Genomic DNA, 144,179 nt, shown 5'->3' with positions numbered 1-144,179 from the left:
ATGTAAAATTAAACAGAGCCCGACATTAAATACAGTACAATGAAACAGTGACCTACAGTAAACAAGGCAAAATTAAACCGAGCCCGACATTAAATACAGTACAATGAAACAGTGCCCTCCACTGAGCAAGGTAAAATTAAACACAGCCCGACATTAAATACGGTACAATGAATCAGTGCCCTACACTGAACAAGGTAAAAGTAAACAGAGCCCGACATTAATAACGGTACAATGAAACAATGCCCTACAGTGAAGAATGTAAAATTAAACAGAGCCCGACATTAAATACGGTACAATGAAACAGTGCCCGACAGTGAATAAGGTAAAATTAAACAGAGCCCAACATTAAATACAGCACAATTAAACAATGCCCTACAGTGAAGAATGTAAAATTAAACACAGACCGACATTAAAAACAGTACAATGAAACAGTGACCTACAGTGAACAATGTAAAATTAAACAGAGACCGACATTAAATACGGTACAATGAAACAGTGCCCTACAGTGAACAATTTAAAATTAAACAGAGCCCGACATTAAATACAGTACAATTAAGCAGTGCCCTACAGTGAACAATGTAAAATTAAACAGAGCCCGACATTAAATACAGTACAATGAACAGTGACCTACAGTAAACAAGGCTAAATTAAACAGAGCCCGACATGAAATACAGTACAATGATGCAGTGCCTTACAGGGAACAATGTAAAATTAAACCGAGCCTGACATTAAATACAGTACAATGAAACAGTGACCTACAGTAAACAAGGCAAAACTAAACAGAGCCCGACATTAAATACAGTACAATGAAACAGTGCCCTCCACTGAGCAAGGTAAAATTAAACACAGCCCGACATTAAATACGGTACAATGAAACAGTGCCCTACAGTGAACAATGTAAAATTAAACAGAGCCCGACATTAAATACAGTACAATGAAACAGTGCCCTACAGTGAACAATGTAAAATTAAACAGAGCCCGACATTAAATACAGTACAATGAAACAGTGACCTACAGTAAACAAGGCAAAATTAAACAGAGCCCTACATTAAATACGGTACAATGAATCAGTGCCCTACACTGAACAAGGTAAAATTAAACAGAGCCCGACATTAATAACGGTACAATGAAACAATGCCCTACAGTGAAGAATGTAAAATTAAACAGAGCCCGACATTAAATACGGTACAATGAAACAGTGCCCGACAGTGAATAAGGTAAAATTAAACAGAGCCCAACATTAAATACAGCACAATTAAACAATGCCCTACAGTGAAGAATGTAAAATTAAACACAGACCGACATTAAATACAGTACAATGAAACAGTGACCTACAGTGAACAATGTAAAATTAAACAGAGACCGACATTAAATACGGTACAATGAAACAGTGCCCTACAGAGAACAATGTAAAATTAAACAGAGCACGACATTAAATACAGTACAATGCAACAGTGCCCTCCACTGAGCAAGGTAAAATTAAACACAGCCCGACATTCAATAGGGTACAATGAAACAGTGCCCTACAGTGAACAATGTACAATTAAACACAGCCCGACATTAAATACGGTACAATGAAACAGTGCCCTACAGTGAACAATGTACAATTAAACAGAGCCCGACATTAAATACAGTACAATGAAACAGTGCCCTACAGTGAACAATGTAAAATTAAACACAGCCCGACATTAAATACAGTACAATGAAACAGTGCCCTACAGTGAACAATGTACAATTTAACACAGCCCGATATTAAATACGGTACAATGAAACAGTGCCCGACAGTGAACAAGGTAAAATTAAACAGAGCCCAACATTAAATACAGCACAATGAAACAATGCCCTAAAGTGAAGAATGTAAAATTAAACAGAGCCCGACATTAAATACGGTACAATGAAACAGTGCCCTACAGTGAACAATGTACAATTAAACACAGCCCGACATTAAATACAGTACAATGAAACAGTGCCCTACAGTGAACAAGGCAAATTAAACAGAGCCCGACATTAAATACCGTACAATGAAACAGTGCCCGACAGTGAACAAGGTAAAATTAAACAGAGCCCAACATTAAATACAGCACAATGAAACAATGCCCTAAAGTGAAGAATGTAAAATTAAACAGAGCCCGACATTAAATACGGTACAATGAAACAGTGCCCTACAGTGAACAATGTACAATTAAACACAGCCCGACATTAAATACTGTACAATGAAACAGTGCCCTACAGTGAACAAGGTAAAATTAAACAGAGCCCTACATTAAATACAGTACAATGAAACAGTGCCCTACAGTGAACAAGGTAAAATTAAACAAAGCCCGACATTAAATATAGTACAATGAAACAGTGCCCTACAGTGAACAAGGTAAAATTAAACAGAGCCCGACATTAAATACGGTACAATGAAACAGTGCCCTACACTGAACAATGTAAAATTAAACAGAGCCCGACATTAAATACGGTGCAATGAATCAGTGCCCTACAGTGACCAATGTAAAATTCAACAGAGCCCGACATTAAATACAGTACAATGAAACAGTGCCCTACACTGAACAAGGTAAAATTAAACAGAGCCCGACATTAAATACGGTACAATGAAACAGTGCCCTACAGTGAACAATGTAAAATTAAACACTGCCCGACATTAAATACGGTAAAATGAAACAATGCCCTACACTGAACAATGTAAAATTAAACAGAGCCCGACATTAAATACAGTACAATGAAACAGTGCCCTACACTGAACAATGTAAAATAAAACACAGCCCGACATTAAATACGGTACAATGAAACAGTGCCCTACACTGAACAATGTAAAATTAAACAGAGCCCGACATTAAATACGGTACAATGAAACAGTGCCCTACAGTGAACAATGTAAAATTAAACAGAGCACGACATTAAATACAGTAGAATGCAACAGTGCCCTCCACTGAGCAAGGTAAAATTAAACACAGCCCGACATTCAATAGGGTACAATGAAACAGTGCCCTACAGTGAACAATGTACAATTAAACACAGCCCGACATTAAATACGGTACAATGAAACAGTGCCCTACAGTGAACAATGTACAATTAAACAGAGCCCGACATTAAATACAGTACAATGAAACAGTGCCCTACAGTGAACAATGTAAAATTAAACACAGCCCGACATTAAATACGGTACAATGAAACAGTGCCCTACAGTGAACAATGTAAAATTAAACAGAGCACGACATTAAATACAGTACAATGCAACAGTGCCCTCCACTGAGCAAGGTAAAATTAAACACAGCCCGACATTCAATAGGGTACAATGAAACAGTGCCCTACAGTGAACAATGTACAATTAAACACAGCCCGACATTAAATACGGTACAATGAAACAGTGCCCTACAGTGAACAATGTACAATTTAACACAGCCCGATATTAAATACGGTACAATGAAACAGTGCCCGACAGTGAACAAGGTAAAATTAAACAGAGCCCAACATTAAATACAGCACAATGAAACAATGCCCTAAAGTGAAGAATGTAAAATTAAACAGAGCCCGACATTAAATACGGTACAATGAAACAGTGCCCTACAGTGAACAATGTACAATTAAACACAGCCCGACATTAAATACGGTACAATGAAACAGTGCCCTACAGTGAACAATGTACAATTTAACACAGCCCGGCATTAAATACGGTACAACGAAACAGTGCCCTACAGTGAACAATGTAAAACTAAACAGAGCCCGACATTAAATACAGTACAAGGAAACAGTGCCCTACAGTGAACAAGGCAAATTAAACAGAGCCCGACATTAAATACGGTACAATGAAACAGTGCCCGACAGTGAACAAGGTAAAATTAAACAGAGACCAACATTAAATACAGCACAATGAAACAATGCCCTAAAGTGAAGAATGTAAAATTAAACAGAGCCCGACATTAAATACGGTACAATGAAACAGTGCCCTACAGTGAACAATGTACAATTAAACACAGCCCGACATTAAATACTGTACAATGAAACAGTGCCCTACAGTGAAAAAGGTAAAATTAAACAGAGCCCTACATTAAATACAGTACAATGAAACAGTGCCCTACAGTGAACAAGGTAAAATTAAACAGAGCCCGACATTAACTATAGTACAATGAAACAGTGCCCTACAGTGAACAAGGTAAAATTAAACAGAGCCCGACATTAAATACGGTACAATGAAACAGTGCCCTACACTGAACAATGTAAAATTAAACAGATCCCGACATTAAATACGGTGCAATGAATCAGTGCCCTACAGTGACCAATGTAAAATTCAACAGAGCCCGATATTAAAACAGTACAATGAAACAGTGCCCTACACTGAACAAGGTAAAATTAAACAGAGCCCGACATTAAATACTGTACAATGAAACAGTGCCCTACATTGAACAAGGTAAAATTAAACAGAGCCCTACATTAAATACAGTACAATGAAACAGTGCCCTACAGTGAACAAGGTAAAATTCAACAAAGCCCGACATTAAATATAGTACAATGAAACAGTGCCCTACAGTGAACAAGGTAAAATTAAACAGAGCGCGACATTAAATACGGTACAATGAAACAGTGCCCTACACTGAACAATGTAAAATTAAACAGAGCCCGACATTAAATACGGTGCAATGAATCAGTGCCCTACAGTGACCAATGTAAAATTCAACAGAGCCCGACATTAAATACAGTACAATGAAACAGTGCCCTACACTGAACAAGGTAAAATTAAACAGAGCCCGACATTAAATACGGTACAATGAAACAGTGCCCTACAGTGAACAATGTAAAATTAAACACTGCCCGACATTAAATACGGTAAAATGAAACAATGCCCTACACTGAACAATGTAAAATTAAACAGAGCCCGACATTAAATACAGTAGAATGAAACAGTGCCCTACACTGAACAATGTAAAATAAAACACAGCTCGACATTAAATACGGTACAATGAAACAGTGCCCTACACTGAACAATGTAAAATTAAACAGAGCCCGACATTAAATACGGTACAATGAAACAGTGCCCTACAGTGAACAATGTAAAATTAAACAGAGCCCGACATTAAATACAGTACAATGAAACAGTGCCCTACACTGAACAATGTAAAATTAAACAGAGCCCGACATTAAATACAGTACAATGAAACAGTGCCCTACAGTGAACAAGGTAAAATTAAACAGAGCCCGACATTAAATACGGTACAATGAAACAGTGCCCTACAGTGAACAAGGTAAAATTAAACAGAGTCCGACATTAAATACAGTACAATGAAACAGTGACCTACAGAAAACAAGGCAAAATTAAACACAGCCCGACATTAAATACGGTACAATGAAACAGTGCCCTACAGTGAACAATGTAAAATTAAACAGAGCCCGACATTAAATACAGTACAATGAAACAGTGCCCTACAGTGAACAATGTAAAATTAAACAGAGCCCGACATTAAATACAGTACAATGAAACAGTGACCTACAGTAAACAAGGCAAAATTAAACAGAGCCCGACATTAAATACGGTACAATGAATCAGTGCCCTACACTGAACAAGGTAAAATTAAACAGAGCCCGACATTAATAACGGTACAATGAAACAATGCCCTACAGTGAAGAATGTAAAATTAAACAGAGCCCGACATTAAATACGGTACAATGAAACAGTGCCCGACAGTGAATAAGGTAAAATTAAACAGAGCCCAACATTAAATACAGCACAATTAAACAATGCCCTACAGTGAAGAATGTAAAATTAAACACAGACCGACATTAAAAACAGTACAATGAAACAGTGACCTACAGTGAACAATGTAAAATTAAACAGAGACCGACATTAAATACGGTACAATGAAACAGTGCCCTACAGTGAACAATTTAAAATTAAACAGAGCCCGACATTAAATACAGTACAATGAACAGTGACCTACAGTAAACAAGGCTAAATTAAACAGAGCCCGACATGAAATACAGTACAATGATGCAGTGCCCTACAGTGAACAATGTAAAATTAAACAGAGCCCGACATTAAATACAGTACAATGAAACAGTGCCCTACAGTGAACAAGGCAAATTAAACAGAGCCCGACATTAAATACGGTACAATGAAACAGTGCCCGACAGTGAACAAGGTAAAATTAAACAGAGCCCAACATTAAATACAGCACAATGAAACAATGCCCTAAAGTGAAGAATGTAAAATTAAACAGAGCCCGACATTAAATACGGTACAATGAAACAGTGCCCTACAGTGAACAATGTACAATTAAACACAGCCCGACATTAAATACTGTACAATGAAACAGTGCCCTACAGTGAACAAGGTAAAATTAAACAGAGCCCTACATTAAATACAGTACAATGAAACAGTGCCCTACAGTGAACAAGGTAAAATTAAACAAAGCCCGACATTAAATATAGTACAATGAAACAGTGCCCTACAGTGAACAAGGTAAAATTAAACAGAGCCCGACATTAAATACGGTACAATGAAACAGTGCCCTACACTGAACAATGTAAAATTAAACAGATCCCGACATTAAATACGGTGCAATGAATCAGTGCCCTACAGTGACCAATGTAAAATTCAACAGAGCCCGACATTAAATACAGTACAATGAAACAGTGCCCTACACTGAACAAGGTAAAATTAAACAGAGCCCGACATTAAATACTGTACAATAAAACAGTGCCCTACATTGAACAAGGTAAAATTAAACAGAGCCCTACATTAAATACAGTACAATGAAACAGTGCCCTACAGTGAACAAGGTAAAATTCAACAAAGCCCGACATTAAATATAGTACAATGAAACAGTGCCCTACAGTGAACAAGGTAAAATTAAACGGAGCCCGACATTAAATACGGTACAATGAAACAGTGCCCTACACTGAACAATGTAAAATTAAACAGAGCCCGACATTAAATACGGTGCAATGAATCAGTGCCCTACAGTGACCAATGTAAAATTCAACCGAGCCCGACATTAAATACAGTACAATGAAACAGTGCCCTACACTGAACAAGGTAAAATTAAACAGAGCCCGACATTAAATACGGTACAATGAAACAGTGCCCTACAGTGAACAATGTAAAATTAAACACTGCCCGACATTAAATACGGTAAAATGAAACAATGCCCTACACTGAAAAATGTAAAATTAAACAGAGCCCGACATTAAATACAGTACAATGAAACAGTGCCCTACACTGAACAATGTAAAATAAAACACAGCCCGACATTAAATACGGTACAATGAAACAGTGCCCTACACTGAACAATGCAAAATTAAACAGAGCCCGACATTAAATACGGTACAATGAAACAGTGCCCTACAGTGAACAATGTAAAATTAAACAGAGCCCGACATTAAATACAGTACAATGAAACAGTGCCCTACACTGAACAATGTAAAATTAAACAGAGCCCGACATTAAATACAGTACAATGAAACAGTGCCCTACAGTGAACAAGGTAAAATTAAACAGAGCCCGACATTAAATACGGTACAATGAAACAGTGCCCTACAGTGAACAAGGTAAAATTAAACAGAGTCCGACATTAAATACTGTACAATGAAACAGTGCCCTACAGTGAACAATTTAAAATTAAACAGAGCCCGACATTAAACACAGTACAATGAAGCAGTGCCCTACAGTGAACAATGTAAAATTAAACAGAGCCCGACATTAAATACAGTACAATGAAACAGTGCCCTACAGTGAACAAGGCAAAATTAAACAGAGTCCGACATTAAATACTGTACAATGAAACAGTGCCCTACAGTGAACAATTTAAAATTAAACAGAGCCTGACATTAAATACAGTACAATGAAACAGTGACCTACAGTAAACAAGGCAAAATTAAACCGAGCCCGACATTAAATACAGTACAATGAAACAGTGCCCTCCACTGAGCAAGGTAAAATTAAACACAGCCCGACATTAAATACGGTACAATGAAACAGTGCCCTACAGTGAACAATGTAAAATTAAACAGAGCCCGACATTAAATACAGTACAATGAAACAGTGCCCTACAGTGAACAATGTAAAATTAAACAGAGCCCGACATTAAATACAGTACAATGAAACGGTGACCTACAGTAAACAAGGCAAAATTAAACCGAGCCCGACATTAAATACAGTACAATGAAACAGTGCCCTCCACTGAGCAAGGTAAAATTAAACACAGCCCGACATTAAATACGGTACAATGAATCAGTGCCCTACACTGAACAAGGTAAAATTAAACAGAGCCCGACATTAATAACGGTACAATGAAACAATGCCCTACAGTGAAGAATGTAAAATTAAACAGAGCCCGACATTAAATACGGTACAATGAAACAGTGCCCGACAGTGAATAAGGTAAAATTAAACAGAGCCCAACATTAAATACAGCACAATTAAACAATGCCCTACAGTGAAGAATGTAAAATTAAACACAGACCGACATTAAAAACAGTACAATGAAACAGTGACCTACAGTGAACAATGTAAAATTAAACAGAGACCGACATTAAATACGGTACAATGAAACAGTGCCCTACAGTGAACAATTTAAAATTAAACAGAGCCCGACATTAAATACAGTACAATGAAGCAGTGCCCTACAGTGAACAATGTAAAATTAAACAGAGCCCGACATTAAATACAGTACAATGAACAGTGACCTACAGTAAACAAGGCTAAATTAAACAGAGCCCGACATGAAATACAGTACAATGATGCAGTGCCTTACAGGGAACAATGTAAAATTAAACCGAGCCTGACATTAAATACAGTACAATGAAACAGTGACCTACAGTAAACAAGGCAAAATTAAACAGAGCCCGACATTAAATACAGTACAATGAAACAGTGCCCTCCACTGAGCAAGGTAAAATTAAACACAGCCCGACATTAAATACGGTACAATGAAACAGTGCCCTACAGTGAACAATGTAAAATTAAACAGAGCCCGACATTAAATACAGTACAATGAAACAGTGCCCTACAGTGAACAATGTAAAATTAAACAGAGCCCGACATTAAATACAGTACAATGAAACAGTGACCTACAGTAAACAAGGCAAAATTAAACAGAGCCCTACATTAAATACGGTACAATGAATCAGTGCCCTACACTGAACAAGGTAAAATTAAACAGAGCCCGACATTAATAACGGTACAATGAAACAATGCCCTACAGTGAAGAATGTAAAATTAAACAGAGCCCGACATTAAATACGGTACAATGAAACAGTGCCCGACAGTGAATAAGGAAAAATTAAACAGAGCCCAACATTAAATACAGCACAATTAAACAATGCCCTACAGTGAAGAATGTAAAATTAAACACAGACCGACATTAAATACAGTACAATGAAACAGTGACCTACAGTGAACAATGTAAAATTAAACAGAGACCGACATTAAATACGGTACAATGAAACAGTGCCCTACAGAGAACAATGTAAAATTAAACAGAGCACGACATTAAATACAGTACAATGCAACAGTGCCCTCCACTGAGCAAGGTAAAATTAAACACAGCCCGACATTCAATAGGGTACAATGAAACAGTGCCCTACAGTGAACAATGTACAATTAAACACAGCCCGACATTAAATACGGTACAATGAAACAGTGCCCGACAGTGAACAAGGTAAAATTAAACAGAGCCCAACATTAAATACAGCACAATGAAACAATGCCCTAAAGTGAAGAATGTAAAATTAAACAGAGCCCGACATTAAATACGGTACAATGAAACAGTGCCCTACAGTGAACAATGTACAATTAAACACAGCCCGACATTAAATACTGTACAATGAAACAGTGCCCTACAGTGAACAAGGTAAAATTAAACAGAGCCCTACATTAAATACAGTACAATGAAACAGTGCCCTACAGTGAACAAGGTAAAATTAAACAAAGCCCGACATTAAATATAGTACAATGAAACAGTGCCCTACAGTGAACAAGGTAAAATTAAACAGAGCCCGACATTAAATACGGTACAATGAAACAGTGCCCTACACTGAACAATGTAAAATTAAACAGATCCCGACATTAAATACGGTGCAATGAATCAGTGCCCTACAGTGACCAATGTAAAATTCAACAGAGCCCGACTTTAAATACAGTACAATGAAACAGTGCCCTACACTGAACAAGGTAAAATTAAACAGAGCCCGACATTAAATACTGTACAATGAAACAGTGCCCTACATTGAACAAGGTAAAATTAAACAGAGCCCTACAATAAATACAGTACAATGAAACAGTGCCCTACAGTGAACAAGGTAAAATTCAACAAAGCCCGACATTAAATATAGTACAATGAAACAGTGCCCTACAGTGAACAAGGTAAAATTAAACAGAGCTCGACATTAAATACGGTACAATGAAACAGTGCCCTACACTGAACAATGTAAAATTAAACAGAGCCCGACATTAAATACGGTGCAATGAATCAGTGCCCTACAGTGACCAATGTAAAATTCAACAGAGCCCGACATTAAATACAGTACAATGAAACAGTGCCCTACACTGAACAAGGTAAAATTAAACAGAGCCCGACATTAAATACGGTACAATGAAACAGTGCCCTACAGTGAACAATGTAAAATTAAACACTGCCCGACATTAAATACGGTAAAATGAAACAATGCCCTACACTGAACAATGTAAAATTAAACAGAGCCCGACATTAAATACAGTACAATGAAACAGTGCCCTACACTGAACAATGTAAAATAAAACACAGCCCGACATTAAATACGGTACAATGAAACAGTGCCCTACACTGAACAATGTAAAATTAAACAGAGCCCGACATTAAATACGGTACAATGAAACAGTGCCCTACAGTGAACAATGTAAAATTAAACAGAGCACGACATTAAATACAGTACAATGCAACAGTGCCCTCCACTGAGCAAGGTAAAATTAAACACAGCCCGACATTCAATAGGGTACAATGAAACAGTGCCCTACAGTGAACAATGTACAATTAAACACAGCCCGACATTAAATACGGTACAATGAAACAGTGCCCTACAGTGAACAATGTACAATTTAACACAGCCCGATATTAAATACGGTACAATGAAACAGTGCCCGACAGTGAACAAGGTAAAATTAAACAGAGCCCAACATTAAATACAGCACAATGAAACAATGCCCGAAAGTGAAGAATGTAAAATTAAACAGAGCCCGACATTAAATACGGTACAATGAAACAGTGCCCTACAGTGAACAATGTACAATTAAACACAGCCCGACATTAAATACGGTACAATGAAACAGTGCCCTACAGTGAACAATGTACAATTTAACACAGCCCGGCATTAAATACGGTACAACGAAACAGTGCCCTACAGTGAACAATGTAAAATTAAACAGAGCCCGACATTAAATACAGTACAAGGAAACAGTGCCCTACAGTGAACAAGGCAAATTAAACAGAGCCCGACATTAAATACGGTACAATGAAACAGTGCCCGACAGTGAACAAGGTAAAATTAAACAGAGCCCAACATTAAATACAGCACAATGAAACAATGCCCTAAAGTGAAGAATGTAAAATTAAACAGAGCCCGACATTAAATACGGTACAATGAAACAGTGCCCTACAGTGAACAATGTACAATTAAACACAGCCCGACATTAAATACTGTACAATGAAACAGTGCCCTACAGTGAACAAGGTAAAATTAAACAGAGCCCTACATTAAATACAGTACAATGAAACAGTGCCCTAAAGTGAACAATGTAAAATTAAACAAAGCCCGACATTAAATATAGTACAATGAAACAGTGCCCTACAGTGAACAAGGTAAAATTAAACAGAGCCCGACATTAAATACGGTACAATGAAACAGTGCCCTACACTGAACAATGTAAAATTAAACAGATCCCGACATTAAATACGGTGCAATGAATCAGTGCCCTACAGTGACCAATGTAAAATTCAACAGAGCCCGACATTAAATACAGTACAATGAAACAGTGCCCTACACTGAACAAGGTAAAATTAAACAGAGCCCGACATTAAATACTGTACAATGAAACAGTGCCCTACATTGAACAAGGTAAAATTAAACAGAGCCCTACATTAAATACAGTACAATGAAACAGTGCCCTACAGTGAACAAGGTAAAATTCAACAAAGCCCGACATTAAATATAGTACAATGAAAAAGTACCCTACAGTGAACAAGGTAAAATTAAACAGAGCGCGACATTAAATACGGTACAATGAAACAGTGCCCTACACTGAACAATGTAAAATTAAACAGAGCCCGACATTAAATACGGTACAATGAAACAGTGCCCTACAGTGAACAAGGTAAAATTAAACAGAGTCCGACATTAAATACTGTACAATGAAACAGTGCCCTACAGTGAACAAGGTAAAATTCAACAAAGCCCGACATTAAATATAGTACAATGAAACAGTGCCCTACAGTGAACAAGGTAAAATTAAACAGAGCTCGACATTAAATACGGTACAATGAAACAGTGCCCTACACTGAACAATGTAAAATTAAACAGAGCCCGACATTAAATACGGTGCAATGAATCAGTGCCCTACAGTGACCAATGTAAAATTCAACAGAGCCCGACATTAAATACAGTACAATGAAACAGTGCCCTACACTGAACAAGGTAAAATTAAACAGAGCCCGACATTAAATACGGTACAATGAAACAGTGCCCTACAGTGAACAATGTAAAATTAAACACTGCCCGACATTAAATACGGTAAAATGAAACAATGCCCTACACTGAACAATGTAAAATTAAACAGAGCCCGACATTAAATACAGTACAATGAAACAGTGCCCTACACTGAACAATGTAAAATAAAACACAGCCCGACATTAAATACGGTACAATGAAACAGTGCCCTACACTGAACAATGTAAAATTAAACAGAGCCCGACATTAAATACGGTACAATGAAACAGTGCCCTACAGTGAACAATGTAAAATTAAACAGAGCACGACATTAAATACAGTACAATGCAACAGTGCCCTCCACTGAGCAAGGTAAAATTAAACACAGCCCGACATTCAATAGGGTACAATGAAACAGTGCCCTACAGTGAACAATGTACAATTAAACACAGCCCGACATTAAATACGGTACAATGAAACAGTGCCCTACAGTGAACAATGTACAATTAAACAGAGCCCGACATTAAATACAGTACAATGAAACAGTGCCCTACAGTGAACAATGTAAAATTAAACACAGCCCGACATTAAATACGGTACAATGAAACAGTGCCCTACAGTGAACAATGTAAAATTAAACAGAGCACGACATTAAATACAGTACAATGCAACAGTGCCCTCCACTGAGCAAGGTAAAATTAAACACAGCCCGACATTCAATAGGGTACAATGAAACAGTGCCCTACAGTGAACAATGTACAATTAAACACAGCCCGACATTAAATACGGTACAATGAAACAGTGCCCTACAGTGAACAATGTACAATTTAACACAGCCCGATATTAAATACGGTACAATGAAAGAGTGCCCGACAGTGAACAAGGTAAAATTAAACAGAGCCCAACATTAAATACAGCACAATGAAACAATGCCCGAAAGTGAAGAATGTAAAATTAAACAGAGCCCGACATTAAATACGGTACAATGAAACAGTGCCCTACAGTGAACAATGTACAATTAAACACAGCCCGACATTAAATACGGTACAATGAAACAGTGCCCTACAGTGAACAATGTACAATTTAACACAGCCCGGCATTAAATACGGTACAACGAAACAGTGCCCTACAGTGAACAATGTAAAATTAAACAGAGCCCGACATTAAATACAGTACAAGGAAACAGTGCCCTACAGTGAACAAGGCAAATTAAACAGAGCCCGACATTAAATACGGTACAATGAAACAGTGCCCGACAGTGAACAAGGTAAAATTAAACAGAGCCCAACATTAAATACAGCACAATGAAACAATGCCCTAAAGTGAAGAATGTAAAATTAAACAGAGCCCGACATTAAATACGGTACAATGAAACAGTGCCCTACAGTGAACAATGTACAATTAAACACAGCCCGACATTAAATACTGTACAATGAAACAGTGCCCTACAGTGAACAAGGTAAAATTAAACAGAGCCCTACATTAAATACAGTACAATGAAACAGTGCCCTAAAGTGAACAATGTAAAATTAAACAAAGCCCGACATTAAATATAGTACAATGAAACAGTGCCCTACAGTGAACAAGGTAAAATTAAACAGAGCCCGACATTAAATACGGTACAATGAAACAGTGCCCTACACTGAACAATGTAAAATTAAACAGATCCCGACATTAAATACGGTGCAATGAATCAGTGCCCTACAGTGACCAATGTAAAATTCAACAGAGCCCGACATTAAATACAGTACAATGAAACAGTGCCCTACACTGAACAAGGTAAAATTAAACAGAGCCCGACATTAAATACTGTACAATGAAACAGTGCCCTACATTGAACAAGGTAAAATTAAACAGAGCCCTACATTAAATACAGTACAATGAAACAGTGCCCTACAGTGAACAAGGTAAAATTCAACAAAGCCCGACATTAAATATAGTACAATGAAAAAGTACCCTACAGTGAACAAGGTAAAATTAAACAGAGCGCGACATTAAATACGGTACAATGAAACAGTGCCCTACACTGAACAATGTAAAATTAAACAGAGCCCGACATTAAATACGGTACAATGAAACAGTGCCCTACAGTGAACAAGGTAAAATTAAACAGAGTCCGACATTAAATACTGTACAATGAAGCAGTGCCCTACAGTGAACAATGTAAAATTAAACAGAGCCCGACATTAAATACAGTACAATGAAACAGTGCCCTACAGTGAACAAGGCAAAATTAAACAGAGCCCGACATTAAATACAGTACAATGAAGCAGTGCCCTACAGTGAACAATGTAAAATTAAACAGAGCCCGACATTAAATACAGTACAATGAAACAGTGCCCTACAGTGAACAAGGCAAAATTAAACAGAGTCCGACATTAAATACTGTACAATGAAACAGTGCCCTACAGTGAACAATTTAAAATTAAACAGAGCCCGACATTAAATACAGTACAATGAAGCAGTGCCCTACAGTGAACAATGTAAAATTAAACAGAGCCCGACATTAAATACAGTACAATGAACAGTGACCTACAGTAAACAAGGCTAAATTAAACAGAGCCCGACATGAAATACAGTACAATGATGCAGTGCCTTACAGGGAACAATGTAAAATTAAACCGAGCCTGACATTAAATACAGTACAATGAAACAGTGACCTACAGTAAACAAGGCAAAATTAAACCGAGCCCGACATTAAATACAGTACAATGAAACAGTGCCCTCCACTGAGCAAGGTAAAATTAAACACAGCCCGACATTAAATACGGTACAATGAAACAGTGCCCTACAGTGAACAATGTAAAATTAAACAGAGCCCGACATTAAATACAGTACAATGAAACAGTGCCCTACAGTGAACAATGTAAAATTAAACAGAGCCCGACATTAAATACAGTACAATGAAACAGTGACCTACAGTAAACAAGGCAAAATTAAACAGAGCCCTACATTAAATACGGTACAATGAATCAGTGCCCTACACTGAACAAGGTAAAATTAAACAGAGCCCGACATTAATAACGGTACAATGAAACAATGCCCTACAGTGAAGAATGTAAAATTAAACAGAGCCCGACATTAAATACGGTACAATGAAACAGTGCCCGACAGTGAATAAGGTAAAATTAAACAGAGCCCAACATTAAATACAGCACAATTAAACAATGCCCTACAGTGAAGAATGTAAAATTAAACACAGACCGACATTAAAAACAGTACAATGAAACAGTGACCTACAGTGAACAATGTAAAATTAAACAGAGACCGACATTAAATACGGTACAATGAAACAGTGCCCTACAGTGAACAATTTAAAATTAAACAGAGCCCGACATTAAATACAGTACAATGAAGCAGTGCCCTACAGTGAACAATGTAAAATTAAACAGAGCCCGACATTAAATACAGTACAATGAACAGTGACCTACAGTAAACAAGGCTAAATTAAACAGAGCCCGACATGAAATACAGTACAATGATGCAGTGCCTTACAGGGAACAATGTAAAATTAAACCGAGCCTGACATTAAATACAGTACAATGAAACAGTGACCTACAGTAAACAAGGCAAAATTAAACAGAGCCCGACATTAAATACAGTACAATGAAACAGTGCCCTACAGTGAACAAGGTAAAATTAAGCAGAGCCCGACATTAAATACGGGACAATGAAACAGTGCCCTACAGTGAACAAGGTAAAATTAAACAGAGCCCGACATTAAATACAGTACAATGAAACAGTGCCCTACACTGAACAATGTAAAATTAAACAGAGCCCGACATTAAATACGGTGCAATGAATCAGTGCCCTACAGTGACCAATGTAAAATTCAACAGAGCCCGACATTAAATACAGTACAATGAAACAGTGCCCTACACTGAACAAGGTAAAATTAAACAGAGCCCGACAGGAAGGGCAGTAGATGTTGTCTATATGGACTTCAGTAAGGCCTTTGACAAGGTCCCTCATGGTAGACTAGTACAAAAGGTGAAGTCACACGGGATCAGGGGTGAACTGGCAAGGTGGATACAGAACTGGCTAGGCCATAGAAGGCAGAGGGTAGCAATGGAGGGATGCTTTTCTAATTGGAGGGCTGTGACCAGTGGTGTTCCACAGGGATCAGTGCTGGGACCTTTGCTCTTTGTAGTATATATAAATGATTTGGAGGAAAATGTAACTGGTCTGATTAGTAAGTTTGCAGACGACACAAAGGTTGGTGGAATTGCGGATAGCGATGAGGACTGTCTGAGGATACAGCAGGATTTAGATTGTCTGGAGACTTGGGCGGAGAGATGGCAGATGGAGTTTAACCTGGACAAATGTGAGGTAATGCATTTTGGAAGGGCTAATGCAGGTAGGGAATATACAGTGAATGGTAGAACCCTCAAGAGTATTGAAAGTCAAAGAGATCTAGGAGTACAGGTCCACAGATCACTGAAAGGGGCTACACAGGTGGAGAAGGTAGTCAAGAAGGCATACGGCATGCTTGCCTTCATTGGCCGGGGCATTGAGTATAAGAATTGGCAAGTCATGTTGCAGCTGTATAGAACCTTAGTTAGGCCACACTTGGAGTATAGTGTTCAATTCTGGTCGCCACACTACCAGAAGGATGTGGAGGCTTTAGAGAGGGTGCAGAAGAGATTTACCAGAATGTTGCCTGGTATGGAGGGCATAAGCTATGAGGAGCGATTGAATAAACTCGGTTTGTTCTCACTGGAACGAAGGAGGTTGAGGGGCGACCTGATAGAGGTATACAAAATTATGAGGGGCATAGACAGAGTGGATAGTCAGAGGCTTTTCCCCAGGGTAGAGGGGTCAATTACTAGGGGGCATAGGTTTAAGGTGAGAGGGGCAAAGTTTAGAGTAGATGTACGAGGCAAGTTTTTTACGCAGAGGGTAGTGGGTGCCTGGAACTCACTACCGGAGGAGGTAGTGGAGGCAGGGACGATAGGGACATTTAAGGGGCATCTTGACAAATATATGAATAGGATGGGAATAGAAGGATACGGACCCAGGAAGTGTAGAAGATTGTAGTATAGTCGGGCAGTATGGTCGGCACGGGCTTGGAGGGCCGAAGGGCCTGTTCCTGTGCTGTACATTTCTTTGTTCTTTGTTGTTTGTATTAAATACAGTACAATGAAACAGTGCCCTACAGTGAACAAGGTAAAATTAAACAGAGCCCTACATTAAATACAGTACAATGAAACAGTGCCCTACAGTGAACAAGGTAAAATTAAACAAAGCCCGACATTAAATATAGTACAATGAAACAGTGCCCTACAGTGAACAAGGTAAAATTAAACAGAGCCCGACATTAAATACGGTACAATGAAACAGTGCCCTACATTGAACAAGGTAAAATTAAACAGAGCCCTACATTAAATACAGTACAATGAAACAGTGCCCTACAGTGAACAAGGTAAAATTAAACAAAGCCCGACATTAAATATAGTACAATGAAACAGTGCCCTACAGTGAACAAGGTAAAATTAAACAGAGCCCGACATTAAATACGGTACAATGAATCAGTGCCCTCCAGTGACCAATGTAAAATTCAACAGAGCCCGACATTAAACACAGTACAATGAAACAGTGCCCTACACTGAACAATGTAAAATTAAACAGAGCCCGACATTAAATACGGTACAATGAAACAGTGCCCTACACTGAACAATGTAAAATTAAACAGAGCCCGACATTAAATACGGTACAATGAAACAGTGCCCTACACTGAACAATGTAAAATTAAACAGAGCCCGACATTAAATACGGTACAATGAAACAGTGCCCTACAGTGAACAATGTAAAATTAAACACTGCCCGACATTAAATACGGTAAAATGAAACAATGCCCTACACTGAACAATGTAAAATTAAACAGAGCCCGACATTAAATACGGTACAATGAAACAGTGCCCTACACTGAACAATGTAAAATAAAACACAGCCCGACATTAAATACGGTACAATGAAACAGTGCCCTACACTGAACAATGTAAAATTAAACAGAGCCCGACATTAAATACGGTACAATGAAACAGTGCCCTACACTGAACAATGTAAAATTAAACAGAGCCCGACATTAAATACAGTACAATGAATAAGTGCCCTACACTGAACAATGTAAAATTAAACACAGCCCGACATTAAATACACTACAATGAATAAGTGCCCTACACTGAACAATGTAAAATTAAACACAGCCCTACATTAAATACAGTACAATGAAACAGTGCCCTACACTGTCCAATGTAAAATTAAACACAGCCCGACATTAAATACAGTACAATGAAACACTGCCCTACAGTGAACAATGTAAAATTAAACAGAGCCCGACATTAAATACAGTAGAATGAAACAGTGACCTATAGTAAACAAGGCAAAGTTAAACACAGACCGACATTAAATACAGTACAATGAAACAGTGCCCTACACTGAACACTGTAAAATTAAACAGAGCCCGACATTAAATACGGTACAATGAAACAGTGCCCTACACTGAACAATGTAAAATTAAACAGAGCCCGACATTAAATACGGTACAATGAAACAGTGCCCTACACTGAACAATGTAAAATTAAACAGAGCCCGACATTAAATACGGTACAATGAAACAGTGCCCTACAGTGAACAATGTAAAATTAAACACTGCCCGACATTAAATACGGTAAAATGAAACAATGCCCTACACTGAACAATGTAAAATTAAACAGAGCCCGACATTAAATACGGTACAATGAAACAGTGCCCTACACTGAACAATGTAAAATAAAACACAGCCCGACATTAAATACGGTACAATGAAACAGTGCCCTACACTGAACAATGTAAAATTAAACAGAGCCCGACATTAAATACGGTACAATGAAACAGTGCCCTACACTGAACAATGTAAAATTAAACAGAGCCCGACATTAAATACAGTACAATGAATAAGTGCCCTACACTGAACAATGTAAAATTAAACACAGCCCGACATTAAATACACTACAATGAATAAGTGCCCTACACTGAACAATGTAAAATTAAACACAGCCCTACATTAAATACAGTACAATGAAACAGTGCCCTACACTGTCCAATGTAAAATTAAACACAGCCCGACATTAAATACAGTACAATGAAACACTGCCCTACAGTGAACAATGTAAAATTAAACAGAGCCCGACATTAAATACAGTAGAATGAAACAGTGACCTATAGTAAACAAGGCAAAGTTAAACACAGACCGACATTAAATACAGTACAATGAAACAGTGCCCTACACTGAACACTGTAAAATTAAACAGAGCCCGACATTAAATACGGGACAATGAAACAATGCCCCACAGTGAACAATGTAAAACTAAACACAGCCCGACATTAAATACGGTAAAATGAAACAGTGCCCGACAGTGACCATAGTAAAATTAAACAGAGCCCAACATTAAATACAGCACAATGAAACAATGCCCCACGGTGAACAATGTAAAACTAAACACAGCCCGACATTAAATACGGTAAAATGAAACAGTGCCCTACACTGAACAAGGTAAAATTAAACATAGCCCGACATTAAATACGGTACAATGAAACAGTGCCCTACACTGAACAAGGTAAAATTAAACGGAGCCCGACATTAAATACGGTACAATGAAACAGTGACCTACAGTAAACTAGGCAAAATTAAACACAGCCCGACATTAAATACAGTACAATGAAACAGTGCCCTACACTGAACAAGGTAAAATTAAACAGAGCCCGACATTAAATACAGCACAATGAAATAGTGCCCTACACTGAACAATGTAAACATAAACTCAGCCCGACATTAAATACAGTACAATGAATCAGTGCCCTACACTGAACAATGTAAACTTAAACACAGCCAGACATTAAATACGGTACAATGAATCGCTGCCCTACACTGAACAATGTAAAATTAAACACAGCCCGACATTAAATACAGTACAATGAAACAGTGCCCTACAGTGAACAAGGTAAAATTAAACAGAGCCCGACATTAAATACGGTACAATGAAACAGTGCCCTACAGTGAACAATGTAAAATTAAACAGAGCCCGACACTAACTACAGTACAATGAAACAGTGCCCTACACTGAACAATGTAAAATTAAACACAGCCCGACATTAAATACAGTACAATGAAACAGTGCCCTACAGTGAACAAGGTAAAATTAAACAGAGCCCGACATTAAATACGGTACAATGAAACAGTGCCCTACAGTGAACAATGTAAAATTAAACAGAGCCCGACACTAAATACAGTACAATGAAACAGTGCCCTACAGTGAACAATGTAAAATTAAACAGAGCCGGACATTAAATACAGCACAATGAAACAGTGCCCTACACTGAACAATGTACAATTAAACACAGCCCGACATTAAATACAGTACAATGAAACAGTGACCTACACTGAACAAGGTCAAATTTAACAGAGCCCGACATTAAATACAGTACAATGAAACAGTGACCTACAGTAAACAAGGCAAAATTAAACAGAGCCCGACATTAAATACAGTACAATGAAACAGTGCCCTACACTGAACAATGTAACATTAAACAGAGCCCGACATTAAATACGGGACAATGAAACAGTGCCCGACAGTGAACAAGGTAAAATTAAACAGAGCCCAACATTAAATACAGTACAATGAAACAGTGCCCTACAGTGAACAAGGTAAAATTAAACAAAGCCCGACATTAAATATAGTACAATGAAACAGTGCCCTACAGTGAACAAGGTAAAATTAAACAGAGCCCGACATTAAATACGGTACAATGAAACAGTGCCCTACATTGAACAAGGTAAAATTAAACAGAGCCCTACATTAAATACAGTACAATGAAACAGTGCCCTACAGTGAACAAGGTAAAATTAAACAAAGCCCGACATTAAATATAGTACAATGAAACAGTGCCCTACAGTGAACAAGGTAAAATTAAACAGAGCCCGACATTAAATACGGTACAATGAATCAGTGCCCTCCAGTGACCAATGTAAAATTCAACAGAGCCCGACATTAAACACAGTACAATGAAACAGTGCCCTACACTGAACAAGGTAAAATTAAACAGAGCCCGACATTAAATACGGTACAATGAAACAGTGACCTACAGTGAACAATGTAAAATTAAACACTGCCCGACATTAAATACGGTAAAATGAAACAATGCCCTACACTGAACAATGTAAAATTAAACAGAGCCCGACATTAAATACGGTACAATGAAACAGTGCCCTACACTGAACAATGTAAAATAAAACACAGCCCGACATTAAATACGGTACAATGAAACAGTGCCCTACACTGAACAATGTAAAATTAAACAGAGCCCGACATTAAATACGGTACAATGAAACAGTGCCCTACACTGAACAATGTAAAATTAAACAGAGCCCGACATTAAATACGGTACAATGAAACAGTGCCCTACAGTGAACAATGTAAAATTAAACACTGCCCGACATTAAATACGGTAAAATGAAACAATGCCCTACACTGAACAATGTAAAATTAAACAGAGCCCGACATTAAATACGGTACAATGAAACAGTGCCCTACACTGAACAATGTAAAATAAAACACAGCCCGACATTAAATACGGTACAATGAAACAGTGCCCTACACTGAACAATGTAAAATTAAACAGAGCCCGACATTAAATACGGTACAATGAAACAGTGCCCTACACTGAACAATGTAAAATTAAACAGAGCCCGACATTAAATACAGTACAATGAATAAGTGCCCTACACTGAACAATGTAAAATTAAACACAGCCCGACATTAAATACACTACAATGAATAAGTGCCCTACACTGAACAATGTAAAATTAAACACAGCCCTACATTAAATACAGTACAATGAAACAGTGCCCTACACTGTCCAATGTAAAATTAAACACAGCCCGACATTAAATACAGTACAATGAAACACTGCCCTACAGTGAACAATGTAAAATTAAACAGAGCCCGACATTAAATACAGTAGAATGAAACAGTGACCTATAGTAAACAAGGCAAAGTTAAACACAGACCGACATTAAATACAGTACAATGAAACAGTGCCCTACACTGAACACTGTAAAATTAAACAGAGCCCGACATTAAATACGGGACAATGAAACAATGCCCCACAGTGAACAATGTAAAACTAAACACAGCCCGACATTAAATACGGTAAAATGAAACAGTGCCCGACAGTGACCATAGTAAAATTAAACAGAGCCCAACATTAAATACAGCACAATGAAACAATGCCCCACGGTGAACAATGTAAAACTAAACACAGCCCGACATTAAATACGGTAAAATGAAACAGTGCCCTACACTGAACAAGGTAAAATTAAACATAGCCCGACATTAAATACGGTACAATGAAACAGTGCCCTACACTGAACAAGGTAAAATTAAACGGAGCCCGACATTAAATACGGTACAATGAAACAGTGACCTACAGTAAACTAGGCAAAATTAAACACAGCCCGACATTAAATACAGTACAATGAAACAGTGCCCTACACTGAACAAGGTAAAATTAAACAGAGCCCGACATTAAATACAGTACAATGAAACAGTGCCCTACAGTGAACCATGTAAAATTAAACAGAGCCCGACATTAAATACAGCACAATGAAATAGTGCCCTACACTGAACAATGTAAACATAAACTCAGCCCGACATTAAATACAGTACAATGAATCAGTGCCCTACACTGAACAATGTAAACTTAAACACAGCCAGACATTAAATACGGTACAATGAATCGCTGCCCTACACTGAACAATGTAAAATTAAACACAGCCCGACATTAAATACAGTACAATGAAACAGTGCCCTACAGTGAACAAGGTAAAATTAAACAGAGCCCGACATTAAATACGGTACAATGAAACAGTGCCCTACAGTGAACAATGTAAAATTAAACAGAGCCCGACACTAAATACAGTACAATGAAACAGTGCCCTACACTGAACAATGTAAAATTAAACACAGCCCGACATTAAATACAGTACAATGAAACAGTGCCCTACAGTGAACAAGGTAAAATTAAACAGAGCCCGACATTAAATACGGTACAATGAAACAGTGCCCTACAGTGAACAATGTAAAATTAAACAGAGCCCGACACTAAATACAGTACAATGAAACAGTGCCCTACAGTGAACAATGTAAAATTAAACAGAGCCGGACATTAAATACAGCACAATGAAACAGTGCCCTACACTGAACAATGTACAATTAAACACAGCCCGACATTAAATACAGTACAATGAAACAGTGACCTACACTGAACAAGGTAAAATTAAACAGAGCCCTACATTAAATACAGTACAATGAAACAGTGCCCTACAGTGAACAAGGTAAAATTAAACAAAGCCCGACATTAAATATAGTACAATGAAACAGTGCCCTACAGTGAACAAGGTAAAATTAAACAGAGCCCGACATTAAATACGGTACAATGAATCAGTGCCCTCCAGTGACCAATGTAAAATTCAACAGAGCCCGACATTAAACACAGTACAATGAAACAGTGCCCTACACTGAACAAGGTAAAATTAAACAGAGCCCGACATTAAATACGGTACAATGAAACAGTGACCTACAGTGAACAATGTAAAATTAAACACTGCCCGACATTAAATACGGTAAAATGAAACAATGCCCTACACTGAACAATGTAAAATTAAACAGAGCCCGACATTAAATACGGTACAATGAAACAGTGCCCGACACTGAACAATGTAAAATAAAACACAGCCCGACATTAAATACGGTACAATGAAACAGTGCCCTACACTGAACAATGTAAAATTAAACAGAGCCCGACATTAAATACGGTACAATGAAACAGTGCCCTACACTGAACAATGTAAAATTAAACAGAGCCCGACATTAAATACGGTACAATGAAACAGTGCCCTACAGTGAACAATGTAAAATTAAACACTGCCCGACATTAAATACGGTAAAATGAAACAATGCCCTACACTGAACAATGTAAAATTAAACAGAGCCCGACATTAAATACGGTACAATGAAACAGTGCCCTACACTGAACAATGTAAAATAAAACACAGCCCGACATTAAATACGGTACAATGAAACAGTGCCCTACACTGAACAATGTAAAATTAAACAGAGCCCGACATTAAATACGGTACAATGAAACAGTGCCCTACACTGAACAATGTAAAATTAAACAGAGCCCGACATTAAATACAGTACAATGAATAAGTGCCCTACACTGAACAATGTAAAATTAAACACAGCCCGACATTAAATACACTACAATGAATAAGTGCCCTACACTGAACAATGTAAAATTAAACACAGCCCTACATTAAATACAGTACAATGAAACAGTGCCCTACACTGTCCAATGTAAAATTAAACACAGCCCGACATTAAATACAGTACAATGAAACACTGCCCTACAGTGAACAATGTAAAATTAAACAGAGCCCGACATTAAATACAGTAGAATGAAACAGTGACCTATAGTAAACAAGGCAAAGTTAAACACAGACCGACATTAAATACAGTACAATGAAACAGTGCCCTACACTGAACACTGTAAAATTAAACAGAGCCCGACATTAAATACGGGACAATGAAACAATGCCCCACAGTGAACAATGTAAAACTAAACACAGCCCGACATTAAATACGGTAAAATGAAACAGTGCCCGACAGTGACCATAGTAAAATTAAACAGAGCCCAACATTAAATACAGCACAATGAAACAATGCCCCACGGTGAACAATGTAAAACTAAACACAGCCCGACATTAAATACGGTAAAATGAAACAGTGCCCTACACTGAACAAGGTAAAATTAAACATAGCCCGACATTAAATACGGTACAATGAAACAGTGCCCTACACTGAACAAGGTAAAATTAAACGGAGCCCGACATTAAATACGGTACAATGAAACAGTGACCTACAGTAAACTAGGCAAAATTAAACACAGCCCGACATTAAATACAGTACAATGAAACAGTGCCCTACACTGAACAAGGTAAAATTAAACAGAGCCCGACATTAAATACAGTACAATGAAACAGTGCCCTACAGTGAACCATGTAAAATTAAACAGAGCCCGACATTAAATACAGCACAATGAAATAGTGCCCTACACTGAACAATGTAAACATAAACTCAGCCCGACATTAAATACAGTACAATGAATCAGTGCCCTACACTGAACAATGTAAACTTAAACACAGCCAGACATTAAATACGGTACAATGAATCGCTGCCCTACACTGAACAATGTAAAATTAAACACAGCCCGACATTAAATACAGTACAATGAAACAGTGCCCTACAGTGAACAAGGTAAAATTAAACAGAGCCCGACATTAAATACGGTACAATGAAACAGTGCCCTACAGTGAACAATGTAAAATTAAACAGAGCCCGACACTAAATACAGTACAATGAAACAGTGCCCTACACTGAACAATGTAAAATTAAACACAGCCCGACATTAAATACAGTACAATGAAACAGTGCCCTACAGTGAACAAGGTAAAATTAAACAGAGCCCGACATTAAATACGGTACAATGAAACAGTGCCCTACAGTGAACAATGTAAAATTAAACAGAGCCCGACACTAAATACAGTACAATGAAACAGTGCCCTACAGTGAACAATGTAAAATTAAACAGAGCCGGACATTAAATACAGCACAATGAAACAGTGCCCTACACTGAACAATGTACAATTAAACACAGCCCGACATTAAATACAGTACAATGAAACAGTGACCTACACTGAACAAGGTCAAATTTAACAGAGCCCGACATTAAATACAGTACAATGAAACAGTGACCTACAGTAAACAAGGCAAAATTAAACAGAGCCCGACATTAAATACAGTACAATGAAACAGTGCCCTACACTGAACAATGTAACATTAAACAGAGCCCGACATTAAATACGGGACAATGAAACAGTGCCCGACAGTGAACAAGGTAAAATTAAACAGAGCCCAACATTAAATACAGCACAATGAAACAATGCCCTACACTGTCCAATGTAAAATTAAACACAGCCCGACATTAAATACAGTACAATGAAACAGTGACCTACAGTGAACAATGTAAAATTAAACATAGCCCGACATTAAATACGGTACAATGAAAGAGTGCCCTACAGTGAACAATGTAAAATTAAGCAGAGCCCGACATTAAATACGGTACAATGAAACAGTGCCCTACAGTGAACAATGTACAATTAAACACAGCCCGACATTAAATACGGCACAATGAAACAGTGCCCTACAGTGAACAATGTACAATTAAACACAGCCCGACATTAAATACGGTAAAATGAAACAGTGCCCTACACTGAACAAGGTAAAATTAAACACAGCCCGACATTAAATACGGTACAATGAAACAGTGCCCTACACTGAACAATGCAAAATTAAACACAGCCCGACATTAAATACGGTACAATGAAACAGTGCCCTACACTGAACAAGGTAAAATTAAACAGAGCCCGACATTAAATACGGTACAATGAAACAGTGCCCTACACTGAACAATGCAAAATTAAACACAGCCCGACATTAAATACGGTACAATGAAACAGTGCCCTAGAGTGAACAATGTACAATTAAACACAGCCCGACATTAAATACGGTACAATGAAACAGTGCCCTACAGTGAACAATGTACAATTAAACACAGCCCGACAGTAAATACGGTACAATGAAACAGTGCCCTACACTGAACAAGGTAAAATTAAACAGAGCCCGACATTAAATACGGTACAATGAAACAGCGCCCTACACTGAACAAGGTAAAATTAAACAGAGCCCGACATTAAATACGGTACAATGAATCAGTGCCCTACCAGCAACAATGTAAAATTAAACAGAGCCCGACATTAAATACGGTACAATGAATCAGTGCCCTACACTGAACAATCTAAAATTAAAAACAGCCCGACATTAAATACAGTACAATGAAACAGTGCCCTACAGTGAACAAGGTAAAATTAAACAGAGCCCGACATTAAATACAGGACAATGAAACAAACAAAGAACAAAACAAAGAACAAAGAAATGTACAGCACAGGAACAGGCCCTTCGGCCCTCCAAGCCCGTGCCGACCATACTGCCCGACTATACTACAATCTTCTACACTTCCTGGGTCCGTATCCTTCTATTCCCATCCTATTCATATATTTGTCAAGATGCCCCTTAAATGTCCCTATCGTCCCTGCCTCCACTACCTCCTCCGGTAGTGAGTTCCAGGCACCCACTACCCTCTGCGTAAAAAACTTGCCTCGTACATCTACTCTAAACTTTGCCCCTCTCACCTTAAACCTATGCCCCCTAGTAATTGACCCCTCTACCCTGGGGAAAAGCCTCTGACTATCCACTCTGTCTATGCCCCTCATAATTTTGTATACCTCTATCAGGTCGCCCCTCAACCTCCTTCGTTCCAGTGAGAACAAACCGAGTTTATTCAATCGCTCCTCATAGCTTATGCCCTCCATACCAGGCAACATTCTGGTAAATCTCTTCTGCACCCTCTCTAAAGCCTCCACATCCTTCTGGTAGTGTGGCGACCAGAATTGAACACTATACTCCAAGTGTGGCCTAACTAAGGTTCTATACAGCTGCAACATGACTTGCCAATTCTTATACTCAATGCCCCGGCCAATGAAGGCAAGCATGCCGTATGCCTTCTTGACTACCTTCTCCACCTGTGTAGCCCCTTTCAGTGATCTGTGGACCTGTACTCCTAGATCTCTTTGACTTTCAATACTCTTGAGGGTTCTACCATTCACTGTATATTCCCTACCTGCATTAGCCCTTCCAAAATGCATTACCTCACATTTGTCCAGGTTAAACTCCATCTGCCATCTCTCCGCCCAAGTCTCCAGACAATCTAAATCCTGCTGTATCCTCAGACAGTCCTCATCGCTATCCGCAATTCCACCAACCTTTGTGTCGTCTGCAAACTTACTAATCAGACCAGTTACATTTTCCTCCAAATCATTTATATATACTACAAAGAGCAAAGGTCCCAGCACTGATCCCTGTGGAACACCACTGGTCACAGCCCTCCAATTAGAAAAGCATCCCTCCATTGCTACCCTCTGCCTTCTATGGCCTAGCCAGTTCTGTATCCACCTTGCCAGTTCACCCCTGATCCCGTGTGACTTCACCTTTTGTACTAGTCTACCATGAGGGACCTTGTCAAAGGCCTTACTGAAGTCCATATAGACAACATCTACTGCCCTACCTGCATCAATCATCTTAGTGACCTCCTCGAAAAACTCTATCAAGTTAGTGAGACACGACCTCCCCTTCACAAAACCGTGCTGCCTCTCACTAATACGTCCATTTGCTTCCAAATGGGAGTAGATCCTGTCTCGAAGAATTCTCTCCAGTAATATCCCTACCACTGAAGTAAGGCTCACCGGTGCCCTACAAGCAACGAGGTAAAATTAAACAGAGCCCGACATTAAATACAGCACAATGAAACAGTGCCCTACAGTGAACATTGTAAAATTAAACAGAGCCCGACATTAAATACGGTACAATGAAACAGTGCCCGACAAGCAACAAGGTAAAATTAAACAGAGCTCGACATTAAATACGGTACAATGAAACAGTGCCCTACAGTGAACAATGTAAAATTAAACAGAGCTCGACATTAAATACGGTACAATGAAACAGTGCCCTACAAGCAACAAGGTAAAATTAAACAGAGCTCGACATTAAATACAGCACAATGAAACAGTGCCCTAGAGTGAACAATGTAAAATTAAACAGAGCTCGACATTAAATACGGTACAATGAAACAGTGCCCTACAAGCAACAAGGTAAAATTAAACAGAGCCCAACAGTAAATACGGTTGAATGAAACAGTGCCCTACACTGAACAATGTAGAATTAAACAGAGCACGACATTAAATATTTACAGTGGTCCCTGGGTAGAATATCATCATTTACACTGGCTCCTGGGATATTAATTATTATTTACTGCGGTACTTGGATAGTATATCAATATTTATAGTGGACCACGGGTAGAATATCATTATTGACCGTGGTCCCTGGGTATTATATCATTGTTCAAAGTGGTCCCTGTGTAGAATATCATTATTTACAGTGGTCCCTGGGTAGAATATCATTATTTACAGTGGTCCCTGGGTAGTGTGTCATTATTTACAGTGGTCCCTGGGTAGAATATCATTATTTACAGTGATCCCTGGGTATTATATCATTGTTCAAAGTGGTCCCTGTGTAGAATATCATTATTTACAGTTGTCCCTGGGTAGAATATAATTATTTACAGTTGTCCCTGGGTAGTGTATCATTATTTACAGTGGTCCCTGGGTAGTATATCATTATGTACAGTGATCCCTGGGTATTATATCATTGTTTAAAGTGGTCCCTGTGTAGAATTTCATTATTTACATTGGACCACGGGTAGAATATCATTATTTACAATGTACCCTAGGTAGTACATCATTATTTTCAGTGGTCCCTGGATAGTATATCAATATTTACAGTGGTCCCTGTGTAGTGTATCATTATTTACCGTGGTCCCTGGGTATTATATCATTGTTTAAAGTGGTCCCTGTGTAGATTATCATTATTTACAGTGGTCCCTGTGTAGAATATCATTATTTACAGTGGCCCCTCGGTAGTGTATCATTATTTACAGTGGTCCCTGGGTAGAATATCATTATTTACAGTGATCCCTGGGTATTATATCATTGTTTAAAGTGGTCCCTGTGTAGAATATCATTATTTACAGTGGTCCCTGGGTAGTGTATCATTATTTACAGTGGTCACTGGGTAGAATGTCATTATTTACCGTGGTCCCAGGGTAATATATCATTAGTTACATTGTTCCCCGGGTAATGTCTCAATATTTACAGCGCCCTGGTTATTTATAAATATTAACAGATGTCCCGGCGTACAATATCATTATTTACAGTGGTCACTTAGTAGAATATCATTATTTACAGTGGTCCCTGGTTAGAATATCATTATTTACACTGGCTCCTGGGATATTAATTATTATTTACTGTGGTACTTGGATTGTATATCAATATTTACAGTGGACCACGGGGAGAATATCATTATTTACAATGAACCGTAGGTAGTACATCATTATTTTCCGTGGTCCGTGGATAGTATATCAATATTTACAGTGGTCCCTGGGTAGTGTATCATTATTTACCGTGGTCAGTGGGTATTATATCATTGATGTGGAGATGCCGGCGTTGGACTGGGGTGAGCACAGTACGAAGTCTTACAACACCAGGTTAAAGTCCAACATGTTTGTTTCGATGTCACTAGCTTTCGGAGCGCTGCTCCTTCCTCAGGTGAATGAAGAGGTCTCATTCCCGGTCTCATTCCCTCTCATTCCGGAGGACCCCTCCGGAAGGCAGCTGCCTTAGACTCGACATGTATGCTCAAGCCGTCAGGAGTCGCGTCAATGCCAGATTCATCAGTCGCATTCACAAGACAGCCCCGAACGTCACCCAAGCACAACGCAATGCCATCCGCGCTCTCAAGACCAACCACAGCATCGTCATCAAACCAGCAGACAAAGGGGGGGCCACTGTCGTACTGAACAGAACGGACTACTGCAAAGAAGTATACCGACAAATGAACAACCAAGAACACTACAGACAGTTACCCGCAGATCCGACCAAGGAACACATCCGCCAACTTAACAGACTGATCAAGACCTTGGATCCAGATCTTTAGAGCACCCTACGTGCTCTCATCCCACGTACTCCCCGCATTGGAGATCTCTATTGCCTCCCAAAAATACATAAGGCCAACACACCAGGCCGCCCTATCGTTTCAGGCAATGGGACACTGTGTGAGAACCTCTCTGGCTACATCGAGGGCATCTTGAAACCCATCGTACGAGGTACACCCAGCTTCTGTCGCGACACGACGGACTTCCTACAGAAACTCAGCACCCATGGACCAGTTGAACCAGGAACATTCCTCGTCACAATGGACGTCTCGGCACTCTACACCAGCATCCCCCATGACGACGGCATTGCTGCAACAGCCTCAGTACTCAACACTGACAACTGCCAATCTCCAGACGCAATTCTGCAACTCATCCGCTTCATTCTTTATCACAACGTCTTCACCTTCGACAACAAGTTCTTCATTCAGACGCACGGAACAGCCATGGGGACCAAATTCGCACCCCAATACGCCAACATATTCATGCACAAGTTTGAACAGGACCTACTCACCGCACAGGACCTTCAACCGATGTTATACACCAGATACATCGATGACATTTTTTTCCTTTGGACCCACGGCGAAGAATCACTGAAACGACTACACAATGACATTAATACGTTCCATCCAACCATCAGACTCACCATGGACTACTCTCCAAAATCAGTTGCATTCTTGGACACACTCGTCTCCATCAAGGACGGTCACCTCAGCACTTCGCTTTACCTCAAACCCACGGATAACCTCATGATGCTCCACTTCTCCAGCTTCCACCCTAAACACATTAAAGAAGCCACCCCCTATGGACAAGCGCTCCGTATACACAGGATCTGCTCAGACGAGGAGGAGTGTAACAGACATCTACAGACGTTGAAATATGCCCTCGTACGAATGGGATATGGCACTCGACTCATCGATCGACAGTTCCAACGCGCCACAGCGAAAAACCGTACCGACCTCCTCAGAAGACAAACATGGGACACAACCGACAGAATACCCTTCGTCGTCCAGTCCTTCCCCGGAGCGGAGAAACTACGTCATCTTCTTCACAGCCTTCAACACGTCATTGATGACGATGAACATCTTGCCAAGGTCATCCCCACACCCCCACTACTTGCCTTCAAACAACCGCACAACCTCAAACGAACCATTGTTTGCAGCAAACTACCCAGTCTTCAGAACAGTGACCACGACACCACACAACCCTGTCAGGGCAATCTCTGCAAGACGTGCCAGATCATCGACATGGATACCACTATTACACGTGAGAACACCACCCACCAGGTTCGCAGTACATACTCGTGCGACTCGGCCAACGTTGTCTACCTCATACGCTGCAGGAAAGGATGTCCCGAAGCGTGGTACATTGGCGAGACCATGCAGACGCTGCGACAACGAATGAACGGACATCGCGCAACAATCACCAGGCAGGAATGTTCCCTTCCAGTCGGGGAACACTTCAGCAGTCAAGGGCATTCAGCCTCTGATCTCCGGGTACGCGTTCTCCAAGGCGGACTTCAGGACCCGCGACAACGCAGAATCGCCGAGCAGAAGCTTATAGCCAAGTTCCGCACACATGAGTGCGGCCTCAACCGGGACCTGGTATTCGTGTTGCATTACAGTCATCCCCCACCGTCTGGCCTGCAAAATCCTTCCAACTGTCCTGGCTTGGTACAATTCACACCTCTTTAACCTGGGGTTACCCCATCTCTGGATCTGTAAAGATTTAATCACCTCCTAATGCTCGCATTCCTAGCATTGTTTGGCATCTTTGAATTTGTCTATATATGTGTTTCTGGAACAGACCTCTTCATTCACCTGAGGAAGGAGCAGCGCTCCGAAAGCTCGTGACATCGAAAAAAAACTGTTGGACTTTAACCTGTTGTTGTAAGACTTCGAACTATTATATCATTGTTTAAAGTGGTCCCTGTGTAGAATATCATTATTTACAGTGGTCCCTGGGTAGAATATCATTATTTACAGTGGTCCCTGGGTAGAATATCACTATTTACAGTGGTCCCTGGGTCATATATCATTCTTTACATTGGTCCCTGGGTAATGTCTCAATATTTACAGTGGTCCCTGGGTAGAATATCATTATTTACACTGGCTCCTGTGATATTAATTATTATTTACTGTGGTTATTGGAGAGCATATCAATATTTACAGTGGACCACGGGTAGAATATCATTATTTACAATGTACCCTGGGTAGTACATCATTATTTACAGTGGTTCCTGGGTAGAATATCATTCTTTACAGTGGTCCCTGGGTCGATATCATTATCTACACTGGTCCCTGAGCAGTTTGTTATAACTTACAGTGGTCCTTGGGTAGTATATGAATATTTACAGTGGTCCCTGGGGTGTATATGATTATTTACAGTGGACCGTGGAAAGTATGTCATTATTTACAGTGGTCACTGGGTAGTATACCATTATCTACAGTAGTCCCAGGATAGTAAATCACTATTTACTGTGGTACTTGGATAGTATATCAATATTTATTGGACCCTGGGTAGAATATCATTATTTACACTGGCTCCTGGGATATTAATTATTATTTACTGTGGTACTTGGATAGTATATCAATATTTACAGTTAACCCTGGGTAGAATATCAGTATCTACAATGGTCCCTGGGTAGTACATCATTATTTACAGTGGTTCCTGGATAGTATATCAGTATCTACAATGGTCCCTCGGTAGCATATCATTATTTACAGTGGTCCCAGTGTAGTACATCATTATTTACCGTGATCCCTGGGTAGTACATCATTATTTACCGTGATCCCTGGGTAGTACATCATTACTTATCGTGATCCCTGGGTAGTACATCATTATTTACAGTGATCCCTGGGGAGTAAATCGTTATGAACAGTTGTCCCTTTGCATTATATCCTTATTTACACTGGTCGATGTAGTATACTATGATTTATATTGGCTGTGGGTAGTTATCATCATTTACAGTGGTCACTGGATAGTATTTCATTATTTACAGTGGCGCCAGGGCAGTATATCATTATTTTCAGTGGACCGTGGGCAGTATATCTTTATTTACAGTGTTCCCTGGGGAGTATCTCATTACTTACAGTGGACCCTGAGTATCATATCCAATATACAGTCGTCCCTGCGTTGTATATCATTATTTACAGAGGGCCCCTGTTAGTATTTCATTATTTACAGTGGTCCCTGAGCAGTATATCATTATTTACAGTTGTCCCTGGGTAGGATATCATTATTTACAGTGGTCCCTGGGTAGTATATTATTTTCTACAGTGGTCCCTGCGTAATATATCGTTATTTACAGTGGTCCCAGGGTGGTATATCATGATTTACAGTGGTCCCTGGACAGTATGTCATCAATTATAGTGTGCACTGTGCAGTACATCTTTATTCACAGTGGTCCATGGGCAGTATATCATTATTTACAGTGGTCCCTGGGCAATATATCATTAAGCACAGTGGTCCCTGGGCAGTATATCATTACTTACAGTGGTCCCTGGGTAGTATATCATTATTTACAGTGGTCCCAGGGCAATATATCATTAATCACAGAGGGCTCTGGGTAGTATATCATCATTGACCGCGGTTCCTGGGAAGTATATCATTATTTACACTGGTCCCTGGGTAGTATCTCATTATTTACCAGGTCTCTGGGTAGTATATCATCCTTTACAGTGGTCCCAGTGTAGTGTAGTATTATCTACAGTGGTCCCAGAGTGATACATCATGATTTACAGTGGTCCCTGGACATTATGTCATCATTTATAGTGTGCCCTGTGTAGTACCTCTTAATCTACAGTGGATTCTGCATAGTATATCATTATTTACAGTGGTCTCGGGAAATATATCATTATTTACAGTGGTACCTGGACATTATGTCATCATTTATAGTGTGCCCTGTGTAGTACCTCTTAATCTACAGTGGATTCTGCATAGTATATCATTATTGACAGTAGTCCTGGGTCGTATATCATTATTTACAGTGGTCTCTGGGAAATATATCATTATTTACAGTGGCCCCTGGATAGTATATCATTATTTACAGTGGTCCAAGGGTAGTATATCATTATTTACAGTGGTCCTGTGTAGTATGTCATTATTTACCGTGGTCACTGGGAAGTATCCCATTATTTACAATGGTTCCAGGGTAGTATATGATTATTTACAGTGGTCCCTGGGTAGTATGTCATTATTTACCGTGGTCAATGGGTAGTATCCCATTATTTACAAAGGTTCCAGGGTGGCATATCATTATTGACAGTGGTCCCTGGGTAGTATGTCATTGTTTACATTGGCCTTGGGTCGGTAACATCATTTACAGTGATCACTGGACAGTATTTCATTAGTGACAGTGGTCCCTCGGCAGTATATCATTATTTACAGTGGTCTCTTGACAGTGGATGATTATTTACAGTGGTCCCTGTGTAGAATATCATTATTTACAGTGGTCCCTGGGTAGAATGTCATTATTTACAGTGGTCCCTGGGTAGTATCTCATTATTTACTGTGGTGCCTGAGTAGAATATCATTATTTACAGTGGTCCCTGGGTCGAATATCATTATCTACACTGGTCCCTGGGCCGTTTGTTATTACTTACAGTGGTCCTTGGGTAGTACATGAATAATTACAGTGGTCCCTCGGGTGTATATCATTATTTACATTGAACCGTGGAAAGTATATCATTATTTACGGTGGTCCCTGGGCAGTATTCCATTATATGCAGTAGTCCCTGGGCAGTATTTCATTATTTACAGTGGTCCCTGTGTAGTATATTATTTTTGCAATGGACCCTGGGCAGTATATCTTTATTTACAGTGGTCCCTGGGGAGTATATCATTATTTACAGTGGTCCCTGGGCAGTATATCATTATTTACAGTGGGCCATGGGCAGTATATCATTATTGACAGTGGGCCCTAGGTTGTATACCATTATTTACAGTGGGCCCCTGGTAGTGATTCGTTATTTACAGGGATCCCTGTGCAGTACATCATTATTTGCAGTGGTCCCTGAGCAGTATATCAAAATTTACAGTTGTCCCTGGGTAGCATATCATTATTTACAGTGGTCCCTGGGTAGTATATCATTATTTACAGTGGTCCCTGGGGTGTATATCATTCTTTACAGTGGTCCCTGGGTAGTATATCATCATTTACAGTGGACCCTGGGCAGTAAGTCTTTATTTACAGTGGTCCCTGGGCAGTATATCTTTATTTACAGTGGTCCCTGAGTAGTATAACATTATTTATTGTAGTCCCTGGTGAGTATATAATTATTTACAGAGGTCCCTGGGCAGTCTGTCATTATTTACAGTGGTCCCTGTGTAGAATATCATTATTTACAGTGGTCCCTAGGTAGTATATCATTATTTACAGTGGTCACTGGGTAGAATATCATTGTTTACAGTTGCCCCTGGGCAGTATATCATTATTTACAGTGGTTCCTTGGTAGAATATCATTAGTTACAGCGTTCCATGGGCACTTCACCATTATTAATAGTTGTCCATCGGTAGTATATTATTTTCTGCAGTGGTACCTGGGTCGTCAATCATTATTTACTGTAGTCCCTGGTAGAATATCAGCATTTACAGTGGTCCCCGGTCTGAATGTCATTATTTACAGTTGTGCCTGTGTAGTACATTATTATTTGCATTTGACCCTGGGTAGAATATCTTTATTTACAGTGGTCCCTGGGCAGTATTTCATTATTTTCAGTGGTCTCTGTGCAGTATATCATTATTTACACTGGTCCCGGTGTAGAATATCATTATTTACAGTTGTCCCTGAGTAAAATATCATTATTTAAATTGGCCCCTGTGCTGTATATCATTATTTTCAGTGTTCCCTGCATAGTTTAACATTATTTACAGTGGTTTCTGGGCAACGTATCATTATTTATAGTGGTCCCAGGGTAGTATATAATTATTTACAGTGGTCACTGGGTAGTAAATAATTATTTACAGTGGTCCCTGTGTAGTATGTCTTTATTTACAATGGTCCCTGGGAGTGTACCTCTATTTACAGTGGTTCCTGGTAGTATATCTTTCTTTGCAGTGGTCACTGGGTAGTAAATAATTATTTAAAGTGGTCCCTGGGTAGTAGATCATTATTTACAGTGGTCCCTGGGTAGTATATCATTATTTACAGTGGTCCCTGTGTAGTATGTCTTCATTTACAGTAGTCTCTGATAGTATATCATTATTTACAGTGGTCCCTGGGTAATATATCATTATTTGCAGTTGTCTCTGATTAGAATATCATTATTTACAGTGGTCACTGGCTGGTATATCATTATTTACAGCGGTCCCTGGGCAGTATATCATTTTTACATGGGTACCTAGGCTGTATGTCATAATTTACAGTGATCCCTGATCAGGATATCATTGTTTACAGTGGTCCCTGGGTAATATATCATTATTTACAGTTGTCTCTGGTTAGAATATCATTATTTACAGTGATGTGGAGATGCCGGCGTTGGACTGGGGTGGGCACAGTACGAAGTCTTACAACACCAGGTTAAAGTCCAACAGGTTTGTTTCGATGTCACTAGCTTTCGGAGCGCTGCTCCTTCCACAGGTGAATGAAGAGGTCTGTTCCAGAAACACATATATAGACAAATGCAAAGATGCCAAACAATGCTAGGAATGCGAGCATTAGCAGGTGATTAAATCTTTACAGATCCAGAGATGGGGTAACCCCAGGTTAAAGAGGTGTGAATTGTATCAAGCCAGGACAGTTGGTAGGATTTTGCAGGCCAGATGGTGGGGGATGAATGTAATGCGACATGAATCCCAGGTCCCGGTTGAGGCCGCACTCATGTGTGCATAACTTCTTGACAGCCTTCAACACGTCATTGATGACGATGAAGATCTTGCCAAGGTCATCCCAACACCCCCACTACTTGCCTTCAAACAACCGCACAACCTCAAACGAACCATTGTTTGCAGCAAACTACCCAGTCTTCAGAACAGTGACCACGACACCACACAACCCTGTCAGGGCAATCTCTGCAAGACGTGCCAGATCATCGACATGGATACCACTATTACACGTGAGAACACCACCCACCAGGTTCGCAGTACATACTCGTGCGACTCGGCCAACGTTGTCTACCTCATACGCTGCAGGAAAGGATGTCCCGAAGCGTGGTACATTGGCGAGACCATGCAGACGCTGCGACAACGAATGAACGGACATCGCGCAACAATCACCAGGCAGGAATGTTCCCTTCCAGTCGGGGAACACTTCAGCAGTCAAGGGCATTCAGCCTCTGATCTCCGGGTAAGCGTTCTCCAAGGCGGCCTTCAGGACCCGCGACAACGCAGAATCGCCGAGCAGAAACTTATAGCCAAGTTCCGCACACATGAGTGCGGCCTCAACCGGGACCTGGGATTCATGTCGCATTACATTCATCCCCCACCATCTGGCCTGCAAAATCCCACCAACTGTCCTGGCTTGGGACAATTCACACCTCTTTAACCTGGGGTTACCCCATCTCTGGATCTGTAAAGATTTAATCACCTGCTAATGCTCGCATTCCTAGCATTGTTTGGCATCTTTGAATTTGTCTATATATGTGATTCTGGAACAGACCTCTTCATTCACCTGAGGAAGGAGCAGCGCTCTGAAAGCTAGTGACATCGAAACAAACCTGTTGGACTTTAACCTGGTGTTGTAAGACTTCATATTATTTACAGTGGTCACTGTGTAGTATATCATTATTTACAATAGTCCCTGGGTAGTATGACTTTATTTACAGTGGTCCCTCGGCAGTATAGCTTTATTTACAGTGATCCCTGGAAGTATATCATTATTTACTGTGGTCTCTGATTAGAATATCATTATTTACAGTGGGCACTGTGCAGTATGTCTTATTTAAAGTGGTTCCCGGGTTGTTTATCATTATTTACAAAGCTCTCTGGGTGGTATATCTTTATTTACAGTGGTCCCTGGGTGGTATATCTTTATTTACAGTGGTCCCCGGGTGGTTTATCTTTATTTACAGTGGTCCCTGGGTGGTTTATCTTTATTTACAGTGGTCCCTGGGTGGTTTATCTTTATTTACAGTGGTCCCCGGGTGGTTTATCTTTATTTACAGTGGTCTCTGTGTGGTTTCTCATTATTTACAGTGGTCCCCGGGTGATTTATCTTTATTTACAGTGGTCCCTGGGTGGTTTATCTTTATTTACAGTGGTCCCTGGGTGGTGTATCTTTATTTACAGTGGTCCCTGGGTGGTTTATCTTTATTTACAGTGGTCCCTGGGTGGTGTATCTTTATTTACAGTGGTCTCTGGGTGGATTATCTTTATTTACAGTGGTCCCTGGGTGGTTTATCTTTATTTACAGTGGTTCCTGGGTGGTTTATCTTTATTTACAGTGGTTCCCGGGTGGTTTATCTTTATTTACAGTGGTCCCTGGGTGGTTTATCTTTATTTACAGTGGTCTCTGGGTGGTTTATCTTCATTTACAGTGGTCTCTGGGTGGTTTATCTTTATTTACAGTGGTCCCCGCGTGGTTTATCTTTATTTACAGTGGTCCCTGGGTGGTTTATCTTAATTTACAGTGGTTCCTGGGTGGTTTATCTTTATTTACAGTGGTCCCTGGGTGGTTTATCTTTATTTACAGTGGTCCCTGTGTGGTTTATCTTTATTTACAGTGGTCTCTGTGTGGTTTATCTTTATTTACAGTGGTCCCTGGGTGGTTTATCTTTATTTACAGTGGCCTCTGGGTGGTTTCTCTTTATTTACAGTGGTCCCTGTGTGGTTTCTCTTTATTTACAGTGGTCCCTGGGTGGTTTATCTTTATTTACAGTGGTCCCTGGGTGGTTTATCTTTATTTACAGTGGTCCCTGGATGGTTTATCTTTATTTACAGTGGTCCCTGGGTGGTTTATCTTAATTTACAGTGGTTCCTGGGTGGTTTATCTTTATTTACAGTGGTCCCTGGGTGGTTTATCTTTATTTACAGTGGTCCCTGTGTGGTTTATCTTTATTTACAGTGGTCTCTGTGTGGTTTATCTTTATTTACAGTGGTCCCTGGGTGGTTTATCTTTATTTACAGTGGTCCCTGGGTGGTTTATCTTTATTTACAGTGGTCCCTGGGTCGTTTATCTTTATTTACAGTGGTCTCTGGGTGGTTTCTCTTTATTTACAGTGGTTCCTGTGTGGTTTCTCTTTATTTACAGTGGTCCCTGGGTGGTTTATCTTTATTTACAGTGGTCCCTGGGTGGTTTATCTTTATTTACAGTGGTCCCTGGATGGTTTATCTTTATTTACAGTGGTCCCTGGGTGGTTTATCTTTATTTACAGTGGTCCCTGGGTGGTTTATCTTTATTTACAGTGGTCCCTGGGAGGTATATCTTTATTTACAGTGGTCCCTGGGTTGGTTATCTTTATTTACAGTGGTCTCTGGGTGGTTTATCTTTATTTACAGTGGTCCCTGGGTGGTTTACCTATATTTACAGTGGTCCCCATGTGGTTTATCTTTATTTACAGTGGTTCCTGGGTGGTTTATCTTTATTTACAGTGGTCCCTGGGTAGTTTATCTTTATTTACAGTGGTCCCCGGGTGGTTTATCTTTATTTGCAGTGGTCCCTGGGTGGTTTATCTTTATTTACAGTGGTCCCTGGGTGGTGTATCTTATTTGCAGTGGTCCCTGGGTGGTTTATCTTTATTTACAGTGGCCCCTGGGTGGTTTATCTTTATTTCCAGTGGTCCCAGGGTGGTTTATCTTTATTTACAGTGGCCCCCGTGTGGTTTATCTTTATTTACAGTGGTCTCTGGGTGGTTTATCTTTATTTACAGTGGTCCCTGGGAAGTATATCATTATACTGTATCATTTAGTGGGCAGCACGGTATATTATTATATCATTTAGCACCACTATATCATTTAGTGTGCAGCACGGTAGCATTGTGGATAGCACAATTGTTTTACAGCTCCAGGGTCCCAGGTTCGATTCCGGCTTGGGTCACTGTCTGTGCGGAGTCTGCACATCCTCCCAGTGTGTGCGTGGGTTTCCTCCGGGTGCTCCGGTTTCCTCCCACAGTCCAAGGATGTGCAGTTTAGGTGAATTGGCCATCATAAATTGCCTTAGTGTCCAAAATTGCCCTTAATGTTGGGTGGGGTTACTCGCTTATGGGGATAGAGTGGAGATGTGGACTTGGATAGGGTGCTCTTTTCAAGAGCCGGGCAGACTCGATGGGCCGAATGGCCTCCTTCTGCACTGTAAATTCTATGATCTATGATTTACTGTGGTCCCTGGGTAGAGTATCATGATTTACAGTGTTCACTCGGTGGTATATCATTATTTACAGTCGTCCCCCGGCAGTATATCTTTATTTACAGTGGTACCTGGGTAGTATATCATTATTTACAATTGTCCCTGGGTTGAATATAATTATCTACAGTTGTCCCTGGTAGTGTATCATTCTTTACAGTGGTACCTAGGTACTATGTCATTATTTACAGTGGTCCCTGCGTAGAATGTCATTATCTACAGTTGTCCCTGGATAGCATATCTTAATTTGCCGTGGTCCATGCGTAGTATATAATTATTTACAGTGCTCCATGGGTAGTGTATCATTCTTTACTGTGGTCCCTGGGTAGTACATCATTATTTACAGTGGTCCCTGGTAGTGTATCATTATTTACAGTCGTCCCTGGGCAGTATATCTTTATCTACAGCGGTCACTGGGTAGAATATCAGTATTTACAGTGACCCCTGTGTAGAACATCATTATTTACAGTTGTCGCTGGGTAGTATATCATTAGTTACAGTGGCCCCTGTGTAGAATATCAGTATTTACAGTGACCCCTGTGTCGTACATCATTATTTACAGTGACCCCTGTGTAGTACCTCATTATTTACAGTAGCCCCTGGGTAGAATATCATTATTTACAGTTGTCCCTCAGTATTATATCACTATTTACAGTTGTCCCTGTGTAGAATATCTTTATTTACAGTGGTCCCTGGTAGTATATCATTCTTTACAGTGGTCCCTGGTTAGCACATCATTATTTACTGTGGTCCCTGGGTAGTATGCCATTATTTACAGTGGCTGTGTGCAGTATATCATTATCTGCAGTGGTCCCTGGGTAGTATATCATTATTTACAGTGGTCCTTGTATAGAAAGTCTTTAATTACAGTGCTTCCAGGGCGTGATGCCTTTATTTACAGTGGCCACTGGGTTGTATATCATTATTTACAGTGGCCACTGTGTAGTATATCATTATTTACAATAGTCCCTGGGTGGTATAATTTTATTTACAGTGGTCCCTAGGTGGTATTTCTTTATTTACAGTGGTCACTGGCTGGTATATCATTAATGACAGTGGTCCCTGTGCAGTATATCTTATTTACAGTGGTTCCTGGGTAGGTTATTATTATTTACAATGGTCCCTGGGTGGTGTACCTTTATTTACAGTGGTCCCTGGGTGGTATTTCTTTATTTACAGTGGTCCCTGGGTTATTTATAAATATTAACAGAGGCCCCGGCATACAATATCATTATTTACAGTGGTCCCTGGTAGAATATCATTATTTAATGTGGTCCCTGTGTAGAATATCATTATTTACAGTGGTCACTGGGTAGTCTATCATTATTTACAGTGGCTCTGTGCAGTATATCATTATTTACAGTGGCTCTGTGCAGTATATCATTATTTACAGTGGTCACTGGGTAGTATATCATTATTTACAGTGAACCCTGGGTAGTATATCACTATTTGCAGTGGTCCCTGGGCAGTATATCTGTATTTACAGATGATGTGGAGATGCCGGCGTTGAACTGCGGTGAGCGCAGTAATAAGTCTTACAACACCAGGTTAAAGTCCAACCGGTTTGTTTCGATGTCACGAGCTTTCGGAGCGCTGCTCCTCCCTCAGGTGAATGAAGAGGTATGCTCCAGAAACACATATATAGACAGATTCAAAGCTGCCAGTCAATGCTAGGAATGCGAGCATTAGCAGGTGATTAAATCTTTACAGATCCAGAGATGGGGTAACCCCAGGTTAAAGAGGTGTGAATTGTACCAAGCCAGGACAGTTGGTCGGACTTTGCAGGCCAGATGGTGGGGGATGAATGTAATGTGACATGAATCCCAGGTCCCGGTTGAGGCCGCACTCATGTGTGCGGAACTTGGCTATAAGCTTCTGCTCGGCGATTCTGCGTTGTTGCGCATCCTGAAGGCCGCCTTGGAGAACGCTTACCCGGAGTTCAGAGGGTGAATGCCCTTGACTGCTGAAGTGTTCCCCAACTGGAAGGGAACATTCCTGCCTGGTGATTGTCGCGCGATGTCCGTTCATTCGTTGTCGCAGCGTCTGCATGGTCTCGCCAATGTACCACACTCCCCCAGCAGCCGCGGCCCCGCTCCCCCTCCCCCAGCAGCCGCGGCCCCCTTCACCCTCACCCCCTCACCCCCTCCCCAAGCAGGCGCAGTCACCCTCCCCCACCCCCAGCAGCCGTGCCCCCCTCACCCCCTCCCCCAGCAGCCGCAGTCCCCCGCCACCTCCCCAGCAACTGTGGTCCCCTTCCCCCAGCAGCCGCGATCCCTCCCCATTCCCCAGCAGCCGCGGTCCCCCTCCCCCAGCAGCCGCCGTCCCCCCTCTCCCAGCAGCCACGATCCCTCCCCCTCCCCCAGCAGCCGCGGTCGCCCTCCCCTCCCCCAGCAGCCACGATCCCTCCACCCTCCCCAGCAGCCGCTGTCCCCCTCCCCCCCAGCAGCCGCGTTCCCACTCCCCTTCCCCAGCAGCCACGATCCCTCCCCCTCCCCCAGCAGCCGCGGTTCCCCCTCCCCTCCCCCAGCAGCCGCGATCCCTGCCCCAGCAGCCGCGATCCCTCCCCCTCCCCCAGCAGCCGCGGTCCCCCTCCTAACCCCCAGCAGCCGCGGTCCCCCTCCCCTCCCCCAGCAGACGCGGTCCCCCTCCCCTCCCACAGCACCGCAGACCCCCTCCCCCTCCCCCAGCAGCCGCGGTCCCCCTCACCCAGCACCCGCAGTCCCCCTCCCTCTCCCCCAGCAACCGCGGTCCCCCTCCCCAGCAGCCACGGTCCCCCTCCGCCTCTCCCCCAGCAGCCATGGTCCCCTCTTCCTCCCCCAGCAGCCGCGGTCCCCCTCCCCTACCCCAGCAGCCGCGGTCCACCTCCCCCAGCAGCCGCGGTCCCCCTCCCCCAGCAGCCACGGTCCCCCTCCCCCAGCAGCCGCGGTCCCCCTCCCCCAGCAGCCGCGGTCCCCCTCCCCCAGCAGCCACGGCCCCCCTACCCCTCCTCCATCAGCCGCGGTCTCCCTCCCCCTCCCCAGCAGCCGCGGTCCCCCTCCCCCAGCAGCCGCGGTCCTCCTGCCCCAGCAGCCGCGGTCCCCCTCCCCCTCCCCCAGCAGCCGCGGCCCCCCTCCCCCAGCAGCCGCGGTCCCGCTCCCAGCAGCCGCCGTCCCCCCTCCCCCAGCAGCCACGATCCCACCACCCTCCCCCAGCAGCCACGATCCTTCCACCCTCCCCCAGCAGCCGCTGTCCCCCTCCCCCCCCCCAGCAGCCGCGTACCCCCTCCCCTTCCCCAGCAGCCACGAACCCTCCCCCTCCCCCAGCAACCGCGGTTCACCCTTCCCTCCCCCAGCAGTCGCGATCCCTCCCCCCTCCCCCAGCAGCCGCGATCCCTCCCCCCTCTCCCAGCAGCCGGGGCCCCCCTCCTAACCCCCAGCAGCCGCGGTCCCCCCCCCTCCCCCAGCAGCCGCGGTCCCCCTCCCCTCCCCCAGCAGCGCAGTCACCCTCCCCCTCCCCCAGCAGCCGCAGTCCCCCTCACCCAGCACCCGCAATCCCCTTCCCTCTCCCCCAGCAACCGTGGTCCCCAGCAGCCGCGGTCCCCCTCCCCCTCTCCCCCAGTAGCCACGGTCCCCTCTTCATCCCCCAGCAGCCACGGTCCCCCTCCCCCTCCCCCAGCAGCCGCGGTCCTCCTCCCCGTCCCCCAGCAGCCGCGGGTCCCCTCCTTACCCCCAGCAGCCTCGGTCCCCCTCCCCTCCCCCAGCAGCCGCGGTCCCACTCCCCTCCCCCAGCAGCGCAGTCCCCCTCCCCCAGCAGCCGCTGTCGCCCTCACCCAGCACCCGCAGTCCCCCTCCCTCTCCCCCAGCAACCGCGGTCCCCCTCCCCAGCAGCCGCGGTCCCCCTCCCCCTCTCCCCCAGCAGCCACGGTCCCCTCTTCCTCCCCCAGTAGCCAAGGTCCCCCTCCCCCTCCCCCAGCAGCCGCGGTCCCCCTCCCCCAGCAGCCACGGTCCCCCTCCCCCAGCAGACGCGGTCCCCCTCCCCCAGCAGCCGCGGCCCCCCTCCCCCAGCAGCCGCGGTCCCCCTCCCCCAGCAGCCGAGGACCCCCTCTCCCTCCCCCAGCAGCCGCGGTCCCCCTCCCACAGCAACCGCGGTCCCCCTCCCCAGCAGCCACGGTCCCCCTCCCCCTCCCCCAGCAGCCGCGGTCCCCCTACCCCAGCAGCCACGGTCCCCCTCCCCCAGCAGCCGCGGTCCCCCTCCCCCAGCAGCCGCGGCCCCCCTCCCCCAGCAGCCGCGGTCCCCCTCTCCCTCCCCCAGCAGCCGCGGTCCCCCTCCCCCAGCAACCGCGGTCCCCCTCCCCAGCAGCCACGGTCCCCCTCCCCCCCTCCCCCAGCAGCCGCGGTCCCCCTCCCCCAGCAGCCGCGGTCCCCCTCCACCAGCAGCCGCGGTCCCCCTCCCCCAGCAGCCGCGATCCCCCTCCCCCAGCAGCCGCGGTCCCCCTCCCCAGCAGCCGCGGTCCCCCTCCCCCAGCAGCATTGTCTCGGGTCGGACAGTTTGATGGTGCTGTTTATTTGATGTCTATATAATGTTTCTTTGGATCTGTTTTCCCTGAGATTGCCTGTCCTGCCCGCTCTTCCCGCGGGCAGGGTGAGGCAGCGCCCGCCGCTGGCATCGGCCTGGAGCTGGGACACAACAAAGCAAAACAGACCAGAAGTAACTGATGGACAAAACAAAATGTGGGGAGTGCCCCAAACCGCGGGTGGAGCACAGCCCCAACAGAACAGGAAAAGAGACCAAACATCACCCAATACCCGCCCAATGAAAGTGTGAGAATGGGGGTCGGTCCGGCAGCCCACCCCCTGCGGGGCCCAGCCAGCCCGGAAAGCTTCGAGTGTGCCCGTGGGCAGCGCCTGCCCCCGCTCCAGGGACCCCCGGCCGCCACCCAGCCCTTCCCACGGCACCCACAGCCCTCCGCCACCCAGCCCTTCCCACGGCACCCACAGCCCGGCCCTCCGCCACCCAGCCCTTCCCACGGCACCCACAGCCCTCCGCCACCCAGCCCTTCACCCGGCACCCACAGCCCTCCCCCACCCAGCCCTTCCCACGGCACCCACAGCCCTCCGCCACCCAGCCCTTCCCCCGGCACCCACAGCCCTCCGCCACCCAGCCCTTCCCCCGGCACCCACAGCCCTCCCCCACCCAGCCCTTCCCACGGCACCCACAGCCCTCCCCCACCCAGCCCTTCCCCCGGCACCCACAGCCCTCCGCCACCCAGCCCTTCCCCCGGCACCCACAGCCCTCCCCCACCCAGCCCTTCCCCCGGCACCCACAACCCTCCGCCACGCAGCCCTTCCCACGGCACCCACAGCCCGGCCCTCCACCACCCAGCCCTTCCCACGGCACCCACAGCCCGGCCCTCCCCCACCCAGCCCTTCCCACGGCACCCACCGCCCTCCGCCACCCAGCCCTGCCCACGGCACCCACCGCCCGGCCCTCCGCCACCCAGCCCTGCCCACGGCACCCACCGCCCTCCGCTCCGCCAGCCACCCGAATGGAGATTGGCGGAGGTGCGGATTCCTGAGCAGCGGCTCCCTTACGACAGCCGCCACTCCTGACGGGGGAGAGCTGCGGCGCCTGGAGACCGTGTTCCAGACTTTGAGGAGGTCCTGGTACAAGACGGGCAGCGCCAACAGAGAGTTCCGAAGACCCTGCTGGTCCACAGACAGGAGCTGCACGTCGTAGTTCAGGCCGAGCCCCTGGGGGGAGAAATCCGTCGCCAGGGCCCCACCGTGGAGGAGGCTCAGCGTACAGGTAACGCTGCAGAGTCTGAGGGTGGAAAGTGGCAGTCTGGGTGCGGAGGCACACCAGCGCCTGACCGCCCTCCGCCATCGGGAGACTCCAGACCTCCGCAGCGACCCCGTGCAGTCGATTGTCCCGGAGGACCCGAAGCCGGGCTCTCTGGATGGTGGGACAAAGCCAGGGGGGGGGAGTCAGTGACCAGCCGGGACCACAGCATGGAGGCGATCAGCTGGTTTATGACGAGAACTCGGCCCCTGTGGGACAGCACTCGGAGCCGTCCTGTCCAGCGTCCCAGGCCAGCGGTGACCTTGGTCTCCAGCTCCTGCCCGTTCGCCGGCCAGGCTCCCTCTGCCGGGCAAAGATGGACTCCCAGGTAGAGGCTGTTGGTCCGACTCCAGCTGAAGGGCCCGAGCTCCTCCGGGAGGGGGTCCACCTGCCACGGACCGACCAGGAGTCCGGAACATTTGGCCCAGTTGATCCGTGCGGAGGACGCGGCGGAGTAGACAGCTTGGCTCTCTCGCATCCTCCGCAGGTCCCCGGGGTCAGTGACCATGAGGAACACGGCATCAGCGTCCGCCGAGAGGACCACCCCCGTCCGGCTCGCGCAGAACCAGCCCCGTGAACCCCCTCCGCAGGAGGCACAGGAAAGGCTCCACGCAGAGGGAATAATGTTGGCCGGACAGGGGGCAGCCCTGACGCACTCCTCTCCCAAAGCGAAGGGGCGCCGTCAGGGACCCGTTAACCTTAATCAGACTCTCCGAGGCGGCGGACAGTAACCGGATCCGGGCCACAAAATACCACCCGAACCCGACAGCTCGCAGAGTCCCGAGCAATTCCCCGGGCCCCACCCTGTCGAACGCCTTCTCCTGGTCAAGAGACAGGAAGGTGCTCGACATACCAGTCCGCTGGGTAATGTGAATAATGTCCCGGGCCAGGTGGATATTGTCATAGATTGTGCGGTCCGGGACTGTGTAGGACTGGTCAGGGTGGATCATGTGGTCCAGCTCGGGGCCAAGGCGTAAAGACAGCACCTTGGCGAAGATTTTATAGTCCGTGCTGAGGAGGGAGACCGGTCGCCAGGTCTTAAGTCGGCGGTGATCCCCCTTCTTGGGCAGCAGGGCAATGACGGCCCTGCGCCCCGAAAGGGGTATCTCCCCGGTCGCGAAACATTCCCCCAGGACCCCCGCGTAGTCACTCCCCAGGACGTCCCAGCACGCCCTGAAGAACTCCACGGTCAGCCCGTCCAGCCCTGGGGATTTGCCCCGTGAGAGGCTGTCCAGGGCACCGGTCAGTTCTTGGAGGTTGATGGCATTATCGAGCTTCCCGGCGCCCTCCGGGCCCACCTGCGGCAGGTCCTCCCACAGAACTCTGCAAGCGTCCTCGCTGGACGGACCCGGAGAGAAGAGGTCGGAGTAAAAATCCCTGATCAGGGCCCTGACCCCCTCCGGATCCGAGACGAGGGGCCGGTCGTCGGCCAGCAGCGTAGAAACCTGCCGACGGGCCCCGCGTCCTCTTTCCAGCGAGTAGAAGAAGCGGGAGCCGCGGTCCATGTCCGTTAAGAGACGGATCCGCGACCTCACGTACGCGCCGCGGGACACGGCCTGTTTCAGGCCCCGCAGTGCGCCCCTCTTCTCCCTGTACACCAGCCCCAGGGCAGGGCCTCATCGGGCAGAGCGAGACGTGACTCCAGATCGAGGAGTTCCTCAGCCAATTTGGCGTACGTGGAGGTCCACCCTGCCGGACCCCTCCGTGTACCCCTGACAGAAGGCACGGTTCTGGGCATTGCCCACATCCCACCGTAGCCTCAAGGAGGGGAAGCCACCCCGCTTCCTTCTCCAGCCGGCCCAGAAACGGCAGAACGAGTCCAGGAACCGCTCGTCCTCCAGCAGCAGGTTGTTAAAGTGCCAGTACGCGGACCGTGTCTGAGCGCGGGACGGGGCGAGACCCGCCCACACCAGGTGGTGATCCGAGCTCGGCACCTGCTCCATGGAGGCCGTCGGAACGCTGGGCAAGTACGTCTTGGAAATGTAAAGACGGTCGATGCTGGACGCTCTGAACTGGGGCCGCACAGAGATGCACCCCCGCAATTCAGGATGGAGAGTCCGCCAGACATCCACCAAGTCAAATGACCTAACCAGGTCCCTCAACTTCACCACCGCCGCCGGGCCGCGCTGGACTTCACCACGGTCCTTGTCCTTGAGGGTGCAATTAAAATCCCCTCCTAGGACGATGCACTCTGTTTTTGAAAACTCACCACTATTCTGAGAATTCCCCCTCTACCAAAAAGGGCCGAGATTCTAAATGGTGATCAGGATTCTCACTCCCGACTCCGATGCAGGCTTCAGTGGGTGTAATTCAGGTCAAACTATATTTTCAAGTTATCCCCCGGTATAACCCATACCTTCACCGAAGATTTAATCTACTTCCCACTTAGAAGCATCGATCCTGGGTCCCGCATTGCTAAGTAAGTAAAGTAGACTTTGGAATAACCACTATTTCAGGATAAATTAAGTTATTTTATTATTTTATTTTTTCTTTTAACAGCTGCAAATACTTTCTTTACCGAAAGGAAAAAGACCTTGCTTCTGGGTCTTCCTGAGATGTATTAGCTGTTTTAGCTCGGCTGCTATGCCTTGTCTTTCCCATGGCCGAGCTGACTGTAATCTGACTCTGAGCTGCTTGTTTCTTCTCTGCTTCTCTCTCTCCCTCCCTCTGAGTTCTGGTTCTGGTTCTGGTAGTTCCTGCCCTGGTCTCTGGGTTTACATATTTTTCTAAAAGTTATCTAGTTTTTATGACTCTATCGTAAAGTAACTTATTTCACTTTGATTGTAAAAAGTATATTTGATCTAAACTTTCTAATCCACCTAAGTATTCATTTTGACATAACTTCATCTCAGAGATCGGATTACAGTGTTTCCTTTGTGATGATCAAAATGCTTTGGTTTCAAGAGGTGTTACTTTTAATTCCTGTCATTTCTGTAGTTTTATTTTCCAATTGTGTCCTCAGCTCGTAATTTTGACTTTGATTTTGGCTTTGAATTATGTTTCTCGTAGACTGATAGTCTCCAGTTTTCTTTAATTTACCTGGTTTAGCAAATTTTCACACCTAGAATTATCACCAAATTCAACTGAACCTCATCCTTTTTTCCAGCTGCTAACTAAGACAGTTACTTTCAATGAAGGTGTGGGCCATTATTTTTGGCTTCATTCAAAATCCTGTTTGTCTTGTTTGCTAAGCCTGCTTGACCAAGGCTATCTGCATTTTACAATCCTCTCCTGGCAGCTGCTGTTCACCCTTTGTGGGATCTTTCCCTGTATCCTCTCATGTTTCTCCCAGACCAGATATTGCCAGACTCCAATGTTTCAAATGACACATCTTTCCGTATTTTCAATGACTCCCCGTCTTGACATTTGAAACAAACTACATCATTTGGTCAATTATCCCCCCCCCCCCCCCATCTAATTGTACTGATGAACATTTACACCCAACCTTTCTCATTTATATGTACATGTTTTGTGATTTTAAATTGTGCATCGAGATCAATTTGTAAATGTATCCATATCACAGACCAGTGTCTTTTTTCGTTCTTTCCTCAAGTCCAATTACGGTGAACCATAGCCGTAGCCGCTCAGGAAGGTTACACAATAGCTATATCCGGGTTCCACTACCTCCAAAGCAGTTTAATTCCTTGGGGTAGCAGCACCGTAGAAGCTTCCTCATGTCCCTTAGAAACAGCACACAACTCAGCCCATCAGTCACCAAAAAGGCCATTTGTCCATCACTGGCTGTTTCGTGTCCATTTTTCCGTCATCCAAATTGCTTACCGTTTTTCATCGGAATGGTAAATTATGACATCATGTACCACCCACTGATTCCCTCGCTTCATTAATTTAAAAGATTCAATTGATCCTGCTTCTAACCCTGACTTCCCCACATGAATGTCTAATACTGTTCTGAACCATGTATGTCTGCCAGCCCCTGGTGTACAGGAGAGAATATCATTCTGACAAACTTCCTTCAAATCCCTTTCGTCTGTTATCATTTCCCTTACAACATTTGCAATACAATATGCCGACAGTATTCGCAAAACCGCATCGAACTGTCACTTTTTCCAAATAAATTCTCCCTATTGTTAAATACACAGTAAAAAAAAAATTAAGTCTTATCTTAACACATTACCCATCACCTAACTACACAAATAGACCGTGTGTTACAACTTTACATAATTGCAACTGTTATCACAATTTCAATACGAAAAATAAAGTACAATATCGACACATCCCTTCGTGGCTTTGGAACTAATAGTCACTACATACTAAATATGGCGTGTTAACAACATCAATATTATTTGTGATGTTCTATGCAGTTAAATCAAGAAAGCACACTAAACTACCACTATTCCCCCTCTATTAAAACATTCACACAGTTTCGAAATGCTGATCAAGTTCTCTAACGGCACACATACCCCCATGATCATACATACATAACAGTGCCTAACAATTGACATGACATTTCTTCCTTAATAATGTTTACAGCTCGACAATGCAATATTGTTTGCTGCATTGGTAATAATTTTCCCCCCTTGGCATCAAGCTCCAAACATGTTTAAACTATTGTTGTTTATCATATTGGGGTTCCTCGTCAGTCGCTGCTGTCTGCCGAGACCCTTAATAACTCCACCACATAGTACATACCCCATGGAGACCGCAGATCATCCATCAGCTGATGTCCAGTTAGAGATGTCTGACCGGAGGGTTCACTGTTCAGTAATAATTTGAGATTTTGATGTGTTTCCAACCCGTAAAGTTTTCCTTCGGGCTCTGTCATTTAATTCCCTCAAATATGTCGGCGATTGTATCATTAGTTTCCCCCCCAATCCTGTCTAAAACATTCCTTTCTGGAGTGCAGTTCTCTTCCTTCTTGTGAACTGGTTTGTCTGTTATTTTTTTTCCACCTGAAAAATCAAATGAGCAGGTCAAGGGTGGAGAGGGCCCTATTCTTTAATTTGTACTTTCTATCTTCGTTTGAACACTCCCGAAGTGCCCTCTCCAGGACTTCCGGATTTCTTTTGCTGCCATTTCTTTTATCTCTTTTCTTTTTTTTTTGAACTCGTTTATTTTCCTTATCGTTGATGTACATCACACAATGAAGGCCTGTTAAGCCTCCTCCTTCTGTCATTGCAGCCCTGAGTGAGATTCGAAGAATCTCAAACTCCTCCCCTTTTGCTCACTCTGATCCAATCTGTCGAAACCTTACCCTGATACATTCCTGATATTGCTACTGCGTTTATTTCACTTACTTTATTTTGATTACGGCCGGATTTTTATGAAGGTAAGTTCCAAACATGACATTTTAACTTCATGATCTGTCCAATCAATGGTGCTAACGGGTTTTAATTCACTGTTTTCCCACCAATTGGGTCATGTGTTTTAATTGTGACATAATTTATTTTGCTCCAGACACCATGCTTCGCTCAGTCAACTGTATGTTTACCCAGATTCTGAACAAACTTGTCTTCACATTTTACAGCTTCACTGATTATTTTCCCTGCAGTTTTAGTTGGTAGCTTCACCCAAACTTCCTCTGTTATCAATTGTTTTAATATCTTAATTTTACCTGCATCTCTTTTTATCAAATCTTTTCCTGCCATCAGATTCTCTTTTCCTTATACTGCAAGTAATTCTCTTAATCTAACTTTTGATCCAAACTTTTTATTCTCTAAAGCTCCTTCTTCAATGTATTTAACATTCTAAACATGATTATTTTTGCTGGAGACATTCTTATGCTGCTCGGGCACTAGGACCCTGCGGAGCTATGCAGTGTCAATTTCAACGCACAGTTTCAAAGCCTGCAAGCAGCTGACTGCTGCTCAGTACAAACTTTTTATCTGTTTATTCTGAGACCAATTTAACTCTGAACATACTGATTTATCACCTCATAATACTGATCACATTTCTACCTGCCATTTATAACTTTTAATTGATGTGAAACTCGGTTTTGCAAAATACAACATGTTTTTAAAAATACAAACACCAAAGGAAATTCACAATTCCTTATTAGACATACACACACTCATTCATCCGCTCAGATCTTGGACCTCTACTTTGTAGGGTTTCACAAACCCTTATTGAACACGCACGCACGTTTATACACTGAGATCTTGGACCTCTGTCCAGTGGGGTTTTAATTACTTTTAACAACAATTGAGACCCCTCCATGCTGATAAAGTTTCACTTATGCAGGAGTTTTTTGCCTCTATTAATTTCTCCCACTCTGGTTCATTGCTTCAACTCTCTTGACCGTGTTTCAGAGCAAGAGGATTATTCTAATTGTCATTTTTCGGAATTCTAAGTTCTGTTCCTGGTTGTCCCTTTCAGTTGCAATCTGAAATTAAGGATCGGTGCCCTTTCTGGGCCCTACCCAAGGCTAACTAAGGCACTATCTTCCTGTTTTAGTTAAGGGTCGATTGGTTATTGGTCTCTAAAGATTCTAGGCGTCCTCTATTTCTTTAGGATTTACCCTCACAATCTGCCTTACTCTAAGGATGATTTGTTTTTTGACCTCCTTTTACCAGTAATGGATGCAATATTTTTAGTGCTCTCACCAAGATGTCTTGCAGACTTTTTCTCAGGGTCAGCATCTGCTAATTTGCTGATTTCACACCCAACCTGAGTTTTATGTCCCCTCGATCCACAGAATATCTTTGCAGAAATCAATCACATGACTTTCCAGACTAAACTCGGCAGGTAAAGTCTGACTCACAATAGACCAGAAACGTCTAATATTCTCGCCTTTGTGCCGGTTAGAAACTTCTAATATTCCAACCGTTTGTTGGGAACTAGAAACTTCTAATATTCAAGCCCCCTCTGCTGATGTAGAAACTTCTACTATTCTAGCCTCGTTTTACCTAGAAACTTCTAATATTCTCGGTCTCCATGCTGGATGCCATGGAGAAAGCAAAACAACCGGCTGGGCGCAATTCTCACGGTGTTAACACGACGGCTGCCGTGTGGAAAATAAAGCAACCCATTCGGCGTAATTGACAGGGTTTTAATTAAAACGTTGGGCGCCATGTTTTTGAAAACTCACCACTATTCTTAGAAGTCCCCCTCTCCCAAAAAGGGGCGACATTCTAAATGGTGATCAGGGATTCTCACTCCGCGACTCCGATGCAGACTTCAGTGGGTGCTTTTCAGGTCAAACTATGCTTTCTAGTTATCCCCCGGTATAACCCATGCCTTCACCGAAGATGTCATCTACTTACCACTTAGTACCATCGATCCTGGGTCCCGCATTGCTAAGTAAGTAAAGTAGACTTTGGAATAACCACCATTTCAGGTTAAATTAAGTTATTTTATTATTATATTTTTTCTTTTAAAAGCTGCAAATACTTTCTTTACAGAAAGGAAAAAGACCTTGCTTCTGGGTCCTTCTGGGTGGTTGAAGGGACCTTCAGGCCCACCTTGACAATCAATCTTCTTTATAAAGTCTGGTCTTCTTTAGATGTAATCGCTGATGAGCTCGGTTGCTGTGTCCTGTCTTTCCCATGTACCGAGCTGTGAGAGCTGACTCTGCAGACTGTCTCTGAGCTGACATAGAGCTGACTCTTTGAATTATAGTCTTCCTGAGATCTATTAGCTGTTTTTGCTCGGCTGCTATGCCTTGTCTTTCCCATGGCCGAGCTGACTGTAATCTGACTCTGAGCTGCTTGTTTCTTCTCTGCTTCTCTCTCTCCCTCCCTCTGAGTTCTGGTTCTGGTTCTGGTAGTTCCTGCCCTGGTCTCTGGGTTTACATATTTTTCCAACAGTTATCTAGTTTTTATGATTTTATTGTAAAGTAACTTGTTTCACTTTGATTGTACAAAGTAGGTTTGACTAAACCTTCTAATCCAACTAAGTATTCATTTTGACATAACTGCATCTCAGAGATCTGATTACAGTCTTTCCTTTGTGATGATCAAAATGCTTTGGTTTCAAGAGGTGTTACTTTTAATTCCTGTCATTTCTGTAGTATTATTTTCCAATTGTGTCCTCAGCTCATAATTTTGACTTTGATTTTGGCTTTGAATTATGTTTCTCGGAGACTGATAGTCTCCAGCTTTCTTTAATTTACCTTGTTTTGCAAATTTTCACACCTCGAATTATCACCAAATTCAACTGAACCTCATCCTTTTTTCCAGCTGCTAACTAAGACAGTTACTTTCAATGAAGGTGAGGGCCATTGTTTTGGCTTCATTCAAAATCCTGTTTGTCTTGTTTGCTGAGCCTGCTTGAGCAAGGAGATCTGCATTTTACAATCCTCTCCTGGCAGCTGCTGTTCACCCTTTGTGGGATCTTTCCCTGTATCCTCTCTTGTTTCTCTCAGACCAGATATTGCCAGACTTCCATGTTTCAAATGACACATCTTTCCATATTTTCAATAACAACTCTCCCACCGGGATGGTGCCTGGAAGAGTGGACACCTTTTGGAAGAAAGTCGCCTGCTGCGGTCCGGCCACGGGAGCGGATACATTTACAAAGTGAATCACCGCTGCCCCGAAACGGGCCTTTATGTGCAGCAGACGGCCTGGCACCGGCTCCTTGACCCCCCAAGATCTCCTGCTGAAAATGTGGAGCCAACAAGATAGTCACCCCGCCCGAACGTGGGGCCAGGTGACTCATGAAGACTCATCCTTGCCCCTCCAGGGTCCACTGAGCTTCGTCACCCGGTTGGCCTGGGTTTCCTGCAGGAAGCACACCCCGTACTTTCCGTCCCGGAGGATAGACAAGAACTGGAACCGGTGGTGCGCGTGGCTGCTGCCGTTGATGTTGAGGCTGGCCATGGTTACCTCCATGTCAGCAGCAATAGTTATCCATCACCTTCAGTGCTCAGAGTGGGGGTACCGCCCCCTCCACTCCCTCAGGAGTCCCACAAGGAACTGAGCAGCTTGGCGCTGCTCCTCCTGGTCTTGATCGAACTCCCGGGCCTCTCTGACATAGGCCCGAGCGGAGCCAAGGAGCAGCCCCAGGTTTCCCCAGCTGCCCAGGGCCAGCCGCACACAGTCCGGGTGACCATGGTGCGTTCCCAGAAATGTCCGGAGTTCCCCAGGGGGGACGAGGGGAGACTCGGTGCCGGGTGTGAGGGTGCCCTCTGCCTCGCTGCAGAGCGCGTCTAAATCCTCCTCCTCACCCGCCACCGAGCAGCCTTCCTCCTCCGAACGGTCACCTCCCGAGCTGGAGTCCCCCGCCACATGGAGTATGGCAGGCGGCACGGGCTCACCGGCTAACCCTTGGCCCGAGTCGACCCCACCCCCCAGGGTAGTCCTCAGGCAGGTCCCTCGCAGGCTCCTCCCGCGGCTCAGGGCCCGTGGACGGCGCCTCCATCCACGCCAGCGACTCCGGGACCTCGGAGAAGCCCCCCGGAAACATGTCCGGGTTGAAAACAGGGCTCTACGGCGTCGCCCGCTCGGGTGTAGAGGGCGGGGAGCCTTCCCCGTCCTCCCCCGTCCACGGCCCACAGTGGCACGATGAGCGTTCGCTGCTGCTACCGGCCCCCGGCGATGGTGAAGAGGAGGCGTCCGGGGAGGAAACTTGCACCGGGCGGGACGGGCCCCCAGGGGCTTCGACACCGCTCGACCCCGGGTCCTCCTGCTCGGGGGGCGACAGCAGCTCGAGTGGCTCGGGGGCCTCGGAGGCCCCCCCGGCCTTGTTTCTCTTCATTGTGTGCCCCGGGCCAGGCGTCAGGGGGATGGGCACCAACACGGGAGAGATGGGGCAGGTGGAGCTCGGGGGGGAGGGAGGGCGGGACGTTTGATAGAACAACACGTTCTGCGGTGGCCTCCAGCGTCTCCACCGCCACGTGCGTCCCGCCCACCGTGAGCCCCCTTTCCAGGGCCCGCTGGGCCACCTGCTCGGCCCGCAGGAAGAACCCGGCCTTGCCGTACATCCGCGAGGCGGCTACGATGGCCGAGGGGCCGACAGCCCCGCCCATCGCACGGGTGCCCGCCTCAATGGTCATGGTCGGGTGGGCATAGCACTTCACCCCCCGCTGCCGCGTGAGCAGGCGGGAGGGCGAGGGCACCGCGGGGGCAGCGGAGCGACGGGAGGCTGCCGCCCCCACATAATGTCTTGTCCGCCCTGCCCCCGGCAGTGGAGGATGCCCCCGAGGTGCTGGCCTGAGGGTGGGAGGGCAGGAGGCTGGGCCTGCAGCCCTGGATGGTCCCACTCCCACCTCAGACAGAGGGGTTGGAGGACAGGAGGCTGGGCCTGCAGCTCTGGGTGGTCCCACTCCCACCTCAGGCAGAGGGGTAGGAGGACAGGAGGCCGGGCCTGCAGCCCTGGATGGTCCCACTCCCACCTCAGGCAGAGGGGTGGGAGGACAGGAGGCCGGGCCTGCAGCCCTGGATGGTCCCACTCCCACCTCAGGCAGAGGGGTGGGAGGACAGGAGGCTGGGCCTGCCGCCCTGGATGGTCCCAGTCCCACCTCAGGCAGAGGGGTGGGAGGACAGGAGGCCGGGCCTGCAGCCCTGGATGGTCCCAGTCCCACCTCAGGCAGAGGGGTGGGAGGACAGGAGGCTCGGCCTGCAGCCCTGGATGGTCCCACTTCCACCTCAGGCAGAGGGGTGGGAGGACAGGAGGCCGGGCCTGCAGCCCTGGATGGTCCCAGTCCCACCTCAGGCAGAGGGGTGGGGGGACAGGAGGCCCGGCCTGCAGCCCTGGATGGTCACAGTCCTACCTCAGGCAGAGGGGTGGGAGGGCAGGAGACTGGGCCTGTAGCCCTGGATGGTCCCACTCCCACCTCAGGCAGAGGGGTGGGAGGGCAGGAGGCTAGGCCTGCGGTCCCACTCCCACCTCAGGCAGAGGGGTGGGAGGACAGGAGGCCGGGCCTGCAGCCCTGGATGGTCCCGCTCCCACCTCAGGCAGAGGGGTGGGAGGACAGGAGGCTGGGCCTGCAGCCCTGGATGGTCTCAGTCCCACCTCAGGCAGAGGGGTGGGAGGGCAGGAGGCCGGGCCTGCAGCCCTGGATGGTCCCAGTCCCACCTCAGGCAGAGTGGTGGGAGGACAGGAGGCCGGGCCTGCAGCCCTGGATGGTCCCAGTCCCACCTCAGGCAGAGGGGTGGGAGGACCGCAGGCCGGGCCTGCAGCCCTGGATGGTCCCACACCCACCTCAGGCAGAGGGGTGGGGGACAGGAGGCTGGGCCTGCAGCCCTGGATGGTCCCACACCCACCTCAGGCAGAGGGGTGGCGGACAGGAGGCTGGGCCTGCAGCCCTGGATGGTCCCACTCCCACCTCAGACAGAAGGGTGGGAGGACAGGAGGCTGGGCCTGCAGCCCTGGATGGTCCCACACCCACCTCAGGCAGAGGGGTGGGGGACAGGAGGCTGGGCCTGCAGCCCTGGATGGTCCCACTCCCACCTCAGGCAGAAGGGTGGGAGGACAGGAGGCTGGACCTGCAGCCCTGGATGGTCCCACTCCCACCTCAGGCAGAGGGGTGGGAGGACAGGGTCCGCAGTCCTGGATGGTCCCACTCCCACCTCAGGCAGAGGGGTGGGAGGACAGGAGGCCGGGCCTGCAGCCCCGAATGGTCCCGCTCCCACCTCAGGCAGAGGGGTTGGTGGACAGGAGGCCGGGCCTGCAGCCCTGGATGGTCCCAGTCCCACCTCAGGCAGAGGGGTGGGAGGACAGGAGGCCGGGCCTGCTGCCCTGGATGGTTCCACTCCCACCTCAGGCAGAGGGGTGGGAGGACAGGAGGACGGGCCTGCAGCCCTGGATGCTCCCAGTCCCACCTCAGGCAGGGGGGTGGGAGGACAGGAGGCCGGGCCTGCAGCCCTGGATGGTCCCAGTCCCACCTCAGGCAGAGGAGTGGGAGGACAGGAGGCCGGGCCTGCAGCCCTGGATGGTCACAGTCCCACCTCAGGCAGAGGGGTGATCAAACCGTGATCTTTATCAATGATGAGAAGGAGGAAACAGTGGAAGTTTAAACTGGACAGATATCTCACAGCTGGATTCACACAATACAGACAGCAATGTCTCGTAGATTGTGGAAGTGCCACAAATGTTGTCAAATGCAGGACGCGGGGTCCCTCAATGTTTCAATCTTGCTGAGAGACTGTCAGCCCACAGGGACAACATTTCTGTTTAATAGGACTGATGGACAAGTTAAAATAGTTCCGTTTCAAAGTTTAAAATAACCAGTCATTGCTCTGTGCAGCTTTCGGAATCTGTCAGTGGAATTTACTTCACACAGGCAAGTTTAACAAGTGTATGGGGAACTGATTAGAAGTTTTGATGGAGATATTCCTGCATTGTGGAAATGTGTGAGATCTATTTAGGGTTGGGAAATGGATTGAGGATGAAAGGAAGCAGTTGTTTTTTAACTACATTAGACTGAGAGCCTTGAAGATTCACAACTTCCATGTGCTGTGAGAAAGGATTGATTAACCAAGGCCTATTATTCAAATACTTCAGACAAGTGAATAAGCTACAGGAACATTGAATATACAGACAGAGACAAGCAGACACCTGTAATCGGAGCTTAAACTTCACGTTTAAATGTGAAGGGCTGAAATAAACAAGAGTCCACCCTGGGATTCGGTGCAATTTAAGTTCTGCTTTTCCAAATAATAAAAGTAACTATCTGCAATGAAAAATTTCTTGGACAGGACAGAGGGATTTTGACTCTGTATTTAATCCCAGACAGTATTTGGGTTGTGAGTGTTTGATGGGCAGTGTAGATGAAGCTTTACTCTGAAACACTGGAATTCAGTCTCAGGGCTGATTTAATCAAAATGCTTCAGACTACTAATTGATATTGTACATAGAATCATAGAATCATAGAAGTTTACAGCATGGAAACAGGCCCTTCGGCCCAACCAGTCCATGCCGCCCAATTTTTACCATTAAGCTAGTTCCAGTTGCCCGCACTTGGCCCATAACCCTCTATACCCATCTTACCCATGTAACTATCTAAATGTTTTTTAAAAGACACAATTGTAACCGCCTCTACTACTACCTCTGGCAGCCCATTCCAGACACTCACTACCCTCTAACTGAAGAAATTGCCCCTCTGGGCCCTTCTGAATCTCTCCCCTCTCACCTTAAACCTATGCCCTCTAGTTTTAGACTCCCCTACCTTTGGGAAAAGATGTTGACTATCTACCTTATCTCTGCCCCTCATTATTTTATATACCTCTATATGATCACCCCTAAGCCTCCTACGCTCCAAGGAAAAAAGTCCCAGTCTATCCAGCCTCTCAAAAAGAACAAAGAACAAAGAAATGTACAGCACAGGAACAGGCCCTTCGGCCCTCCAAGCCCGTGCCGACCATGCTGCCCGACTAAACTACAATCTTCTACACTTCCTGGGTCCGTATCCTTCTATTCCCATCCTATTCATATATGCCCCTTAAATGTCCCTATCGTCCCTGCTTCCACTACCTCCTCCGGTAGCGAGTTCCAGGCACCCACTACCCTCTGCGTAAAAAACTTGCCTCGTACACCTACTCCTTATAACTCAAACCATCAAGTCCCGGCAACATCCTTGTAAATCCTTTCTGCACTCTTTCCAGTTTAATTATATCCTTCCTATAATAGGGTGACCAGAACTGCACACAGTATTCCAAGTGTGGCCGTACCAGTGTCTTGTACAACTTCAACAAGACGTCCCAACTCCTGTATTCAATGTTCTGACCAATGAAACCAAGCATGCCGAATGCCTTCTTCACCACCCTGTCCACCTGCGACTCCACCTTCAAGGAGCTATGAACCTGTACTCCTAGATCTCTTTGTTCTATAACTCTCCCCAACGCCATACCATTAACTGAGTAGGTCCTGGCCTGATTCGATCTGCCAAAATGCATCACCTCACATTTATCTAAATTAAACTCCATCTGCCATTCGTCGGCCCACTGGCCTAATTGATCAAGATCCCGTTGCAATCCTAGATAACCTTCTTCACTATCCACTGTGCCACCAATCTTGGTGTCATCTGCAAACTTACTAACCATGCCTCCTAAATTCTCATCCAAATCATTAATATAAATCACAAATAACAGTGGACCCAGCACCGATCCCTGAAGCACACCACTGGTCACAGGCCTCCAGTTTGAAAAACAACCCTCTACAACCACCCTCTGCCTTCTGTCGTCCAGACAATTTTGAATCCAATTGGCAACCTCACCCTGGATCCCGTGAGCTTTAACCTTCTGCAACAACCTACCATGCGGTACCTTGTCACAGGCTTTGCTAAAATCCATGTAGACAACGTCTACTGAACTGCCCTCATCTACCTTCTTGGTCACCCCCTCAAAAAACTCAATCAAATTTGTGAGACATGATTTTCCACGCACAAAGCTATGCTGACTGCCCCGAATCAGTCCTTGCCTCTCTAAATGCTGGTAGATCCTGTCTCTCAGAATACCTTCAAGCAACTTACCTACGACAGACGTTAGGCTCACCGGTCTGTAGTTCCCAGGCTTTTCCCTGCTGCCCTTCTTAAACAAGGGCACAACATTCGCCACTCTCCAATCTTCAGGCACCTCACCTGTGGCTGCCGATGATTCAAATATCTCTGTTAGGGGACCCGCAATTTCCTTCCTAGCCTCCCACAACACCCTGGGATACATTTCATCAGGTCCCGGGGGTTTATCTACCTTGATGCGCTTTAAGACTTCCAGCACCTCCTCCTCTGTAATATGCACACTTCTCAAGACATTACTATTTATTTCCCCTAGTTTCCTAACATCCATGCCTTTCTCCACCGTGAATACCGATGAGAAATATTCATTCAGGATCTCACCCAACTCTTGTGGCTCTGCACATAGATGCCCTTGTTGATCCTTAAGAGGCCCTACTCTGTCCCTAGTTACTCTTTTCCCCTTTTTGTATTTGTAGAATCTCTTTGGATTCTCCCTAGCATTATTTGCCAAAGCAATTTCATGTCCCCTTTTTGCCCTCCTGATTTCCCTCTTAACTCTATTTCGACAATCTCTATACTCTTCAAGGGATCCACTTGATCCCAGTTGCTTATGTACGTCATATGCCTCCTTCTTCTTTTTGACCAGAGTCTCAATATCTCGAGTCATCCAGGGTTCCCTACTTCTACCAGCCTTACCCTTCACTCTAAAGGGAATGTGCTTACCCTGCACCCTGGTTAACACATTTTTAAAAGCCTCCCATTTACCAGCCGTCCCTTTGCCTGCCAACAGTCTCCCCCAATCTACCTCTGCAAGCTCCTGTCTGATACCATCAAAATTGGCCTTGCCCCAATTAAGAATTTTAACTCTTGGGCCAGACCTATCATTCTCCATAGCTATCTTAAAACTAATGGAGTTATGGTCACTTGTCCCAAAGTGATCCCTCACTAACACTTCTGTCACTTGCCCTTCCTTATTTCCCAAGACGAGGTCAAGTTTTGCCCCCTCTCTAGTCGGTCCATCCACATACTGAATGAGAAATTCCTCCTGAATACACTCAACAAATTTCCCTCCATCCAAGCCCCTAATGCTCTGGCTGTCCCAGTCAATGTTGGGAAAGTTAAAGTCCCCTACTACTACCACCCTATTATTCTTGCAGCTATCTGTGATCTCTTTACATATTTGCTCCTCAATTTCCCGCTGACTATTTGGGGGCCTGTAGTACAGTCCTACCAAGGTGATCTCTCCCTTCTTATTTTTCAGTTCCACCCATATAGACTCAGTGGGCGAACCCTCGGATATATCCCCTCTAAGTACTGCCGTGATGTTCTCCCTAATCAAAAACGCCACTCCCCCTCCTCTCTTACCTCCTGTTCTATCCTTTCTATAGCGTCTGTACCCCGGAACATTGAGCTGCCAGTCCTGCCCCTCCCTTAGCCATGTTTCAGTCATAGCTATAATATCCCAGTCCCATGTGCCCGTCCATGCCCTGAGTTCATCCGCTTTGCCCATCAGGCCCCTTGCATTGAAATAAATGCAGTTTAATGTAGACCATCCTTGCTCTATGCCCTGCTTTCTCAGGTCACGCTTTACACACTCTCCCTTCCTGCCTTTTGTTTCCGTCCCCACTGGCTTCCTACATCGGTTCCCATCCCCCTGCCACATTAGTTTAAACCCTCCCCAACTGCACTAGCAAACACACCCCCGAGAACATTGGTTCCGGTCCCACCCAGATGCAGACCGTCCGATTTGTACAGGTCCCACCTTCCCCCAGAACCGGTCCCAATGTCCCAGGAATTTGAAACCCTCCCTCTTGCACCATCTCTCAAGCCACGTATTCATCCTAGCTATCCTGTCATTCCTACTCTGACTATCACGTGGCACTGGTAGCAATCCTGAGATTACTACCTTTGAGGTCCTACTTTTTAGTTTAACTCCTAACTCCCTAAATTCAGCTTGTAGGACCTCATCCCGTTTTTTACCTATATCGTTGGTGCCTATATGCACCACGACAGCTGGCTGTTCACCCCCCCCCCCCCCCCCCAGAATGTCCTGCAGCCGCTCCGAGACAACCATGACCCTTGCACCAGGGAGGCAACATACAATCCTGGATTCTCGTTTGCGTCCACAGAAACGCCTGTCTATTCCCCTTACAATTGAATCCCCTATCACTATAGCCCTGCCACTCTTTTTCCCGCCCTTCTGTGCAGCAGAGCCAGCCACGGTGCCATGAACCTGGCTGCTGCTGCCTTCCCCTGGTGAGCCATCTCCCCCAACAGTTTCCAAAACGGTAAATCTGTTTTGGAGGGAGATGGCCGCAGGGGATCCCTGCACTGCCTTCCTACTCTTCCTCTGTCTGTTGGTCACCCATTCCATATCTGCCTCAGTAATTTTAATCTGCAGTGTGACCAACTCACTGAATGTGCTATCCACAACTTCCTCAGCATCGCGGATGTTCCAAAGTGAGTCCATCCGCAGCTCCAGAGCCGTCAAGCGGTCTAACAGGAGCTGCAGTTGGACACACTTCTTGCAGATGAAGGAATCAGGGACACCAGAAGGGTCCCTGACTTGCCACATCTCACAAGAGGAGCATGACACAGGTCTGAGCTCTCCTGCCATGACTTAAACCTGAAGTTAAATTTGAACTACACTACACAGCTAAGAGAAAGTCAAAGAGAGAGAAATCACTTACCAGTCACAAGCCAATCACTTACCTGCTGGCTGTGATGTAATTGCTCCCGAGACTCCCTCACAGGTCTGCTTCTCTGTACCTCCTTAAGATGAGCACAAAATTCCCTTAACTAGTTAATTAATTAAATTAATTAATTGGATTTTTGCTTTTTTTTGGGGGGGGGGGGGGGGTGGGGGGGGGGGGGGAAACTTAACCCCAAACACCGAACTCCAAAAAAAAAACACCCCTCACTCCCCTCTTACCCGAACTCAGCCTTACCCAAACTCAGATACACTCTGTTTGCCTCCAGCACTGTTTCTAAAGGCACTTCAACCACACCCTTTGTATCCTTCCTGATTTACAGTCAGCCAATAGGCCTGCTCCCAAAACTGATCTCCCGAAACTAACAGCTGACCTGCAAGGTAAGGAAGTGATTAATCAGTACTTACCTCACCAAGGCCGCGACCTTTTAAACTGTCCCCTCTGCCACGCAGCTCCCGCGCTTTTTCAAACTCCCGCGCTGTTCCAAGGTCCCGGCTCTCTCTCTCCCGAACTAACAGCTGACCTGCAAGGTAAGGAAGTTGTTAAGCAGTACTTACCTCACCCACGCCGGCACGATCCTTTAAAACAGAGATGTGGAGGAATTTATTCAGCCAGACGGTACTGAATCTGTGGAACTCTCTGTCACAGAAGGCTGTGGAGGCCAAATCACTGAGTGTCTTTAAGGCAGAGACAGATAGGTTCTTGGTTAATAAGGAGATCAGGGGTTATGGGGAGAAGGTGAGAAGGTAGGAGAATGAGGGTGAGAAACATATCAGCCATGATTGACTGGCGGAGCAGGCTCGCTGGGCCGAGTGACCAAGTTCAGCTCCTGTGTCTTATGGTCTTACGGCCGTAAGTGTCCAACTCGGTTTGAAATATGGCTTTGGGTGTCTGCCTCCATTATTCTTACAGAAAATGAGGTAATGAAAGGACCTGAGGAACAAGCGGGAAATGACATTGAGGCAGAAGCTGAGCAGTGATTAAATTGAATGGTGGAGGAGGTGTGAGGGACCGTGTAGTCTCCCCATGTTGCCATTTGTTATCAGTTCCGGCTCTGCAATACTCCTGATGAATGTAGCTGCATGATGATATATTTCAGTTACATCTTTCCCACAGATATTTATATTGTTCATGGAAACAGTTCATTTACATCCAGATTATCCAAAACTAATATCATCTTAAATGTGTGGAACGAATCTCACATCATCGTCTTTTATTCCCAATAACCCAGCCCCAGCCGATCCAATCATCCCGAAGGGAAAACTGCTTCTAAACGATTCACACAGCGAGTGGTTCTGATCTGGTCTGCACGGCCTGGGACACTGGTGCCGGCAGATACAACAGTGGTTTCACAGGGAATGGTAGGAGTGACAGAAATCAAATGTACGTCTCCAGGGAAAGAGCGGTGCAGTCGGATTGAATCATCTGCTCATCTACAGAGCTGCTGAGTTCAAACGGAATGAAATGAAATGGAATGAAATGAAATGAAAATCGCTTATTGTCACAAGTAGGCTTCAAATGAAGTTACTGTGAAAAGCCCCTAGTCGCCACATTCCGGCGCCTGTTCGGAGAGGCTGGTACAGAAATTGAACCGTGCTGCTGGCCTGCCTTGGTCTGCTTTAAAAGCCAGCGATTTATCCCAGTGTGCTAAACCAGCCCCAGGAATGACTGTCCTCCTTCGGGACTTCACGCATTTTAAAGGCTTTGGATGTGGTCTGGCTGTGAGATGATGGGACCAACACCTGCAGGTTCCCTCCAAGTTCCCCAGCACCGCGAGTATTCTCACTGTAATCCTTTCTATTCACTGTGTCCATGTGTGAACCCAGCGTCCGCTTTAGCTCACTGCTTACTTCACAGCATCAACTTCATTGTAAGTTCCAATCTGTCTGACGCTGGGCGCTGCCTGTGCTTTAATATTGAAAACACCTGTGTTGCTCCCAATAAAAGCAGACACACATTTAATAATTAGAGGGAGGTCTATCTTTTTTCAGGTTGCTTTACAATTATTGTTAAAAGCGGCTGTGCCACGTGTTTGCTTTCTGGCCTCTGACTGGGGAAAGACAAGTTCTATTCCAGCTCTGCACAATAACTGACCTATCACACTCTGTCAGTTATTCACAACTTAAATGGTGCAATACTGCATGGAGGACATTTACTTCTGATCTGATTTTATAACTTAGGAACAAGTTTGTTTCCTCAGCAAATGTATTAATCCGGATTGCGTTTCCCCCTGATACCCAGTTCCACATATCTTTACGATAGTGACATTTAAGGGGCATCTTGACAAAAACATGAATAGCATGGGAATAGAGGGATACGGAGCCCGGAAGTGTAGAAGATTGTAGTTTAGTCGGGCAGCATGGTCGGCACGGGCTTGGAGGGCCTGTTCCTGTGCTGTACATTTCTTTGTTCTTTGTTCTTTGTATCTCCAAGAGCACTCCCTCACACTCTATCTCTCCCTTGCACTCTCTCCCTCCTCACCCTCACTCTCTCACACTATCCCTCTCTCACTCTCTCCCTCGCTCTCACACTCTCCCTCTCAACAATCCCTCCCACTCTCACACTGTCTCCCTCTCCCACACTGTCACCCACTCTCACACTCTCTCCCTCTCCCACACTGCCTCCCTCTCTCACACTCTCTCCCTCTCTCACACTGTCTCCCTCTCGCACACTCTCTTTCTCTCCCACACTATCACCCACTCTCACGCTCTCTCCCGCGCTCACACTCTCTCCCTCTCAACAATCCCTCCCACTCTCACACTCTCTCCCTCTCCCATACTGTCACCCACTCTCACACTCTCTCCCTCTCTCACACTCTCTCCCTCTCTCACACTCTCTCCCTCTCCCATACTGTCACCCACTCTCTCACTCTCTCCCTCTCTCACACTCCCTCCCTCGCTCACACTCTCTCCCTCTCTCACACTCTCTCCCTCTCTCACACTCTCTCCCTCTCAACAATCCCTCCCTCTCGCACACTCTATCCCCCTCCCACACTTTCTCCCTCTCTCACTCTCTCTCTCTCTCCCACACTCCCTTCCTCTCTCACAGTGTCTCACTCTCTCCCTCTCTCACACTCTCTCCCTCTCCCACACTGTCACCCACTCTCGCACTGTCTCCCTCTCCCACACTACCTCCCACTCTCACACTCCCTCCCTCTCCCACACTGTCACCCACTCTCACACTCTCTCCCTCTCCCACACTGCCTCCCACTTTCACACTCTCTCCCTCTCCCACACTGCCTCCCACTCTCACACTCTCTCCCTCTCCCACACTGTCACCCCACTCACACACTCTCTCCCTCTCCCACACTGTCACCCACTCTTCCAGACTCTCTCCCTCTCTCACACTCTCTCCCTCGCTCCCTCTCTCTCCCTCTCAACAATCCCTCCCACTCTCACACTCTCTCCCTCTCTCACACTGTCTCCGTCTCTGACACTCTCTCCCTCTCCCACACTGTCTCCCTCTCTCACACTCTGTCCCTCTCTCACACTCTCTTCCTCTCCCACACTACCTCCCACTCTCACACTCTCTCCCTCTCTCACAGTCTCTCCCTCTCCCACACTGTCTCCCTCTCTCACACTCTCTCCCTCGCTCACACTCTCTCCCTCTCAACAATCCCTCCCACTCTCACACTCTCTCCCTCTCCCACACTGCCTCCCACTCTCTCACTCTCTCCCTCTCTCACACTCTCTCCCTCTCCCACACTGTCTCCCTCTCTCACACTCACTCCCTCGCTCACACTCTCTCCCTCTCAACAATCCCTCCCACTCTCACACTCTCTCGCTCTCCCACACTGCCTCCCACTCTCACACTCCCTCCCTCTCTCACACTCTCTCCTCTCCCACACTGTCACCCACTCTCGCACTGTCCACCCTCTCCCACACTACCTCCCACTCTCACACTCCCTCCCTCTCCCACACTGTCACCCACTCTCACACTCTCTCCCTCTCCCACACTGCCTCCCACTTTCACACTCTCTCCCTCTCCCACACTGCCTCCCACTCTCACACTCTCTCCCTCTCCCACACTGTCACCCACTCACACACTCTCTCCTCTCCCACACTGTCACCCACTCTTCCAGACTCTCTCCCTCTCTCACACTCTCTCCCTCGCTCTCTCTCTCTCCCTCTCAACAATCCCTCCCACTCTCACACTCTCTCCCTCTCTCACACTGTCTCCGTCTCTGACACTCTCTCCCTCTCCCACACTGTCTCCCTCTCTCACACTCTGTCCCTCTCTCACACTCTCTTCCTCTCCCACACTACCTCCCACTCTCACACTCTCTCCCTCTCTCACAGTCTCTCCCTCTCCCACACTGTCTCCCTCTCTCACACTCTCTCCCTCGCTCACACACTCTCTCCCTCTCAACAATCCCTCCCACTCTCACACTCTCTCCCTCTACCACACTGCCTCCCACTCTCTCACTCTCTCCCTCTCTCACACTCTCTCCCTCTCCCACACTGTCTCCCTCTCTCACACTCACTCCCTCGCTCACACTCTCTCCCTCTCAACAATCCCTCCCACTCTCACACTCTCTCGCTCTCCCACACTGCCTCCCACTCTCACACTCCCTCCCTCTCTCACACTCTCTCCCTCTCCCACACTGTCTCCCTCTCTCACCCTCTCTCCCTCTCTCACCCCTCTTTCCCTCTCTCACTCTCTCGCCCTCTCCACACTCTCTCCCTCTCTCACACTCTCTCCCTCTCTCACACTCTCTCCCTCTCTCACACTTCCTCCCTCTCTCACAGTGTCTCACTCTCTCACACTCTCTCACCCTCCCTCTCTCACCCGCCCTTTCTCACACTTTCTCCCTCTCTCCCCCTCTCTCCCCCGATCCCCTTTCGCATTCTCTCTTTTGTACTCCCTCCCTCTCTAGCACTCTCACCCTCTCCCCCTCACATTCTCTCCCTCTGACACATTCTCTACCTCAGTCACCCTCCCTCTCTCCCACTGTCTCCCACTTTGTCTCCCTCTCAGACTCTCTGCCTCTCTCACACTCTCTCCCTGTCTAACACAATCTACCTGTCTCACTCGCTCTCCCTTCCTCACACTCTCTCCCTCTCTCACCCTCCATCTCTCACAATCCCTCCATATCTCACACTCCCTCTCTCAAATTCCTGCCTCTCACATACGTTCTTCTTCATTGATACTCACTCCCACTCTCCCACACTCTCTAGCAGATTTCCCTTGCCTCACACTTACCTCTCTCTCACATTCTGTCCTTCTCTCTCACTCTCCCCCTCCCTCTCTCTCTCTGCTCCATGCCTCCCTCCCTCCCTCTCTCACATCTCCGTTAGACACTTTCACACTCTGTCCCTCTCTCTCTCCATCCCTATATCTCCTCTCCCACCATGCCTCCCTCCCTCTCACAAAATTCCCTCAATGACACTTTCTCTCACACTCTTTCCTCTCTCACACTTTCTCTCACTCTCTATCCCTCTCTCACAATTTCTCTCACACTCTTCCCCTCTCTCACAATTTCTCTCACATTCTTTCCCTCTCTCACAATTTCTCTTACTCTCTCTCCCTCTCTCACAATTTTTCTCACTCTCTTTCCCTCTCTCACAATTTCTCTCACTCTCTTTCTCTCTCTCACAATTTCTCTCTCAATCTTTCCCTCTCTCACACTTTCCCTCTCTCACACTTTTTCTCACTCTCATTCCCTCCCTCAAGTTCTCTCACTCTCTTTCCCTCTCTCACAATTTCCCTCACACTCTTCCTCTCTCTCTCACACGTTCTCTCTCATTCTTTCCCTCTCTCACACTTCTTCTCACTCTCTTTCCCTCTCTCTCAATTTCTCTGACTCTCTTTCAATCTCTCACACTTTGTCGTAAACTCTTTCTCTCTCTCACACTTTCTCTCACTCTCTTTCCCTCTCTCACACTTTCTCTCACACTTTCCGTCTCTCACACTTTCTCTCACACTTTCCCTCTCTCATACTTTCTCTGATTCTCTTTCCCTCTCTCACACTTTCTCTCACACTCTTTCCCTCTCTCACACTTTCTCTCACACTCTTTCCCTCTATTACACTTTCGCTCACTCTCTTTCCCTCTCTCACACTTTCTCTCACACTCTTTCCCTCTATCACACTTTCTCTCGCTCTCTTTCCCTCTCTCACACTTTCCCTCACAATCTTTCCCTCTCCCGCTCCCTCAGTCAATCAGTCGCTCTCTCCTGTACTTATGTCTAAGATTATGTGAGTATTTAATACACCATCCTTCTCACCCAATCTGCCTCCCTCAGCCACTCAGCCTCTCCACTCTCTGCTTCCCTTTCTCTCAGACAATCCACCTCTTTCTCCTGTTTTATCCTTTATTTCTCCACCCTCTTTCTCTCCCAATATCTCTCCTCACACCCTCTTTCTCTCTCACCCTGTCTTCTATCAGCACATCTCACAGACCAGTTCTCTCGTCCTCCACATCTCACCCCGCCTCTCTCCCAGTTGAAGTGTGTGTATCAGATGGAGGCCGGTGTCAGTTAGAGACGGGGTGTTAGTTTTCACTGCTGACTATGTATTAATGCTGCTCTCTGAGGTGATGAGTTTGTTGCTGCTGCAGCCTCTGAGTTTTCTGAGGTTCCAATGATTCTAAATATTTTCTTAGTTTGAGGGGCTGAATCAGATTTAGATATGGGATCACACACTTTGCACTTTAAATAGTTCCAGAATTTGGAGACATTGAAATGTTCTACTTATGCTCAAACAGAAACTACTGAAATAAAATAAAGGAATGGTCACAGTTACAGAGACAGCTACACCCCAGAGTGCAGTGGGCCCACCCAGAGAAACACACTGACAATTGGAACTGAATCACTGAATAGTCACAGTTACGGAGGCAGCTGCACCCCAGAGTGCAGTGGAACCACCCAGAGAAACACACTGACAATTGGAACTGAATCACTGAATGGTCACAGTTACAGAGGGAGCTACACCCCAGAGTTCAGTGGACCCACCCAGAGAAACACACTGACAATTGGAACTGAATCACTGAATGGGCAGAGTTACAGGGGCAGCTACACCCCAGAGTGCAGTGGACCCACCCAGAGAAACACACTGACAATTGGAGCTGGATCACTGAATGGTCACAGTGGAGTGAGGGATATCACTGAAACAATGTGAGATGTAGAGATGGGACTGATGGTGTCTGAGTGGACAGCATCCTTTCTGTTAATGTTAGTTGAACAATGTGATCAACACCGTCCAGTGTTTGCAAAGAGGTCACTCACTCACAAAAATAATATTTGCTTTCACTGAACACAATATCGTAATCTGTTTGTTCACATCTTGAAAAATAAGTTAAACGATGTCACAACCTCAATATCCCTGAGGTGGTTCCACAGGGTATTAATTAAAAGCTTGGAGAATATATAACCTCAGAGTTTTAGACAGAGAGATTGCGAATCGCAGGAAGGGACACATCACTTCACACTGAAAATGCTTTATCCAATTGATATTGCTGAGAAAGTATTCTACCCAATCCTGGCTATTGTCGGTATTCCTGGTAAGTGACCATCACCATTGAAGTTGTGTAAATCTGTGTGTGAGCGGCTCTCTGATTTTAAACTGGGACTGAAAATATCTGATCCTGATCTCGTGCTCATTGTTATATCGACACCTGGTCAACGATATCATTGTCAAATGTCTTTAAGCATGTCAATGGTTTGAATCCCTTTCATCAACTCACAATAAACCTCTGTTTGTAACTCACTAGATCTCTGACCGGTGAAGTTATTATATTGAGTGGAATCTTGTATAATGTTAGATTGGATGCCAGTAAAGGCAATCTCTCTGAAGGGAGGTTTAGGAGGAGAAAGAATTAAATCACACTGACTGCGGGCACTGTCAGTGTAGAATTGTGCTGACTGTGTGTCACTATCAGAGTGGAATATCTGACAGCGGTGAACAAGGATTACTGGAAGTATCTGTCAGTGCAGAATTGTACTGACTGTGGGTCCCACGCCAGAGTGGAATATCTGACAGCAGTGAACAAGGATTACTGGAAGTATCTGTCAGTGCAGAATTGTACTGACTGTGGGTCCCACACCAGAGTGGAATATCTGACAGCGGTGAACAAGGATTACTGGAAGTATCTGTCAGTGTGGAATTGTACTGACTGTGGGTCCCACACCAGAGTGGAATATCTGACAGCAGTGAAGAAGGATTACTGGAAATGTCTGTCAGTGTAGAATTGTACTGACTGTGGGTCACTATCAGAGTGGAATATCTGATCCAATTATCTCTCTATTACTGGGACTATCTGTCCGTGTGGAATTGTATTGTGTGTGGGTCAGTAACTGGACTGAAATTAGTTGGTTCTGTTTTGAAATGATGTATTTTATTGGTGAGGGGTCGCTCCATTCTGTGGAGTTCTCTCTGTGTGTTTTAACTTTGGAATAGGTTGAAAACAGGAAGAGTTTGGCTGTGTTTTGAAGATGTTTGATATTTATTGTATGAAGTGAAATGTCTCTATCTCTGTTTTCTATTGACCTTCTCTAACAGGAACAGATATCACCCACACTCTAATGTTTCAGTAAACCCACAGCAGTGCAGCATTCCAATAGGTTTTGTGATATTTTCTCATTCCTATTCATCCTGAAATTAACTCACAAGTTTGATCAATTTTTATGGGTTTTTTTTAACTGTCTTTCTGCTTCACACGATTTGTGAATCTATTAACCTGAAGCCAGAAACCCCTCCAGTCCATTCACACACTTGTTTTCCAAGGAGCGATTGGGGGACTTATTGTTCTGAACAAAATGCAGCAGCGGACACTGATCTGTCGGGACATTAATGTCCCATTGAAATACCCAATTTGAAAATTTATAATGAATGATGATGTGTGCCTGTAATTAGTTGTATTCTGCCTCTGTATTCACTATCACTCCCAATTTGATTTTGTCTGTAAATTATGTAATTATCATTCTGCTTCCCGATCCCATATTGTTGATGGGAATGGTGAAGGAGAGTGATCCCAGTGCTGATCCTTGTGGAACACCACTTCCCACCTTCCACCAATCAGCCTAAATCCCTTTAACTCCTCTCCCTGTTTTCTGTGTGTGTCGCTAGCATGTGTCCATCCTGCTGCTGTGTCCCCTAACTCCACTGGCTCTGAGATTACCCATCAGTCTGTTATGTCGGATCTTACTGACGGCCTTTAGAAAATCAAATTGTTTAACATCCATCATACTACTCAGATCTATTATTTCTGGTAGTTATTGAAATAATTGGATGAAATGTGTCAGGAAGAATGTTGACTTTGGAATATGTGCCGGCTATTTAGTATACTCTGTGTTACTGGATTTCTTTTAACTCAGACTTCTAATTCAATGCTTCCAACTGTTGACATTGTGACTGGAAGATTTGATTATATTCTGTTCTAAATTCAAGAATAACAGAGACCGACTTCTGCTTTTCAATTCTTTGGTAATTATTCTGATGTTGATCAGTGAATAGATAATATTGTCTCTGCTGTTTCTGTCTATTTTATGAATATTTGTTGTGAAATCCATCCGCCTCCAGTAATCTCCCTCTACCTGGACCCCACCCTCTGGCCTCCTATCAGCTCTTGATCTTTTCATTGAGATCTGTCAGTGCGACATCGACCGTGTCAATTTCTCTGTGCCTCTCACCAACTCTATCCTGACTCACTCTAAACTTGCTCCAATCCTCTCTCTGATATCCAACCCTGGCCTGGTGATCTAAGCTGCTCACAAGGGTGGTGTCATTATTGTCTGGTGTCCTGACCTCTTCCTCACAGAGGCTGACCGTCAGCTCTCAGGCCCATCCTGGTACCTCCCCCTGGACCAGCAGCACACCACCAAACATCATGATATTGTTTCCAGGTCTTTCACTGACCTCGTTGACTCTGGATATCTTCTGTCCTCAGTCTCAGAGATCAGAGTCCCACAACCCCACACATCCTGCATCAACCTCCCGCTTCTACCTCCTTCCCAAAATCCACAAACAGGGAAGTCCCAGTGCACCCATTATTTCGGCCTGTTCCAGCCCCACCAAGATCATTTCTTCCCATCTTGATTCCATCCGCTTTACCCTGTTCTGCCCCTTCCCAAAGACATTGGTGTCACAGTGACACAGTGGTTTGCACTGCTGCCTCACAGCAGCAGGATCCCGAAATCAATTCCTACCTTGGGTGACTGTCTGTGTGGAGACTGCACTTTCTCTCCCTGTCTGTGTGGGTTTCCTCCGGGTCTCCGGTTGCCTCCCATAGCCCAAAGATGTGCAGGTTCGGTGGATTGGCCATGCTAAATTACTCCGTAGTGTCCAAAAAGATGTGTAGGTTAGATTAAGGGGTTAATGAGATAGGCGGGGGAGTGAGCTTGGTTGAGGTTCTCTTTCAGAGGTTTGGTACAGACTTAATGAGCCGAATGGCCTCCTTCTGCACTGTGGGGATGTTATGGTTCCTGATTCCTCTGGTGTCGTATGTCATATAAACAAGGTCCATTTCCCTGGCCCTAACCGCCTAATCTTCACAATGGACGTCCAATCCCTCTGCACCTCCGTTCCCCAACACGAGGGTTGTGTTCAGATCCTCATACCCTGCTTCCTGTAAAGACTGCATCTCATTCTCCCACTTTCTCCGCCTCCATCGCCTCTGATCTGATGCTGGCGTCTTCGAAAGTAGCCCCCCTGGCATGTCTGTCTTTTCCTTAACCTGGCCGTCCCCACCACCTTCCTTTGTTAACAGGGCTCTCAATCGTGTTCAATTCATTTCTCACACCTCTGTCCTCACACATCCCCCTCCCTCCCGGAAACATGATAGGGTTCCTCTCCTCACTTTCCACACCATCAGCCTTCTCATTGAAAGGAAAATCCTCCTCCATCTCTGCCAACTCCAGCATGATGTCACCACCAAACACATCTTCACCTCTCTCCAACCACCCCCCTCAATGTCTGCATTAGAACATAGAACATAGAACAATACAGCGCAGTACAGGCCCTTCGGCCCACGATGTTGCACCGAAACAAAAGCCATCTAACCTACACTATACCATTATCATCCATATGTTTATCCAATAAACTTTTAAATGCCCTCAATGTTGGCGAGTTCACGACTGTAGCAGGTAGGGCATTCCACGGCCTCACTACTCTTCCTCAGGTACCGCTCCCTCCCCCTTGTCCACTTCCCCCTCACACCCCACACCCCTTTCCCTTCCCCCAGCACCTTCCCCTGCAATCACAGACGGTGCAACAACTGTCCCTTTACCTCCTCCCGTGTCCCGGTTCTCAGCAGCAAACTCTCCTTTCTGGGGAAGCAGCGTTTCACTTCTGTGCCTTCAATTTGTTCTCCTGTATTCGCTGCTGCCAATACCGTCTCCTCTGCATTGGGGGGACTAAACGCAGACTGGGAGGCTGCTTTGTGGAACACCTTCACTCAGCCCACAGCATGGCCCCAGCCTTCCTGTTGTGGCCATGTTAACTCAGCATCTTGCTCTCAGGCCCACATGTCTGTCCTTGGCCTGCTGCCAGAATGCAGTGAAGCCCAACGCAAGCTGGAGGAGCAACATCTCATCGTCCAATTTGGATGTTAGGTCCCGCAGGCTGTAACTTTAATTTAAACTACTTTATTCTGGGAACTTTTTCCTCCATCTTAACGCTCTTGTTTTGGAATGTTCCTACTTTTTTGACGAATGCAATGAGTCCGAATCTGGAGAGAGTCTATTCCGGCCAAGTGAACCCTGGGGAATGTCCAATGCCGGAGCGGGAATACTCCTTAGAAAAGCTTGGCAGGGATTGTTTTCAAACAGGGAGAGGATGGATTCCTGGGAACAGTGATGTTGGGATGTTCGAGACATGGCAATGGGGGATTCCCGGGAGTGGGTGCTTTACGAATGACTAAACCTGGGAGGGATGATCCCTCGGGATGTTCTGGAGACTGGACAGACTCTATTCTGGACAGGCTGGGCTGCACGGTAGCACACTGGTTGGCACAGTTGATTCACAGCTCCAGGGTCCCAGGTTCGATTCCCGGCTTGGGTCACTGTCTGTGCGGAGTCTGCACATCCTCCCCGTATCTGCGTGGGTTTCCTCCGGGTGCTCCGGTTTCCTCCCACAGTCCAAAGATGTGCGGGTTAGGTGGATTGGCCAAGATAAATTATGTTTAGTTTCCAAAATTTTGATGGGGTCACTGGGTTATGGGGGTGGGGTGGGCTGAACTGGTTTTCTCTTTCCAAGGGCCGGTGCAGAGTCGATGGGCCGAATGGCCTCCTTTTGCACTGTGCATTCCAAATTTCTATTCCTCCCATGGTTATGAAGTGGGAAGGTCCCGCGTTTGTTTTATTTTTCCCATTGCTCGTGGAGTATTCAAATAAACCAGGAGTGAGGTCCAACCCCATCAGAAATCCAGTCCAGGGAACGGTCCAATCCAGGGTGTGGTCCAATAATTGAGCTGGGATGACAATCTCGGGTATGTTTGGTTATCCGGTTTGGGAAACCTGGCCGGCCTGAGTGAATCCTGTAAATCAGACTAAATGAGAAATGTAACCTCTCCCAAAGGTCTCTGAATTATAAACATTTTCCTACCACTGCCATCAAACTGACAGGGCTGCAATTCACACTTTCCCCCCATTCCCCACCTTTAACACTGGAGTTACATTTCCTACTCCCCTCTCTGTAATGTTAATCTCTGTGCCCACTCCTCTCCCAGCACCCCCACCCACCCACTGTCCATTATATTGATGCTGCAATTGTGCCCTGGTTCAGACAGGGAGATTCATTACCCAGTAATTTCCCGCGTCTCTCCTTTCTCTCTCTGACAGTTAATATACTGGGAATTGTGATTCTGTGTCGGGGGAAGTGTGGCCTCTCTACCTGCACCACTCGCTACCTGGTGGCCATGGCAACGGCGGATCTGCTGTTTATTATCACTAAACCCATACTGAACAGGATCAATGGTTATTATTTCCCCTGGAGTTTCCTGTCCCTCACCCCTGTGTGTAGTGTTAACTTTGTCCTGCTCACTGCAGCCACGGACTGTTCTGTCTGGTTCACCCTCACTTTCTCCTTTGATCGATTTGTGGCCATTCGCTGCCAGAAACTGAAAACTAAATATTGCACCGGGAAATCTGCGGCTGTGGTTCTGTCCACAAGCGGCCTCCTGCTCTGTGTGAAAAACATCCCCGTGTACTTTACATTGGAACCTGGGAGGATAATCGACAATGTCCAGTGGTTCTGCGTCACAAAGAGCAGCGTTCTCACTGACCCGGGATGGGGTGGGTATCTCTGGTTTGATCAGGTTGTAACCCCATTGGTGCCGTTCTTCTCAATTCTTCTCAATCCTGTTGACCAACGCTCTGACAGTCAGACACATTTTACTCAGCAGTCGGGTCCGGAAGGCACTGAGGGCCCAGAGTCAGGGAGACAATCGCAGCGACCCAGAGATGGAGAGCAGAAGGAAGTCAATGATTTTACTCTTCAGCATCTCCGGAACTTTCATCCTCCTCTGGACCGTGTCTGTTATTAAATTTTTCTATATGGATGTGAGAGGATTATATTACCTCACCGAGCCTCAATATACTTTACAAATAGTCGGATTTATGCTGATGGATTTAAATTGCTGCACAAACACATTTATTTATGTGGTGACTCAGTCCAGGTTCAGGGAGCAGATCAAGGTCGCGGTGAAATATCCGGTCACATCAATTATTAAATTAATGAGAAAATAAAACTGACTGAAAACCCCTCAGCCAATCAGGAGCTCCAGCCGCTGACTGACAGCCTCTCAGCCAATCAGGAGCTCCAGCCGCTGACTGAAACCATCTCAGCCAATCAGGACCTCCAGCCGCTGACTGACAGTCTCTCAGCCAATCAGGAGCTCCAGTCGCTGACTGACAGTCTCTCAGCCAATCAGGAGCTCCAGCCGCTGACTGACAGTCTCTCAGCCAATCAGGAGCTCCAGCCGCTGACTGACAGACTCTCAGCCAATCAGGAGCTCCAGCCGCTGACGGGCAGTCTCTCAGCCAATCAGGACCTCCAGCCGCTGAGTAACAGCCTCTCAGCCAATCAGGAGCTCCAACCGCTGACTGACAGCCTCTCAGCCAATCAGGAGCTCCAGCCGCTGACTGACAGTCTCTCAGCCAATCAGGAGCTCCAGCCGCTGACTGAAAGACTCTCAGCCAATCAGGAGCTCCAGCCGCTGACTGGCAGTCTCTCAGCCAATCAGGAGCTCCAGCCGCTGACAGTCTCTCAGCCAATCAGGAGCTCCAGCCGCTGACTGACACTCTCTCAGCCAATCAGCAGCTCCAGCCGCTGACTGACAGTCTCTCAGCCAATCAGGAGCTCCAGCCCCTGACCGACAGCCTCTCAGCCAATCAGGAGCTCCAGCCGCTGACTTCCAGCCTCTCAGCTAATCAGCAGTTCTAGTGTCTGACTGGCAGCATTTCAGCCAATCAGTGGCTCCTGGCGCTGACTGACAGCCTCTCCTCCAATCAGCAGCTCCAGCCGCTGACTGACAGCCTATGAACCAATCAGGAGCTGGGTCTGGTGCGTGGGGAGCACTGACAGTGCTGGCTGTGTGGGGGGAGCACTGGCAGTGCTGGCTGTGTGGTGGGAGCACTGACAATGCTGGCTGTGTGGTGGGAGCACTGACAATGCTGGCTGTGTGGTGGGAGCACTGACATTGCTGGCTGTGTGGTGGGAGCACTGACAGTGCAGGCTGTGTGGGGGGAGCACTGACAGTGCTGGCTGTGTGTGGGAGCATTGACAGTGCTGGCTGTGTGGTGGGAGCACTGACAGTGCTGGCTGTGTGGGGAGAGCACTGACAGTGCTGGCTGCGTGGGGAGCACTGACAGTGCTGGCTGTGTGGTGGGAGCACTGACAGTGCTGGCTGTGTGGTGGGAGCACTGACAGTGCTGGCTGTGTGGTGGGAGCACTGACAGTGCTGGCTGTGTGGTGGGAGCACTGACAGTGCTGGCTGTGTGGTGGGAGCACTGACAGTGCTGGCTGTGTGGTGGGAGCACTGACAGTGCTGGCTGTGTGGTGGGAGCACTGACAGTGCAGGCTGTGTGGGGGGAGCACTGACAGTGCTGGCTGTGTGGTGGGAGCACTGACAGTGCTGACTGTGTGGGGAGCACTGACAGTGCTGGCTGTGTGGTGGGAGCACTGACAGTACTGGCTGTGTGGTGGGAGCACTGACAGTGCTGGCTGTGAGGGGAGCACTGACAGTGCTGGCTGTGTGGGGGAGCACTGACAGTGCTGGCTGTGTGGGGGAGCACTGACAGTGCTGGCCTTGTGGCGGGAGCACTGACAGTGCTGGCTGTGTGGTGGGAGCACTGACAGTGCTGGCTGTGTGGTGGGATCACTGACAGTGCTGGCTGTGTGGGGGGATCTCTGACAGTGCTGGCTGTTTGGGGGGAGAACTGACAGTGCTGGCTTTGTGGAGGGAGCACTGACAGTGCTGGCTGTGTGGAGGGAGCACTGGCAGTGCTGGCTGTGTGTTGGGATCACTGACAGTGCAGGCTGTGTGGTGGGAGCACTGACAGTGCTGGCTGTGTGGTGAGAGCACTGACACTGCTGGCTGTGTGTTGGGAGCACTGACAGTGCTGGCTGTGTGGGAGCACTGACAGTGCTGGCTGTGTGGTGGGAGCACTGACAGGGCTGGCTGTGTGGGGGAGCACTGACAGTGCTGGCTGTGTCGGGGGAGCACTGGCAGTGCTGGCTATGTTGGGGGGGGTGCACTGACAGTGCTGGCTGTGTGGTGGGAGCACTGACAGAGCTGGCTGTGTGGTGGTAACGCTGACAGTGCTGGCTGTGTGGTGGGAGCACTGAAAGTGCTGGCTGTGTGGCGGAGCACTGACAGTGCTGGCTGTGTGGTGGGAGCACTGACGGTGCTGGCTGCGTGGTGGGAGCACTGACAGTGCTGGCTGTGTTGGGGAGCACTGACAGTGCTGGCAGTGTGGTGGGAGCACTGGCAGTGCTGGCTGTGTGGTGGGAGCACTGATAGTGCTGGCTGTGTGTGGGTAGCAGTGACAGTGCTGGCTGTGTGGGGGTAGCACTGACAGTGCTGGCTGTGTGGGGGAGCACTGACAGTGCTGGCTGTGAGGTGGGAGCACTGAGAGTGTTGGCTGTGTGGGGGAGGACTGACCCTGCTGGCAGTGTGGTGGGAGCACTGACAGTGCAGGCTGTGTGGGGGAGCACTGACAGTGCTGGCTGTGTGGGGGGAGCACTGGCAGTGCTGGCTGTGTGGGGGAGCACTGACAGTGCTGGCTGTGTGGGGGAGCACTGACAGTGCTGGCTGTGTGGGAGGAGCACTGACAGTGCTGGCTGTGTGGTGGGAGCACTGACAGTGCTGGCTGTGTGGTGGAAGCACTGACAGAGCTGGCTGTGTGGGGGAGCACTGACAGTGCTGGCTCTGTTGTGGGTGCACTGACAGTGCTGGCTGTGTGGTGGGAGCACTGACAGTGCTGGCTGTGTGGTGGGAGCACTGACAGTGCTGGCTGTGTGGGGGGCACTGACAGTGCTGGCTGTGTGGTGGGAGCACTGACAGTCCTGGCTGTGTGGTGGAAGCACTGACAGTGCTGGCTGTGTGGTGGGAGCACTGACAGTGCTGGCTGTGTGGGCGGAGCACTGACAGTGCTGGCAGTGTGGGTGGAGCACTGACAGTGCTGGCTGTGTGGGGGAGAACTGACAGTGCTGGCTGTGTGGTGGAAGCACTGACAGCGCTGGCTATGTGGTGGGAGCACTGAGAGTGCTGGCTGTGTGGTGGGAGCACTGACAGTGCTGGCTGTGTAGTGGAAGCACTGACAGTGCTGGCTGTGTGGGGGGGAGCACTGACAGTGCTGGCTGTGTGGTGGAAACACTTACAGTGCTGGCTGTGTGGGGGAGCACTGACAGTGCTTGCTGTGTGGGGGAGCAGTGACAGTGCTGGCTGTGTGGGGGAGCACTGACAGTGCTGGCTGTGTGGGGGGAGCACTGACAGTGCTGGCTGTGGGAGGATCACTGACAGTGCTGGCTGTGTGGTAGAAGCCCTGACAGTGCTGGCTGTGTGGGGAGCACTGACAGTGCTGCCTGTGTGGGGGAGCACTGACAGTGCTGGCTGTGTGGTGGGAGCACTGACAGTGCTGGCTGTGTGGTGGCAGCACTGACAGTGCTGGCTGTGTGGTCGGAGCACTGACAGTGCTGGCTGTGTGGGTGGAGCACTGACAGTGCTGGCTGTGTGGGGGAGCACTGACAGTGCTGGCTGTGTGGTGGAAGCACTGACAGCGCTGGCTATGTGGGGGGAGCACTGACAGTGCTGGCTGTGTGGTGGGAGCACTGACAGTGCTGGCTGTGTGGTGGAAGCACTGACAGTGCTTGCTGTGTGGGGGAGCACTGACAGTGCTGGCTGTGTGGGGGAGCACTGACAGTGCTGGCTGTGTGGGGGAGCACTGACAGTGCTGGCTGTGTGGGAGGATCACTGACAGTGCTGGCTGTGTGGTGGAAGCACTGACAGTGCTGGCTGTGTGGGGAGCACTGTCAGTGCTGCCTGTGTGGGGGAGCACTGACAGTGCTGGCTGTGTGGTGGGAGCACTGACAGTGCTGGCTGTGTGTGGGAGCACTGACAGTGCTGACTGTGTGGGAGGAGCACTGACAGTGCTGGCTGTGTGGTGGAAGCACTGACAGTGCTGGCTGTGTGGGGGAGCACTGACAGTGCTGGCTGTGTGGGGGAGCACTGAGAGTGCAGGCAGTGTGGGGGAGCACTGACAGTGCTGGCTGTGTGGTGGAAGCACTGACAGTGCTAGCTGTGTGGGAGGAGCACTGACAGTGCTGGCTGTGTGGTGGGAGCACTGACAGTGCTGGCTGTGTGGGAGGAGCACTGACAGTGCTGGCTGTGTGGTGGAAGCACTGACAGTGCTAGCTGTGTGGTAGGAGCACTGACAGTGCTGGCTGTGTGGTGGGAGCACTGACAGTGCTGGCTGTGTGTGTGGGAGCACTGACAGTGCTGGCTGTGTGGGGGAGCACTGTCAGTGCTGGCTTAGTGGTGGGAGCACTGACAGAGCTGGTTGTGTGATGGGAGCACTGACAGTGCTGGCTGTGTGGGGGAGCATTGACAGTGCTGGCTGTGTGGGGAGCACTGACAGTGCTGGCTGCGTGGGGAGCACTGACAGTGCTGGCTGTGTGGGGGAGCACTGACAGTGCTGGCTGTGTGGGGGAGCACTGACAGTGCTGTCTGTGTGGGTGGAGCACTGACAGTGCTGGCTGTGTGGGTGGAGCACTGACCGTGCTGGCTGTGTGGGGGGAGCACTGACAGTGCTGGCTGTGTGGTGGGTGCATTGACAGTGCTGACTGTGTGGTGGGAGCACTGACAGTGCTGGCTGTGTGGTGGGAGCACTGACAGCGCTGGCTGTGTGGTGGGAGCACTGACAGTGCTGGCTGTGCGGGGGAGCACTGAAAGTGCTGGCTGTGTGGTGGGAGCACTGACAGCGCTGGCTGTGTGGTGGGAGCACTGACAGCGCTGGCTGTGTGGTGGGAGCACTGACAGTGCTGGCTGTGTGGTGGGAGCACTGACAGTGCTGGCTGTGTGGTGGGAGCACTGACAGTGCTGACTGTGTGGGGAGCACTGACAGTGCTGGCTGTGTGGTGGGAGCACTGACAGTACTGGCTGTGTGGTGGGAGCACTGACATGCTGGCTGTGAGGGGAGCACTGACAATGCTGGCTGTGTGGGGGAGCACTGACAGTGCTGGCTGTGTGGGGGAGCACTGACAGTGCTGGCCTTGTGGCGGGAGCACTGACAGTGCTGGCTGTGTGGTGGGAGCACTGACAGTGCTGGCTGTGTGGTGGGATCACTGACAGTGCTGGCTGTGTGGGGGGATCTCTGACAGTGCTGGCTGTTTGGGGGGAGAACTGACAGTGCTGGCTTTGTGGAGGGAGCACTGACAGTGCTGGCTGTGTGGAGGGAGCACTGGCAGTGCTGGCTGTGTGTTGGGATCACTGACAGTGCTGGCTGTGTGGTGGGAGCACTGACTGTGCTGGCTGTGTGGTGAGAGCACTGACACTGCTGGCTGTGTGGTGGGAGCACTGACAGTGCTGGCCGAGTGGGGGAGCACTGACAGTGCTGGCTGTGTCGGGGGAGCACTGGCAGTGCTGGCTATGTTGGGGGGGGTGCACTGACAGTGCTGGCTGTGTGGTGGGAGCACTGACAGAGCTGGCTGTGTGGTGGTAACACTGACAGTGCTGGCTGTGTGGTGGGAGCACTGAAAGTGCTGGCTGTGTGGCGGAGCACTGACAGTGCTGGCTGTGTGGTGGGAGCACTGACGGTGCTGGCTGCGTGGTGGGAGCACTGACAGTGCTGGCTGTGTTGGGGAGCACTGACAGTGCTGGCAGTGTGGTGGGAGCACTGGCAGTGCTGGCTGTGTGGTGGGAGCACTGATAGTGCTGGCTGTGTGTGGGTAGCAGTGACAGTGCTGGCTGTGTGGGGGTAGCACTGACAGTGCTGGCTGTGTGGGGGAGCACTGACAGTGCTGGCTGTGACGTGGGAGCACTGAGAGTGTTGGCTGTGTGGTGGGTGTACTGACAGTGCTGGCTGTGCGGGGGGAGCACTGACCCTGCTGGCAGTGTGGGGAGAGCACTGACAGTGCTGGCTGTGTGGTGGGAGCACTGACAGTGTTGGCTGTGTGGTGAGAGCACTGACAGTGCTGGTTGTGTGGTGGGTGTACTGACAGTGCTGGCTGTGCGGGGGGAGCACTGACAGTGCTGGCTGTGTGGTGGGAGCACTGGCAGTGCTGGCTGTGTGGGGAGCACTGACAGTGCTGGCTGTGTGGGCGAGCACTGACAGTGCTGGCTGTGTGGTGGGAGCACTGACGGTGCTGGCTGTGTGGGGGGAGCACTGACAGTGCTGGCTGTGTGGTGGGAGCACTGACAGTGCTGGCTCTGTGGGGCGAGCTCGGACATTGCTGGCTGTGTGGGGGGAGCACTGACAGTGCTGGCTGTGTGGGGGGAGCACTGACAGCGCTGGCTGTGTGTGCGGGAGCACTCACAGTGCTGGCTGTGTGGGGGGAGCACTGACAGTGCTGGCTGTGTGGGTGGAGCACTGACAGAGCTGTCTGTGTGGGGAGCACTGACAGTGCACACTGTTTGGGGGAGCACTGACAGTGCTGGCTGTGTGGAGGGAGCACTGACACGGCTGGTTGTGTGGGGGGGCACTGACAATGTTGTCTGTGTGGTGGGAGCACTGACGGTGCTGGCTGTCTGGGGGGAGCACTGACAGTGCTGGCTGTGTGGGGGAGCACTGACAGTGCTGGCTGTGTGGGGGAGCACTGACAGTGCTGGCTGTGTGGGGGTGCACTGACAGTGCTGGCTGTGTGGGGGAGCACTGACAGTGCAGGCTGTGTGGGGGAGCACTGACAGTGCTGTCTGTGTGGGGGAGCACTGACAGTGCTGGCTGTGTGGGGGGAGCACTGACAGTGCTTGCTGTGTGGGGGGAGCACTGACAGTGCTTGCTGTGTGGTGGGAGCACAGCCGGTGCTGGCTGTGTGGTGGGATCAATTACAGTGCTGGCTGTGTGGGGGGAGCACTGACACTGGTGGCAGTGTGGGGAGAGCACTGACAGTGCTGGCTGTGTGGGGGGAGCACTGACAGTGCTGGCTGTGTGATGGGAGCACTGACAGTGCTGGCTGTGTGGTGGGAGCACTGACAGTGCTAGCTGTGTGGTGGGAGCACTGACATGCTGGCTGTGTGGGAGGGCACTGACAGTGCTGGCTGTGTGGGCGAGCAATGACAGTGCTAGCTAATTGGGGGAACACTGACAGTGCTGCCTGTGTGGAGGGAGCACTGACAGTGCTGGCTGTGTGGGGGAGCAATGACAGTGCTAGCTGATTGGGGGAACACTGACAGTGCTGCCTGTGTGGGGGAGCACTGACAGTGCTGGCTGTGTGGTGCAAGCACTGACAGTGCTGGCTGTGTGGGGGGAGCACTGACAGTGCTGGCTGTGTGGTGGGAGCACTGACAGTGCTGGCTGTGTGGGGGGAGCACGGAGAGTGCTGGCTGTGTGGGGGGATCACTGACAGTGCTGGCTGTTTGTGGGGAGCACTGACAGTGCTGGTTGTGTGGTGGGAGCATTGACAGTGCTGGTTGTGTGGTGGGAGCACTGACCGTGCTGGCTCTGTGGTGGGAGCACTGACAGTGTTGGCTGTGTGAGGGGAGCACTTAATGAGCTGGCTGTGTGGGAGAGCACTGACAGTGCTTGCTGTGTGGGGGAGCAATGACAGTGCTGGCTGTGTGGTGGGAGCACTGACAGGGCTGGCTGTGTGGTGGGAGCACTGACAATGCTGGCTGTGATGTGGGTGCACTGACAGTGCTGGCTGTGTGATGGGGGCACTGACAGTGCTGGCTGTGTGGTGGGAGCACTGACAGTGCTGGCTGTGTGGTGGGATCACTGACAGTGCTGGCTGTGTGGGGGGATCTCTGACAGTGCTGGCTGTTTGGGGGGAGAACTGACAGTGCTGGCTATGTGGAGGGAGCACTGACAATGCTGGCTGTGATGTGGGTGCACTGACAGTGCTGGCTGTGTGATGGGGGCACTGACAGTACTGGCTGTGTGGTGGGAGCACTGACAGTGCTGGCTGTGTGGAGGGAGCACTGGCAGTGCTGGCTGTGTGTTGGGATCACTGACAGTGCTGGCTGTGTGGTGGGAGCACTGACAGTGCTGGCTGTGTGGTGAGAGCACTGACACTGCTGGCTGTGTGTTGGGAGCACTGACAGTGCTGGCTGTGTGGTGGGAGCACTGACAGTGCTGGCTGTGTGGGGGAGCACTGACAGTGCTGGCTGTGTCGGGGGAGCACTGGCAGTGCTGGCTATGTTGGGGGGGGGGTGCACTGACAGTGCTGGCTGTGTGGTGGGAGCACTGACAGAGCTGGCTGTGTGGTGGTAACACTGACAGTGCTGGCTGTGTGGTGGGAGCGCTGACAGTGCTGGCTGTGTGGCGGAGCACTGACAGTGCTGGCTGTGTGGTGGGAGCACTGACGGTGCTGGCTGCGTGGTGGGAGCACTGACAGTGCTGGCTGTGTTGGGGAGCACTGACAGTGCTGGCAGTGTGGTGGGAGCACTGGCAGTGCTGGCTGTGTGGTGGGAGCACTGATAGTGCTGGCTGTGTGTGGGTAGCAGTGACAGTGCTGGCTGTGTGGGGGTAGCACTGACAGTGCTGGCTGTGTGGGGGAGCACTGACAGTGCTGGCTGTGAGGTGGGAGCACTGAGAGAGTTGGCTGTGTGGGGGAGCACTGACCCTGCTGGCAGTGTGGGGAGAGCACTGACAATGCTGGCTGTGTGGTGGCAGCACTGACAGTGCTGGATGTGTGGTGAGAGCACTGACAGTGCTGGCTGTGTGGTGGGTGTACTGACAGTGCTGGCTGTGCGGGGGGAGCACTGACAGTGCTGGCTGTGTGGTGGGAGCACTGGCAGTGCTGGCTGTGTGGGGAGCACTGACAGTGCTGGCTGTGTGGGCGAGCAGTGACAGTGCTGGCTGTGTTGGGGAGCACTGACAGTGCTGGCAGTGTGGTGGGAGCACTGGCAGTGCTGGCTGTGTGGTGGGAGCACTGATAGTGCTGGCTGTGTGTGGGTAGCAGTGACAGTGCTGGCTGTGTGGCGGAGCACTGACAGTGCTGGCAGTGTGGGGGTAGCACTGACAGTGCTGGCTGTGTGGGGGAGCACTGACAGTGCTGGCTGTGAGGTGGGAGCACTGAGAGTGTTGGCTGTGTGGGGGAGCACTGACCCTGCTGGCAGTGTGGGGAGAGCACTGACAGTGCTGGCTGTGTGGTGGGAGCACTGACAGTGCTGGCTGTGTGGTGAGAGCACTGACAGTGCTGGCTGTGTGGTGGGTGTACTGACAGTGCTGGCTGTGCGGGGGGAGCACTGACAGTGCTGGCTGTGTGGTGGGAGCACTGGCAGTGCTGGCTGTGTGGGGAGCACTGACAGTGCTGGCTGTGTGGGCGAGCACTGACAGTGCTGGCTGTGTGGTGGGAGCACTGACAGTGCTGGCTGTGTGGGGGGAGCACTGACAGTGCTGGCTGTGTGGTGGGAGCACTGACAGTGCTGGCTCTGTGGGGCGAGCTCGGACATTGCTGGCTGTGTGGGGGAGCACTGACTGTGCTGGCTGTGTGGGGGGAGCACTGACAGCGCTGGCTGTGTGTGCGGGAGCACTCACAGTGCTGGCTGTGTGGGGGGAGCACTGACAGTGCTGGCTGTGTGGGGGGAGCACTGACAGAGCTGGCTGTGTGGGGAGCACTGACAGTGCACACTGTTTGGGGGAGCACTGACAGTGCTGGCTGTGTGGAGGGAGCACTGACACGGCTGGTTGTGTGGGGGGAGCACTGACAATGTTGTCTGTGTGGTGGGAGCACTGATGGTACTGGCTGTCTGGGGGGAGCACTGACAGTGCTGGCTGTGTGGGGGAGCACTGACAGTGCTGGCTGTGTGGGGGAGCACTGACAGTGCTGGCTGTGTGGGGGTGCACTGACAGTGCTGGCTGTGTGGGGGAGCACTGACAGTGCAGGCTGTGTGGGGGAGCACTGACAGTGCTGGCTGTGTGGGGGAGCACTGACAGTGCTGGCTGTGTGGGGGGAGCACTGACAGTGCTTGCTGTGTGGGGGGAGCACTGACAGTGCTTGCTGTGTGGTGGGAGCACAGCCGGTGCTGGCTGTGTGGGGGGAGCACTGACACTGCTGGCTGTGTGGTGGGAGCAATGACAGTGCTGGCTGTGTGGGGGGAGCACTGACACTGGTGGCAGTGTGGGGAGAGCACTGACAGTGCTGGCTGTGTGGGGGGAGCACTGACACTGCTGGCAGTATGCGGAGAGCACTGAAAGTGCTGGCTGTGTGGGGGGAGCACTGGCAGTGCTGGCTGTGTGGTGGGAGCACTGACAGTGCTGGCTGTGTGGTGGGAGCACTGACAGTGCTAGCTGTATGGTGGGAGCACTGACATGCTGGCTGTGTGGGAGGGCACTGACAGTGCTGGCTGTGTGGGGGAGCAATGACAGTGCTAGCTGATTGGGGGAACACTGACAGTGCTGCCTGTGTGGAGGGAGCACTGACAGTGCTGGCTGTGTGGGGGGAGCACTGACAGTGCTGGCTGTGTGGGTGGAGCACTGACAGAGCTGGCTGTGTGGGGAGCACTGACAGTGCACACTGTTTGGGGGAGCACTGACAGTGCTGGCTGTGTGGAGGGAGCACTGACACGGCTGGTTGTGTGGGGGGAGCACTGACAATGTTGTCTGTGTGGTGGGAGCACTGACGGTGCTGGCTGTCTGGGGGGAGCACTGACAGTGCTGGCTGTGTGGGGGAGCACTGACAGTGCTGGCTGTGTGGGGGAGCACTGACAGTGCTGGCTGTGTGGGGGTGCACTGACAGTGCTGGCTGTGTGGGGGAGCACTGACAGTGCAGGCTGTGTGGGGGAGCACTGACAGTGCTGTCTGTGTGGGGGAGCACTGACAGTGCTGGCTGTGTGGGGGGAGCACTGACAGTGCTTGCTGTGTGGGGGGAGCACTGACAGTGCTTGCTGTGTGGTGGGAGCACAGCCGGTGCTGGCTGTGTGGTGGGATCAATTACAGTGCTGGCTGTGTGGGGGGAGCACTGACACTGGTGGCAGTGTGGGGAGAGCACTGACAGTGCTGGCTGTGTGGGGGGAGCACTGACAGTGCTGGCTGTGTGGTGGGAGCACTGACAGTGCTGGCTGTGTGGTGGGAGCACTGACAGTGCTAGCTGTGTGGTGGGAGCACTGACATGCTGGCTGTGTGGGAGGGCACTGACAGTGCTGGCTGTGTGGGGGAGCAATGACAGTGCTAGCTAATTGGGGGAACACTGACAGTGCTGCCTGTGTGGAGGGAGCACTGACAGTGCTGGCTGTGTGGGGGAGCAATGACAGTGCTAGCTGATTGGGGGAACACTGACAGTGCTGCCTGTGTGGGGGAGCACTGACAGTGCTGGCTGTGTGGTGCGAGCACTGACAGTGCTGGCTGTGTGGGGGGAGCACTGACAGTGCTGGCTGTGTGGTGGGAGCACTGACAGTGCTGGCTGTGTGGGGGGAGCACGGAGAGTGCTGGCTGTGTGGGGGGATCACTGACAGTGCTGGCTGTTTGTGGGGAGCACTGACAGTGCTGGTTGTGTGGTGGGAGCATTGACAGTGCTGGTTGTGTGGTGGGAGCACTGACCGTGCTGGCTCTGTGGTGGGAGCACTGACAGTGTTGGCTGTGTGAGGGGAGCACTTAATGAGCTGGCTGTGTGGGAGAGCACTGACAGTGCTGGCTGTGTGGGGGAGCAATGACAGTGCTGGCTGTGTGGTGGGAGCACTGACAGGGCTGGCTGTGTGGTGGGAGCACTGACAATGCTGGCTGTCATGTGGGTGCACTGACAGTGCTGGCTGTGTGATGGGGGCACTGACAGTGCTGGCTGTGTGGTGGGAGCACTGACAGTGCTGGCTGTGTGGTGGGATCACTGACAGTGCTGGCTGTGTGGGGGGATCTCTGACAGTGCTGGCTGTTTGGGGGGAGAACTGACAGTGCTGGCTATGTGGAGGGAGCACTGACAATGCTGGCTGTGATGTGGGTGCACTGACAGTGCTGGCTGTGTGATGGGGGCACTGACAGTACTGGCTGTGTGGTGGGAGCACTGACAGTGCTGGCTGTGTGGAGGGAGCACTGGCAGTGCTGGCTGTGTGTTGGGATCACTGACAGTGCTGGCTGTGTGGTGGGAGCACTGACAGTGCTGGCTGTGTGGTGAGAGCACTGACACTGCTGGCTGTGTGTTGGGAGCACTGACAGTGCTGGCTGTGTGGGGAGCACTGACAGTGCTGGCTGTGTGGTGGGAGCACTGACAGTGCTGGCTGTGTGGGGGAGCACTGACAGTGCTGGCTGTGTCGGGGGAGCACTGGCAGTGCTGGCTATGTTGGGGGGGGGGTGCACTGACAGTGCTGGCTGTGTGGTGGGAGCACTGACAGAGCTGGCTGTGTGGTGGTAACACTGACAGTGCTGGCTGTGTGGTGGGAGCACTGACAGTGCTGGCTGTGTGGCGGAGCACTGACAGTGCTGGCTGTGTGGTGGGAGCACTGACGGTGCTGGCTGCGTGGTGGGAGCACTGACAGTGCTGGCTGTGTTGGGGAGCACTGACAGTGCTGGCAGTGTGGTGGGAGCACTGGCAGTGCTGGCTGTGTGGTGGGAGCACTGATAGTGCTGGCTGTGTGTGGGTAGCAGTGACAGTGCTGGCTGTGTGGGGGTAGCACTGACAGTGCTGGCTGTGTGGGGGAGCACTGACAGTGCTGGCTGTGAGGTGGGAGCACTGAGAGTGTTGGCTGTGTGGGGGAGCACTGACCCTGCTGGCAGTGTGGGGAGAGCACTGACAATGCTGGCTGTGTGGTGGCAGCACTGACAGTGCTGGCTGTGTGGTGGGTGTACTGACAGTGCTGGCTGTGCGGGGGGAGCACTGACAGTGCTGGCTGTGTGGTGGGAGCACTGGCAGTGCTGGCTGTGTGGGGAGCACTGACAGTGCTGGCTGTGTGGGCGAGCAGTGACAGTGCTGGCTGTGTTGGGAGCACTGACAGTGCTGGCAGTGTGGTGGGAGCACTGATAGTGCTGGCTGTGTGTGGGTAGCAGTGACAGTGCTGGCTGTGTGGCGGAGCACTGACAGTGCTGGCAGTGTGGGGGTAGCACTGACAGTGCTGGCTGTGTGGGGGAGCACTGACAGTGCTGGCTGTGAGGTGGGAGCACTGAGAGTGTTGGCTGTGTGGGGGAGCACTGACCCTGCTGGCAGTGTGGGGAGAGCACTGACAGTGCTGGCTGTGTGGTGGGAGCACTGACAGTGCTGGCTGTGTGGTGAGAGCACTGACAGTGCTGGCTGTGTGGTGGGTGTACTGACAGTGCTGGCTGTGCGGGGGGAGCACTGACAGTGCTGGCTGTGTGGTGGGAGCACTGGCAGTGCTGGCTGTGTGGGGAGCACTGACAGTGCTGGCTGTGTGGGCGAGCACTGACAGTGCTGGCTGTGTGGTGGGAGCACTGACAGTGCTGGCTGTGTGGGGGGAGCACTGACAGTGCTGGCTGTGTGGTGGGAGCACTGACAGTGCTGGCTCTGTGGGGCGAGCTCGGACATTGCTGGCTGTGTGGGGGAGCACTGACAGTGCTGGCTGTGTGGGGGGAGCACTGACAGCGCTGGCTGTGTGTGCGGGAGCACTCACAGTGCTGGCTGTGTGGGGGGAGCACTGACAGTGCTGGCTGTGTGGGGGGAGCACTGACAGAGCTGGCTGTGTGGGGAGCACTGACAGTGCACACTGTTTGGGGGAGCACTGACAGTGCTGGCTGTGAGAAGGGAGGACTGACACGGCTGGTTGTGTGGGGGGAGCACTGACAATGTTGTCTGTGTGGTGGGAGCACTGATGGTACTGGCTGTCTGGGGGGAGCACTGACAGTGCTGGCTGTGTGGGGGAGCACTGACAGTGCTGGCTGTGTGGGGGTGCACTGACAGTGCTGGCTGTGTGGGGGAGCACTGACAGTGCAGGCTGTGTGGGGGAGCACTGACAGTGCTGGCTGTGTGGGGGAGCACTGACAGTGCTGGCTGTGTGGGGGGAGCACTGACAGTGCTTGCTGTGTGGGGGGAGCACTGACAGTGCTTGCTGTGTGCTGGGAGCACAGCCGGTGCTGGCTGTGTGGGGGGAGCACTGACACTGCTGGCTGTGTGGTGGGAGCAATGACAGTGCTGGCTGTGTGGGGGGAGCACTGACACTGGTGGCAGTGTGGGGAGAGCACTGACAGTGCTGGCTGTGTGGGGGGAGCACTGACACTGCTGGCAGTATGCGGAGAGCACTGACAGTGCTGGCTGTGTGGGGGGAGCACTGACAGTGCTGGCTGTGTGGTGGGAGCACTGACAGTGCTGGCTGTGTGGTGGGAGCACTGACAGTGCTAGCTGTATGGTGGGAGCACTGACATGCTGGCTGTGTGGGATGGCACTGACAGTGCTGGCTGTGTGGGGGAGCAATGACAGTGCTAGCTGATTGGGGGAACACTGACAGTGCTGCCTGTGTGGAGGGAGCACTGACAGTGCTGGCTGTGTGGGGGGAGCACTGACAGTGCTGGCTGTGTGGGTGGAGCACTGACAGAGCTGGCTGTGTGGGGAGCACTGACAGTGCACACTGTTTGGGGGAGCACTGACAGTGCTGGCTGTGTGGAGGGAGCACTGACACGGCTGGTTGTGTGGGGGGAGCACTGACAATGTTGTCTGTGTGGTGGGAGCACTGACGGTGCTGGCTGTCTGGGGGGAGCACTGACAGTGCTGGCTGTGTGGGGGAGCACTGACAGTGCTGGCTGTGTGGGGGAGCACTGACAGTGCTGGCTGTGTGGGGGTGCACTGACAGTGCTGGCTGTGTGGGGGAGCACTGACAGTGCAGGCTGTGTGGGGGAGCACTGACAGTGCTGTCTGTGTGGGGGAGCACTGACAGTGCTGGCTGTGTGGGGGGAGCACTGACAGTGCTTGCTGTGTGGGCGGAGCACTGACAGTGCTTGCTGTGTGGTGGGAGCACAGCCGGTGCTGGCTGTGTGGTGGGATCAATTACAGTGCTGGCTGTGTGGGGGGAGCACTGACACTGGTGGCAGTGTGGGGAGAGCACTGACAGTGCTGGCTGTGTGGGGGGAGCACTGACAGTGCTGGCTGTGTGGTGGGAGCACTGACAGTGCTGGCTGTGTGGTGGGAGCACTGACAGTGCTAGCTGTGTGGTGGGAGCACTGACATGCTGGCTGTGTGGGAGGGCACTGACAGTGCTGGCTGTGTGGGGGAGCAATGACAGTGCTAGCTAATTGGGGGAACACTGACAGTGCTGCCTGTGTGGAGGGAGCACTGACAGTGCTGGCTGTGTGGGGGAGCAATGACAGTGCTAGCTGATTGGGGGAACACTGACAGTGCTGCCTGTGTGGGGGAGCACTGACAGTGCTGGCTGTGTGGTGCGAGCACTGACAGTGCTGGCTGTGTGGTGGGAGCACTGACAGTGCTGGCTGTGTGGGGGGAGCACGGAGAGTGCTGGCTGTGTGGGGGGATCACTGACAGTGCTGGCTGTTTGTGGGGAGCACTGACAGTGCTGGTTGTGTGGTGGGAGCATTGACAGTGCTGGTTGTGTGGTGGGAGCACTGACCGTGCTGGCTCTGTGGTGGGAGCACTGACAGTGTTGGCTGTGTGAGGGGAGCACTTAATGAGCTGGCTGTGTGGGAGAGCACTGACAGTGCTGGCTGTGTGGGGGAGCAATGACAGTGCTGGCTGTGTGGTGGGAGCACTGACAGGGCTGGCTGTGTGGTGGGAGCACTGACAATGCTGGCTGTGATGTGGGTGCACTGACAGTGCTGGCTGTGTGATGGGGGCACTGACAGTGCTGGCTGTGTGGTGGGAGCACTGACAGTGCTGGCTGTGTGGTGGGATCACTGACAGTGCTGGCTGTGTGGGGGGATCTCTGACAGTGCTGGCTGTTTGGGGGGAGAACTGACAGTGCTGGCTATGTGGAGGGAGCACTGACAATGCTGGCTCTGATGTGGGTGCACTGACAGTGCTGGCTGTGTGATGGGGGCACTGACAGTACTGGCTGTGTGGTGGGAGCACTGACAGTGCTGGCTGTGTGGAGGGAGCACTGGCAGTGCTGGCTGTGTGTTGGGATCACTGACAGTGCTGGCTGTGTGGTGGGAGCACTGACAGTGCTGGCTGTGTGGTGAGAGCACTGACACTGCTGGCTGTGTGTTGGGAGCACTGACAGTGCTGGCTGTGTGGGGAGCACTGACAGTGCTGGCTGTGTGGTGGGAGCACTGACAGTGCTGGCTGTGTGGGGGAGCACTGACAGTGCTGGCTGTGTCGGGGGAGCACTGGCAGTGCTGGCTATGTTGGGGGGGGTGCACTGACAGTGCTGGCTGTGTGGTGGGAGCACTGACAGAGCTGGCTGTGTGGTGGTAACACTGACAGTGCTGGCTGTGTGGTGGGAGCACTGACAGTGCTGGCTGTGTGGCGGAGCACTGACAGTGCTGGCTGTGTGGTGGGAGCACTGACGGTGCTGGCTGCGTGGTGGGAGCACTGACAGTGCTGGCTGTGTTGGGGAGCACTGACAGTGCTGGCAGTGTGGTGGGAGCACTGGCAGTGCTGGCTGTGTGGTGGGAGCACTGATAGTGCTGGCTGTGTGTGGGTAGCAGTGACAGTGCTGGCTGTGTGGGGGTAGCACTGACAGTGCTGGCTGTGTGGGGGAGCACTGACAGTGCTGGCTGTGAGGTGGGAGCACTGAGAGTGTTGGCTGTGTGGGGGAGCACTGACCCTGCTGGCAGTGTGGGGAGAGCACTGACAATGCTGGCTGTGTGGTGGCAGCACTGACAGTGCTGGCTGTGTGGTGAGAGCACTGACAGTGCTGGCTGTGTGGTGGGTGTACTGACAGTGCTGGCTGTGCGGGGGGAGCACTGACAGTGCTGGCTGTGTGGTGGGAGCACTGGCAGTGCTGGCTGTGTGGGGAGCACTGACAGTGCTGGCTGTGTGGGCGAGCAGTGACAGTGCTGGCTGTGTTGGGGAGCACTGACAGTGCTGGCAGTGTGGTGGGAGCACTGGCAGTGCTGGCTGTGTGGTGGGAGCACTGATAGTGCTGGCTGTGTGTGGGTAGCAGTGACAGTGCTGGCTGTGTGGCGGAGCACTGACAGTGCTGGCAGTGTGGGGGTAGCACTGACAGTGCTGGCTGTGTGGGGGAGCACTGACAGTGCTGGCTGTGAGGTGGGAGCACTGAGAGTGTTGGCTGTGTGGGGGAGCACTGACCCTGCTGGCAGTGTGGGGAGAGCACTGACAGTGCTGGCTGTGTGGTGGGAGCACTGACAGTGCTGGCTGTGTGGTGAGAGCACTGACAGTGCTGGCTGTGTGGTTGGTGTACTGACAGTGCTGGCTGTGCGGGGGGAGCACTGACAGTGCTGGCTGTGTGGTGGGAGCACTGGCATGCTGGCTGTGTGGGGAGCACTGACAGTGCTGGCTGTGTGGGCGAGCACTGACAGTGCTGGCTGTGTGGTGGGAGCACTGACAGTGCTGGCTGTGTGGGGGGAGCACTGACAGTGCTGGCTGTGTGGTGGGAGCACTGACAGTGCTGGCTCTGTGGGGCGAGCTCGGACATTGCTGGCTGTGTGGGGGAGCACTGACAGTGCTGGCTGTGTGGGGGGAGCACTGACAGCGCTGGCTGTGTGTGCGTGAGCACTCACAGTGCTGGCTGTGTGGGGGGAGCACTGACAGTGCTGGCTGTGTGGGGGGAGCACTGACAGAGCTGGCTGTGTGGGGAGCACTGACAGTGCACACTGTTTGGGGGAGCACTGACAGTGCTGGCTGTGAGAAGGGAGGACTGACACGGCTGGTTGTGTGGGGGGAGCACTGACAATGTTGTCTGTGTGGTGGGAGCACTGATGGTACTGGCTGTCTGGGGGGAGCACTGACAGTGCTGGCTGTGTGGGGGAGCACTGACAGTGCTGGCTGTGTGGGGGAGCACTGACAGTGCTGGCTGTGTGGGGGTGCACTGACAGTGCTGGCTGTGTGGGGGAGCACTGACAGTGCAGGCTGTGTGGGGGAGCACTGACAGTGCTGGCTGTGTGGGGGAGCACTGACTGTGCTGGCTGTGTGGGGGGAGCACTGACAGTGCTTGCTGTGTGGGGGGAGCACTGACAGTGCTTGCTGTGTGCTGGGAGCACAGCCGGTGCTGGCTGTGTGGGGGGAGCACTGACACTGCTGGCTGTGTGGTGGGAGCAATGACAGTGCTGGCTGTGTGGGGGGAGCACTGACACTGGTGGCAGTGTGGGGAGAGCACTGACAGTGCTGGCTGTGTGGGGGGAGCACTGACACTGCTGGCAGTATGCGGAGAGCACTGACAGTGCTGGCTGTGTGGGGGGAGCACTGACAGTGCTGGCTGTGTGGTGGGAGCACTGACAGTGCTGGCTGTGTGGTGGGAGCACTGACAGTGCTAGCTGTATGGTGGGAGCACTGACATGCTGGCTGTGTGGGAGGGCACTGACAGTGCTGGCTGTGTGGGGGAGCAATGACAGTGCTAGCTGATTGGGGGAACACTGACAGTGCTGCCTGTGTGGAGGGAGCACTGACAGTGCTGGCTGTGTGGGGGAGCAATGACAGTGCTAGCTGATTGGGGGAACACTGACAGTGCTGCCTGTGTGGGGGAGCACTGACAGTGTTGGCTGTGTGGTGGGAGCACTGACAGTGCTGGCTGTGTGGGGGGAGCACGGAGAGTGCTGGCTGTGTGGGGGGATCACTGACAGTGCTGGCTGTTTGTGGGGAGCACTGACAGTGCTGGTTGTGTGGGGGGAGCATTGACAGTGCTGGTTGTGTGGTGGGAGCACTGACAGTGCTGGCTCTGTGGTGGGAGCACTGACAGTGTTGGCTGTGTGAGGGGAGCACTTAATGAGCTGGCTGTGTGGGGGAGCACTGACAGTGCTGGCTGTGTGGGGGAGCAATGACAGTGCTGGCTGTGTGGTGGGAGCACTGACAGGGCTGGCTGTGTGGTGGGAGCACTGACAATGCTGGCTGTGATGTGGGTGCACTGACAGTGCTGGCTGTGTGATGGGGGCACTGACAGTACTGGCTGTGTGGTGGGAGCGCTGACAGTGCTGGCTGTGTGGGGGAGCACTGACAGTGCTGGCTGTGTGGGGGAGCACTGACAGTGCTGGCCTTGTGGCGGGAGCACTGACAGTGCTGGCTGTGTGGTGGGAGCACTGACAGTGCTGGCTGTGTGGTGGGATCACTGACAGTGCTGGCTGTGTGGGGGGATCTCTGACAGTGCTGGCTGTTTGGGGGGAGAACTGACAGTGCTGGCTATGTGGAGGGAGCACTGACAGTGCTGGCTGTGTGGAGGGAGCACTGGCAGTGCTGGATGTGTGTTGGGATCACTGACAGTGCTGGCTGTGTGGTGGGAGCACTGACAGTGCTGGCTGTGTGGTGAGAGCACTGACACTGCTGGCTGTGTGTTGGGAGCACTGACAGTGCTGGCTGTGTGGGGAGCACTGACAGTGCTGGCTGTGTGGTGGGAGCACTGACAGTGCTGGCTGTGTGGGGGAGCACTGACAGTGCTGGCTGTGTCGGGGAGCACTGGCAGTGCTGGCTATGTTGGGGGGGGTGCACTGACAGTGCTGGCTGTGTGGTGGGAGCACTGACAGAGCTGGCTGTGTGGTGGTAACACTGACAGTGCTGGCTGTGTGGTGGGAGCACTGACAGTGCTGGCTGTGTGGCGGAGCACTGACAGTGCTGGCTGTGTGGTGGGAGCACTGACGGTGCTGGCTGCGTGGTGGGAGCACTGACAGTGCTGGCTGTGTGGTGACAGCACTGACAGTGCTGGCTGTGTGGTGGGTGTACTGACAGTGCTGGCTGTGCGGGGGAGCACTGACAGTGCTGGCTGTGTGGTGGGAGCACTGGCAGTGCTGGCTGTGTGGGGAGCACTGACAGTGCTGGCTGTGTGGGCGAGCACTGACAGTGCTGGCTGTGTAGTGGGAGCACTGACAGTGCACACTGTTTGGGGGAGCACTGACAGTGCTGGCTGTGTGGAGGGAGCACTGACAATGTTGTCTGTGTGGTGGGAGCACTGACGGTGCTGGCTGTCTGGGGGAGCACTGACAGTGCTGGCTGTGTGGGGGAGCACTGACAGTGCTGGCTGTGTGGGGGAGCACTGACAGTGCTGGCTGTGTGGGGGTGCACTGACAGTGCTGGCTGTGTGGGGGAGCACTGACAGTGCAGGCTGCGTGGGGGAGCACTGACAGTGCTGGCTGTGTGGGGGAGCACTGACAGTGCTGGCTGTGTGGGGGGAGCACTGACAGTGCTTGCTGTGTGGGGGGAGCACTGACAGTGCTTGCTGTGTGGTGGGAGCACAGCCGGTGCTGGCTGTGTGGGGGGAGCACTGACACTGCTGGCTGTGTGGTGGGAGCAATGACAGTGCTGGCTGTGTGGGGGGAGCACTGACACTGTTGGCAGTGTGGGGAGAGCACTGACAGTGCTGGCTGTGTGGGGGGAGCACTGACACTGCTGGCAGTATGCGGAGAGCACTGACAGTGCTGGCTGTGTGGGGGGAGCACTGACAGTGCTGGCTGTGTGGTGGGAGCACTGACAGTGCTGGCTGTGTGGTGGGAGCACTGACAGTGCTAGCTGTATGGTGGGAGCACTGACATGCTGGCTGTGTGGGAGGGCACTGACAGTGCTGGCTGTGTGGGGGAGCAATGACAGTGCTAGCTGATTGGGGGAACACTGACAGTGCTGCCTGTGTGGAGGGAGCACTGACAGTGCTGGCTGTGTGGGGGAGCAATGACAGTGCTAGCTGATTGGGGGAACACTGACAGTGCTGCCTGTGTGGGGGAGCACTGACAATGTTGGCTGTGTGGTGGGAGCACTGACAGTGCTGGCTGTGTGGGGGGAGCACGGAGAGTGCTGGCTGTGTGGGGGGATCACTGACAGTGCTGGCTGTTTGTGGGGAGCACTGACAGTGCTGGTTGTGTGGGGGGAGCATTGACAGTGCTGGTTGTGTGGTGGGAGCACTGACAGTGCTGGCTCTGTGGTGGGAGCACTGACAGTGTTGGCTGTGTGAGGGGAGCACTTAATGAGCTGGCTGTGTGGGGGAGCACTGACAGTGCTGACTGTGTGGGGGAGCAATAACAGTGCTGGCTGTGTGGTGGGAGCACTGACAGGGCTGGCTGTGTGGTGGGAGCACTGACAATGCTGGCTGTGATGTGGGTGCACTGACAGTGCTGGCTGTGTGATGGGGGCACTGACAGTACTGGCTGTGTGGTGGGAGCACTGACAGTGCTGGCTGTGAGGGGAGCACTGACAGTGCTGGCTGTGTGGGGAGCACTGACAGTGCTGGCTGTGTGGGGGAGCACTGACAGTGCTGGCCTTGTGGCGGGAGCACTGACAGTGCTGGCTGTGTGGTGGGAGCACTGACAGTGCTGGCTGTGTGGTGGGATCACTGACAGTGCTGGCTGTGTGGGGGGATCTCTGACAGTGCTGGCTGTTTGGGGGGAGAACTGACAGTGCTGGCTATGTGGAGGGAGCACTGACAGTGCTGGCTGTGTGGAGGGAGCACTGGCAGTGCTGGCTGTGTGTTGGGATCACTGACAGTGCTGGCTGTGTGGTGGGAGCACTGACAGTGCTGGCTGTGTGGTGAGAGCACTGACACAGCTGGCTGTGTGTTGGGAGCACTGACAGTGCTGGCTGTGTGGGGAGCACTGACAGTGCTGGCTGTGTGGTGGGAGCACTGACAGTGCTGGCTGTGTGGGGGAGCTCTGACAGTGCTGGCTGTGTCGGGGGAGCACTGGCAGTGCTGGCTATGTTGGGGGGGGGTGCACTGACAGTGCTGGCTGTGTGGTGGGAGCACTGACAGAGCTGGCTGTGTGGTGGTAACACTGACAGTGCTGGCTGTGTGGTGGGAGCACTGACAGTGCTGGCTGTGTGGCGGAGCACTGACAGTGCTGGCTGTGTGGTGGGAGCACTGACGGTGCTGGCTGCGTGGTGGGAGCACTGACAGTGCTGGCTGTGATGGGGAGCACTGACAGTGCTGACAGTGTGGTGGGAGCACTGGCAGTGCTGGCTGTGTGGTGGGAGCACTGATAGTGCTGGCTGTGTGTGGGTAGCAGTGACAGTGCTGGCTGTGTGGGGGTAGCACTGACAGTGCTGGCTGTGTGGGGGAGCACTAACAGTGCTGGCTGAGAGGTGGGAGCACTGAGAGTGTTGGGTGTGTGGGGGAGCACTGACCCTGCTGGCAGTGTGGGGAGAGCACTGACAGTGCTGGCTGTGTGGTGGCAGCACTGACAGTGCTGGCTGTGTGGTGAGAGCACTGACAGTGCTGGCTGTGTGGTGGGTGTACTGACAGTGCTGGCTGTGCGGGGGGAGCACTGACAGTGCTGGCTGTGTGGTGGGAGCACTGGCAGTGCTGGCTGTGTGGGGAGCACTGACAGTGCTGGCTGTGTGGGCGAGCAGTGACAGTGCTGGCTGTGTTGGGGAGCACTGACAGTGCTGGCAGTGTGGTGGGAGCACTGGCAGTGCTGGCTGTGTGGTGGGAGCACTGATAGTGCTGGCTGTGTGTGGGTAGCAGTGACAGTGCTGGCTGTGTGGGGGTAGCACTGACAGTGCTGGCTGTGTGGGGGAGCACTGACAGTGCTGGCTGTGAGGTGGGAGCACTGAGAGTGTTGGCTGTGTGGGGGAGCACTGACCCTGCTGGCAGTGTGGGGAGAGCACTGACAGTTCTGGCTGTGTGGTGGGAGCACTGACAGTGCTGGCTGTGTGGTGAGAGCACTGACAGTGCTGGCTGTGTGGTGGGTGTACTGACAGTGCTGGCTGTGCGGGGGGAGCACTGACAGTGCTGGCTGTGTGGTGGGAGCACTGGCAGTGCTGGCTGTGTGGGGAGCACTGACAGTGCTGGCTGTGTGGGCGAGCACTGACAGTGCTGGCTGTGTGGTGGGAGCACTGACAGTGCTGGCTGTGTGGGGGGAGCACTGACAATGCTGGCTGTGTGGTGGGAGCACTGACAGTGCTGGCTCTGTGGGGCGAGCTCGGACATTGCTGGCTGTGTGGGGGGAGCACTGACAGTGCTGGCTGTGTGGGGGGAGCACTGACAGCGCTGGCTGTGTGTGCGGGAGCACTCACAGTGCTGGCTGTGTGGGGGGAGCACTGACAGTGCTGGCTGTGTGGGGGGAGCACTGACAGAGCTGGCTGTGTGAGGAGCACTGACAGTGCACACTGTTTGGGGGAGCACTGACAGTGCTGGCTGTGTGGAGGGAGCACTGACACGGCTGGTTGTGTGGGGGGAGCACTGACAATGTTGTCTGTGTGGTGGGAGCACTGACGGTGCTGGATGTCTGGGGGGAGCACTGACAGTGCTGGCTGTGTGGGGGAGCACTGACAGTGCTGGCTGTGTGGGGGAGCACTGACAGTGCTGGCTTTGTGGGGGTGCACTGACAGTGCTGGCTGTGTGGGGGAGCACTGACAGTGCAGGCTGTGTGGGGGAGCACTGACAGTGCTGGCTGTGTGGGGGCGCACTGACAGTGCTGGCTGTGTGGGGGGAGCACTGACAGTGCTTGCTGTGTGGTGGGAGCACAGCCGGTGCTGGCTGTGTGGGGGAGCACTGACACTGCTGGCTGTGTGGTGGGAGCAATGACAGTGCTGGCTGTGTGGGGGGAGCACTGACACTGGTGGCAGTGTGGGGAGAGCACTGACAGTGCTGGCTGTGTGGGGGGAGCACTGACACTGCTGGCAGTATGGGGAGAGCACTGACAGTGCTGGCTGTGTGGGGGGAGCACTGACAGTGCTGGCTGTGTGGTGGGAGCACTGACAGTGCTGGCTGTGTGGTGGGAGCACTGACAGTGCTAGCTGTGTGGTGGGAGCACTGACATGCTGGCTGTGTGGGAGGGCACTGACAGTGCTGGCTGTGTGGGGGAGCAATGACAGTGCTAGCTGATTGGGGGAACACTGACAGTGCTGCCTGTGTGGAGGGAGCACTGACAGTGCTGGCTGTGTGGGGGAGCAATGACAGTGCTAGCTGATTGGGGGAACACTGACAGTGCTGCCTGTGTGGGGGAGCACTGACAGTGTTGGCTGTGTGGTGGGAGCACTGACAGTGCTGGCTGTGTGGGGAGAGCACGGAGAGTGCTGGCTGTGTGGGGGGATCACTGACAGTGCTGGCTGTTTGTGGGGAGCACTGACAGTGCTGGTTGTCTGGGGGGAGCATTGACAGTGCTGGTTGTGTGGTGGGAGCACTGACAGTGCTGGCTCTGTGGTGGGAGCACTGACAGTGTTGGCTGTGTGAGGGGAGCACTTAATGAGCTGGCTGTGTGGGGGAGCACTGACAGTGCTGGCTGTGTGGAGGAGCAATGACAGTGCTGGCTGTGTGGTGGGAGCACTGACAGGTCTGGCTGTGTGGTGGGAGCACTGACAATGCTGGCTGTGATGTGGGTGCACTGACAGTGCTGGCTGTGTTGTGGGAGCACTGACAGGGCTGGCTGTGTGGTGGGAGTACTGACAGTGCTGCCTGTGTAGGGGAGCACTGACACTGCTGGCTGTGTGGTGGGAGCACTGAGTGCTGGCTGTGTGGGGGAGCACTGACAGTGCTGGCTGTGTGGTGTGAGAACTAACAGTGCTGGCTGTGTGGTGGGAGCACTGACAGTGCTGGCTGTGTGGGGGGAGCACTGACACGGCTGGCTGTGTGGTGGGAGCACTGACAGTGCTGGCTGTGTGGTGGGAGCACTGACAGTGCTGGCTGTGTGGGGAGCACTGACAGTACTGGCTGTGTGGTGGGAGCACTGACGATGCTGGCTGTGTGGTGGGAGCACTGACAGTGCTGGCTGTGTGGTGTGAGCACTGACAGTGCTGGCTGTGTGGTGGGAGCACTGACAGTGCTGGCTGTGCGGGGGGTGCATTGACAGTGCTGGCTGTGTGGGGGGAGCACTGACATTGCTGGCTGTGTGGTGGGAGCACTGACAGTGATGGCTGTGTGGGGGAGCACTGACAGTGCTGGCTGTGTGGGGGAGCACTGACAGTGCTGTCTGTGTGGAAGAGCACTGACAGTGCTGGCTGCGTGGTGGGAGCACTGATAGTGCTGGCTGTGTGGAGGGAGCACTGACACGGCAGCCTGTGTGATGGGAGCACTGACAGTGCAGGCTGTGTGGTGGGAGCACTGACAGTGCTGGCTGTATGGGGGAGCACTGACAGTGCTGGCTGTGTGGGGGGCGGGCACTGACAGTGCTGGCTGTGTGGGGGGAGCACCGACAGTGCTGGCTTTGTGGGGAGCACTGACAGTGCTGGCTGTGTGGTGGGAGCACTGACACTGCTGGCTGTGTGGTGGGAGCACTGACAGTGCTGGCTGTGTGGGGAGCACTGACAGTGCTGGCTGTGTGGTGGGAGCACTGATAGTGCTGTCTGTGTGGATGAGCACTGACAGTGCTGGCTGTGTCGGGGGAGCACTGGCAGTGCTGGCTATGTTGGGGGGTGCACTGACAGTGCTGGCTGTGTGGTGGGAGCACTGACAGGGCTGGCTGTGTGGTGGTAGCACTGACAGTGCTGGCTGTGTGGTGGGAGCACTGACAGTGCTGGCTGTGTGGGGAGCACTGACAGTGCTGGCTGTGTGGTGGGAGCACTGACGGTGCAGGCAGTGTGGTTGGAGCACTGACAGTGCTGGCTGTGTGGGGGAGCACTGACAGTGCTGGCTGTGTGGTGGGAGCACTGGCAGTGCTGGCTGTGTGGGTGGAGCACTGACAGTGCTGGCTGTGTGGGGGAGCACGGACAGTGCTGGCTGTGTTGCGCAGCAGAGACAGTGCTGGCTGGGTGGGGGAGCACTGACAGTGATGGTTGTGTGAGAGAGCACTGACTGTGCTGGCTGTGTGGTGGGAGCACTGATAGTGCTGGCTGTGTGTGGGTAGCACTGACAGTGCTGGCTGTGTGGGGGTAGCACTGACAGTGCTGGCTGTGTGGGGGGAGCACTGACAGTGTTGGCTGTGTGGAGGGAGCACTGGCAGTGCTGGCTGTGTGGGGGAGCACTGTCAGTGCTGGCTCTGAGGTGGGAGCACTGAAAGTGCTGGCTGTGTGTGGAGCACTGACAGGGCTGGCTGTGTGGGGGGAGCACTGACAGTGCTGGCTGTGTGGGGGTAGCACTGACAGTGCTGGCTGTGTGGGGGGAGCACTGACAGTGTTGGCTGTGTGGTGGGAGCACTGGCAGTGCTGGCTGTGTGGGGGGAGCACTGTCAGTGCTGGCTCTGAGGTGGGAGCACTGAAAGTGCTGGCTGTGTGGGGGAGCACTGACAGAGATGGCTGTGTGGTGGGAGCACTGACAGTGCTGGCTGTGTTGTGGGAGCACTGACAGGGCTGGCTGTGTGGTGGGAGCACTGACAGTGCTGGCTGTGTGGGGGAGCACTGACACTGCTGGCTGTGTGGTGGGAGCACTGACAGTACTGGCTGTGTGCGGGAGCACTGACAGTGCTGGCTGTGTGGTGGGAGCACTGACAGAGCTGGCTGTGTGTTGGTAACACTGACAGTGCTGGCTGTGTGGTGGGAGCACTGACAGTGCTGGCTGTGTGGCGGAGCACTGACAGTGCTGGCTGTGTGGTGGGAGCACTGACGGTGCTGGCTGTGTGGTGGGAGCACTGACAGTGCTGGCTGTGTTGGGGAGCACTGACAGTGCTGGCAGTGTGGTGGGAGCACTGGCAGTGCTGGCTGTGTGGTGGGAGCACTGATAGTGCTGGCTGTGTGTGGGTAGCAGTGACAGTGCTGGCTGTGTGGGGGTAGCACTGACAGTGCTGGCTGTGTGGAGGGAGCACTGACAGTGCTGGCTGTGAGGTGGGAGCACTGAGAGTGTTGGCTGTGTGGGGGAGCACTGACCCTGCTGGCAGTGTGGGGAGAGCACTGACAGTGCTGGCTGTGTGGTGGGAGCACTGACACTGCTGGCTGTGTGGTGAGAGCACTGACAGTGCTGGCTGTGTGGTGGGTGTACTGACAGTGCTGGCTGTGCGGGGGGAGCACTGACAGTGCTGGCTGTGTGGTGGGAGTACTGGCAGTGATGGCTGTGTGGGGAGCACTGACAGTGCTGGCTGTGTGGGCGAGCACTGACAGTGCTGGCTGTGTGGTGGGAGCACTGACAGTGCTGGCTGTGTGGGGGGAGCACTGACAGTGCTGGCTGTGTGGTGGGAGCACTGACAGTGCTGGCTCTGTGGGGCGAGCTCGGACATTGCTGGCTGTGTGGGGGAGCACTGACAGTGCTGGCTGTGTGGGGGAGCACTGACAGCGCTGGCTGTGTGTGCGGGAGCACTCACAGTGCTGGCTGTGTGGGGGCGCACTGACAGTGCTGGCTGTGTGGGGGGAGCACTGACAGTGCTGGCTGTGTGGGGAGCACTGACAGTGCACACTGTTTGGGGGAGCACTGACAGTGCTGGCTGTGTGGAGGGAGCACTGACACGGCTGGTTGTGTGGGGGGAGCACTGACAATGGTGTCTGTGTGGTGGGAGCACTGACGGTGCTGGCTGTCTGGGGGGAGCACTGACAGTGCTGGCTGTGTGGGGGGAGCACTGACAGTGCTGGCTGTGTGGGGGAGCACTGACAGTGCTGGCTGTGTGGGGGTGCACTGACAGTGCTGGCTGTGTGGGGGAGCACAGCCGGTGCTGGCTGTGTGGGGGGAGCACTGACACTGCTGGCTGTGTGGGGGAGCACTGACAGTGCTGGCTGTGTGGGGGAGCACTGACAGTGCTGGCTGTGTCGGGGAGCACTGGCAGTGCTGGCTATGTTGGGGGGGGGGTGCACTGACTGTGCTGGCTGTGTGGTGGGAGCACTGACAGGGCTGGCTGTGTGGTGGTAACACTGACAGTGCTGGCTGTGTGGTGGGAGCACTGACAGTGCTGGCTGTGCGGGGGAGCACTGACAGTGCTGGCTGTGTGGTGGGAGCACTGACGGTGCTGGCTGTGTGGTGGGAGCACTGACAGTGCTGGCTGTGTTGGGGAGCACTGACAGTGCTGGCAGTGTGGTGGGAGCACTGGCAGTGCTGGCTGTGTGGGTGGAGCACTGACAGTGCTAGCTGTGTGGGGGAGCACTGACAGTGCTGGCTGTGTGAGGGAGCACAGACAGTGCTGGCTGTGTGGGGGAGCACTGACAGTGCTGGCTGTGTGAGGGAGCACTGACTGTGCTGGCTGTGTGGTGGGAGCACTGATAGTGCTGGCTGTGTGTGGGTAGCAGTGACAGTGCTGGCTGTGTGGGGTTAGCACTGACAGTGCTGGCTGTGTGGGGGGAGCACTGACAGTGCTGGCTGTGTGGTGGGAGCACTGACAGTGTTGGCTGTGTGGGGGGAGCACTGACACCGCTGGCAGTGTGGGGAGAGGACTGACAGTGCTGGCTGTGTGGTGGGAGCACTGACAGTGCTGGCTGTGTGGTGAGAGCACTGACACTGCTCGCTGTGTGTTGGGAGCACTGACAGTGCTGGCTGTGTGGGGAGCACTGACAGTGCTGGCTGTGTGGTGGGAGCACTGACAGTGCTGGCTGTGTGGGGGAGCACTGACAGTGCTGGCTGTGTCGGGGGAGCACTGGCAGTGCTGGCTATGTTGGGGGGGGTGCACTGACAGTGCTGGCTGTGTGGTGGGAGCACTGACAGAGCTGGCTGTGTGGTGGTAACACTGACAGTGCTGGCTGTGTGGTGGGAGCACTGACAGTGCTGGCTGTGTGGCGGAGCACTGACAGTGCTGGCTGTGTGGTGGGAGCACTGACAGTGCTGGCTGTGTTGGGGAGCACTGACAGTGCTGGCAGTGTGGTGGGAGCACTGGCAGTGCTGGCTGTGTGGTGGGAGCACTGATAGTGCTGGCTGTGTGTGGGTAGCAGTGACAGTGCTGGCTGTGTGGGGGTAGCACTGACAGTGCTGGCTGTGTGGGGGAGCACTGACAGTGCTGGCTGTGAGGTGGGAGCACTGACAGGGCTGGCTGTGTGGAGGGAGCACTGACAGTGCTGGCTGTGTGGGGGAGCACTGACACTGCTGGCTGTGTGGTGGGAGCACTGGCAGTACTGGCTGTGTGCGGGAGCACTGACAGTGCTGGCTGTGTGGTGGGAGCACTGACAGAGCTGGCTGTGTGTTGGTAACACTGACAGTGCTGGCTGTGTGGTGGGAGCACTGACAGTGCTGGCTGTGTGGCGGAGCACTGACAGTGCTGGCTGTGTGGTGGGAGCACTGACGGTGCTGGCTGTGTGGTGGGAGCACTGACAGTGCTGGCTGTGTTGGGGAGCACTGACAGTGCTGGCAGTGTGGTGGGAGCACTGGCAGTGCTGGCTGTGTGGTGGGAGCACTGATAGTGCTGGCTGTGTGTGGGTAGCAGTGACAGTGCTGGCTGTGTGGGGGTAGCACTGACAGTGCTGGCTGTGTGGAGGGAGCACTGACAGTGCTGGCTGTGAGGTGGGAGCACTGAGAGTGTTGGCTGTGTGGGGGAGCACTGACCCTGCTGGCAGTGTGGGGAGAGCACTGACAGTGCTGGCTGTGTGGTGGGAGCACTGACACTGCTGGCTGTGTGGTGAGAGCACTGACAGTGCTGGCTGTGTGGTGGGTGTACTGACAGTGCTGGCTGTGCGGGGGGAGCACTGACAGTGCTGGCTGTGTGGTGGGAGTACTGGCAGTGATGGCTGTGTGGGGAGCACTGACAGTGCTGGCTGTGTGGGCGAGCACTGACAGTGCTGGCTGTGTGGTGGGAGCACTGACAGTGCTGGCTGTGTGGGGGGAGCACTGACAGTGCTGGCTGTGTGGTGGGAGCACTGACAGTGCTGGCTGTGTGGTGGGAGCACTGACAGTGCTGGCTGTGTTGGGGAGCACTGACAGTGCTGGCAGTGTGGTGGGAGCACTGGCAGTGCTGGCTGTGTGGTGGGAGCACTGATAGTGCTGGCTGTGTGTGGGTAGCAGTGACAGTGCTGGCTGTGTGGGGGTAGCACTGACAGTGCTGGCTGTGTGGAGGGAGCACTGACAGTGCTGGCTGTGAGGTGGGAGCACTGAGAGTGTTGGCTGTGTGGGGGAGCACTGACCCTGCTGGCAGTGTGGGGAGAGCACTGACAGTGCTGGCTGTGTGGTGGGAGCACTGACACTGCTGGCTGTGTGGTGAGAGCACTGACAGTGCTGGCTGTGTGGTGGGTGTACTGACAGTGCTGGCTGTGCGGGGGGAGCACTGACAGTGCTGGCTGTGTGGTGGGAGTACTGGCAGTGATGGCTGTGTGGGGAGCACTGACAGTGCTGGCTGTGTGGGCGAGCACTGACAGTGCTGGCTGTGTGGTGGGAGCACTGACAGTGCTGGCTGTGTGGGGGGAGCACTGACAGTGCTGGCTGTGTGGTGGGAGCACTGACAGTGCTGGCTCTGTGGGGCGAGCTCGGACATTGCTGGCTGTGTGGGGGAGCACTGACAGTGCTGGCTGTGTGGGGGAGCACTGACAGCGCTGGCTGTGTGTGCGGGAGCACTCACAGTGCTGGCTGTGTGGGGGGCGCACTGACAGTGCTGGCTGTGTGGGTGGAGCACTGACAGTGCTGGCTGTGTGGGGAGCACTGACAGTGCACACTGTTTGGGGGAGCACTGACAGTGCTGGCTGTGTGGAGGGAGCACTGACACGGCTGGTTGTGTGGGGGGAGCACTGACAATGGTGTCTGTGTGGTGGGAGCACTGACGGTGCTGGCTGTCTGGGGGGAGCACTGACAGTGCTGGCTGTGTGGGGGGAGCACTGACAGTGCTGGCTGTGTGGGGGAGCACTGACAGTGCTGGCTGTGTGGGGGTGCACTGACAGTGCTGGCTGTGTGGGGGAGCACAGCCGGTGCTGGCTGTGTGGGGGGAGCACTGACACTGCTGGCTGTGTGGGGGAGCACTGACAGTGCTGGCTGTGTGGGGGAGCACTGACAGTGCTGGCTGTGTCGGGGAGCACTGGCAGTGCTGGCTGTGTTGGGGGGGGGGTGCACTGACAGTGCTGGCTGTGTGGTGGGAGCACTGACAGGGCTGGCTGTGTGGTGGTAACACTGACAGTGCTGGCTGTGTGGTGGGAGCACTGACAGTGCTGGCTGTGCGGGGGAGCACTGACAGTGCTGGCTGTGTGGTGGGAGCACTGACGGTGCTGGCTGTGTGGTGGGAGCACTGACAGTGCTGGCTGTGTTGGGGAGCACTGACAGTGCTGGCAGTGTGGTGGGAGCACTGGCAGTGCTGGCTGTGTGGGTGGAGCACTGACAGTGCTAGCTGTGTGGGGGAGCACTGACAGTGCTGGCTGTGTGAGGGAGCACAGACAGTGCTGGCTGTGTGGGGGAGCACTGACAGTGCTGGCTGTGTGAGGGAGCACTGACTGTGCTGGCTGTGTGGTGGGAGCACTGATAGTGCTGGCTGTGTGTGGGTAGCAGTGACAGTGCTGGCTGTGTGGGGTTAGCACTGACAGTGCTGGCTGTGTGGGGGGAGCACTGACAGTGCTGGCTGTGTGGTGGGAGCACTGACAGTGTTGGCTGTGTGGGGGGAGCACTGACACCGCTGGCAGTGTGGGGAGAGGACTGACAGTGCTGGCTGTGTGGTAGGAGCACTGACAGTGCTGGCTGTGTGGTGAGAGCACTGACACTGCTCGCTGTGTGTTGGGAGCACTGACAGTGCTGGCTGTGTGGGGAGCACTGACAGTGCTGGCTGTGTGGTGGGAGCACTGACAGTGCTGGCTGTGTGGGGGAGCACTGACAGTGCTGGCTGTGTCGGGGGAGCACTGGCAGTGCTGGCTATGTTGGGGGGGGGGGTGCACTGACAGTGCTGGCTGTGTGGTGGGAGCACTGACAGAGCTGGCTGTGTGGTGGTAACACTGACAGTGCTGGCTGTGTGGTGGGAGCACTGACAGTGCTGGCTGTGTGGCGGAGCACTGACAGTGCTGGCTGTGTGGTGGGAGCACTGACAGTGCTGGCTGTGTTGGGGAGCACTGACAGTGCTGGCAGTGTGGTGGGAGCACTGGCAGTGCTGGCTGTGTGGTGGGAGCACTGATAGTGCTGGCTGTGTGTGGGTAGCAGTGACAGTGCTGGCTGTGTGGGGGTAGCACTGACAGTGCTGGCTGTGTGGGGGAGCACTGACAGTGCTGGCTGTGAGGTGGGAGCACTGAGAGTGTTGGCTGTGTGGGGGAGCACTGACCCTGCTGGCAGTGTGGGGAGAGCACTGACAGTGCTGGCTGTGTGGTGGGAGCACTGGCAGTGCTGGCTGTGTGGTGAGAGCACTGACAGTGCTGGCTGTGTTTTGGGTGTACTGACAGTGCTGGCTGTGCGGGGGGAGCACGGGCAGTGCTGGCTGTGTGGTGGGAGCACTGGCAGTGCTGGCTGTGTGGGGAGCACTGACAGTGCTGGCTGTGTGGGCGAGCACTGGCAGTGCTGGCTGTGTGGTGGGAGCACTGACAGTGCTGGCTGTGTGGGGGGAGCACTGACAGTGCTGGCTGTGTGGTGGGAGCACTGACAGTGCTGGCTCTGTGGGGCGAGCTCGGACATTGCTGGCTGTGTGGGGGGAGCACTGACAGTGCTGGCTGTGTGGGTGGAGCACTGACAGCGCTGGCTGTGTGTGCGGGAGCACTCACAGTGCTGGCTGTGTGGGGGGAGCAGTGACAGTGCTGGCTGTGTGGGGGGAGCACTGACAGTGCTGGCTGTGTGGGGAGCACTGACAGTGCACACTGTTTGGGGGAGAACTGACAGTGCTGGCTGTGTGGAGGGAGCACTGACACGGCTGGTTGTGTGGGGGGAGCACTGACAATGTTGTCTGTGTGGTGGGAGCACTGACGGTGCTGGCTGTCTGGGGGGAGCACTGACAGTGCTGGCTGTGTGGGGGGAGCACTGACAGTGCTGGCTGTGTGGGGGAGCACTGACAGTGCTGGCTGTGTGGGGGAGCACTGACAGTGCTGGCTGTGTGGGGGTGCACTGACAATGCTGGCTGTGTGGGGGAGCACTGACAGTGCAGGCTGTGTGGGGGAGCACTGACAGTGCTGGCTGTGTTGGGGAGCACTGACAGTGCTGGCTGTGTGGGGGGAGCACTGACAGTGCTTGCTGTGTGGGCGGAGCACTGACAGTGCTTGCTGTGTGGTGGGAGCACAGCCGGTGCTGGCTGTGTGGGGGGAGCACTGACACTGCTGGCTGTGTGGTGGGAGCAATGACAGTGCTGGCTGTGTGGGGGAGCACTGACACTGGTGGCAGTGTGGGGAGAGCACTGACAGTGCTGGCTGTGTGGGGGGAGCACTGACACTGCTGGCAGTGTGGGGAGAGCACTGACAGTGCTGGCTGTGTGGGAGGAGCATTGACAGTGCTGGCTGTGTGGTGGGAGCACTGACAGTGCTGGCTGTGTGGTGGGAGCACTGACATGCTGGCTGTGTGGGAGGGCACTGACAGTGCTGGCTGTGTGGGGGAGCAATGACAGTGCTAGCTGATTGGGGGAACACTGACAGTGCTGCCTGTGTGGAGGGAGCACTGACAGTGCTCGCTGTGTGGGGGAGCAATGACAGTGCTAGCTGATTGGGGGAACACTGACAGTGCTGCCTGTGTGGGGGAGCACTGACAGTGCTGGCTGTGTGGTGGGAGCACTGACAGTGCTGGCTATGTGGGGGGAGCACGGAGAGTCCTGGCTGTGTGGGGGGATCACTGACAGTGCTGGCTGTTTGTGGGGAGCACTGACAGTGCTGGCTGTGTGGGGGGAGCACAGCCAGTGCTGGCTGTGTGGGGGGAGCATTGACAGTGCTGGTTGTGTGGTGGGAGCACTGACAGTGCTGGCTCTGTGGTGGGAGCACTGACAGTGTTGGCTGTGTGAGGGGAGCACTTAATGAGCTGGCTGTGTGGGGGAGCACTGACAGTGCTGGCTGTGTGGGGGAGCAATGACAGTGCTGGCTGTGTGGTGGGAGCACTGACAGGGCTGGCTGTGTGGTGGGAGCACTGACAATGCTGGCTGTGATGTGGGTGCACTGACAGTGCTGGCTGTGTGATGGGAGCACTGTCAGTGCTGGCTGTGTTGTGGGAGCACTGACAGGGCTGGCTGTGTGGTGGGAGTACTGACAGTGCTGCCTGTGTAGGGGAGCACTGACACTGCTGGCTGTGTGGTGGGAGCACTGAGTGCTGGCTGTGTGGGGGAGCACTGACAGTGCTGGCTGTGTGGTGGGAGAACTAACAGTGCTGGCTGTGTGGTGGGAGCACTGACAGTGCTGGCTGTGTGGAGGGAGCACTGACACGGCTGGCTGTGTGGTGGGAGCACTGACAGTGCTGGCTGTTTGGTGGGAGCACTGACAGTGCTGGCTGTGTGGGGAGCACTGACAGTACTGGCTGTGTGGTGGGAGCACTGACGATGCTGGCTGTGTGGTGGGAGCACTGACAGTGCTCGCTGTGTGGAGGGAGCACTGACACGGCTGGCTGTGTGGTGGGTGCACTCACAGTGCTGGCTGTGTGTTGGGAGCACTGACAGTGCTGGCTGTGTGGGGAGCACTGACAGTACTGGCTGTGTGGTGGGAGCACTGACGATGCTGGCTGTGTGGTGGGAGCACTGACAGTGCTGGCTGTGTGGTGTGAGCACTGACAGTGCTGGCTGTGTGGTGGGAGCACTGACAGTGCTGGCTGTGCGGGGGGTGCATTGACAGTGCTGGCTGTGTGGGGGGATCACTGACAGTGCTGCCTGTGTGTGGGGAGCACTGACATTGCTGGCTGTGTGGTGGGAGCACTGACAGTGCTGGCTGTGTGGGGGAGCACTGACAGTGCTGGCTGTGTGGGGGAGCACTGACAGTGCTGTATGTGTGGAAGAGCACTGACAGTGCTGGCTGCGTGGTGGGAGCACTGATAGTGCTGGCTGTGTGGAGGGAGCACTGACACGGCAGCCTGTGTGATGGGAGCACTGACAGTGCAGGCTGTGTGGTGGGAGCACTGACAGTGCTGGCTGTGTGGGGGGGGGCACTGACAGTGCTGGCTGTGTGGGGGGAGCACCGACAGTGCTGGCTTTGTGGGGAGCACAGACAGTGCTGGCTGTGTGGTGGGAGCACTGACAGTGCTGGCTGTGTGGCGGAGCACTGACAGTGCTGGCTGTGTGGTGGGAGCACTGACAGTGCTGGCTGTGTTGGGGAGCACTGACAGTGCTGGCAGTGTGGTGGGAGCACTGGCAGTGCTGGCTGTGTGGTGGGAGCACTGATAGTGCTGGCTGTGTGTGGGTAGCAGTGACAGTGCTGGCTGTGTGGGGGTAGCACTGACAGTGCTGGCTGTGTGGGGGAGCACTGACAGTGCTGGCTGTGAGGTGGGAGCACTGAGAGTGTTGGCTGTGTGGGGGAGCACTGACCCTGCTGGCAGTGTGGGGAGAGCACTGACAGTGCTGGCTGTGTGGTGGGAGCACTGGCAGTGCTGGCTGTGTGGTGAGAGCACTGACAGTGCTGGCTGTGTTTTGGGTGTACTGACAGTGCTGGCTGTGCGGGGGGAGCACGGGCAGTGCTGGCTGTGTGGTGGGAGCACTGGCAGTGCTGGCTGTGTGGGGAGCACTGACAGTGCTGGCTGTGTGGGCGAGCACTGGCAGTGCTGGCTGTGTGGTGGGAGCACTGACAGTGCTGGCTGTGTGGGGGGAGCACTGACAGTGCTGGCTGTGTGGTGGGAGCACTGACAGTGCTGGCTCTGTGGGGCGAGCTCGGACATTGCTGGCTGTGTGGGGGGAGCACTGACAGTGCTGGCTGTGTGGGTGGAGCACTGACAGCGCTGGCTGTGTGTGCGGGAGCACTCACAGTGCTGGCTGTGTGGGGGGAGCAGTGACAGTGCTGGCTGTGTGGGGGGAGCACTGACAGTGCTGGCTGTGTGGGGAGCACTGACAGTGCACACTGTTTGGGGGAGAACTGACAGTGCTGGCTGTGTGGAGGGAGCACTGACACGGCTGGTTGTGTGGGGGGAGCACTGACAATGTTGTCTGTGTGGTGGGAGCACTGACGGTGCTGGCTGTCTGGGGGGAGCACTGACAGTGCTGGCTGTGTGGGGGGAGCACTGACAGTGCTGGCTGTGTGGGGGAGCACTGACAGTGCTGGCTGTGTGGGGGAGCACTGACAGTGCTGGCTGTGTGGGGGTGCACTGACAATGCTGGCTGTGTGGGGGAGCACTGACAGTGCAGGCTGTGTGGGGGAGCACTGACAGTGCTGGCTGTGTTGGGGAGCACTGACAGTGCTGGCTGTGTGGGGGGAGCACTGACAGTGCTTGCTGTGTGGGCGGAGCACTGACAGTGCTTGCTGTGTGGTGGGAGCACAGCCGGTGCTGGCTGTGTGGGGGGAGCACTGACACTGCTGGCTGTGTGGTGGGAGCAATGACAGTGCTGGCTGTGTGGGGGAGCACTGACACTGGTGGCAGTGTGGGGAGAGCACTGACAGTGCTGGCTGTGTGGGGGGAGCACTGACACTGCTGGCAGTGTGGGGAGAGCACTGACAGTGCTGGCTGTGTGGGAGGAGCATTGACAGTGCTGGCTGTGTGGTGGGAGCACTGACAGTGCTGGCTGTGTGGTGGGAGCACTGACATGCTGGCTGTGTGGGAGGGCACTGACAGTGCTGGCTGTGTGGGGGAGCAATGACAGTGCTAGCTGATTGGGGGAACACTGACAGTGCTGCCTGTGTGGAGGGAGCACTGACAGTGCTCGCTGTGTGGGGGAGCAATGACAGTGCTAGCTGATTGGGGGAACACTGACAGTGCTGCCTGTGTGGGGGAGCACTGACAGTGCTGGCTGTGTGGTGGGAGCACTGACAGTGCTGGCTATGTGGGGGGAGCACGGAGAGTCCTGGCTGTGTGGGGGGATCACTGACTGTGCTGGCTGTTTGTGGGGAGCACTGACAGTGCTGGCTGTGTGGGGGGAGCACAGCCAGTGCTGGCTGTGTGGGGGGAGCATTGACAGTGCTGGTTGTGTGGTGGGAGCACTGACAGTGCTGGCTCTGTGGTGGGAGCACTGACAGTGTTGGCTGTGTGAGGGGAGCACTTAATGAGCTGGCTGTGTGGGGGAGCACTGACAGTGCTGGCTGTGTGGGGGAGCAATGACAGTGCTGGCTGTGTGGTGGGAGCACTGACAGGGCTGGCTGTGTGGTGGGAGCACTGACAATGCTGGCTGTGATGTGGGTGCACTGACAGTGCTGGCTGTGTGATGGGAGCACTGTCAGTGCTGGCTGTGTTGTGGGAGCACTGACAGGGCTGGCTGTGTGGTGGGAGTACTGACAGTGCTGCCTGTGTAGGGGAGCACTGACACTGCTGGCTGTGTGGTGGGAGCACTGAGTGCTGGCTGTGTGGGGGAGCACTGACAGTGCTGGCTGTGTGGTGGGAGAACTAACAGTGCTGGCTGTGTGGTGGGAGCACTGACAGTGCTGGCTGTGTGGAGGGAGCACTGACACGGCTGGCTGTGTGGTGGGAGCACTGACAGTGCTGGCTGTTTGGTGGGAGCACTGACAGTGCTGGCTGTGTGGGGAGCACTGACAGTACTGGCTGTGTGGTGGGAGCACTGACGATGCTGGCTGTGTGGTGGGAGCACTGACAGTGCTCGCTGTGTGGAGGGAGCACTGACACGGCTGGCTGTGTGGTGGGTGCACTCACAGTGCTGGCTGTGTGTTGGGAGCACTGACAGTGCTGGCTGTGTGGGGAGCACTGACAGTACTGGCTGTGTGGTGGGAGCACTGACGATGCTGGCTGTGTGGTGGGAGCACTGACAGTGCTGGCTGTGTGGTGTGAGCACTGACAGTGCTGGCTGTGTGGTGGGAGCACTGACAGTGCTGGCTGTGCGGGGGGTGCATTGACAGTGCTGGCTGTGTGGGGGGATCACTGACAGTGCTGCCTGTGTGTGGGGAGCACTGACATTGCTGGCTGTGTGGTGGGAGCACTGACAGTGCTGGCTGTGTGGGGGAGCACTGACAGTGCTGGCTGTGTGGGGGAGCACTGACAGTGCTGTATGTGTGGAAGAGCACTGACAGTGCTGGCTGCGTGGTGGGAGCACTGATAGTGCTGGCTGTGTGGAGGGAGCACTGACACGGCAGCCTGTGTGATGGGAGCACTGACAGTGCAGGCTGTGTGGTGGGAGCACTGACAGTGCTGGCTGTGTGGGGGGGGGCACTGACAGTGCTGGCTGTGTGGGGGGAGCACCGACAGTGCTGGCTTTGTGGGGAGCACAGACAGTGCTGGCTGTGTGGTGGGAGCACTGACACTGCTGGCTGTGTGGTGGGAGCACTGACAGTGCTGGCTGTGTGGGGAGCACTGACAGTGCTGGCTGTGTGGTGGGAGCACTGATAGTGCTGGCTGTGTGGATGAGCACTGACAGTGCTGGCTGTGTCGGGGGAGCACTGGCAGTGCTGGCTATGTTGGGGGGTGCACTGACAGTGCTGGCTGTGTGGTGGGAGCACTGACAGGGCTGGCTGTGTGGTGGTAGCACTGACCGTGCTGGCTGTGTGGTGGGAGCACTGACAGTGCTGGTTGTGTGGTGGGATCACTGACAGTGCTGGCTGTGTGGTGGGAGCACTGACGGTGCAGGCAGTGTGGTTGGAGCACTGACAGTGCTGGCTGTGTGGGGGAGCACTGACAGTGCTGGCTGTGTGGTGGGAGCACTGGCAGTGCTGGCTGTGTGGGTGGAGCACTGACAGTGCTGGCTGTGTGGGGGAGCACGGACAGTGCTGGCTGTGTTGCGCAGCAGAGACAGTGCTGGCTGGGTGGGGGAGCACTGACTGTGATGGCTGTGTGAGGGAGCACTGACTGTGCTGGCTGTGTGGTGGGAGCACTGATAGTGCTGGCTGTGTGTGGGTAGCACTGACAGTGCTGGCTGTGTGGGGGTAGCACTGACAGTGCTGGCTGTGTGGGGGGAGCACTGACAGTGTTGGCTGTGTGGTGGGAGCACTGGCAGTGCTGGCTGTGTGGGGGGAGCACTGTCAGTGCTGGCTCTGAGGTGGGAGCACTGAAAGTGCTGGCTGTGTGGGGGAGCACTGACAGAGATGGCTGTGTGGTGGGAGCACTGACAGTGCTGGCTGTGTTGTGGGAGCACTGACAGGGCTGGCTGTGTGGGGGGAGCACTGACAGTGCTGGCTGTGTGGGGGTAGCACTGACAGTGCTGGCTGTGTGGGGGGAGCACTGACAGTGTTGGCTGTGTGGTGGGAGCACTGGCAGTGCTGGCTGTGTGGGGGGAGCACTGTCAGTGCTGGCTCTGAGGTGGGAGCACTGAAAGTGCTGGCTGTGTGGGGGAGCACTGACAGAGATGACTGTGTGGTGGGAGCACTGACAGTGCTGGCTGTGTTGTGGGAGCACTGACAGGGCTGGCTGTGTGTTGGGAACACTGACAGTGCTGGCTGTGTGGGGGAGCACTGACACAGCTGGCTGTGTGGTGGGAGCACTGACAGTACTGGCTGTGTGCGGGAGCAATGACAGTGCTGGCTGTGTGGTGGGAGCACTGACACTGCTGGCTGTGTGGTGGGAGCACTGACAGTGCTGGCTGTGTGGGGTAGCACTGACAGTGCTGGCTGTGTGGAGGGAGCACTGACACGGCTGGCTATGTGCTGGGAGCACGGACACTGCTGGCTGTGTGGTGGGAGCACTGACAGTGCTGGCTGTGTGAGGGAGCACTGACAGTGCTGGCTTTGTGATGAGAGCACTGACACTGCTGGCTGTGTGTTGGGAGCACTGACAGTGCTGGCTGTGTGTGGAACACTGACAGTGCTGGCTGTGTGGTGGGAGCACTGACAGTGCTGGCTGTGTGTGGGAGCACTGACAGTGCTGGCTGTGTCGGGGGAGCACTGGCAGTGCTGGCTATGCTGGGGGGGGTGCACTGACAGTGCTGGCTGTGTGGTGGGAGCACTGACAGAGCTGGCTGTGTGGTGGTAACACTGACAGTGCTGGCTGTGTGGTGGGAGCACTGACAGTGCTGGCTGTGTGGCGGAGCACTGACAGTGCTGGCTGTGTGGTGGGAGCACTGACGGTGCTGGCTGTGTGGTGGGAGCACTGACAGTGCTGGCTGTGTTGGGGAGCACTGACAGTGCTGGCAGTGTGGTGGGAGCACTGGCAGTGCTGGCTGTGTGGTGGGAGCACTGATAGTGCTGGCTGTGTGTGGGTAGCAGTGACAGTGCTGGCTGTGTGGGGGTAGCACTGACAGTGCTGGCTGTGTGGAGGGAGCACTGACAGTGCTGGCTGTGAGGTGGGAGCACTGAGAGTGTTGGCTGTGTGGGGGAGCACTGACCCTGCTGGCAGTGTGGGGAGAGAACTGACAGTGCTGGCTGTGTGGTGGGAGCACTGACAGTGCTGGCTGTGTGGTGAGAGCACTGACAGTGCTGGCTGTGTGGTGGGTGTACTGACAGTGCTGGCTGTGCGGGGGGAGCACTGACAGTGCTGGCTGTGTGGTGGGAGTACTGGCAGTGCTGGCTGTGTGGGGAGCACTGACAGTGCTGGCTGTGTGGGCGAGCACTGACAGTGCTGGCTGTGTGGTGGGAGCACTGACAGTGCTGGCTGTGTGGGGGGAGCAGTGACAGTGCTGGCTGTGTGGTGGGAGCACTGACAGTGCTGGCTCTGTGGGGCGAGCTCGGACATTGCTGGCTGTGTGGGGGGAGCACTGACAGTGCTGGCTGTGTGGGGGAGCGCTGACAGCGCTGGCTGTGTGTGCGCGAGCACTCACAGTGCTGGCTGTGTGGGGGGAGCACTGACAGTGCTGGCTGTGTGGGGAGCACTGACAGTGCACACTGTTTGGGGGAGCACTGACAGTGCTGGCTGTGTGGAGGGAGCACTGACACGGCTGGTTGTGTGGGGGAGCACTGACAATGCTGGCTGTGTGGAGGGAGCACTGACAGTGCTGGCTGTGTGGGGGTGCACTGACAGTGCTGGCTGTGTGGGGGTGCACTGACAGTGCTGGCTGTGTGGGGGAGCGCAGCCGGTGCTGGCTGTGTGGGGGGAGCACTGACACTGCTGGCTGTGTGGTGGGAGCAATGACAGTGCTGGCTGTGTGGGGGAGCACTGACAGTGCTGGCTGTGTGGGGGAGCACTGACAGTGCTGGCTGTGTCGGGGAGCACTGGCAGTGCTGGCTATGTTGGGGGGGGTGCACTGACAGTGCTGGCTGTGTGGTGGGAGCACGGACAGGGCTGGCTGTGTGGTGGTAACACTGACAGTGCTGGCTGTGTGGTGGGAGCACTGACAGTGCTGGCTGTGCGGGGGAGCACTGACAGTGCTGGCTGTGTGATGGGAGCACTGACGGTGCTGGCTGTGTGGTGGGAGCACTGACAGTGCTGGCTGTGTTGGGGAGCACTGACAGTGCTGGCAGTGTGGTGGGAGCACTGGCAGTGCTGGCTGTGTGGGTGGAGCACTGACAGTGCTAGCTGTGTGGGGGAGCACTGACAGTGCTGGCTGTGTGGGGGAGCACTGACAGTGCTGGCTGTGTGGGGGAGCACTGACAGTGCTGGCTGTGTGGGGGTGCACTGACAGTGCTGGCTGTGTGGGGGAGCACTGACAGTGCAGGCTGTGTGGGGGAGCACTGACAGTGCTGGCTGTGTGGGGGAGCACTGACAGTGCTGGCTGTGTGGGGGGTGCACTGACAGTGCTTGCTGTGTGGGCGGAGCACTGACATTGCTTGCTGTGTGGTGGGAGCACAGCCGGTGCTGGCTGTGTGGGGGGAGCACTGACACTTCTGGCTGTGTGGGGGAGCACTGACACTGGTGGCAGTGTGGGGAGAGCACTGACAGTGCTGGCTGTGTGGGGGAGCACTGACACTGCTGGCAGTGTGGGGAGAGCACTGACAGTGCTGGCTGTGTGGGAGGAGCATTGACAGTGCTGGCTGTGTGGTGGGAGCACTGACAGTGCTGGCTGTGTGGTGGGAGCACTGACAGTGCTAGCTGTGTGGTGGGAGCACTGACATGCTGGCTGTGTGGGAGGGCACTGACAGTGCTGGCTGTGTGGGGGAGCAATGACAGTGCTAGCTGATTGGGGGAACACTGACAGTGCTGCCTGTGTGGAGGGAGCACTGACAGTGCTGGCTGTGTGGGGGAGCAATGACAGTGCTAGCTGATTGGGGGAACACTGACAGTGCTGCCTGTGTGGGGGAGCACTGACAGTGCTGCCTGTGTGGAGGGAGCACTGACAGTGCTGGCTGTGTGGGGGAGCAATGACAGTGCTAGCTGATTGGGGGAACACTGACAGTGCTGCCTGTGTGGGGGAGCACTGACAGTGCTGGCTGTGTGGTGGGAGCACTGACAATGCTGGCTGTGATGTGGGTGCACTGACAGTGCTGGCTGTGTGATGGGAGCACTGTCAGTGCTGGCTGTGTTGTGGGAGCACTGACAGGGCTGGCTGTGTGGTGGGAGTACTGACAGTGCTGCCTGTGTAGGGGAGCACTGACACTGCTGGCTGTGTGGTGGGAGCACTGAGTGCTGGCTGTGTGGGGGAGCACTGACAGTGCTGGCTGTGTGGGGGAGCACTGACAGTGCTGTATGTGTGGAAGAGCACTGACAGTGCTGGCTGCGTGGTGGGAGCACTGATAGTGCTGGCTGTGTGGAGGGAGCACTGACACGGCAGCCTGTGTGATGGGAGCACTGACAGTGCAGGCTGTGTGGTGGGAGCACTGACAGTGCTGGCTGTGTGGGGGGGGGCACTGACAGTGCTGGCTGTGTGGGGGGAGCACCGACAGTGCTGGCTTTGTGGGGAGCACAGACAGTGCTGGCTGTGTGGTGGGAGCACTGACAGTGCTGGCTGTGTGGCGGAGCACTGACAGTGCTGGCTGTGTGGTGGGAGCACTGACAGTGCTGGCTGTGTTGGGGAGCACTGACAGTGCTGGCAGTGTGGTGGGAGCACTGGCAGTGCTGGCTGTGTGGTGGGAGCACTGATAGTGCTGGCTGTGTGTGGGTAGCAGTGACAGTGCTGGCTGTGTGGGGGTAGCACTGACAGTGCTGGCTGTGTGGGGGAGCACTGACAGTGCTGGCTGTGAGGTGGGAGCACTGAGAGTGTTGGCTGTGTGGGGGAGCACTGACCCTGCTGGCAGTGTGGGGAGAGCACTGACAGTGCTGGCTGTGTGGTGGGAGCACTGGCAGTGCTGGCTGTGTGGTGAGAGCACTGACAGTGCTGGCTGTGTTTTGGGTGTACTGACAGTGCTGGCTGTGCGGGGGGAGCACGGGCAGTGCTGGCTGTGTGGTGGGAGCACTGGCAGTGCTGGCTGTGTGGGGAGCACTGACAGTGCTGGCTGTGTGGGCGAGCACTGGCAGTGCTGGCTGTGTGGTGGGAGCACTGACAGTGCTGGCTGTGTGGGGGGAGCACTGACAGTGCTGGCTGTGTGGTGGGAGCACTGACAGTGCTGGCTCTGTGGGGCGAGCTCGGACATTGCTGGCTGTGTGGGGGGAGCACTGACAGTGCTGGCTGTGTGGGTGGAGCACTGACAGCGCTGGCTGTGTGTGCGGGAGCACTCACAGTGCTGGCTGTGTGGGGGGAGCAGTGACAGTGCTGGCTGTGTGGGGGGAGCACTGACAGTGCTGGCTGTGTGGGGAGCACTGACAGTGCACACTGTTTGGGGGAGAACTGACAGTGCTGGCTGTGTGGAGGGAGCACTGACACGGCTGGTTGTGTGGGGGGAGCACTGACAATGTTGTCTGTGTGGTGGGAGCACTGACGGTGCTGGCTGTCTGGGGGGAGCACTGACAGTGCTGGCTGTGTGGGGGGAGCACTGACAGTGCTGGCTGTGTGGGGGAGCACTGACAGTGCTGGCTGTGTGGGGGAGCACTGACAGTGCTGGCTGTGTGGGGGTGCACTGACAATGCTGGCTGTGTGGGGGAGCACTGACAGTGCAGGCTGTGTGGGGGAGCACTGACAGTGCTGGCTGTGTTGGGGAGCACTGACAGTGCTGGCTGTGTGGGGGGAGCACTGACAGTGCTTGCTGTGTGGGCGGAGCACTGACAGTGCTTGCTGTGTGGTGGGAGCACAGCCGGTGCTGGCTGTGTGGGGGGAGCACTGACACTGCTGGCTGTGTGGTGGGAGCAATGACAGTGCTGGCTGTGTGGGGGAGCACTGACACTGGTGGCAGTGTGGGGAGAGCACTGACAGTGCTGGCTGTGTGGGGGGAGCACTGACACTGCTGGCAGTGTGGGGAGAGCACTGACAGTGCTGGCTGTGTGGGAGGAGCATTGACAGTGCTGGCTGTGTGGTGGGAGCACTGACAGTGCTGGCTGTGTGGTGGGAGCACTGACATGCTGGCTGTGTGGGAGGGCACTGACAGTGCTGGCTGTGTGGGGGAGCAATGACAGTGCTAGCTGATTGGGGGAACACTGACAGTGCTGCCTGTGTGGAGGGAGCACTGACAGTGCTCGCTGTGTGGGGGAGCAATGACAGTGCTAGCTGATTGGGGGAACACTGACAGTGCTGCCTGTGTGGGGGAGCACTGACAGTGCTGGCTGTGTGGTGGGAGCACTGACAGTGCTGGCTATGTGGGGGGAGCACGGAGAGTCCTGGCTGTGTGGGGGGATCACTGACTGTGCTGGCTGTTTGTGGGGAGCACTGACAGTGCTGGCTGTGTGGGGGGAGCACAGCCAGTGCTGGCTGTGTGGGGGGAGCATTGACAGTGCTGGTTGTGTGGTGGGAGCACTGACAGTGCTGGCTCTGTGGTGGGAGCACTGACAGTGTTGGCTGTGTGAGGGGAGCACTTAATGAGCTGGCTGTGTGGGGGAGCACTGACAGTGCTGGCTGTGTGGGGGAGCAATGACAGTGCTGGCTGTGTGGTGGGAGCACTGACAGGGCTGGCTGTGTGGTGGGAGCACTGACAATGCTGGCTGTGATGTGGGTGCACTGACAGTGCTGGCTGTGTGATGGGAGCACTGTCAGTGCTGGCTGTGTTGTGGGAGCACTGACAGGGCTGGCTGTGTGGTGGGAGTACTGACAGTGCTGCCTGTGTAGGGGAGCACTGACACTGCTGGCTGTGTGGTGGGAGCACTGAGTGCTGGCTGTGTGGGGGAGCACTGACAGTGCTGGCTGTGTGGTGGGAGAACTAACAGTGCTGGCTGTGTGGTGGGAGCACTGACAGTGCTGGCTGTGTGGAGGGAGCACTGACACGGCTGGCTGTGTGGTGGGAGCACTGACAGTGCTGGCTGTTTGGTGGGAGCACTGACAGTGCTGGCTGTGTGGGGAGCACTGACAGTACTGGCTGTGTGGTGGGAGCACTGACGATGCTGGCTGTGTGGTGGGAGCACTGACAGTGCTCGCTGTGTGGAGGGAGCACTGACACGGCTGGCTGTGTGGTGGGTGCACTCACAGTGCTGGCTGTGTGTTGGGAGCACTGACAGTGCTGGCTGTGTGGGGAGCACTGACAGTACTGGCTGTGTGGTGGGAGCACTGACGATGCTGGCTGTGTGGTGGGAGCACTGACAGTGCTGGCTGTGTGGTGTGAGCACTGACAGTGCTGGCTGTGTGGTGGGAGCACTGACAGTGCTGGCTGTGCGGGGGGTGCATTGACAGTGCTGGCTGTGTGGGGGGATCACTGACAGTGCTGCCTGTGTGTGGGGAGCACTGACATTGCTGGCTGTGTGGTGGGAGCACTGACAGTGCTGGCTGTGTGGGGGAGCACTGACAGTGCTGGCTGTGTGGGGGAGCACTGACAGTGCTGTATGTGTGGAAGAGCACTGACAGTGCTGGCTGCGTGGTGGGAGCACTGATAGTGCTGGCTGTGTGGAGGGAGCACTGACACGGCAGCCTGTGTGATGGGAGCACTGACAGTGCAGGCTGTGTGGTGGGAGCACTGACAGTGCTGGCTGTGTGGGGGGGGGCACTGACAGTGCTGGCTGTGTGGGGGGAGCACCGACAGTGCTGGCTTTGTGGGGAGCACAGACAGTGCTGGCTGTGTGGTGGGAGCACTGACACTGCTGGCTGTGTGGTGGGAGCACTGACAGTGCTGGCTGTGTGGGGAGCACTGACAGTGCTGGCTGTGTGGTGGGAGCACTGATAGTGCTGGCTGTGTGGATGAGCACTGACAGTGCTGGCTGTGTCGGGGGAGCACTGGCAGTGCTGGCTATGTTGGGGGGTGCACTGACAGTGCTGGCTGTGTGGTGGGAGCACTGACAGGGCTGGCTGTGTGGTGGTAGCACTGACCGTGCTGGCTGTGTGGTGGGAGCACTGACAGTGCTGGTTGTGTGGTGGGATCACTGACAGTGCTGGCTGTGTGGTGGGAGCACTGACGGTGCAGGCAGTGTGGTTGGAGCACTGACAGTGCTGGCTGTGTGGGGGAGCACTGACAGTGCTGGCTGTGTGGTGGGAGCACTGGCAGTGCTGGCTGTGTGGGTGGAGCACTGACAGTGCTGGCTGTGTGGGGGAGCACGGACAGTGCTGGCTGTGTTGCGCAGCAGAGACAGTGCTGGCTGGGTGGGGGAGCACTGACTGTGATGGCTGTGTGAGGGAGCACTGACTGTGCTGGCTGTGTGGTGGGAGCACTGATAGTGCTGGCTGTGTGTGGGTAGCACTGACAGTGCTGGCTGTGTGGGGGTAGCACTGACAGTGCTGGCTGTGTGGGGGGAGCACTGACAGTGTTGGCTGTGTGGTGGGAGCACTGGCAGTGCTGGCTGTGTGGGGGGAGCACTGTCAGTGCTGGCTCTGAGGTGGGAGCACTGAAAGTGCTGGCTGTGTGGGGGAGCACTGACAGAGATGGCTGTGTGGTGGGAGCACTGACAGTGCTGGCTGTGTTGTGGGAGCACTGACAGGGCTGGCTGTGTGGGGGGAGCACTGACAGTGCTGGCTGTGTGGGGGTAGCACTGACAGTGCTGGCTGTGTGGGGGGAGCACTGACAGTGTTGGCTGTGTGGTGGGAGCACTGGCAGTGCTGGCTGTGTGGGGGGAGCACTGTCAGTGCTGGCTCTGAGGTGGGAGCACTGAAAGTGCTGGCTGTGTGGGGGAGCACTGACAGAGATGACTGTGTGGTGGGAGCACTGACAGTGCTGGCTGTGTTGTGGGAGCACTGACAGGGCTGGCTGTGTGTTGGGAACACTGACAGTGCTGGCTGTGTGGGGGAGCACTGACACAGCTGGCTGTGTGGTGGGAGCACTGACAGTACTGGCTGTGTGCGGGAGCAATGACAGTGCTGGCTGTGTGGTGGGAGCACTGACACTGCTGGCTGTGTGGTGGGAGCACTGACAGTGCTGGCTGTGTGGGGTAGCACTGACAGTGCTGGCTGTGTGGAGGGAGCACTGACACGGCTGGCTATGTGCTGGGAGCACGGACACTGCTGGCTGTGTGGTGGGAGCACTGACAGTGCTGGCTGTGTGAGGGAGCACTGACAGTGCTGGCTTTGTGATGAGAGCACTGACACTGCTGGCTGTGTGTTGGGAGCACTGACAGTGCTGGCTGTGTGTGGAACACTGACAGTGCTGGCTGTGTGGTGGGAGCACTGACAGTGCTGGCTGTGTGTGGGAGCACTGACAGTGCTGGCTGTGTCGGGGGAGCACTGGCAGTGCTGGCTATGCTGGGGGGGGTGCACTGACAGTGCTGGCTGTGTGGTGGGAGCACTGACAGAGCTGGCTGTGTGGTGGTAACACTGACAGTGCTGGCTGTGTGGTGGGAGCACTGACAGTGCTGGCTGTGTGGCGGAGCACTGACAGTGCTGGCTGTGTGGTGGGAGCACTGACGGTGCTGGCTGTGTGGTGGGAGCACTGACAGTGCTGGCTGTGTTGGGGAGCACTGACAGTGCTGGCAGTGTGGTGGGAGCACTGGCAGTGCTGGCTGTGTGGTGGGAGCACTGATAGTGCTGGCTGTGTGTGGGTAGCAGTGACAGTGCTGGCTGTGTGGGGGTAGCACTGACAGTGCTGGCTGTGTGGAGGGAGCACTGACAGTGCTGGCTGTGAGGTGGGAGCACTGAGAGTGTTGGCTGTGTGGGGGAGCACTGACCCTGCTGGCAGTGTGGGGAGAGAACTGACAGTGCTGGCTGTGTGGTGGGAGCACTGACAGTGCTGGCTGTGTGGTGAGAGCACTGACAGTGCTGGCTGTGTGGTGGGTGTACTGACAGTGCTGGCTGTGCGGGGGGAGCACTGACAGTGCTGGCTGTGTGGTGGGAGTACTGGCAGTGCTGGCTGTGTGGGGAGCACTGACAGTGCTGGCTGTGTGGGCGAGCACTGACAGTGCTGGCTGTGTGGTGGGAGCACTGACAGTGCTGGCTGTGTGGGGGGAGCAGTGACAGTGCTGGCTGTGTGGTGGGAGCACTGACAGTGCTGGCTCTGTGGGGCGAGCTCGGACATTGCTGGCTGTGTGGGGGGAGCACTGACAGTGCTGGCTGTGTGGGGGAGCGCTGACAGCGCTGGCTGTGTGTGCGCGAGCACTCACAGTGCTGGCTGTGTGGGGGGAGCACTGACAGTGCTGGCTGTGTGGGGAGCACTGACAGTGCACACTGTTTGGGGGAGCACTGACAGTGCTGGCTGTGTGGAGGGAGCACTGACACGGCTGGTTGTGTGGGGGAGCACTGACAATGCTGGCTGTGTGGAGGGAGCACTGACAGTGCTGGCTGTGTGGGGGTGCACTGACAGTGCTGGCTGTGTGGGGGTGCACTGACAGTGCTGGCTGTGTGGGGGAGCGCAGCCGGTGCTGGCTGTGTGGGGGGAGCACTGACACTGCTGGCTGTGTGGTGGGAGCAATGACAGTGCTGGCTGTGTGGGGGAGCACTGACAGTGCTGGCTGTGTGGGGGAGCACTGACAGTGCTGGCTGTGTCGGGGAGCACTGGCAGTGCTGGCTATGTTGGGGGGGGTGCACTGACAGTGCTGGCTGTGTGGTGGGAGCACGGACAGGGCTGGCTGTGTGGTGGTAACACTGACAGTGCTGGCTGTGTGGTGGGAGCACTGACAGTGCTGGCTGTGCGGGGGAGCACTGACAGTGCTGGCTGTGTGATGGGAGCACTGACGGTGCTGGCTGTGTGGTGGGAGCACTGACAGTGCTGGCTGTGTTGGGGAGCACTGACAGTGCTGGCAGTGTGGTGGGAGCACTGGCAGTGCTGGCTGTGTGGGTGGAGCACTGACAGTGCTAGCTGTGTGGGGGAGCACTGACAGTGCTGGCTGTGTGGGGGAGCACTGACAGTGCTGGCTGTGTGGGGGAGCACTGACAGTGCTGGCTGTGTGGGGGTGCACTGACAGTGCTGGCTGTGTGGGGGAGCACTGACAGTGCAGGCTGTGTGGGGGAGCACTGACAGTGCTGGCTGTGTGGGGGAGCACTGACAGTGCTGGCTGTGTGGGGGGTGCACTGACAGTGCTTGCTGTGTGGGCGGAGCACTGACATTGCTTGCTGTGTGGTGGGAGCACAGCCGGTGCTGGCTGTGTGGGGGGAGCACTGACACTTCTGGCTGTGTGGGGGAGCACTGACACTGGTGGCAGTGTGGGGAGAGCACTGACAGTGCTGGCTGTGTGGGGGAGCACTGACACTGCTGGCAGTGTGGGGAGAGCACTGACAGTGCTGGCTGTGTGGGAGGAGCATTGACAGTGCTGGCTGTGTGGTGGGAGCACTGACAGTGCTGGCTGTGTGGTGGGAGCACTGACAGTGCTAGCTGTGTGGTGGGAGCACTGACATGCTGGCTGTGTGGGAGGGCACTGACAGTGCTGGCTGTGTGGGGGAGCAATGACAGTGCTAGCTGATTGGGGGAACACTGACAGTGCTGCCTGTGTGGAGGGAGCACTGACAGTGCTGGCTGTGTGGGGGAGCAATGACAGTGCTAGCTGATTGGGGGAACACTGACAGTGCTGCCTGTGTGGGGGAGCACTGACAGTGCTGCCTGTGTGGAGGGAGCACTGACAGTGCTGGCTGTGTGGGGGAGCAATGACAGTGCTAGCTGATTGGGGGAACACTGACAGTGCTGCCTGTGTGGGGGAGCACTGACAGTGCTGGCTGTGTGGTGGGAGCACTGACAATGCTGGCTGTGATGTGGGTGCACTGACAGTGCTGGCTGTGTGATGGGAGCACTGTCAGTGCTGGCTGTGTTGTGGGAGCACTGACAGGGCTGGCTGTGTGGTGGGAGTACTGACAGTGCTGCCTGTGTAGGGGAGCACTGACACTGCTGGCTGTGTGGTGGGAGCACTGAGTGCTGGCTGTGTGGGGGAGCACTGACAGTGCTGGCTGTGTGGTGGGAGAACTAACAGTGCTGGCTGTGTGGTGGGAGCACTGACAGTGCTGGCTGTGTGGAGGGAGCACTGACACGGCTGGCTGTGTGGTGGGAGCACTGACAGTGCTGGCTGTTTGGTGGGAGCACTGACAGTGCTGGCTGTGTGGGGAGCACTGACAGTACTGGCTGTGTGGTGGGAGCACTGACGATGCTGGCTGTGTGGTGGGAGCACTGACAGTGCTCGCTGTGTGGAGGGAGCACTGACACGGCTGGCTGTGTGGTGGGAGCACTCACAGTGCTGGCTGTGTGTTGGGAACACTGACAGTGCTGGCTGTGTGGGGAGCACTGACAGTACTGGCTGTGTGGTGGAAGCACTGACGATGCTGGCTGTGTGGTGGGAGCACTGACAGTGCTGGCTGTGTGGTGTGAGCACTGACAGTGCTGGCTGTGTGGTGGGAGCACTGACAGTGCTGGCTGTGCGGGGGGTGCATTGACAGTGCTGGCTGTGTGGGGGTATCACTGACAGTGCTGCCTGTGTGTGGGGAGCACTGACATTGCTGGCTGTGTGGTGGGAGCACTGACAGTGCTGGCTGTGTGGGGGAGCACTGACAGTGCTGGCTGTGTGGGGGAGCACTGACAGTGCTGGCTGCGTGGTGGGAGCACTGATAGTGCTGGCTGTGTGGAGGGAGCACTGACACGGCAGCCTGTGTGATGGGAGCACTGACAGTGCAGGCTGTGTGGTGGGAGCACTGACAGTGCTGGCTGTATGGGGGAGCACTGACAGTGCTGGCTGTGTGGGGGGGGCGGCACTGACAGTGCTGGCTGTGTGGGGGGAGCACCGACAGTGCTGGCTTTGTGGGGAGCACTGACAGTGCTGGCTGTGTGGTGGGAGCACTGACACTGCTGGCTGTGTGGTGGGAGCACTGACAGTGCTGGCTGTGTGGGGAGCACTGACAGTGCTGGCTGTGTGGTGGGAGCACTGATAGTGCTGGCTGTGTGGATGAGCACTGACAGTGCTGGCTGTGTCGGGGGAGCACTGGCAGTGCTGGCTATGTTGGGGGGTGCACTGACAGTGCTGGCTGTGTGGTGGGAGCACTGACAGGGCTGGCTGTGTGGTGGTAGCACTGACAGTGCTGGCTGTGTGGTGGGAGCACTGACAGTGCTGGCTGTGTGGGGGAGCACTAACAGTGCTGGCTGTGTGGTGGGAGCACTGACGGTGCAGGAAGTGTGGTTGGAGCACTGACAGTGCTGGCTGTGTGGGGGAGCACTGACCGTGCTGGCTGTGTGGTGGGAGCACTGACAGTGCTGGCTGTGTGGCGGAGCACTGACAGTGCTGGCTGTGTGGTGGGAGCACTGACGGTGCTGGCTGTGTGGTGGGAGCACTGACAGTGCTGGCTGTGTTGGGGAGCACTGACAGTGCTGGCAGTGTGGTGGGAGCACTGGCAGTGCTGGCTGTGTGGTGGGAGCACTGATAGTGCTGGCTGTGTGTGGGTAGCAGTGACAGTGCTGGCTGTGTGGGGGTAGCACTGACAGTGCTGGCTGTGTGGAGGGAGCACTGACAGTGCTGGCTGTGAGGTGGGAGCACTGAGAGTGTTGGCTGTGTGGGGGAGCACTGACCCTGCTGGCAGTGTGGGGAGAGCACTGACAGTGCTGGCTGTGTGGTGGGAGCACTGACAGTGCTGGCTGTGTGGTGAGAGCACTGACAGTGCTGGCTGTGTGGTGGGTGTACTGACAGTGCTGGCTGTGCGGGGGGAGCACTGACAGTGCTGGCTGTGTGGTGGGAGTACTGACAGTGTTGGCTGTGTGGTGGGAGCACTGGCAGTGCTGGCTGTGTGGGTGGAGCACTGACAGTGCTGGCTGTGTGGGGGAGCACGGACAGTGCTGGCTGTGTTGCGCAGCAGAGACAGTGCTGGCTGGGTGGGGGAGCACTGACTGTGATGGCTGTGTGAGGGAGCACTGACTGTGCTGGCTGTGTGGTGGGAGCACTGATAGTGCTGGCTGTGTGTGGGTAGCACTGACAGTGCTGGCTGTGTGGGGGTAGCACTGACAGTGCTGGCTGTGTGGGGGAGCACTGACAGTGTTGGCTGTGTGGTGGGAGCACTGGCAGTGCTGGCTGTGTGGGGGGAGCACTGTCAGTGCTGGCTCTGAGGTGGGAGCACTGAAAGTGCTGGCTGTGTGGGGGAGCACTGACAGAGATGGCTGTGTGGTGGGAGCACTGACAGTGCTGGCTGTGTTGTGGGAGCACTGACAGGGCTGGCTGTGTGGGGGGAGCACTGACAGTGCTGGCTGTGTGGGGGTAGCACTGACAGTGCTGGCTGTGTGGGGGGAGCACTGACAGTGTTGGCTGTGTGGTGGGAGCATTGGCAGTGCTGGCTGTGTGGGGGAGCACTGTCAGTGCTGGCTCTGAGGTGGGAGCACTGAAAGTGCTGGCTGTGTGGGGGATCACTGACAGAGATGGCTGTGTGGTGGGAGCACTGACAGTGCTGGCTGTGTTGTGGGAGCACTGACAGGGCTGGCTGTGTGTTGGGAGCACTGACAGTGCTGGCTGTGTGGGGGAGCACTGACACAGCTGGCTGTGTGGTGGGAGCACTGACAGTACTGGCTGTGTGCGGGAGCACTGACAGTGCTGGCTGTGTGGTGGGAGCACTGACACTGCTGGCTGTGTGGTGGGAGCACTGACAGTGCTGGCTGTGTGGGGTAGCACTGACAGTGCTGGCTGTGTGGAGGGAGCACTGACACGGCTGGCTATGTGCTGGGAGCACGGACACTGCTGGCTGTGTGGTGGGAGCACTGACAGTGCTGGCTGTGTGAGGGAGCACTGACAGTGCTGGCTTTGTGGTGAGAGCACTGACACTGCTGGCTGTGTGTTGGGAGCACTGACAGTGCTGGCTGTGTGTGGAACACTGACAGTGCTGGCTGTGTGGTGGGAGCACTGACAGTGCTGGCTGTGTGTGGGAGCACTGACAGTGCTGGCTGTGTCGGGGGAGCACTGGCAGTGCTGGCTATGTTGGGGGGGTGCACTGACAGTGCTGGCTGTGTGGTGGGAGCACTGACAGAGCTGGCTGTGTGGTGGTAACACTGACAGTGCTGGCTGTGTGGTGGGAGCACTGACAGTGCTGGCTGTGTGGCGGAGCACTGACAGTGCTGGCTGTGTGGTGGGAGCACTGACGATGCTGGCTGTGTGGTGGGAGCACTGACAGTGCTGGCTGTGTTGGGGAGCACTGACAGTGCTGGCAGTGTGGTGGGAGCACTGGCAGTGCTGGCTGTGTGGTGGGAGCACTGATAGTGCTGGCTGTGTGTGGGTAGCAGTGACAGTGCTGGCTGTGTGGGGGTAGCACTGACAGTGCTGGCTGTGTGGAGGGAGCACTGACAGTGCTGGCTGTGAGGTGGGAGCACTGAGAGTGTTGGCTGTGTGGGGGAGCACTGACCCTGCTGGCAGTGTGGGGAGAGCACTGACAGTGCTGGCTGTGTGGTGGGAGCACTGACAGTGCTGGCTGTGTGGTGAGAGCACTGACAGTGCTGGCTGTGTGGTGGGTGTACTGACAGTGCTGGCTGCGCGGGGGGAGCACTGACAGTGCTGGCTGTGTGGTGGGAGTACTGGCAGTGCTGGCTGTGTGGGGAGCAATGACAGTGCTGGCTGTGTGGGCGAGCACTGACAGTGCTGGCTGTGTGGTGGGAGCACTGACAGTGCTGGCTGTGTGGGGGGAGCAGTGACAGTGCTGGCTGTGTGGTGGGAGCACTGACAGTGCTGGCTCTGTGGGGCGAGCTCGGACATTGTTGGCTGTGTGGGGGGAGCACTGACAGTGCTGGCTGTGTGGGGGGAGCACTGACAGCGCTGGCTGTGTGTGCGCGAGCACTCACAGTGCTGGCTGTGTGGGGGAGCACTGACAGTGCTGGCTGTGTGGGGAGCACTGACAGTGCACACTGTTTGGGGGAGCACTGACAGTGCTGGCTGTGTGGAGGGAGCACTGACACGGCTGGTTGTGTGGGGGAGCACTGACAATGCTGGCTGTGTGGGGGGAGCACTGACAGTGCTGGCTGTGTGGGGGAGCACTGACAGTGCTGGCTGTGTGGGGGTGCACTGACAGTGCTGGCTGTGTGGGGGAGCACAGCCGGTGCTGGCTGTGTGGGGGGAGCACTGACACTGCTGGCTGTGTGGTGGGAGCAATGACAGTGCTGGCTGTGTGGGGGAGCACTGACAGTGCTGGCTGTGTGGGGGAGCACTGACAGTGCTGGCTGTGTCGGGGAGCACTGGCAGTGCTGGCTATGTTGGGGGGGTGCACTGACAGTGCTGGCTGTGTGGTGGGAGCACTGACAGGGCTGGCTGTGTGGTGGTAACACTGACAGTGCTGGCTGTGTGGTGGGAGCACTGACAGTGCTGGCTGTGCGGGGGAGCACTGACAGTGCTGGCTGTGTGATGGGAGCACTGACGGTGCTGGCTGTGTGGTGGGAGCACTGACAGTGCTGGCTGTGTTGGGGAGCACTGACAGTGCTGGCAGTGTGGTGGGAGCACTGGCAGTGCTGGCTGTGTGGGTGGAGCACTGACAGTGCTAGCTGTGTGGGGGAGCACTGACAGTGCTGGCTGTGGGGGAGCACTGACAGTGCTGGCTGTGTGGGGGAGCACAGACAGTGCTGGCTGTGTGGGGGTGCACTGACAGTGCTGGCTGTATGGGAGAGCACTGACAGTGCAGGCTGTGTGGGGGAGCACTGACAGTGCTGGCTGTGTGGGGGAGCACTGACAGTGCTGGTTGTGTGGGGGGAGCACTGGCAGTGCTTGCTGTGTGGGCGGAGCACTGACAGTGCTTGCTGTGTGGTGGGAGCACAGCCGGTGCTGGCTGTGTGGGGGGAGCACTGACACTGCTGGCTGTGTGGTGGGAGCAATGACAGTGCTGGCTGTGTGGGGGAGCACTGACACTGGTGGCAGTGTGGGGAGAGCACTGACGATGCTGGCTGTGTGGGGGGAGCACTGACACTGCTGGCAGTGTGGGGAGAGCACTGACAGTGCTGGCTGTGTGGGAGGAGCATTGACAGTGCTGGCTGTGTGGTGGGAGCACTGACAGTGCTGGCTGTCTGGTGGGAGCACTGACAGTGCTAGCTGTGTGGTGGGAGCACTGACATGCTGGCTGTGTGGGAGGGCACTGACAGTGCTGGCTGTGTGGGGGAGCAATGACAGTGCTAGCTGATTGGGGGAACACTGACAGTGCTGCCTGTGTGGAGGGAGCACTGACAGTGCTGGCTGTGTGGGGGAGCAATGACAGTGCTAGCTGATTGGGGGAACACTGACAGTGCTGCCTGTGTGGGGGAGCACTGACAGTGCTGGCTGTGTGGTGGGAGCACTGACAGTGCTGGCTATGTGGGGGGAGCACGGAGAGTCCTGGCTGTGTGGGGGGATCACTGACAGTGCTGGCTGTTTGTGGGGAGCACTGACAGTGCTGGCTGTGTGGGGGGAGCACAGCCAGTGCTGGCTGTGTGGGGGGAGCATTGACAGTGCTGGTTGTGTGGTGGGAGCACTGACAGTGCTGGCTCTGTGGTGGGAGCACTGACAGTGTTGGCTGTGTGAGGGGAGCACTTAATGAGCTGGCTGTGTGGGGGAGCACTGACAGTGCTGGCTGTGTGGGGGAGCAATGACAGTGCTGGCTGTGTGGTGGGAGCACTGACAGGGCTGGCTGCGTGGTGGGAGCACTGACAATGCTGGCTGTGATGTGGGTGCACTGACAGTGCTGGCTGTGTGATGGGAGCACTGTCAGTGCTGGCTGTGTTGTGGGAGCACTGACAGGGCTGGCTGTGTGGTGGGAGTACTGACAGTGCTGCCTGTGTAGGGGAGCACTGACACTGCTGGCTGTGTGGTGGGAGCACTGAGTGCTGGCTGTGTGGGGGAGCACTGACAGTGCTGGCTGTGTGGTGGGAGAACTAACAGTGCTGGCTGTGTGGTGGGAGCACTGACAGTGCTGGCTGTGTGGAGGGAGCACTGACACGGCTCGCTGTGTGGTGGGAGCACTGACAGTGCTGGCTGTTTGGTGGGAGCACTGACAGTGCTGGCTGTGTGGTGGGAGCACTGACGATGCTGGCTGTGTGGTGGGAGCACTGACAGTGCTCGCTGTGTGGAGGGAGCACTGACACGGCTGGCTGTGTGGTGGGAGCACTCACAGTGCTGGCTGTGTGTTGGGAGCACTGACAGTGCTGGCTGTGTGGGGAGCACTGACAGTACTGGCTGTGTGGTGGGAGCACTGACGATGCTGGCTGTGTGGTGGGAGCACTGACAGTGCTGGCTGTGTGGTGTGAGCACTGACAGTGCTGGCTGTGTGGTGGGAGCACTGACAGTGCTGGCTGTGCGGGGGGTGCATTGACAGTGCTGGCTGTGTGGGGGGATCACTGACAGTGCTGCCTGTGTGTGGGGAGCACTGACATTGCTGGCTGTGTGGTGGGAGCACTGACAGTGCTGGCTGTGTGGGGGAGCACTGACAGTGCTGGCTGTGTGGGGGAGCACTGACAGTGCTGTCTGTGTGGAAGAGCACTGACAGTGCTGGCTGCGTGGTGGAAGCCCTGATAGTGCTGGCTGTGTGGAGGGAGCACTGACACGGCAGCCTGTGTGATGGGAGCACTGACAGTGCAGGCTGTGTGGTGGGAGCACTGACAGTGCTGGCTGTATGGGGGAGCACTGACAGTGCTGGCTGTGTGGGGGGGGCACTGACAGTGCTGGCTGTGTGGGGGGAGCACCGACAGTGCTGGCTTTGTGGGGAGCACTGACAGTGCTGGCTGCGTGGTGGGAGCACTGACACTGCTGGCTGTGTGGTGGGAGCACTGACAGTGCTGGCTGTGTGGGGAGCACTGACAGTGCTGGCTGTGTGGTGGGAGCACTGATAGTGCTGGCTGTGTGGATGAGCACTGACAGTGCTGGCTGTGTCGGGGGAGCACTGGCAGTGCTGGCTATGTTGGGGGGTGCACTGACAGTGCTGGCTGTGTGGTGGGAGCACTGACAGGGCTGGCTGTGTGGTGGTAGCACTGACAGTGCTGGCTGTGTGGTGGGAGCACTGACAGTGCTGGCTGTGTGGGGGAGCACTGACAGTGCTGGCTGTGTGGTGGGAGCACTGACGGTGCAGGCAGTGTGGTTGGAGCACTGACAGTGCTGGCTGTGTGGGGGAGCACTGACAGTGCTGGCTGTGTGGTGGGAGCACTGGCAGTTCTGGCTGTGTGGGTGGAGCACTGACAGTGCTGGCTGTGTGGGGGAGCACGGACAGTGCTGGCTGTGTTGCGCAGCAGAGACAGTGCTGGCTGGGTGGGGGAGCACTGACTGTGATGGCTGTGTGAGGGAGCACTGACTGTGCTGGCTGTGTGGTGGGAGCACTGATAGTGCTGGCTGTGTGTGGGTAGCACTGACAGTGCTGGCTGTGTGGGGGTAGCACTGACAGTGCTGGCTGTGTGGGGGGAGCACTGACAGTGTTGGCTGTGTGGTGGGAGCACTGGCAGTGCTGGCTGTGTGGGGGAGCACTGTCAGTGCTGGCTCTGAGGTGGGAGCACTGAAAGTGCTGGCTGTGTGGGGGAGCACTGACAGAGATGGCTGTGTGGTGGGAGCACTGACAGTGCTGGCTGTGTTGTGGGAGCACTGACAGGGCTGGCTGTGTGGGGGGAGCACTGACAGTGCTGGCTGTGTGGGGGTAGCACTGACAGTGCTGGCTGTGTGGGGGGAGCACTGACAGTGTTGGCTGTGTGGTGGGAGCACTGGCAGTGCTGGCTGTGTGGGGGGAGCACTGTCAGTGCTGGCTCTGAGGTGGGAGCACTGAAAGTGCTGGCTGTGTGGGGGAGCACTGACAGAGATGGCTGTGTGCGGGAGCACTGACAGTGCTGGCTGTGTGGTGGGAGCACTGACACTGCTGGCTGTGTGGTGGGAGCACTGACAGTGCTGGCTGTGTGGGGTAGCACTGACAGTGCTGGCTGTGTGGAGGGAGCACTGGCAGTGCTGGCTATGTTGGGGGGGTGCACTGACAGTGCTGGCTGTGTGGTGGGAGCACTGACAGGGCTGGCTGTGTGGTGGTAACACTGACAGTGCTGGCTGTGTGGTCGGAGCACTGACAGTGCTGGCTGTGCGGGGGAGCACTGACAGTGCTGGCTGTGTGATGGGAGCACTGACGGTGCTGGCTGTGTGGTGGGAGCACTGACAGTGCTGGCTGTGTTGGGGAGCACTGACAGTGCTGGCAGTGTGGTGGGAGCACTGGCAGTGCTGGCTGTGTGGGTGGAGCACTGACAGTGCTAGCTGTGTGGGGGAGCACTGACAGTGCTGGCTGTGGGGGAGCACTGACAGTGCTGGCTGTGTGGGGGAGCACAGACAGTGCTGGCTGTGTGGGGGTGCACTGACAGTGCTGGCTGTATGGGAGAGCACTGACAGTGCAGGCTGTGTGGGGGAGCACTGACAGTGCTGGCTGTGTGGGGGAGCACTGACAGTGCTGGTTGTGTGGGGGGAGCACTGGCAGTGCTTGCTGTGTGGGCGGAGCACTGACAGTGCTTGCTGTGTGGTGGGAGCACAGCCGGTGCTGGCTGTGTGGGGGGAGCACTGACACTGCTGGCTGTGTGGTGGGAGCAATGACAGTGCTGGCTGTGTGGGGGAGCACTGACACTGGTGGCAGTGTGGGGAGAGCACTGACGATGCTGGCTGTGTGGGGGGAGCACTGACACTGCTGGCAGTGTGGGGAGAGCACTGACAGTGCTGGCTGTGTGGGAGGAGCATTGACAGTGCTGGCTGTGTGGTGGGAGCACTGACAGTGCTGGCTGTCTGGTGGGAGCACTGACAGTGCTAGCTGTGTGGTGGGAGCACTGACATGCTGGCTGTGTGGGAGGGCACTGACAGTGCTGGCTGTGTGGGGGAGCAATGACAGTGCTAGCTGATTGGGGGAACACTGACAGTGCTGCCTGTGTGGAGGGAGCACTGACAGTGCTGGCTGTGTGGGGGAGCAATGACAGTGCTAGCTGATTGGGGGAACACTGACAGTGCTGCCTGTGTGGGGGAGCACTGACAGTGCTGGCTGTGTGGTGGGAGCACTGACAGTGCTGGCTATGTGGGGGGAGCACGGAGAGTCCTGGCTGTGTGGGGGGATCACTGACAGTGCTGGCTGTTTGTGGGGAGCACTGACAGTGCTGGCTGTGTGGGGGGAGCACAGCCAGTGCTGGCTGTGTGGGGGGAGCATTGACAGTGCTGGTTGTGTGGTGGGAGCACTGACAGTGCTGGCTCTGTGGTGGGAGCACTGACAGTGTTGGCTGTGTGAGGGGAGCACTTAATGAGCTGGCTGTGTGGGGGAGCACTGACAGTGCTGGCTGTGTGGGGGAGCAATGACAGTGCTGGCTGTGTGGTGGGAGCACTGACAGGGCTGGCTGCGTGGTGGGAGCACTGACAATGCTGGCTGTGATGTGGGTGCACTGACAGTGCTGGCTGTGTGATGGGAGCACTGTCAGTGCTGGCTGTGTTGTGGGAGCACTGACAGGGCTGGCTGTGTGGTGGGAGTACTGACAGTGCTGCCTGTGTAGGGGAGCACTGACACTGCTGGCTGTGTGGTGGGAGCACTGAGTGCTGGCTGTGTGGGGGAGCACTGACAGTGCTGGCTGTGTGGTGGGAGAACTAACAGTGCTGGCTGTGTGGTGGGAGCACTGACAGTGCTGGCTGTGTGGAGGGAGCACTGACACGGCTCGCTGTGTGGTGGGAGCACTGACAGTGCTGGCTGTTTGGTGGGAGCACTGACAGTGCTGGCTGTGTGGTGGGAGCACTGACGATGCTGGCTGTGTGGTGGGAGCACTGACAGTGCTCGCTGTGTGGAGGGAGCACTGACACGGCTGGCTGTGTGGTGGGAGCACTCACAGTGCTGGCTGTGTGTTGGGAGCACTGACAGTGCTGGCTGTGTGGGGAGCACTGACAGTACTGGCTGTGTGGTGGGAGCACTGACGATGCTGGCTGTGTGGTGGGAGCACTGACAGTGCTGGCTGTGTGGTGTGAGCACTGACAGTGCTGGCTGTGTGGTGGGAGCACTGACAGTGCTGGCTGTGCGGGGGGTGCATTGACAGTGCTGGCTGTGTGGGGGGATCACTGACAGTGCTGCCTGTGTGTGGGGAGCACTGACATTGCTGGCTGTGTGGTGGGAGCACTGACAGTGCTGGCTGTGTGGGGGAGCACTGACAGTGCTGGCTGTGTGGGGGAGCACTGACAGTGCTGTCTGTGTGGAAGAGCACTGACAGTGCTGGCTGCGTGGTGGAAGCCCTGATAGTGCTGGCTGTGTGGAGGGAGCACTGACACGGCAGCCTGTGTGATGGGAGCACTGACAGTGCAGGCTGTGTGGTGGGAGCACTGACAGTGCTGGCTGTATGGGGGAGCACTGACAGTGCTGGCTGTGTGGGGGGGGGCACTGACAGTGCTGGCTGTGTGGGGGGAGCACCGACAGTGCTGGCTTTGTGGGGAGCACTGACAGTGCTGGCTGCGTGGTGGGAGCACTGACACTGCTGGCTGTGTGGTGGGAGCACTGACAGTGCTGGCTGTGTGGGGAGCACTGACAGTGCTGGCTGTGTGGTGGGAGCACTGATAGTGCTGGCTGTGTGGATGAGCACTGACAGTGCTGGCTGTGTCGGGGGAGCACTGGCAGTGCTGGCTATGTTGGGGGGTGCACTGACAGTGCTGGCTGTGTGGTGGGAGCACTGACAGGGCTGGCTGTGTGGTGGTAGCACTGACAGTGCTGGCTGTGTGGTGGGAGCACTGACAGTGCTGGCTGTGTGGGGGAGCACTGACAGTGCTGGCTGTGTGGTGGGAGCACTGACGGTGCAGGCAGTGTGGTTGGAGCACTGACAGTGCTGGCTGTGTGGGGGAGCACTGACAGTGCTGGCTGTGTGGTGGGAGCACTGGCAGTTCTGGCTGTGTGGGTGGAGCACTGACAGTGCTGGCTGTGTGGGGGAGCACGGACAGTGCTGGCTGTGTTGCGCAGCAGAGACAGTGCTGGCTGGGTGGGGGAGCACTGACTGTGATGGCTGTGTGAGGGAGCACTGACTGTGCTGGCTGTGTGGTGGGAGCACTGATAGTGCTGGCTGTGTGTGGGTAGCACTGACAGTGCTGGCTGTGTGGGGGTAGCACTGACAGTGCTGGCTGTGTGGGGGGAGCACTGACAGTGTTGGCTGTGTGGTGGGAGCACTGGCAGTGCTGGCTGTGTGGGGGAGCACTGTCAGTGCTGGCTCTGAGGTGGGAGCACTGAAAGTGCTGGCTGTGTGGGGGAGCACTGACAGAGATGGCTGTGTGGTGGGAGCACTGACAGTGCTGGCTGTGTTGTGGGAGCACTGACAGGGCTGGCTGTGTGGGGGGAGCACTGACAGTGCTGGCTGTGTGGGGGTAGCACTGACAGTGCTGGCTGTGTGGGGGAGCACTGACAGTGTTGGCTGTGTGGTGGGAGCACTGGCAGTGCTGGCTGTGTGGGGGGAGCACTGTCAGTGCTGGCTCTGAGGTGGGAGCACTGAAAGTGCTGGCTGTGTGGGGGAGCACTGACAGAGATGGCTGTGTGCGGGAGCACTGACAGTGCTGGCTGTGTGGTGGGAGCACTGACACTGCTGGCTGTGTGGTGGGAGCACTGACAGTGCTGGCTGTGTGGGGTAGCACTGACAGTGCTGGCTGTGTGGAGGGAGCACTGACACGGCTGGCTATGTGCTGGGAGCACGGACACTGCTGGCTGTGTGGTGGGAGCACTGACAGTGCTGGCTGTGTGAGGGAGCACTGACAGTGCTGGCTTTGTGGTGAGAGCACTGACACTGCTGGCTGTGTGTTGGGAGCACTGACAGTGCTGGCTGTGTGTGGAACACTGACAGTGCTGGCTGTGTGGTGGGAGCACTGACAGTGCTGGCTGTGTGTGGGAGCACTGACAGTGCTGGCTGTGTCGGGGGAGCACTGGCAGTGCTGGCTATGTTGGGGGGGGGTGCACTGACAGTGCTGGCTGTGTGGTGGGAGCACTGACAGAGCTGGCTGTGTGGTGGTAACACTGACAGTGCTGGCTGTGTGGTGGGAGCACTGACAGTGCTGGCTGTGTGGCGGAGCACTGACAGTGCTGGCTGTGTGGTGGGAGCACTGACGGTGCTGGCTGTGTGGTGGGAGCACTGACAGTGCTGGCTGTGTTGGGGAGCACTGACAGTGCTGGCAGTGTGGTGGGAGCACTGGCAGTGCTGGCTGTGTGGTGGGAGCACTGATAGTGCTGGCTGTGTGTGGGTAGCAGTGACAGTGCTGGCTGTGTGGGGGTAGCACTGACAGTGCTGGCTGTGTGGAGGGAGCACTGACAGTGCTGGCTGTGAGGTGGGAGCACTGAGAGTGTTGGCTGTGTGGGGGAGCACTGACCCTGCTGGCAGTGTGGGGAGAGCACTGACAGTGCTGGCTGTGTGGTGGGAGCACTGACAGTGCTGGCTGTGTGGTGAGAGCACTGACAGTGCTGGCTGTGTGGTGGGTGTACTGACAGTGCTGGCTGTGCGGGGGGAGCACTGACAGTGCTGGCTGTGTGGTGGGAGTACTGGCAGTGCTGGCTGTGTGGGGAGCACTGACAGTGCTGGCTGTGTGGGCGAGCACTGACAGTGCTGGCTGTGTGGTGGGAGCACTGACAGTGCTGGCTGTGTGGGGGGAGCAGTGACAGTGCTGGCTGTGTGGTGGGAGCACTGACAGTGCTGGCTCTGTGGGGCGAGCTAGGACATTGCTGGCTGTGTGGGGGAGCACTGACAGTGCTGGCTGTGTGGGGGGAGCACTGACAGCGCTGGCTGTGTGTGCGCGAGCACTCACAGTGCTGGCTGTGTGGAGGGAGCACTGACAGTGCTGGCTGTGTGGGGAGCACTGACAGTGCGCACTGTTTGGGGGAGCACTGACAGTGCTGGCTGTGTGGAGGGAGCACTGACACGGCTGGTTGTGTGGGGGAGCACTGACAATGCTGGCTGTGTGGGGGAGCACTGACAGTGCTGGCTGTGTGGGGGAGCACTGACAGTGCTGGCTGTGTGGGGGTGCACTGACAGTGCTGGCTGTGTGGGGGAGCACAGCCGGTGCTGGCTGTGTGGGGGGAGCACTGACACTGCTGGCTGTGTGGTGGGAGCAATGACAGTGCTGGCTGTGTGGGGGAGCACTGACAGTGCTGGCTGTGTGGGGGAGCACTGACAGTGCTGGCTGTGTCGGGGAGCACTGGCAGTGCTGGCTATGTTGGGGGGGTGCACTGACAGTGCTGGCTGTGTGGTGGGAGCACTGACAGGGCTGGCTGTGTGGTGGTAACACTGACAGTGCTGGCTGTGTGGTGGGAGCACTGACAGTGCTGGCTGTGCGGGGGAGCACTGACAGTGCTGGCTGTGTGATGGGAGCACTGACGGTGCTGGCTGTGTGGTGGGAGCACTGACAGTGCTGGCTGTGTTGGGGAGCACTGACAGTGCTGGCAGTGTGGTGGGAGCACTGGCAGTGCTGGCTGTGTGGGTGGAGCACTGACAGTGCTAGCTGTTGGGGGGAGCACTGACAGTGCTGGCTGTGTGAGGGAGCACAGACAGTGCTGGCTGTGTGGGGAGCACTGACAGTGCTGGCTGTGTGAGGGAGCACTGACTGTGCTGGCTGTGTGGTGGGAGCACTGATAGTGCTGGCTGTGTGTGGGTAGCAGTGACAGTGCTGGCTGTGTGGGGTTAGCACTGACAGTGCTGGCTGTGTGGGGGGAGCACTGACAGTGCTGGCTGTGTGGTGGGAGCACTGACAGTGTTGGCTGTGTGGGGGAGCACTGACACCGCTGGCAGTGTGGGGAGAGCACTGACAGTGCTGGCTGTGTGGTGGGAGCACTGACAGTGCTGGCTGTGTGGTGAGAGCACTGACACTGCTCGCTGTGTGTTGGGAGCACTGACAGTGCTGGCTGTGTGGGGAGCACTGACAGTGCTGGCTGTGTGGTGGGAGCACTGACAGTGCTGGCTGTGTGGGGGAGCACTGACAGTGCTGGCTGTGTCGGGGGAGCACTGGCAGTGCTGGCTATGTTGGGGGGGTGCACTGACAGTGCTGGCTGTGTGGTGGGAGCACTGACAGAGCTGGCTGGGTGGTGGTAACACTGACAGTGCTGGCTGTGTGGTGGGAGCACTGACAGTGCTGGCTGTGTGGCGGAGCACTGACAGTGCTGGCAGTGTGGTGGGAGCACTGGCAGTGCTGGCTGTGTGGTGGGAGCACTGATAGTGCTGGCTGTGTGTGGGTAGCAGTGACAGTGCTGGCTGTGTGGGGGTAGCACTGACAGTGCTGGCTGTGTGGGGGAGCACTGACAGTGCTGGCTGTGAGGTGGGAGCACTGAGAGTGTTGGCTGTGTGGGGGAGCACTGACCCTGCTGGCAGTGTGGGGAGAGCACTGACAGTGCTGGCTGTGTGGTGGGAGCACTGGCAGTGCTGGCTGTGTGGTGAGAGCACTGACAGTGCTGGCTGTGTGGTGGGTGTACTGACAGTGCTGGCTGTGCGGGGGGAGCACTGACAGTGCTGGCTGTGTGGTGGGAGCACTGGCAGTGCTGGCTGTGTGGGGAGCACTGACAGTGCTGGCTGTGTGGGCGAGCACTGGCAGTGCTGGCTGTGTGGTGGGAGCACTGACAGTGCTGGCTCTGTGGGGCGAGCTCGGACATTGCTGGCTGTGTGGGGGGAGCACTGACAGTGCTGGCTGTGTGGGTGGAGCACTGACAGCGCTGGCTGTGTGTGCGGGAGCACTCACAGTGCTGGCTGTGTGGGGGGAGCACTGACAGTGCTGGTTGTGTGGGGGGAGCACTGACAGTGCTGGCTGTGTTGGGAGCACTGACAGTGCACACTGTTTGGGGGAGAACTGACAGTGCTGGCTGTGTGGAGGGAGCACTGACACGGCTGGTTGTGTGGGGGGAGCACTGACAATGTTGTCTGTGTGGTGGGAGCACTGACGGTGCTGGCTGTCTGGGGGGAGCACTGACAGTGCTGGCTGTGTGGGGGGAGCACTGACAGTGCTGGCTGTGTGGGGGAGCACTGACAGTGCTGGCTGTGTGGGGGAGCACTGACAGTGCTGGCTGTGTGGGGGTGCACTGACAGTGCTGGCTGTGTGGGGGAGCAGGCTGTGTGGGGGAGCACTGACAGTGCTGGCTGTGTGGGGGAGCACTGACAGTGCTGGCTGTGTGGGGGGAGCACTGACAGTGCTTGCTGTGTGGGCGGAGAACTGACAGTGCTTGCTGTGTGGTGGGAGCACAGCCGGTGCTGGCTGTGTGGGGGAGCACTGACACTGCTGGCTGTGTGGTGGGAGCAATGACAGTGCTGGCTGTGTGGGGGAGCACTGACACTGGTGGCAGTGTGGGGAGATCACTGACAGTGCTGGCTGTGTGGGGGGAGCACTGACACTGCTGGCAGTGTGGGGAGGGCACTGACAGTGCTGGCTGTGTGGGAGGAGCATTGACAGTACTGGCTGTGTGGTGGGAGCACTGACAGTGCTGGCTGTGTGGTGGGAGCACTGACAGTGCTAGCTGTGTGGTGGGAGCACTGACATGCTGGCTGTGTGGGAGGGCACTGACAGTGCTGGCTGTGTGGGGGAGCAATGACAGTGCTAGCTGATTGGGGGAACACTGACAGTGCTGCCTGTGTGGAGGGAGCACTGACAGTGCTGGCTGTGTGGGGGAGCAATGACAGTGCTAGCTGATTGGGGGAACACTGACAGTGCTGCCTGTGTGGGGGAGCACTGACAGTGCTGGCTGTGTGGTGGGAGCACTGACAGTGCTGGCTATGTGGGGGGAGCACGGAGAGTGCTGGCTGTGTGGGGGGATCACTGACAGTGCTGGCTGTTTGTGGGGAGCACTGACAGTGCTGGCTGTGTGGGGGAACACTGCCAGTGCTGGCTGTGTGGGGGGAGCATTGACAGTGCTGGTTGTGTGGTGGGAGCACTGACAGTGCTGGCTCTGTGGTGGGAGCACTGACAGTGTTGTCTGTGTGAGGGGAGCACTTAATGAGCTGGCTGTGTGGGGGAGCACTGACAGTGCTGGCTGTGTGGGGGAGCAATGACAGTGCTGGCTGTGTGGTGGGAGCACTGACAGGGCTGGCTGTGTGGTGGGAGCACTGACAATGCTGGCTGTGATGTGGGTGCACTGACAGTGCTGGCTGTGTGATGGGAGCACTGTCAGTGCTGGCTGTGTTGTGGG

The sequence above is a fragment of the Scyliorhinus torazame genome, chromosome 5 (assembly GCF_047496885.1).
Source record: "Scyliorhinus torazame isolate Kashiwa2021f chromosome 5, sScyTor2.1, whole genome shotgun sequence".
Classification (NCBI taxonomy): domain Eukaryota; kingdom Metazoa; phylum Chordata; class Chondrichthyes; order Carcharhiniformes; family Scyliorhinidae; genus Scyliorhinus; species Scyliorhinus torazame.
Note: the sequence above shows the minus strand (reverse complement) of the source record.